At 40.5% G+C, this 144,179-nt stretch overlaps 5 protein-coding genes across 7 annotated transcripts in view; 2 read left to right on the plus strand and 3 right to left on the minus strand.

Moving 5' to 3' along the window:
- Positions 1 to 1,385: 1,385 nt before the first annotated feature.
- actr2 (actin related protein 2) lies at positions 1,386 to 28,297 on the minus strand. 2 transcript variants are annotated; one of them, XM_003215225.3, is made up of 10 exons: positions 28,168 to 28,297; positions 26,181 to 26,291; positions 18,740 to 18,754; positions 15,706 to 15,921; positions 12,926 to 12,998; positions 10,230 to 10,366; positions 7,372 to 7,521; positions 6,797 to 6,942; positions 5,499 to 5,631; positions 1,386 to 2,736 (listed from the first exon to the last, which is right to left on the minus strand). In XM_003215225.3, the coding sequence occupies exons 1-10, from the start codon at positions 28,213 to 28,215 to the stop codon at positions 2,566 to 2,568; spliced, it is 1,200 nt and encodes a 399-aa protein (XP_003215273.1). In that variant the 5' UTR covers positions 28,216 to 28,297; the 3' UTR covers positions 1,386 to 2,565. The 2 variants fall into 2 exon arrangements, with proteins under 2 accessions (XP_003215273.1, XP_003215272.1); XM_003215224.3 differs by lacking the exon at positions 18,740 to 18,754.
- A 24-nt stretch (positions 28,298 to 28,321) lies between these two features.
- Positions 28,322 to 52,109, plus strand: LOC103279484 (N(4)-(Beta-N-acetylglucosaminyl)-L-asparaginase). 2 transcript variants are annotated; one of them, XM_062958736.1, is made up of 10 exons: positions 28,322 to 28,539; positions 29,696 to 29,834; positions 31,890 to 32,046; positions 34,131 to 34,176; positions 36,463 to 36,501; positions 39,589 to 39,677; positions 40,311 to 40,326; positions 47,307 to 47,374; positions 48,252 to 48,356; positions 49,502 to 52,109. In XM_062958736.1, the coding sequence occupies exons 1-10, from the start codon at positions 28,416 to 28,418 to the stop codon at positions 49,589 to 49,591; spliced, it is 873 nt and encodes a 290-aa protein (XP_062814806.1). In that variant the 5' UTR covers positions 28,322 to 28,415; the 3' UTR covers positions 49,592 to 52,109. The 2 variants fall into 2 exon arrangements, with proteins under 2 accessions (XP_062814806.1, XP_008113017.1); XM_008114810.2 differs by having other exon boundaries at positions 28,322 to 28,527.
- A 5,180-nt stretch (positions 52,110 to 57,289) lies between these two features.
- Positions 57,290 to 82,490, plus strand: rab1a (RAB1A, member RAS oncogene family). The gene is made up of 6 exons (XM_008114793.3): positions 57,290 to 57,535; positions 72,770 to 72,842; positions 75,254 to 75,349; positions 78,782 to 78,877; positions 80,153 to 80,284; positions 80,515 to 82,490. Exons 1-6 carry the CDS (start codon positions 57,513 to 57,515, stop codon positions 80,710 to 80,712), a joined length of 618 nt encoding a protein of 205 aa, XP_008113000.1. The 5' UTR covers positions 57,290 to 57,512; the 3' UTR covers positions 80,713 to 82,490.
- An 8,796-nt stretch (positions 82,491 to 91,286) lies between these two features.
- Positions 91,287 to 115,401, minus strand: cep68 (centrosomal protein 68). Its single transcript, XM_008114784.2, has 7 exons — positions 115,270 to 115,401; positions 100,208 to 101,635; positions 99,583 to 99,705; positions 95,548 to 95,644; positions 94,757 to 94,846; positions 93,332 to 93,498; positions 91,287 to 91,713 (listed from the first exon to the last, which is right to left on the minus strand). The coding sequence occupies exons 2-6, from the start codon at positions 101,633 to 101,635 to the stop codon at positions 93,344 to 93,346; spliced, it is 1,893 nt and encodes a 630-aa protein (XP_008112991.2). The 5' UTR covers positions 115,270 to 115,401; the 3' UTR covers positions 91,287 to 91,713; positions 93,332 to 93,343.
- An 8,268-nt stretch (positions 115,402 to 123,669) lies between these two features.
- The window catches only part of slc1a4 (solute carrier family 1 member 4), a 46,281-nt gene continuing 25,771 nt past the window's right edge, over positions 123,670 to 144,179 (minus strand). Inside the window, exons 6-9 of the mRNA XM_003215235.3 lie at positions 139,820 to 140,053; positions 133,184 to 133,378; positions 132,291 to 132,425; positions 123,670 to 131,348 (exon numbers count right to left, since the gene is read on the minus strand). Coding sequence (XP_003215283.2) covers positions 131,102 to 131,348; positions 132,291 to 132,425; positions 133,184 to 133,378; positions 139,820 to 140,053 — 811 coding nt within the window. The 3' untranslated portion in view covers positions 123,670 to 131,101. The remainder of the gene's footprint in view (positions 131,349 to 132,290; positions 132,426 to 133,183; positions 133,379 to 139,819; positions 140,054 to 144,179) is intronic.

Below are 144,179 nucleotides of genomic sequence, written 5' to 3' on the forward strand. Positions count from 1 at the left end.
ATGGCAGAAGGGGGTTGGACTGGATGGTCCTTGTGGTCTCTTCCAACTCTATGAGTCTATGATTCTAGAAGCCCGAAACTCACTTGCACCATTGGCAAGAAAGAAAAAGGGCAAGCAGTGACTTCAAGAATGAGGTAGGTCCAAGTGCAGGGAGTACTTGGCAGCTAATAGTTCCAACTGCCATTTCCATTCACTCTGGGAAACCATGAACTTCCAGATGTCGTTGCATACAAACGCACACCAGCCCCAGCCATCTTGGATAAAGAGATACAGGAGTTGTAATCCAAACCGAACAACATCTGAAGGTTCATAGGCTCGCCACCCTCTTTTCCTTTAGCTAATAAAGAAGTTATAATTCCTCAAAGCTTCTTCATTCAGTTTTTGACCATTGTTTTTAATGGCTGTCTCCGGAGGCATCACATCAGTATGATATGAAAACAAAACATTTCATGTGCATTAAACTGTCCTCCAGCTAACTGCACTTTAATATGCAAATATTTTAAGGCTGGTATGGCACAGTCATTGCCTTACAATATCAAACATATTAAATGTGGGTAGAATTCAAAGACGTTGCCATAGCCTGGAACACTAGTAAGCAACAGGATCTTTTACCACTTTAGAAAGAGAATGGAGTTGTTCACTCAGATGCATCTGAGGCAGTAGACAGTCAACCAAAGCTTCTGTTACACGTTCACTTTGTTCTCTCAATTGATATATAAGGTGCTAGAAGATCCATTTGCATATAGAATGTGCAAGATGTTGTAACGCAGCTTCTATGGTATGTTGGATGGCTTGCAGATCCTAAGCCTTTTCCCTCACCAGTCAACTAACATCTTGGCTCAGGTTGAAATGTTGTTTTGAACAGTGAGTCAACAGATACTTATCCTGGATGAGACGAATAGCTGAATTAGGGCTTCCCCGAAACACAGAGCAGGGGGAGGTGACTGTTGTGTATGGGGGGAGCCACACTGGCCCCATATGGCCTGCTGGATATCTGAGTGACACTGAAGCATTTCTGTAGATTTGTGTCTGTTTTTAAACATGATGTGAATTTAAACATAATGTGACAGGGAAGTAGTAAGTGTGTAAACAATGAACAAGAAAGGACACAATACATACTAGTCAGAATTAACTTTGTGAGAGACCCCATTTTTAAAAAAACACAGCTGCTCTACATTTTTGTACCTGTTTGATTTTGGCTGAAATGGTTCTATACAATATTTTTTGAGAGACTTGTTTTTAAATACATATGTACTACATAAATAAATACCAGGAACATTCCAGTAAAAAAAAAAAAATCCAGATTATTTCTTGGTGAGTAACACCATGAAGGGTTACAGCATTTACTATTTTTTTATATAATGGCACATTTGCATTTCTTGAAAAAGTGTTTCATAGACTTGCTTTATTTCTCTTCATTCCAAAGTCACAATTAGACAGGTAAATTTACCAATTAACAATAAACCCTCTACATTCCAAGATTATGATTCCGATTATTGTTTTAACTGTTACAAATTATAGGCCATTCCTCACAACCTACCAACAATTCCATATATAAATATCTGGGTGTTTTTAAATAAGATTTAACAGTTATATAAAAATTTCTATAATTACTTGGCACTGAGTTATAGTGTGTTCAAATTTTAATATAGTTCTTTTTTCTTGTAATGTTGTACCAGTAATTGAAGTTCAGACTTTTTAAAAACATACGCCTTTGAATAGATTATATCCAGGAAATCCAGTCCCAGATGACATTCTAATATTGCCTATTAAAAAAAAACCCTTAAACCCAATGGCAATGAAAGAAAACATGGTACCCAAACAGAAGAAAAAAGTCTGGAAGACACTAAATATGCATTCCATAGGGGAAAAGATTATCTATCGCTAAACCATAAAAAGGCATATACATTTATGACACAAAAATGCAGGTGGTTGAGACTTGGAGCAAGATCCATTCAAGCTGCTGCTCTTTTAGGAAAAGCAATATAATAGTTCCTTCTCAAAGATTTATAACACTCAATTCCCAATTTGGTTAATTTTCAGAATCCTTTTTTTGTTTAATGGAATTCAAAATACTATGAAATAGAATTTTAAAAAATAAGCTAGCAGTTTGATCTAATTTCAGTTTTCAGTAAGATATAAAGAAACCGAAGGCAAAAGGATGTAAAGATAAGACAAAACAACCACATAATAATGTCCATAGGTTCTCTCATGCTAAGAAAGGGTTTCCTTGCACAATGGGCTACAGACAAAAGCCAACCGCATTACAACAAGAAAGGAAGGAGGGAAAAAAAGCCTAGTGGAATTACTCAACTGCCTACTGGGAAAGAACAATGCAGTAGACAGGCCACTGTTGCCCTTGTTTTGTTTGCAAAAACGTAGTCCAATTAAGCAGTCAAATATAGCTATGTTATCAGATATCTAACAAAGGGGATGAGAACAAAACCTGGCCTTTGGGTCGAAGGGCAGAGACAGGCCTTTCCATGTCATGTAGTTGCATGAGTTCAAAGGTTGGAAAGAAAGGAATGAGAGCATCAAAGCCAGGATGGGAATAAGCCTCTGAGTTTATCGAACAGTCACACCAAGCTTCTCCAGCACACGCACCCCCTTTTCTTGGTATTCTTCTCTGGTCATCCAGAAGTTGTCTTTGTCTTTCATGATATCGGCAAGAACTGCCCCACCGAGGAACACCATGTGCTTTCGACGAGGTGGATCTTCAATACGGATCTTAAATTTCTTACATGAAGAAGAGAAGATGGATGACGTTAGCAGAGTTTGCTGACCAGAATGGTAAAAACAAATACAACTGCAGAACTAAAGTTCATACCATTCTCTTTAGTGGGTTTGGCAGTGACAGAGCTACCACTGCTTAACAGACACTGGCTGAGCTACCACATCTGCATGCAGAGTTCCATTTTCTCCCATCTCCTGCTGTCAAGCCAAGCCCCAGAATGGCTACTGTTCCTTACAGGTTGGGGGGGGGGGTCTATTAATGGACTTCTTGCTTTTAACACGGGAAATGTAATGAATGGAATCCAATTTTATAAGATTCTAAAGGTATTAGATCAGCAGTGTCAAACTCATGTTTATTGGGGGCCACATCGGTTTGATGGTTGCCTTCAAAGGACTGTGGAATCCATGGATGAAGAATCTGTGAATACAGAGGGCCTATATATATATTTTTTACATCATGATTGACGCTCTTTCATTTTTTACCCAATTTGGGTCTATAGATGTTACTAAATGATAACTCCCATCACTTGACTATCTGCCATGCTGATGGGGAATAATGAAAAGTGCAACCCATTAGCCCTTTGTGGCTGTGAGGTTGGTGAAAGGTCAAAGGGTATTTCAAAGACAGGCATCCTTTCTACAAGCCTTGTAAAAGGTAAAGGTTTCCCCTGACGTTAAGTCCAGTTGTGACCAACTCTGAGGGTTGGTGCTCATCTCCATTTCTAAGCTGAAGAGCCGGCGTTGTCCATAGACATCTCCAAGGTCATGTGGCCGGCATGACTGCATGGAGCGCCGTTACCTTCCCGCTGGAGCGATACCTATTGATCTACTCACATTTACATGTTTTCGAACTGCTAGGTTGGCAGGAGCTGGGGCTAACAGCGGGCGCTCATTCCACTCCTGGGATTTGAACCTGGGATCTTTTGGTCCGCAAGTTCAGCAGCTCAGCGCTTTAACACACTGTGCCACCAGGGGCACAGTGTATCAGAATCCAAACCCCAGGTACTTCAAATTCTAAAACTGATTCTACCATGGTAAGATTGTATTCTACGAAGTCCCTTTCTTGAGGCTTTATCCAAATTGCATGGGGAGAGTTCCACTCACAAGAAACACCTTTCTCACCTGTTATTCCCTTCTGTCCCCTCCATCTACACACAAAATCTGCATTAGAGGGCTCTCTAACCCTCGAGAGCTAGTTTATGCCACAGGCAGAGAAAGAAGCTGCTCCCCTGAAAAATATCCCATCAGTGATGAACACCATTGAATTTCATCTCTTTAAAAAAACTAAAGAGTAATTAGTCTTGATTACTTTACATCAGTTTTGCAAACTGTGTTCCTCCAGATGTTTTGGACTTCAGGTCCCATAATTCCTAACAGCTGGTAAACTGGTTGGGATTTCTGGGAGATGTAGTCCAAAAACACCTGGAGGAGCAGTTTGAGAAACAAGGCTTTACATACATATACACAGGATGTTGTGACTGCGCCTTCGGGGATTATGGTTGATGGGGATGGAATTCGAAGAGGAAGAAAAAACCCTCGTGATGAGGGTTCACTGGAGGAGTTGCGCAGGAAGCGACTTAGAGAGCTATATGGGGGATCTTCTGAGGAAGATTCAGATGGGGAGATGGATGCTGAGGAACAGGTGGTGGCTGGGGAAGCGGGCACTGAATGGGCACAGCCACCGGAGATGTCTGGGGATTTGGGGTCTATGGATACTTCTGAACCTGGGGTTTCTGCAGGAGCTGATCCCAATTGGGATGCTTGGAGAAGGGAGGATGGTTCTTTAAGTACTCTTGGTAATTTTTTTTTTAATCTATTAAATTAGGGGGTTGTAAAAAGCGTTGATTGGAACTTTCAGTTTTAAACAATTATTTGAACAAAGGTCTATGAATTAGACCAGGGATGGACAGAAGATAGATTTGGATCAACAAACAGTTCATTAGATTATTTTCAGTAGTAAGTATTTCTGATTCCCATTAAAAAAAATCTGAACCACTTTTTTCTCCCTAGAATTCCCTATTGCATCTCCCCAACACAGATTTGTCCTTTAAATGTAGTTCATTTCACTTCAAAGTCTCTATGGGGAGCAGCAGACAACGTATCCTACCACCACCCTTGGCTACTAAGTTGTACAGGGCTCCAATTGGGGGACTTCAGCATCCTAGTAAAGAAATCAAAGTTCAGCCCACAAGCCTGAAATTTAACGATTCATAAGACAAATGGTGGTAAAGTGTCATTTTTGGAACAGATCTGTTCGTTATTAAGCATTAAATGTGCTACAGGGAAACAAAACAAAGAGCTTTCCCTAAAACAGAAGACAATAATATGACCGCAGTTCCTGTTCTGATCACTCAACCCTGCTCACTCAACACTGTTCCATTCAACACCAAAAAGGGAACAATGAGTGCCCAGAAGTGAAAATTTGTTTTAAGCAGGCATTATATGATCAGCATCGAAAGATTTCAGAAAAAAAAGAGTAAATGCATGCCATGAAGCACGAAAAAACCACTTCCTCCTTATTTTTAATATAGTGGTTATCTCTAAACAAGCATTGGAGACCTTGAACATATTCAGTCTAAGGCAGTGAGCTGCGTAGAGCGCTTTCACAGAGAACTACAATAAGTTCTATCTGAAGGTGGTTATTCAAACTTTACAAAGTTTTATCAAGATGGTTGCATCACATTATTATTAACCGCCTTGCTCCCCCTAGTGACAGCTGTGCATAAAACCTAATCAAGGCAAGAACAATGTGAAGGTTTACTTACGGAGAGTTTTTCGACATCACCTTTCAGGACCCGTTCTAGGTAAAGCTGCTTAAGTTCACGTTCCAGTCGTGAAGGCAGCCCAGGATACATAGTGGAACCTCCAGATAACACGATATGCTTATAGAACTCAGATCTACAGAGATAACATATCACATGTACTTTGAAGGATCACCATCAATGCAACAGCTCCATCATGTAAATTCATTATATTACATTAACCAAAAGAACTATTAAAAACACAATAACAAAGCCCCAAACAAAAACTAGTAGTCTCTACAGCAGGCATGAGGAAACTATGGCCCTTCAGGTGTTTTGGATTTCAACTCCCACAATTCTTAACAGCAGGTAAGCTGACTGGGATTTCTGGGAATTGAAGTCTAAAATACCAGGACGGCAGATGTTTGCCCATGCCTGCTCCACAGCAATACAGCTTGAGCATCCCTTATTCAGAATTTAAAATACTCCAAAACTGAAAACTGTCTAGGAGTGGATTCAATAGTGACATTTTGTTTTGTTAATAGTTCAATCCACACAAACTATCTCTATAGCTTGAAACAGCTCTATTAGTATGCCATCTGTATCTGGATTTTTCTTTCTAAATGTTAGAGAACAAACTTTACTTCACTTTCTAAAGATGTGAATTTTTCACCAAAAGATTATTCTTTGAAGGACTCTTGTAATCATTTCATCACTTTTGTAGTTATGCTGTGTAATTCTTCCTATACTGTCCTTATCTTTTAACTTGTTCCCATGTTCAGCACTTTTGTTTTACATTTCTGTTTGATTTCTTGCATTGTTGTGGAAGAGATTTCTTGCTCTTTGTTTGTCTTCTCATGTTTCACTGCACTGATTATGATAATATTTCACTTTGTCTCGACATATAATTCATTCAGGATTCTGTCCCTATTTCTGTCATCTTTTACTTCTGTTTCTCATCTATCCATACCTGTCTAAAGAGTGGATAGTTACACAATAAAGTGTCCCTTTCCTTTTTGGCTACAGATATAATCTTTTTGCATTCTCCTCTTATAATGTTTCTAAGTTTCAACCCAGAGTTCTTCTGGCTGAATGGTGCAAATTTATGATTTCCATGAACTTTTAAATTCTTGAGGGATGTTCTTTTGATTTTGATAGCATGATTGGTGGCATAACTGAACTACTCTTTCCTCTAACCCCTGAGCTTTAATTATCTGTTAAAAGACTCTCCTTGAAAGTTTATACAGAAAAATAAGGAAGTAACTCTTCCTCATCCAGTCTTCTACTTTCACACAGGCTAAGAATTGCAGATGTTCTCTTACCTGGTGTCTATATCAGCAGCTTGGATGGTGTTGAAAAGAAGCTCAGCAACACCAACCCCCTCCACGTTGATCAAATGAGGCTGGAAGAGTGCCTCTGGCGCTTCAAACCGTTCACCACCAACTTTAATAATTCTGCCATCTGGGAGCTAGAGAACAGCTTATCTAGTTACTAGAAAAATACAGATGATTCTGACACATTCCTACTATAACTGGAAAACTGTCTCAGGAGCAGGTCCAAGGTTGTTTCAAGTGTGCATAAAAGCAGTATAAAAAGGCAAAAGAGGCCAAGGAAGATAGTGACTTACTGCACACATTAGCTTAATACTTTCTTCAGCCAAGTTGTATAACTGTGACAGTTATCAGGAAGATAAACTATCCTCCATTGTCAGATAAACCATCAACTTCCATTAACTATCATACATTTTTATGGAGCACATTTATATTGATCAGAGCAGATTTGGGAACAAAAGCAGCTAACTGGAATAAAAAATAGTAATAAAAACTTAGAATAGCAGGCCTTATTCAAATCAGCATTAGGCTTAAGACTTCTATGGCTTAGCTCTTAGTATACTCACTGTGTAGGACTCAACTAGTACAGTTGTCTCCAAAGCCAGTTTTTGCTCCTGTTCTATGTTGTAGCCCACATAGCAAAGTTTTTCTTTGATCATACGAACCGTCTCAAAATCAGCAGAATGGTTGAAGGCATAGCCTCGTAATAAAAGCAGCTGGTATTAAAAAATGTTTATTAGCAGCAAATTTAGGTAATATTCCATAAAAGATGCACTCTTCTGTAGTAATGATTCAACATTTCTGTATGATACCAATCTATTACAGGCAATCCCTGGGTTATGAACAAGATAGGTTCTGTAGGTTTGTTCTTAAGTTGAATTTGAATGTAAATCAGAACAGGTACATTTTTTAAGTGTAGCTCTAATAATTTTTTTAGTTCGAACCGTTTAGTACGAACCGTCTCAAAATCAGCAGAATGGTTGAAGGCATAGCCTCGTAATAAAAGCAGCTGGTATTAAAAAATATTTATTAGCAGCAAATTTAGGTAATATTCCATAAAAGATGCACTCTTCTGTAGTAATGATTCAACATTTCTGTATGATACCAATCCATTACAGGCAATCCCTGGGTTATGAACAAGATAGGTTCTGTAGGTTTGTTCTTAAGTTGAATTTGAATGTAAATCAGAACAGGTACATTTTTTAAGTGTAACTCTAATAATTTTTTTAGTTCGGGGTAGCATAGAGAAGGGTTAACACCCCTAAGGTGTTTCTTTTGCTTTCTGTGCAGAAAATGTCACCACACTGTCTCTGTGACAATTGGATTTTGAAAATGTTGGCTTGCCGTGGAAATAAGGATTGCTGACACAATTTCCTTTCCTTGAGTTAGATTTCTTCTCACGTCTCACTGTCTCATCCCTGTTTGTAACTAGGAGTCATATGTATATAAGTCAGATTATTTGTAACTCAGGGACTGCCTGTAAATTTATTTTTGCTAATCTACTGTTATGATATAAGCATATAACCAAGTTCAGAATATCTATCTCTAGCAGTGGACTTGTTTGTGGTTTTATGGGAACATGTCTCTATTCTCATAATAGCCAGAGAAAGAAAAACAATATGCAAAGTTATTCTTCTGATCATTTTAAGAAGTAGATTTTACTGCAGGCCTTTCCAAAAAGATCTACAGCAGCCACTCTATCTCAGGAGTTTAACAGTCAAAGAAAGTCTCCTTTAAACAAGAAAATATATTTGAGCCTTCTCAACTATACTAAGCTAGATAAATGGTGTGAAATCCTGTGCTGTGAAAGTCCGACTATACTAATCAGTCTCAAAAAAGAAATACAAGATGATTTTGATATTAGGATACCAGGATTACTGATAAGGAAATGGGTAAGATATCAGGAACCCTCCAGGGCCACTTCACACCATTATTTTCACTTCAGGACTGTGAGAAATTTGCACATTTACAGACAAAAAGAAATTAATTTCTTCAAGAGAACCAAAATAAGATTATGATCTGGAAATGTTCCCATTTCTTAAATAAAAGTTTTGAATTCTCAACATTAGCCATTTTGCCATGCTGTGTCATATATCCATTCATGTGAACACCTTATGCTGTAACATGCTCTATAACGAATATTAATCTTTAGTTAGAAATATCCTATTGGCTGTGTTCTGACTATTCAGGAAGGCAAATGGAGCCATTCACAACCATTGATATATATCTAAGCCACTTCCATTAAGGGTGATAATGACTGCTCAAGTCATGAATCCCATCTGCAAATCAGTTCCTCCAATGACTGCCTAAAATTTATCTACTTTATAATATTGATGGCTCTTTCTATCCAACTGCTCCTTAGAATGCTATCAAGGAGACTTTAGGTGAAGACACAAGATGGAACAAAAGAACTCCAAACTGGTAATGGTTGCCATTGTAGTTAAACTGTAAGTATTTCTGGCAGCTGTAATACATAGGAACGCGCAAGAAAGTTGTTCATAGATCTATTGAGTATAAGTAGTAATTTAGGTCCAATTTCTGCAGTATAGTCTGAAATGCCTCCATCGTGAACTTCTAATATTTCTGAAGTCCAAAACTGATCTGTCCCCCCTTGTGTTTCAAGATGGCAAGAAAACTGAGCAAATCCCTTTGAATATCTGAGCAAATGTAACTTGTTCTACTGTTCCAATCAAAATTAAATGCTGAATATCTTTCCTGATACTGTTTTTTGGTAGCAGTGATGGAAGATATCGTTCCTTTGATCTTTTTGAGAAAATGATTTCGTAACCTTCCTGAACTATGTGAAAAGCCATTTATCTGTAGTTTATTATTTTCAAAAATGACCAGAGTGAATGAAATTTCCACCATTAATGGTAAATTGCTCAAATTAGAACTGCTGCCAGCCACCCTACTGAAGTGGCTTGTACCATTCCTTGGCTATTGTTGTGTCCCTGACGAGTAAATAGGAACAGCTTCTATTCTATAGCTTCTGCCCTCCCTTTGTCTGAAAACAAAATCTTCATTAATAAGAGTTGCTGTCTCCCCTCAAAAATATTGGGGTGTTCTTTTTGCGCTGAATCTGCTTTGTCCTCTGCTTCAATTAAATTCTTCTCCAGAGCTTTTTCTCCAATCCTGCACCCTGATTTTCCCTGCTTTTAAACCAAGTCTTCTGATACTGCCATAATTGCTATCTATGCTCTATAAATTCTAAAATAAATTACTGTGATAGACAGACAGATTCTCAATCAGTTGGCAAGCATGAATGGAAAAAAAACTAAAGGGAGGAGAGAAAGTAACTACAGATAAAACAGTGTAGATTTTGGTGTTCTTAGCACCTGCTTTGATCAGCTGGTGTGAAGAATTAACCCAATTGTTAATTGCTCCTTTAGCCTTCCTAAGAATGGGCACATGTTCTCCAACTTACCTTGATGAGGTATCTGGTAATATCTCTACCAGCAATATCTAGTCTCCTGGTGAGATGAGGAAGAGAAAAGCCTTCATATACTGGACAAATATGAGTAACTCCATCTCCAGAATCCACAACAACACCAGTCAGTAAACCTGAAAAATAATGGTGAAAAGCAGGTGAAATGTTCAGTGGATTAGTGTTATCTAATTCCAGAGTTTTGTTTCAGAACTGAAACTGCTTTGGTTGCCCTAATACCTATGCTGGGGAAAGGACTAAGGAAACAAGGTCCTTGCTCACTGTTCTGGAACCCTGACTGTGACTTTTGACAACATAAATGAATCCATACTTCCAGCCAGGAATTACTTAGACTTGTGACTCTTTTTTGAATATGGTGATACAAGACTACCATACTAACCTCACACCATAAGAAAGTGATACATCAGCATCAGTCAAGCTAAGTTAAGATTGCCCTTGCCATAATATTTCCCATTTCTATGCATGTTTGAAAAAGCTGGAAAGGGAAGGATGATGATAAAGATAAAAACACATCTTTTGAAATGTGCTGGATGATTTCTACACATATCATGGACTGCTAAAAAGACAAATCTATTGGTCCCAAAGGAAATCAAGCCTGAATTCTCCCCTAGAAACCAAGATAACTAAAAAAAGGATAAGAGAAATATGTTTGGTGAAAAGTTCCTTTACTTTAATCTTCATCTTCCATGCATTTTTCATTGGTTCTCTACAAAAAATGTAACAAAAATATACAAACTGTACAACCAAAACCACAAAGTTTGCTCAATTTCTTGTCAAATGTTTAGGAATAGCTGAGAAGTAGTCTTCTAACCCAAACCATCCTTATCAATAAGCAAAAGCAAATAAAGAACAAACAGCTATATAAAACTAAATACACAGACTTCATTCCAGCAAACCAAGTTTTACAACATCCTGTTGTGTATACTGTCATAAATGGGGTTTTGGATTAAGCTATTTCTTCCTCTTCAAAACAGAATACAAGATAAAGAAGAAAACTATCATAAATCCTAGCATGCTCTTTTATAATCATCCTTTCTCTTATCAGTCTATTTCTTTTTTGTGGCTGCACTTTAAAGCAAGTACAACATGTACATTTTTCTCCCCTAAAAAAAGTATTTGAAAACTATTTAGCTACTATACTGAGCTGTGTGTATATCCGTTTGCTGTGCACACTTGGACCTGAAGTTCTTTTTTGTTAACAAATACAATAAATATTGTTGATAACAGCAATGTTCTTTGTATACTTTATGTGCTGTTATTTCAAGCACAATAACAATCTGAGTTCATCATTCTTGAGACAACTTTTCTGCAATTTTAATTGAAGATATATTTACTGAACGGTTTCCAGCAACAGATTTAAATAAAATTAGGAACAACTATCGCCCTTCCCAATGATCACCCCTCTCCCCACACTAACTCCCAGGAACAACCAATCTAGAGGCATAGAAAACCTTCGAAATCTAGTTTTTGGGAGGCCTCAAGACTGTAGGAGGAAGAAGAGAGAAGGAACATTCTGTAGTGTTAGCATAACATTTAGATCTAAGCCATTGTCGTGCCATTTTATCTGAGACACATTTTATTCTGTTCGAGTTTCAAAAGTAAAGCCATTTCTCTTGTTTCAGGAAATGAGGCACCCAATGGAGCAGGTATGGAGCCGTTCAAATCAATATGTGAAACAGTTTGCATCCATAAGAAATTAGCATGCTGGAAGCATTACAAATCTCAAGACCCAGCAATAAGACAGTTGACCAAAGCAGATTTCTGGCACTGTACTCTCCAATTATGATCTTTCATATACCCTGTTTCCCCTAAAATAAGACATCCCCCAAAAATAAGACCTAGTAGAAGTTTTGCTGAATTGCTAAATATAAGGCCTCCCCCGAAAGTAAGACCTAGCAAAGTTTTTGCTTGTAAGCATGCCCGCCGAACAAAACACCAGAGCATGCAGGATTGGTAAATGTACGTATCATAGAATGTTGTACATGGAAATAATGGTAGGAACAAGAAATTCTTGATAGGATTCACAGTTTGTCTGGTTATGCTGGTTTGTGATGACAACTACTGTACAGTATATAATAAATGTTCATTTTTTTGTTCAACAATAAATGTGAATTTTTCTTCATGGAAAACTAAGACATCCCCTGAAAATAAGACCTAGCGCATCTTTGGGAGCAAAAATTAATATAGGACACTGTCTTATTTTCGGGGAAACGCGGTACTGGCAGAAAGGACTATACGAGCCGTCTCCAAGTTATAAACATCTGAGTTACAAATGACTCATAGTTAAGAACGGGAGTGAGACAACAGGAAGTGAGATAAATTTACCCTTAGGAAGGGAAATTAACTCCTGGAAGAGTTACTATCATAGGGAAAAGGTATCTCCACTGAGGCTTTCTCACCAATCCTTGTTTCCACAATACAAACAAATGCAACTTAAGAACAAACCTACAGAACGTATCTTGTTTGTAACTTGGGGACTGCCTGTACTTTAAAGAATACATGCTAAATATATTTTTCCTTATTCCCTAAAGAGCAGAAGGGCATTTCAACAAGATATGTTAACTATTAGGTTTGTTAGTTTGCTTTGCCAGGGAAATATTCAGTCTAAGAGCTGCTTGTACTTGGATCTTTTTTGATGGCACATGCATTTCTAAGTAGTGTCCACAATTACTTACCTTGAGCATACAGAGTGAGAACTGCTTGAATAGCTACATAGACTCCAGAAAACTGATATGTTTCGAACATTACCTGGAAAATAAAATTCTCTTGTTGTACAATTGTTAACTGTAAATTTCATAGCAATTATCTGTGTCATTGAAATCACTATTTCCTGATTTTGTGTTCTGTACTTGCTAAGAAGTAGGGTTCGTAAGTCACAAAGATGTTCCTGCAAGTCATTTCCCTTCTTTCTAACTAAGTAAAATAACTGTTTTATTTATAAAATGTAATGTAAAAAGACACTCCTATAATTCCATAGCATTTATATCAACATTTTGCAGGAGGGCTTAACCTGTTTTATCCTTGGAACATTTAGGCATTAATTTTATACAGCAAGAGAGTTGGGACTTCTTCTTGTAAGAATAACTTTAACCAAAAAGGTAAAAAACATTCTGGCTAGGTTCAGCTGGCTGGCCTATACATTAGTTTGGCACAGTATTTTAATTAATTAATTTCAAGCCTTTTTCGCTCTACTTTATTGTTTGGGGTTTATTATTCTATTAAATTCATATTGCTTTCTAATTGTTTTTCTGTAAGATGCTGTGCAAATACTAGAGTATTTTTATTAGCTTATAAGGCATGAAGCAAAGAAGTCTCAAGCACACTGTTGTGAAGTACAAATGTTACCATGACAGTAATTTTAATAAAGTGTGCAATAAAATATGACAAAAACAAATGCTTCACTACAGACATAAAACTTGAACTAATAATTACATATACAGTAGAGTCTCACTTATCCAATACTCGCTTATCCAACGTTCTGGATTATCCAACGCATTTTTGTAGTCAATGTTTTCAATACATCATATTTTGGTGCTAAATTCGTAAATACAGTAATTACTACATAGCATTACTGCATATTGAACTACTTTTTCTGTCAAATTTGTTGTATAACATGATGTTTTGGTGCTTAATTTGTAAAATCATATCCTAATTTGATGTGTAATAGGCTTTTCCTTAATTCCTCCTTATTATCCAACGTTCTGCCGGCCCGTTTATGTTGTATAAGTGAGACTCTACTGTAATTAGAATTAAACTAACCCCACCAGGATTTTAATCAAGATATTTAGTTACCCTCGGCCCAGCTGAAGAAGGAATAGAAACACCAATTTTTACTGTAAAGGTTAAAGATCAAATTTTAGAAAAGGGCCCATTTCAATTTCAGAGAGGTTCTCAGTCGCCATAAGTCAGAAACTACTTGACGGCACACAACAACAATAATGTGCTCAACCAATGCATATGATCACTTTCTTCCCTTGTTATGTTTTCACAAGTTAAAGCAACATTGATTATGATTATACATTTCAGGTTTGTTCAAAACTTCTAGATGACACAATAAATCAACGCATATTTGGATACAAATGTAGTGCTGGTAGCAAATCATATGAGTACTCAAGCATGAATGCTGGCTTCCTGACTTCTTCTACACCTGTTTCACTAAACAAGCTAAGACCTAAAAAGCCCTAAATAATTTGTCCTCCCTTCACATCTCTTTAAAGGGGTACAGTCATGAGTGTCTTTTTGTTTTTTCTGAGCATGAAGCAGCTCTCAGTGGCTGCATCCAACTGTGGAACTCCCTAACTGAATAGATAGATCTCAAACATGAGTAATTTCTGAAGCTCTATAAAAATGCAGAATCTAACTCTTGCTTCATTACCTTCTTACATATGCCTCAAAGCCTTAAGCCACAGCAGAGACAATAGCACCAAGAAGCATTCATGAAAAAAGAGCCAGAATATCTCCGCTTTCACATCTGATGAATTAGTCATTCATGCTATAGGATTACATCCTGTGCATTCATGAAATTCTATCAGTATCAGAGACGTCTTAAGGACACAAATCTTTCCAACATACTCAATACCATAACAAGTAACAAATGGATTTTGAGCTACAAACAGAAATACTTTAGACTTAAAGATATATGGCCCAATAATGACCATACATACTTGAAAATAAGTAGGTAGAGACACCTGCAAGTTTCCATTATACATTTTCCCCTTTGGTTATCTGTATAACAGAAACTGAGTAGTAAGAGCACTTTGACACTATAATCTAGCTTGGAACTGGTTCAAAAAGAACCAGATTTGCTGCAGGGGGTTAGATTTACAGGTCTAGAATTCATTTGAAGTCAGGAAAGTGATTACATTGAGCGCAGAACCCGTACCTCAAATTGCTTTGCAGGGTTTTATTTCCCACTTTCCAGAGAGATGCACCAGTGGGTGGGAATAAAGGGAAAATAACAGGTAGAAGTGGAGTTATTCAATCACCTTTCGCAGGAGATCAATGAGTCCCCTGCTGCCCAGCCATGCCTGGGGGGGGGGGGGGGGGATTGGCAGATGGACATCTAAAAACACACACACTGAACTTCGTTGAAGAAATATGCAAATACATGAATTTCCACTATCAATTCAATGGTTTTAAATAGATTTTTTCATGAAATTGAAATAAAACTTTGAATAAAATCTCATATTGCAATTAAAATGTTAGAAGAGTTTTTAGGCTTCTAGACAGAGCACATTTTTCCTGAAGAACACAGTCAGCCAAAGCAGATCAAGTGCCATTTCCTGATATACTATTAATAAACTGTTGTGTTCCATCTACTACTAAGGTTCAATTCATAAATGTTAAAGGATTGATTTTCCCTTACATTTCTTTGCACAAAAGATAGTGCCTGTTCTACTTAGGAAAACCTGGGTGTAGACTAGGTAGCATAGCATATCCTGAAAAAGGTACCTACCTCTACAATCTTTTCTCGATTCTTTGTTGGATTCATTGGAGGTTCTGTGAGAAGGATTTTACAGTTCTTTGTATCAATGTTCAGTTTTTCTGGTCCAAAAGTATAGTCCCAAAGATGTTTCATATCATCCCAGTTCCTGACAATGCCATTCTCCATGGGATAGTTAACTTCCAACATCGACCTCAGCTCACTTGCTTCATCTCCAACCATAAGGTCCTAGAAATAATAAATGGAAACTGATAAACGGGTGTATTCAAGACACTTTTACAGAATCTGTTATTTAAAAAAAAATACAGAACAAACATTTAATTAATTAATTAAACTTTATTTATATTCTGCTCTATTTCCCCAAGTGTTTTGAGGGATGGGCAGATTTAAGCCAAGGTATGACCAAGGTTTAACTTGACCAAGGTATGACCAAGGTTCTGATTTATTCTCATGCTGTAAACCTGATGTAGAATCAAGGCCCATTAAGAAGAATTTGAGAGATTCGGCCTTCTGAAAGCAGCATTGTACCATAAACAAGCAGTCCCTGAAACCAGTGAACATTCAAAGACTGAGTTTATATGCAGATTCCCCTGATGATACCTTCCAAACTATTCTGTCAAATATTTATATGTGAACAGGCCCAGTGATGTGGAATTACAAGAATAGGTCATTTTAGCAGAAAATACTTTCCATGCATGTTTCGTGTATCTGTGTACATTCCTAAATTGGAATAACAATTGCTGCACAAGCATGGAGAACAAGTAGCAAAAGCAAATAAGGGATAGCACACCGTGCACTAGCTGAAGGGTGAGAGGTGTTTGAAAAGCTCTTTACTAGAGCTTTTAATCTATGTTAATTTTATCAATATTTGTATGTATGTATTTTTATCCTTTACAATTTTATCTTGTAAATCACCTGGAGGGCGATTAATAAGTAATTAAATGATGATGATGATATTAGTTTGCATCAGCAAACTGGTCTCTGAGAAGTAAAAGCCATTTGTTTCATGCCTGTAAGGGATGTTTCTCTAACCCCCCAAATGTGAATTTCATTCCTAAGCTGTCATTTACATTTGTTAAACAATTAACTAGTTTAGAAATGACACAACCACATACAAATCAGTGATGCGACCTCTACGTGCCCTTATCTTACAATATAGGCATAAAACAAAGCAACCTATATCTATTTTCTGTTCTATCAATATCCTAATAACCATGATATTAAAAATATGGCATGGTGTTTGTCATTGCAATTGAAGTTATTGCTCTCCAACAAGTAGCAATGCAAGCAAAAATGTCCCTTACTTATAAAATAACAATACTATACATATAAATACAAAATGGGAACTAATCTTCAATTATTAAATAATACAATGTTTGCGCCACTGTAGCAAACTTCAAACACACATAGGAATTTCACACAACTTTAAAATACGTGTTTCCTTTAGTTTAGCTTCCACCCATTTAAACAAAATGCACACCTTCTTTAAATAGGATTTTAATATTAAACGATTCAAGATAGTTACTCATGCATAAGTCATTTTTCTGTAAAACTGAGGAGAGGTTTTGGGGCATAAATCATGGATTTTGCGATTATCCTTGGATAAGTCGAAGGTCATTTTGTAGAAGGGGAAAGTGTCCATGCTTCTTCAAGGGGTCAGGTACTCCTGGACACTGCTGCCATTTATCACCCAGGCATTCAAAAAGAGGGTCGGTGCTTCTTTTAGGTTTTTCCAGGGAAAAAAAGCTTTTGCTTTTTGCCACCCGGGCCCCTCTCACACAGCTGTATAAAATCCTACATTATCCGCTTTCAATTGGGTTATATGGCAGTGTGGACTCAGATAATCCAGTACAAAGCAGATATTGTGGATTATTTGATATTTTGGGTTATATGGTTGTGTGGAAGGCCCCCAGAGAAGTGGCTATTTCCTATTTTTGATAAGACTCAAGATACAGTACACACATTGGCCCATAGATAAGTCAACCCAGATAAGTTAACATTTGATTAAAATGCTAACACTTATACATAAGTACAGTATACAGGGCAGTTTACTGTAAGAGGATACACACTATTTTGTATAGCCCAAAGTGGTTTATACTAAAATAGTGCAGTGTTCTCAGTCTGATATGAATGTTAACTAAATACTCTGTTCACTGTTTTTAATTTTTGCAATTCATAAGCAAAGCTGGCTGAACTTTGAGAGATCTATGCTGGATCCTCTTTTCACACCAATGGTGCACTAGTCCTATGATGCTACATTTAAAACATAACATGTTTGAATTGCCTGTTAGAAACATGAAGAAAATGACACTGAACTGCATATTTAATTTGAGTAAAGGTTTGCCATGTGGGAACAGAACATACTAAGTTCCTATTAAATAGGAAAATTGGCTGTTTCTTCCTCTCTACACAACCCCTCACAGCAATCAACGTGTATAGAACTGCACAGTCTTTTTTGGGAAAGCTACTCTACACGAACTTAAGTGTCATAATTTCAGCAACTACAGTTTTTAGAAACTGATGTATCACTGCTCAAATTATGCTCATATAACTGTGTACAGTTCATGACCATTTCACATATACATGCAATTATTACATCCCCATGTAATCTCATGCAGTTCCCCATGTAATCTATATACATGGGAATAATAAGAGGGCCAGATGAGCAAACAAGCAAAAAAGAAAGGCTAGGATATATGATTGAATAGGCTCTACTTCTTTTAACACCCATGTACTATGCAGCAAATGGCATAGAAGCATCTTCTTAGACTAAAGTGATCCCTAACATAATATCATACTGACAATTAGACCTATTGATGCTTTGCATCTAGATAGATATAAAAAACTTGGTCATGTCATATTTTCAGAATGCATACAACAATGTAAAGGAAATAATAGCTATCTAATCAAAGCAATGAAGATAGCTTAAAACAGACATGAACTGAAAACATAAAAGAGCAAAGGACAAAAAGAAAAAGCATTATAGAGGCTACAAGGACCCATCAAGCAAAAGAGTGAATGAGAGCACATGGGTCTCCTCACTTACCATCTTTTTGTTATTCTACTTCAACAGGTCAAGAAAGATGAAGGAAATGCAGAAGTAAGAGAATCAGAAGAAGCCCAGGTGAAATTTGTATTCAACGTATTTCAAATATACACAAGATAAATAAAGCAGAAACACAGATGCAGGAAGAGAATGCTCTGAATTCAGCATACTTTACAAAAAGTAAAAGAAAGAGTACTGCTTTAGAAAAAAAAAAACATCAAAAGCAAAACAGAACACCACCCAAACCAATCAAAAACCAGACAGCTCCAAGAAGAACTAACATCTTGGCAAGAAATGGCTAGTGTTCTTGTTTTCACCAAAAGTGCTCTGCAGACATTCTGATGTGTCTAAGATCTGTTACCCAAGAAACTTTCAATGCTAAACTCTTACTGAAATTTAGTCTTAATCTATAGACCCTTATCTGGCAATTATGCTTCAACCAATAAAGGAATATTAAATCATATGAATGTTTTTTTAGCAAAATTATGTGGCTATAAAGACACTTAATTTGTCAAAAAACTGTGTGTCGAAACTATGGGCTTTGATATGATCCATGGCTATGTTACAGGTTATTCCGCAGAGGGGAAAGCAGAGGGTCCAGCCATCACTCACCCACCCAGGCATTCAAAAATGCCAGAAACAGTACCATGGCAAAGACAGTAGAGTGGGCCAGTGGGTTATTTTAGAGTTCTCCTGGGACAGACTTTTGCCATTCACCCTTCTATTCAAAAATGATTCCTTTTTTGATAAAAATTAAGATGCAGTACTCCCATGGACATGTGGATAAGTCAAGCCTGTTTTTGGAGTTTGATTTTTGACTAAATTTTCTAGATGTATACATGAGCATGGTACCTAGAGAACGATGTTGGTGGTATGCGCTTTTTTAGACAAGGCTTCTGAGGGACTTAAGTCTACAAAACAATGCTACTCTCTCAGGGCCCTTCCAGACAAACCCTATATCCCAGTACCTGATCCCAGGTTTTCTGCTTTAAATTAGATTATTTGAGTCTGCAGTGCCAGATAATCTGGGATAAACAGAAAAACCTGGGATCAGATCCTGGGATATAGGGCCTGTCTGGAAGGGCGCTCAGTTTCTAAGATGCTACAAGATCCCTTTGCATACTTTTTCCAAGTGGAGGAGTCCATGTGGAGGGAGTGGGGCAGATACAACAAACAACAAAAAGTACAGTACTGTTTTATTCATGAGATGTTATACTTTAAAATTAGTAAGGGCTAGAAGAGAATAAACCAGTTTTACTAAACAACCTGGAACCAATTTAGGAATGCATAAACAGCACACAGATTCTAAAAAGTGTAAAGAGATCTACCTCTGGAATGGTTTCAACTGGAATAAAAGCTATGCAGCCTTTCTATTTTATTGCTCATCATCATGTATGAAAACTTAACATATACTAAGCTAACATTACTATATTAATAATATGAAAAGATAACATTACTACAGTTAGACTTCAAGAATATCAAATTGCCTAAAAGACAGAATAATTATTTATTTTTCTAGAGAAAAATAATCAAGGGCTGCCTCAATTTGCACATAAATATTCTGGGTATATCTGACTGGACTCTGAACCTACAGCTCTTAGTCTAGATTCTGGTAGTTATTATCTATAAGTATAATTATTTTATTTATTTATTTATTTACTATACGTTTACCCCGCCCTTCTCATCTCGGAGGGGACTCAGGGCAGCTTACAAAATGGCAATAAATGTCGTTTAATACAAAGAATTACAGAAAAGTCATTTAAAATACACATTAATTTACAATAAAACACAGTTAAAAACCATTAGCATCACGTGATCCAAGAGCAGGGTCCGGGCCATTCCATTGGTCAAATTCTGAGTCTTTCATGTCTACTGCTGCACCAGGTTTTCAAAAGCTTGGTCGAAGAGCCATGTCTTCATTTTCTTGCGGAAGATCAAGGGGGAGGGGGCTGATCTGATCTCCCTGGGGAGGGAGTTCCATAGCCACCACCGAGAAGGCCCTGGTTCTTGTCCCCGTCAGTCGCGCCTGCAAAGCAGGCAGGACCAAGAGCAGGCCTCCCCAGACAATTTTAAACTCCAAGATGGTTGATAGGAGATACGTTCGGACAGGAAAAGTGGTCCAGAACCATTTAGGGCTTTATAGGCTAAAGCCAGCACTTTGAATTGTACTCGGTAGCAAACTGGCAGCCAGTGGAGCTGGCACAACAGGGGGGCTGTGTGCTCCCTGTATGAAGCTTCAGTGAGCAATCTGGCTGCAGTCCGTTGGACCAATTGCAGCTTCCGAACAGCCTTCAAAGGCAACCCCACGTAGAGCGTGTTGCAGTAATCTATTCGGGATGTAACCAGAACGTGGACCACCGTGACCAAGTCAGATTTCCCAAGGTACGGGCGCAGCTGGCGTACAAGTTTTAATTGTGAGAATGCTCCCCTGGCGACTGCCGAGACTTGGGGTTCCAGGCTCAGCAATGACTCCAGAAGAACCCCCCCAAGCTGCGAACCTGCGTCTTCAGGAGGAGTGTGACTCCGTCCAACACAGGCTGCAACCCTATGCCCTGTTCAGCCTAAATTGTTATTGTAGTTATCACCATAATATCTAATCATTAAAGCAGCTTTCTCAATTGCAATTTAATGCATACATTTGAAGCTACTTTAGCTACCCATACATTTTTAAATGTCTTTTAAATGAAATTCTGAATCTAATGTACAGAGATGTCAATTTTGCAAATATTGCAACACATTTTATATTCTTCAAGTTTACAACAGCTTTTCCCATTGTTATGTGTTTAGAATAAACAGGAAAGACGTCTTAATTCTGGATTTTGGAAGACGTTTATTAACACAAGAGAGGATTAGGCACCTATTTATATTACAATTTGATAAAAACAGAAGACTTTAGGAATCTGTCCATGCTTCTCATTGTCCTTTCCTTCTCCATTACTTCTAAGCATCAACATTTGAAATTAAATGGAATTTATATAATTCAGGAAAGAACACTTTCTCTTTAAATGAATAAATGAGGAATGCTATTGTGGTCTGCTACTATCTTCCCTCCCCAGCACCTAGGCCAAATCTCTTGTTAAACACCATTTATTACTCAAATAAAGACAATACAGTGTTCCCTCACTTATCGCGGGGGCTACATACCAGGACCACCCACAAGAAGTGAAAATTCGTGAAGTAGGGACCCTATATTTATTCTATGTGTGGAGGAGAGCAAACCACAGACCACTTACTACAATGCAGTGTGTACTTTATTTTAGCAGTTACAATATACAGTACACTGGCAGAGAAGAAGAATAGAAGTTAAATAACCCTTTTTTATTTCCAACCCTTCCCTCCCCCCCTCCCTTTATTTCTCCCTTCTCCCCCTTCCAAAACCCTTTGCACACTGCCGTGAAACAGTGAAAATACCCACGATAAATGTGTACATTAATATTAATTGAAAACCCACAAAAAAGTGAGGGAGCAAAAAGTCAACCGTGAAGTAGCGAGGGAACACTGTACACAAATGTAGAAGCTATTCATAGATTTACCAATACTTTTACCATTACACAAGCATAGTCAACTAAACATGCTGTCAAACCTAGGTAGGTGTTTAATACTAAAATAGGCTGGGTGACAGGAATCTAGATTATATAATTACTATTATCTTTTTCTATAACTGCAATTCAATTTCATCTGCTCTGGGACATCCAAGACTGGACAGGGTATAAATATAAACAAATGCCTGAATTATTTCATGCACCCATGCAGAAGTCTAGAAATTTTAGTTTAAAAAATCAACTCCCCGAAATTGGATCGATTTATTCATGGGTCAATGTAAGTATTTTATCTTAAATCTTCTTAATAAAAGGATCCTTTACCCTCCGCTGAATAGAGCTTAGCTCATTCTGGAAAAACCTAAAAAACCTTCTCTACTTTGAGTTGCTTTGAGTTTTACGGGTTGCATGGCCATGTTCCAATAGCATTATCTCCTGATGTTTTGCCTGCATCTATGGTCGGCATCCTCAGAGATTTGTGAGGTCACAAACCTCTGGGGATGTCTGCCATAGATGCAGGCGAAACATCAGGAGATAATACTACTGGAACATGGCCATACAGCCTGTAAATCTCACAGCAACCCAGTGATTCCAGCCACGAAAGCCTTTGTCAACTTTTCTATTCAGTTTTTATGCCATCTTGGGAAAATGGTGATGATGGCAGCCAGGGGTAGCTGGTCCCCATGAGGTAACATTGGTGCTTCGCCCTCTTCACAAAATAACCTTCATCTTATCCATGGATCATATCAACATTCATAAATTTGGCCTCAATATCTGCCCTCCACTTGTACAGGACATCTGCTTATACATGACTGTGGAGATAACTCCACAATCATGTATAAGTAAAGCAGACTGCATTACAATTTAATCCTTTAAAAAGCAACAGTTAATTGAACCAGGTTCCCTATACTAGCAATAATATTAATAATAATGATAATGATAATAAAACTTTATTTATACCCCACCACCATCTCCCCGTGGGGACTCGGGGCGGCTCACAATGTTACAAAAGTAACAGCGCAAATACATTAACAATATACACAGTTTAAAACACAAGAAGATGATAAAACAGAAGTTAAAACAAAGGTTTATACAACAGTAATAATATCAAACAACCACCAATGCCATTCAGTCAACTTCAAAGGTGGGTGGGGGGGACTATAGCAGCAATATAAGATAAAATCATTAGATTAAAATACCCCGATGAAAGGAACCTAATAACATTCAGAATAGAATTATAATGAGGCTGGTCATCCAATGGCTGTCTCTCCAAAGGCCAGCCCAAACATTCAGGTTTTCAATTGTTTCTTAAAGGATGGTAGGGAGGGTGCCAACCTAATCTCTCTAGGGAGGGAGTTCCAGAGCTGAGGGGCCACAGCCAAGAAGGCCCTCTCTCTCGTCCCCACCAAACATAACTGTGAGGAAGGCGGAAGTGAGAGGACGGCCTCCCCGAAGATCTCAGAGAGCACGTAGGTTCATAGGGGACGACGCGGTCACAAAGATAGGCAGGTCCCAAACCAAGCATTTATTTGTTCAGGAATTCTTAGCATTTGACTGTAAAAACTCATAGTAGCCTTTATAGAAAACTTAACACTGGGTGCGTAAAAATTTATTTCACCATGTCTGAGATTCTCCAAAGTGACCATAAAAGGAGAATGAATATGCACTTAGATACAGCGAGATAGAGAAGGTAAAAGAATGACACATATTTCTAGATAGTGAATATCTGGAGAACGGCAGAATTATTTTGCAACACAAGAACTTTCGTCACTAATTTCTTTTTTAAAGACCCACTAAAACTGCTAAATTCATTAATTCCTTAATGACTTGACGGCAATTTATTTATTTACTATATTTCTACCCCACTCTTCTCACCCCAAAGGGGACTCAGAACAGTTTACAAATTATGGCAAGATTCAATGCCGCATTATAAATACAAGTAAAAAAAATAACATCTCGAACTATAAAGCAATTAAAAGATATAAATACAATAAAATAGAATGGATTGAAAACATACTGCCTAGTCCCATAGTCATTATTCAAGCTGCTACACTTGGAATTAATACTGTTAGTATTCCTTTGGGGTGCTAGTGGCACTCTCAATGTCAATGTTCTGTGGCCTGATCTCTCAAAATTCTCACTATGTCACCTGTGCCAATGTGGATCTCACTTAGTGCAATGCTTTGATTAATCAAGCCCTTCAATAAAATCCATGCATAAGATATCTTTAAGTAAAAGATCTCTTTAGGAAGCCAGCTTCCTAAATCATTGATCACTTGATTTGTTTAGATCCCTCACTTGTACTCTCAACCATGGACCCTGACCTTAACATTTTCATTAACTGTGCCTTAAACTTGCCAGGGCAATGTCAGGACTGCAAACACCCCAACCACAGCATGCATATACACACACATGCACACACTTGAATTTCTGAAGAAGAAAAAAAGACTGAGGAAGGATAGACATCCAATTTAAGTGAGGAAGTCATGAGGAGGACCTAAAGGAGAGGCCAAAAACAAAACAAAAAAACAAAAAAACAAAACCCATCCCACTTCCACAGAAAATCTAGTTGAATTCTCCTTTGTAAAGTTCCTGGTGCAGTTCAAGAACCATCTGAGTTCTGCTTTTATAAACAGCCAGGTAGGAGAAAAGGCTGAAGTCAAGAACAAAGGTGGAACATTTTGCTTTGTGGCAGAGTGTGAATACAGACTAATACAGATCTAATTAGGAAACAGGCATTGATAGTTCTGCTATCCACCCTGTAAGGCACCTGAATGACAGCACTGTTGGTGGGTTAGGGCCCCTCTCATAAGGAGAGCAAGAACAACAAGGAATAGTGTAATTCATGCTGAGAATCGGTTATTAGAAAGTAATTAGTACAGACAATTTGCGGTAACAAATATTTACATTCACGGTGAGAAGACATTTAATTTTGCTGCAATTAAGAAGAAATACGGAGATGTTCCTCATGGCAGTTTATATACTGTATATACTCGAGTATAAGCCAAAATTTTCAGCCCTTTTATAGGGCTGAAAAAGCCCCCTTCGGCTTATACTTGAGTGAGGGTCCTGGCCGGCTTATATTCGGGTCGGCTTATACTTGAGTATATAGGTAATTAGAATTGGACAGACTTATTTTATTAAAGTCTTATTATCTTAAATTACAGTTTTATATAAATATTCAAAACCATTTAACCTACTGATGTCTCAATTAATGTAATTTTATTGGTATCTATTTTTGTTTTTGAAATTTACCAGTAGCTGTTGCATTTTCCACCTTCGTCTTATACTCAAATCAATAAGTTTTCCCAGGTTTTGTGGTAAAATTAGGTGCCTCGGCTTATATTCGGGTCGGCTTATACTTGAGTATATACAGAGTTTATCTATTTATAACAGAATGCATTATGTATGTATAATTTGTACAGCAATCCAAAACACAGAATGGCTTATGAAAACCAATGAAAAAAGCTAATAGTGGTAAAGATGAAGAGAAAAATTATCCAGCATTTTCCATATGAATCAAGCAATGTTTCAGATAAACTATTCTTTAAAACAAGTTAGGCTGAGAAATACTGACAAGCCACAAATTAACCAATGATGCTTATAATTCTGACTAGGCTTCCCCAATCTAGACTAACATAATGCACAATTCAAAGCCTACACATTTTACAACATTTGCAACGTATTTTTATTCACAGTAGCACCTCAATTCAGTTTCCACTTATGTTGTACAAAATCTGTAAACCATGGGAGGGTTCTTTCTCTCCCAAACACCACACAATATTTTTAAAAGTGTTTGTTGTTTCAAGCAAGTACCCTTTGTAAGCCTATCTGCAATGTTCCATGCAATGTATCACAAATTACATTTTACCATACAAAACAAATAATTCCTTAGATATTACCTTGATTTCAATGTTTCCCACTTTTGCAGTTGAGCGAATAATTGGTCTTCCAACCAAAGCTGGGAAAATGTGTTCTGGAAAGTTGGATCCCGCATATCCACATTTCACAAACTATTTAAAACACAAATAATTTCAAGTGAGTTTCCTGATTGGCATGTACATTATAACAGCTTATCAGTACTATTCTTTTATATAAATCTAACATTTACTTCTAATCATATTGTGGTTTTGATTACCTCTCTCACTTCCCTTTAAGTCATGAAGCAATAATAAAACATGAAGAATGCAACTACCAGAGACTGTGTTACTCATCCAAATTTAATTTTCTAGCTCATGTTAAACAGCCTCATTATTAAAATCCCAATAAAGTAGTCATCCACTATCTTTCCAGATGGAGGCATTAAGGCTGAAAGATAAAGCTTGCAGCCTGTGACATTGTGCCATTAGTTTTAAGCTTTCAGTCTAATCCAGTGGTTCTCAACCTGTGGGTCCCCAGATGTTTTGGCCTTCAACTACCAGAAATCCTAACAGCTGGTAAACTGGCTGGGATTTCTGGGAGTTGTAGGCCAAAACACCTGGGGATCCACAGGTTGAGAATCACTGATCTAACCAATACTGTAAATTTGAAAGCATCCTCACTGGTTTTGGAACATTTTGGAAGTGCGCTTTTTGCCATATTCTCTAACAAATATGGCATCAATGAATATGAGCCCATTATGCAAATCTACATTATTCTCAGTAAACATACACACAATAAAACGGAATATTAATAGAAATTGCTTAAGTGTATACTTTACTGATGAGAGTTATTTGCTTATTGTCTAGCTGCTTACGATAGTAGTTCATCATGGACTATCCTTCTCTGACTAGGCCCCCTTTTGGCCACCGCCTGGATAATGGAACAGTACCCTAATGTGCTATGTTCAAGAAGGGATGTGTTTAAGGCCCCTTCTACACATATAAAATCCAGATAATCTGCTTTGAACTGGATTATATGGCAGTGAGGATTTAGATAATCTTGTTCAAAGCAGATAATGTGGATTATTTGCTTTGATAATCTGGATTATATAGCAGTGCTGAAGATGCCTGAGAGCTGACAGTGCTGCTGACAGTAAGCATCTGAGGGTTTTTTTTTCCTGACAAAAATGCACTTCCTGGTTGTGGCGAGGCAGGGGAGGAATGCAGCAAAAAAGGTTAGACATGTTGATTATTCAGGCAGGTCTCAACTAGGGTCCCTTCCACACAGCTGCATAAAATCCACATTGAATGGATTCTATGGCAGTGTGGACTTAGATAACACAGTTCAAAACAAATATTGTGGATTATCTGCTATGATATTCTGGGGCTCCTTCCACACAACTGTATAAAATCCATATTGAACTGGACTATATGGCAGTGTGGGCTCTGATAACTCAGTTCAATGGAGATATTGTGGATTATCTGCCTTGATATTCTGGGATATATGGCTGTGTGGAATGGCCCTAGGACTTGAGCCATGGAAACAGGGAGAGAGTCGTGGCCCTTCGGGGGATGGGAGAGGCCCAACCAAAGCGACACACGGTGAATCGACCCAAGACGGGCGAGGAAGCGTCTGCACTACGCGATCTATTGGGAGGGAGGCTTCCACACAGCCATACAACCCAGAATATCAAGGCAGAAAACCGCACAATATCTGCTTTGAACGGGGTTGTTTTGAGTTCATACTGCCACATATTAACAGTTCAAAGCAGATAATGTGGGATTTTATTCAGCTGTGTGTAAGGGGCCTGGGATATATGGGCTGGGCGGTGCAAAACGGGAGAAAAGGAGAGGGAAAGGCGTAGAGAAGCGTTGACGCAGCAACCAGGCCCACAATCAGACAGAGCAAGAGCAGGAAATGCCGACTAGGTGGATTCCTGTCAGAAAAGACAAGGCCCGGAGCCTTTTGAACGAAAAAAAGAGGGAAGGAGGGCAAGTTTCCCCTACTTCTCCTCCCCCTTCTCCTCACCCCGGTGCCGTTGTCGCAGACGACCACCTTCCTGCCCAGAGTGTCCATGTTCCTTCCCTCACAAGAGCAAACGACGACCCCACCCCGGCTGCCTCCACCAGGCTGCTCCCTTTTTCCTTCGGAAGTGACGCCAAAGGAAGCGGTCGCGCGCCCACTTCCGCCTTCACTGTGGTCCAATCAGGACCCGGGGCTCTGAGCTGCACGAAGTGTGCTCCTTCCTCCCCCCATTCTAGGGTTCGGCTGTTGCCATGGCAGCGGCGGCGGGGACTTGGGCCTTCTCCTTCCCCGCCTTGCAGAGGATGAGGGAGCGGCTGCTTCAAAAGGCCTCAGCGACGGACGCCCTCCAGGAGGCCATGGCAGGTGAACACGGCGGTACCAGAGCAGGAGCCATACTTACTAAGAAACTAGCTTGGGTACCCGGCAATGTCCGGGTTATTTGAAAAAGGCCTTGTTTGTTTTTAGATGTTAGGTCATATCGGTTTGGTCATTTGTAACGCTACGGTATGTCTTAGGGCCCTTCCACACAACCCTATATCCCAGAATATCAAGGCAGAAATTCCCACAATATCTGCTTTGAACTTGGTATCTGAGTCCACACTCAGATAATGTGGTATTTTCTGATTTGATATTCTGGGATATAGGGCTGTGTGGAAGGGCCCTTAGGCACCTTCCACACAGCTGAATTAAATCCTACATTATCTGTTTTGAACTGGATTATATGGCAGTGTGGACTCAGGGCCTTTTCAAGTCCTCTTGAAACCCCACCAGTATTGGCATGTTGGGTATGTTTGCCAAGTTTGGTGCAGTTCCATCGTCAGCTGGGTTCTGAGTGTTCTCTGAGTGTAGGTGAACTAATTCAAGGTCAGCCCACCTCCCGCCTCTTAAACCTCACCAGTATTCAAAGTTGGCCATGTAGGGGGTTGTTTGCCAAGTTTGGCACAGATCTATCGTTAACTGGATTTGGAGTGGTCTCCGAAGGTTGGTGAACAACATATATTTCTTTTATTTATTTACTATATTTTTATCCCACCCTCTCTCACCCTGAAGGGGACTCAGAGCAGCTTCCAAAGTGGCAACAATTTGTTGCCATACAAACAAACATATACAGTAAGCATATACAGTACCTTAAAAACTGTAAATGATTAAAAATCATAACATCAATACATTAAAATTAATTATTAAAACCACAGATCTAAAGTCATAGTCTAGGAGCCATTCCAATTATGTTGCACTTATTTCATATCAACTTACTGCACTGAATTACTATTCGAAGGCTTGATCCCACAGCCGAGTTTTTAATTTCTTTCTAAAGTTCAGGGGGGAGGGAGCTAATCTGATTTAACTGGGGAGGGAGTTTGAATGCCTGGACAGGAAGGGGGGTGGTGGCCAAGTGTAGCTGTACAAGTACCTGATGTATTAGGAAATACAGTTACATTATACATTGTTGATTGTTTTGATTGTAACTTGAATGCCTTTCAATTCATTAAAATTTTATTCATAGAGGTCTATTATTTGAATTTATCTGTAGATATTGAGAATGATGAAGCCACAGGGACCTTTGTAATAGGACGAGGGGGCTATCCTAACAAAGATGGTATAATCCAGTGTGATGCAGCAATAATGGAAGGACAGCCTGGGCGTTTTGGAGCTGTAGCAGCTTTGCATGGGTAAGTATTCTACTCTGAAATTGATCTTGTAACTATTGTAGTTAGATATTCCTCAGCCCATTAAAACCAATTATTCTAAATGTGTTACTTGGTATTAGGCAGATCATGACTATGTCTCGTGGCATTCTACTGTCCTATCTATATATTGTAATAAAATAGCACTTTGTATTATAGTATGGATGTAGAAAAATAATGCCTACAATGACATACAGATAGTTTCTGTTGTGACTGCGCCTTCGGGGATTATGGTTGATGGGGATGGAATTCGAAGAGGAAGAAAACCCTCGTGATGAGGGTTCACTGGAGGAGTTGCACAGGAAGCGACTTAGAGAGCTATATGGGGGATCTTCTGAGGAAGATTCAGATGGGGAGATGGATGCTGAGGAACAGATGGTGGCTGGGGAAGCGGGCACTGAATGGGCACAGCCACCGGAGATGTCTGGGGATTTGGGGTCTATGGATACTTCTGAACCTGGGGTTTCTGCAGGAGCTGATCCCAATTGGGATGCTTGGAGAAGGGAGGATGGTTCTTTAAGTGTTCATGGGGCTAAGTGTGGGCAGGATGATTGGGACTCCGACGAATTGCTAGGTACTCCAGATCCACGAGCTCTAGCTGTGTGGAGCTCAGACTCTGAGTAGATTTGGGACACCTGGTGTTTGGGTGTGAGTGTTTGGTCACCCAGGAGGAAGGGGAATAAAATGGGAATGTTTGGCCACTGCACTTTGCGTGTGGCAAGGTGTTGCTGAGGCGCCATTGGGATCTCTGTGTTTCCATGAAGACTGGACTTGGACTATGATTTGAATCTGCTGTTATCACCTAGCTTGGCTCTCGCTGTGTCTTATCGTGGACCTGTTTTGGATGACTACACCCTCTTCAGACCTTGGATCGGAATTTGACCTTGCTACTGCCTTCGCCCTGTGATTGATGACTACTATCGGCTTTTGACTCCTGGCTTGCTCTTTGGACACCGCTGTTATCTCCTGACCTGACCTTGGAATCCCGGACGACGTCTTTTCACCATCCTTTTGGAGCCTTCGGCTTTATCCACATTGTGGAAGCAGTCTACTGCATTCTTAGTTTGTTTGTTTGTTTCCTGACCAATTTGGTGTTTTCTTTTGGGAACTGTTCCTTTGAAAACTACAGAGCCGGCTGGCAGGGCTTGGACTCAGAAAGTGCAGTTTGCACTAAGTTTGTTTAGCTTTGTTTTTACCTGCTTGTGTTGCTGAATTATATTTTTGTTTGAACTGCTCTTGAAGCACTGATAGTGAAGTGTTTCAAGGTTTTTTCTGTGTTATCATTACTTTTTGGCTTATCTGCTGAATAAACTTTATTTTTGTTCGCTAATTGGCGTCTGACTCTTGACAGTTTCTTTGGGGTGTCATCTGCAGTTCACATGATGAGGGAGTTACTATTTGAGCTCCACACCCACATTTTCTTGCATAGCATTAATACTACATTAAAGAGACCCCTTTACACATAAACACACAGAAAAAACACATTGATTTCTTTTAAGAGATGCATTATTTTAAAGTTTGAACAGCAATATTGTTTGACAACAAAAATTTGCATGGGTAATAATAGTAGAGTTATTGAGAGTGATTCAGGAGATGCTTTATTTAATGTAATTTAATAGATTTGTTTAGTGATTTTATTGTTTTTATGTATTTTTAATATTTTATGTTAAATTCTATTTTAATGTTTCTATGCATTAGGTTTTAATTCACACTTCATTATAGTTTTTAGTGTTAGCCTCTTTGAGTCCCCTTTGGTGGACAAAAAGTGGGATATAAATATATAAGAATAAGAATATTTCTGGGAGCCAAAAATGTACTCATCGTTTTTCCATTTATCTGTGGTAGGAAGGGGATTCATGTTGCCTATTATTGCTAGTTTACATTTTTTGCCTGCCAAATTTTTAGGAAAAGTATTTTCCTGAGAACTGAGTAGCTTCTCATGTTTATCATTTCATATTTTGAATACTAGATTTAGTAACTGTATTCTTAAAGGTAACCATGAAATTACTTTTAAAAATCATAATCTTTTTACTGTTACAGTATTGGAACTCCTCTTGCAGTAGCACGAAAAGTCATGGATGAGGCTCCTCACAACTTTCTAGTTGGAGATGGCGCTGTGGCTTTTGCAAAAGACCAAGGCTTTGCTGTGGAAGATAACGCAAGTATGATGAGCACTCAGAGTACTGAAGCTTACAAGGTAATGCTCTATTTTGGATCAATATTGATATTCATGAATTTGTGTAGAAGTAAAAGATTTGAACTTGGAAATAAATACTTTATGTCTTTACATATATAAAGTGGGTCTAACATCAATAACATCTATATCTACAAAAAGGATACAGTACTTTGCAGATGATTTGCCAAGTTTTCAGCTCAAAGATTTTTCTGGAGAAACCCATTTTGATATTTATTGATCACTGCATTCCTTTATAAGTGCTTACAGATTATCTGTTTAATTAGTATCCTTCCTGGCATTGATGTCAGGCTGACTGGGCAGCAATTTTTTGGGTCATCTTCTTTTCCCTTATTGAAAGTTGGAAAAATATGTACCCTCTTCAAATCCGCAAGGACTTTTCCTTTTTTCCACAAATCCTTAAATATTGTTGTCATTGGTTCTGAAATTACTTCTGTAAGTTCTTTTAGAACTGTTGGATGTAGTTCACCTAGCCCTGATGACTTGAATTCATTTAGATTCTTGTACTATGTTACCTATTCTGTTCTGCATTTCCTCTACTGCATCATCTGTTCTATTTCCCCCAGGTTGAGCACTGTTTTGTTTTGGGAGGAAGCCAAGTCCACTTGTGTCTCATCACATTAGAGCATGGATCCACTTTAAAGCTGGTTGCTGCCTCCTGCAGAATTTTGGGATTTGCAGTTTAGGGGAGAGCCTTTAAAATGTTCAGCCAGACAGGTTCTGGGCCTCACTAAACTACAAATCCCAGAGTTCTGCAGAAGGTAGTAACCAGATTTAAAGTAGACCCATGTTCTAGTGTGATATGGGGTTCTTGGAAAGAAGGTGTTGAGTAGTTCTGCCTTTTTTCTGTCTCTTGTACGTATTTCACCATCTTCATGCAGTGGCTATACCAGTTCCTTGTTCTTCTGTAATGGTAAAAGCCATTCTTTTTATTTTTAACCTCTTTGGCAAGTTTGAGCCTGTTCTGCACTTTAGATTTTCTGATTTCCTCCTCACACATGTTGGCTTTCCGCTTGAATTCCTCTTCCGTGATGTCCCTCTTTTTCATTTCTTGGGCATGTCCCTTTTAAATCTTAGCTCAGTCGAGGACAAGAAGGAATTAAAAATAGGCTGAGCTTCTTCCTATTTCTCTGTCAACCTCTATCCAAATTTAATGCTGCTTCTTCCCATTCTGATAAAGCTGCATGGGAAGTTATGCTTCTACTCAAAGTAGGGAGAAATCTCTGTCACTGTCCTTCCCCTGATTTTTACGGTGGATCTACATTAATACAGGGCCAATCTGGCGTGTTGTACAGATTGGGTCACAGGGACTCTTCCACCCTCACTGTCTTCTCCCGCCCTCCATATCATGACAGTCTGTGGCTGTGACATTGGTCCTATCTATTGGCTGTCGTAGCAGTAATGTTATCCAGAATCCCTTTTCTTTCCCCCTCTCCAGAGTTGCCGTCAATGCAAGCAATGGCTGACAAGTAGAGCCTGTGTTGTAACTGGTGTCTGGAGCAGTCACTTCCATTCCTGTCCCTGGACTGTCTGAGCCCAGGAAGCATGGGACAGTTGTAACCAGTTCTGTCCCTAAACTGGCCCAACTGTTCCAACAGGCCAAAATTGGGACTATCCTCTGACTTTGGATAATATGTGGCAAGGCTGTGTTGAGTTGCATTATCCTGGATCATCTCCATGTGGCATTTGGCTGCCATGGAGCTAATCCAGGCCTATACCTATCCAAGTAGTCAGTGTGGATATGCTCTTAGACTCCCATTACACTCACAATTTAATTCAGTTTCAAACTGATGCACATAGAGGGCTTTATTTCATGAACCTTTGTGGCAGTTTGTTGTCTGGCCACTGCAATTTAAATCTTCAAACTGCATTAAATCATCAGTGTAGATGAGACCTCTATCTCTAGTCCTCAATTTAGGTAGAAATCTAGGAGTAAGATACTGCGAAAGAAACAGTATGACAAACAGTTTCAATATGTAGCCAATGCATATGCAATTATTACTAAGTTTTTACTTCTAGATAAAACTGCTGTTAGATCTTGGTAATATTTGAATTCATAATTAATTCTAGTCTTTGATTTTCTATAGGAATATTTAGAGAAGGGAAAAACTGTGAAAAAACGTGATACATTAGGTAAGTATTTACTAATTTTTAACGCTTTCATGGCACAGGCTAAATTTTCCAACATTATTTTTTAATTCTGCAGGCATTGCTGTGACATTTTTAAAATACTTTTTTTGGATAATTCATAATACACATACATACATGCATGGAATAATGATGGATTGATGATAGTAAGCATTGTTATTTTGTGAAATAAATGTTGGGACATTCTAGGCTGTTTCAAATATGAAATTTTCTATGAATATTGAACTTGCTTGTAGCTAGTATGTTGGCCTTTGTGTAGGCTAACATGCATGGCAGGTAAACACATGTGTCTTTCTCTATATACAGATACACAGATAGCATGAACACACACTAAAAGACATAGTGAAATGGATCTGTAAAATTTTCAGATCATAATGTACAGCAGAAGTAGATTTCCCCCATATATCTATCTAGGCAAAATATTTTATATAAAACAATTTTAATCTTCTTGTATAATAATGCTTTCAATAGATCATATACCCTAGAGCCTACAGAAAGATAAAGTCACTCCTTGTATAGTATTGGGAATTTAATTCTAAAAATATTACAAAGATTTTGTTGTGCATGAAAAGTTGCAACTATGTTCACCATAAAACAATAACAACGAAACAAAATCAAAAGTCTCTTTTGTGGCGACACCGCTATTAGTCCAATTAAAAGTTACAAAATATGTCACATTAGCTTTCAGAGCTTATTGGCTTTTTATGAGAAAATGAAAGTAAATAGCATGCAGAGAAAAGAAACTGATGGTGTTATGGTCATCTACATTTTGCTTTGGGAATAAATATAGGAAGTGGGTGTAGATTAAAAGTAAAACCAGCCCCCATAGCTATGATTAGACTGGAAACAAAGCAATAAAGCAGAGACAGTATAGTTTGATATCTCCATATGGCATCATACCACCCAATTTTCATTGCTTACAGTGTGTTCCCATCCATTACGAGGCCACTGCATCAAAAAAGTTAGGATGAGAAGCACATTTTGTGATTAAATCAGGCAAAGCATGCCAGTTGAAGCAAACCTTGCATTAGAGAGAATCTATCCTCAGAAATACACCTCACAACTGATGATGATACAAAATCCATTTCCTAAAGAAATGTTTGTGTTATTCTCTTTACATTTCTTCATTTAGCCTCAAGAGGTATTGTGGCTTAATATGGTTCAAGCTAAATAGAAAACTAAACATTATGTGTAAAGGAAACGGGGGAGAATGAACTCTTTCCTAACAGTGTTTCTGATAACATTCAATGCAATATGTGTGTAAAAGAGAGCAAGTAAATGGAGGGATGTAACTCAAAAGCATATAGAAAAAGCATATTAATTGTATTAGCAGTATAAGCTTCTGTGTACAAATCAGGTACACCTGCTGATTTGAAACCTAAAGGAACTTGGTTATTTTATTGACATATGGTGCACCCCTTTTCAACAAATTACTTGTTTTTGTATCTAGATTTGTTGTATTTAATTATATATTTTAATATATCATTCTTACCTCTTTGAAGCTGCTGTATAAAGCCACTCACATAGTCATAGACAATTCTTCAGTTCTAAATTTACTCAGTATTTACTTATGTAGAAGTGAGTCTAACTTGTTTCTGTGGAACTTGCTGTGATGATGCTTAAAGTTTCAGTATAATCTTATAGATATTTTCCAGCACTCCCATTGAGTTCAGTGGGTCTTTCAGATACATGGACTTAGGCCCGTCTACACAGACTATTTAATGAAGTTTGAAGCTAGTGGCCAGACAACAAACTCCTACAAAAGCATCCAAAAGAAAGTCCTGGTTTTAGGATTTCCTATGTAATCATATGCACAGCAAAACTACTATCTTCAATAGCGGTTTGAAGCTGCATATGATACAACTTCCTTCCTTTTGGGCCACATTGATACCCAGAAAGCATGTCCACTCATGTAAATGCATATAAGACCAATGTCAGCACAAGCAGAAAAAAGCATGCCACCACAGAGGAGGCAGGTGCCCCTCCTTGCGAGCTGAAGGCAGGGCTTCTGTCCAGAGGCCATCTGCAGGAGTTTCCTCCTGAAGCTGCTAAATCTCTTTTTCCCAGCTTTCCAATTTCAATTTGTTCCACTGCTCTCTTTTGGCAAAGTAATCGGGATATATTGCTTTCTCAGAAGGATGCCAGTGAAATTCTAAGGACATTTCTGAAAAATATTACTTTTTCATGAAATTTCATTATGTTTAGTTTCAGAGGCTTACAACATATTAATATTTTTCAGAACATGAAATCCTATTATTGCCTTTTCAACAGGTTTGATTGCCTTGGATGTCTATGGAAACATAACAGTTGGTAAGTAAATAAAGTTTTATTGTTGTTGTTGTTGTTGTTATTTGTTATTATTTGTTATTTGTGAGAATGGTACAAACTGAAAAACAGATTACTTTATACTTACTGCTTGTTGTGTGCCACTTCTACCAGTTGACTGTGAAATGGGTCTTATCATTTGAGAGGAGGCAGGTTCTTTTAGTTTTTTTATTAAAAAGTCTGAATTGTTCTCAATCTATAGAGAAGTTAAGGGCACTTTTGCATCAATTCATTTCTGATAGCATGAAGGCTCTTTCTCCTTCTCTCTCCCATCCTTCACAGAAATCTGCTCTGGAGGAGTGGGGTGGTAATTGTTTTTCTTTTGGTTTCTCTAAGACTAGGGTTCTCTTCCTGATTGCAGGAGGAAGAAATGCTGTATTTTCTTGACTCTAATGCACACCTTTTTTTGGCTAAATTGTGTCTCCAAAATCAGGCTGCACATTAGGCTAGATGGTGCATTAGAATTGCACAGCAAACCCCACCTGTTGGCCCCATCTCTTGGCCAGTCCATTACATCCCCAGACTTCCCGCCTCCCAGGTCAGCCGGCTATCTGGCAGGACTTGGCAGTGGGGGACCCCAAGCAACCTCTGGGCTTTCTGGTACCCCAAGCTGCTTCCCCCATGCCCAGTGAGGGGACTCCACGTCCACTGCCCACCAATCCATTTAGCTCGCTTTTGCCTGCTGCCAACTCAAGTCCAGACCCTGTGCAGCTAAAAAGCAACATCACTTTAGAAAGTTTGGAAAGGCACTGCTCCCTGGGCTCTTCAGAGTTTCCAGGGCTTTACCCAGTCTGGACCCCATTCTCCAACTCTTGGGAATTCCACTACTCGTCCTATCTTTACTCCCTTTATATTCCCTTGCTGGATTGGTTTGCAAGGCTTCACGGTGACCAATATGGATGTGGTTGTGTTGTTGAATTGGTTCTTTGGGTATTCAATGCAGACTTCATAGACAAGTTTAAAATAACAAGAATATATTTATATACCACAGTAGAAAAAATGTTAACCTTCTGTAATATGAGTCCCCCTCGGGTGTGAAGGACAGAATATATATGTTTTAAATAATAAATAGATAAATAAATATATTCTAAGATCCCAAAAACCATAGGTAATTCTCGCTTCTCTCTAAACTAAAAAATCCAGTCTCTTATCAGTTGAAAACCCTATCTGTATTAATATAAATCTCTATCTGAACTTCTAGCAGGCAAGCCTCTGCCTTTTGGTACATTTTGTTCCCACACAGGCCCCTTTCACAGTCTCCCTGAATGGTGATTGATTTCTTCAAGCAATGTCTGCCAGGCACCTTCTTCACACAGTTAAGCCATGAGCCTCCTGAGACGGGTCATCTTAATTTGGCCCGGGTGAGTCCTAATTCAACCAGGTAGTAATCTATATATGATAGGTGAACTATAAAGAGTTCCTCCATACCCAAATCACTGCCAAGGATAGACACCAGATCCATAGTGTCCTGCAACATGGGTCACACGGGATGCTACTCTGGAGACCTATTGCCAATTTTGCATCTCATAGTGATAAAAGCAAGATCATATCTGAAGTCCTGAGATCCTCTTGAAAATGCAGTCTCAGTATCAAGCATGTTTAGGTTCCCCAGGACAATAATCTGGGGGACTACAGCACCTCAGCCAATACCAGGTCAGGAAGTAAAACTGGACAACAGTCAACATAGTGAGTTAGTGATACAGCAATTCTTATTTATTTATTCATTTACAACATTTTTACCCCGCCTTTCTCACCCGAGGGGACTCAAGTGGCTTATTCTGTCCTTGCCACCACTTTCAAAAACAGATTCATCTATCCACATCTCTTTAATACAAGCCAACTTGGTATGCTCCTTCAGGATCCTCCAAGATCAAATCCTTAATCAAGAGTAACTTCCCACAGCATTTTTAGCCTATAAAACCTGTTTCCAGGACTGTTCTCACTATTTGAAATAGAGGACAGTTTGGGCTTTCCATCCGCCCAGTACAAAGATGTGTTTTGTTATTGCACTGTCTTCCATACTGTATCGCCACCTACCTATTAATGTTTTGTCATTACAACACAGTTGTCTACACCAGGGCTTCTTAAAGTTTTCATTCAAGACACCTCTTTGCCCGATAAATCTTGACATGATTCCAGATATATTGGTATATAAAATAGCTGTAAGAATCAGACCTATATTGATAATGAATCAGCATTTGCAAGGCTTGACAAACAGGCTGATTTTCTTTTTTAAGTATAACTGAAGCATCTTCTGCAGAGTCCACTGCCGACACTGCACAACAGAGTTGGGTAAATGTCTAAAACAGCCACTAGGTGGTGTTCAGAAAATATTTCATGGCTCCAACATTGAGCCAATGGGGCCTCTTTTGGGGTTGGGACTCACAGTTTCAGAAGCCCTGGTCTATATATCTGTGGCTCACTCTGTTCCTCCTACTGTCTCATAGGGTTATTGTTGCATTCCCAAGTTAATAGAATCTTTGCTTACAAGCCAGAGCAAGGATATGACATTGGAATCTCCATACACATTTTAGAACATGGAAACCTCATTGCCATAGATTTAATCATTTTGTGTGTCATAGAAACGTTGCACAATTTCCCAACATTCATGCAGGTTGCAGTGGCATCAGATTAGAATTTAAGATAAAATCCTAGGCCAAACTGCTTCACTTTGTTCAGTGTTCAAAAATAAGCTACAGTAGAGTCTCACTTATCCAAGACTCGCTTATCCAACATTCTGGATTATCCAACGCATTTTTGTAGTCAATGTTTTCAATACATCATGATATTTTGGTGCTAAATTCGTAAATACAGTAATTACAACATAACATTACTGCATATTGAAATACTTTTTCTGCCACATTTGTTGTATAACCTGATGTTTTGGTGCTTAATTTGTAAAATCATAACCTGATTTAATGTTTAATAGGCTTTTTCTTAATGCCTCCTTATTATCCAACATATTCGCTTATCCATCATTCTTCCGGCCCATTTATGTTGGATAATTGAGACTCTACTGTATTAGCAAATGAGAATAAGTACTAATATGTTGGTTTTCTTTTTAATATTTAGGGGTTTCTACTTCTGGGGCACCTTTCAAATATCCGGGAAGAGTGGGAGATTCCCCATTGCCAGGCTGTGGGCTCTATGCAGATAAAGAGGTATGCCAACATCTCCTAAGAATGTTATGAGATAAAGGCATAGTAGAAATGCAATGTAGCTTCTGCAACCAAGCAAATATTTGTTGCTAACAAAAATGTTCTAAATTTCAAAAATCAGTCATTGGCCAAATGGACAGTGTGATCCATAGCACAAGCTGCATTAATGGTAACTTTGGAAACTTGCATATAGTCACATACATCTAAAACATTTTGTTCTAGATGTGAGGACCATAGCAATCCAAACACTTGTAAAATATTTGAAATCATTGAGAATAATTTCCATAAATGTAAATAGCTTGATAATCAGAAATAAGAAATGATTCAGAGATAAGCCCCTCAAGAAATATGAAAATCATGTTTTAGAGCAACTAGAGTATTATTGGAAAGGGTGCAATTAACCAGTGTAGACTATATATTCTACCCTACTTGTTTATATTTTCAATACTCCTGTTGCTTTCTCATTCAAAGGCAGTGAAAAGTGCAGTGTTTTAAAATAACAAAACTAATGTGCTATAGTTTAAAAAGATATAATTTTATCCATGAATTGAATATCTAAACTTCTTAGTCATCATGGGAATAATGGATTCAAATCATTTTCTGTTATTTCTTACATAATATTTCCTTTCATTCTAGATAGGAGCTGCAGCAGGTATGTCATTATCAAAAGACGTATGAATTTTTGGATTTGTGTTGAAATGCATTGAAGCACATACAAGAGCTAGACTGTACTAAATTCATGCAATTTTGGAAAATTTAATCTTTGCAATTCTGGAAACACCAGTGTTGAACACAGTAGTTGATAGGATGAGGGTGAACAAAATGATATTCAGTCTTCACATAGAGGTATTATTGCTTGGTGACTTGTCTATTTGGGTGAAAGGTTTTGATATCTATATATATAAAAGAGTGATGGCATCACGGCAATTCACAAAACAACAAAAGTACAGGCCCCCCAACCTCAAAATTTGATAACACAACCCATCATCCACGCCTCAAGGTTGATACAACAAAAAGAAAAGAAAAATAAAGTCCTCATTAGAGGGAGAGCAATAATTTTTTTTATCCAATTGCTGCCAGTTTAGAGGGCTAATCTCTGCCCACTTGGTTGCCTAGCAACCAAGGGACAGCCAGGTTTCAGTTAGGGGACAGGCAGATTTAGGCCTCACTTAGACTTCTTCCACAGATGATCTAATTTGCACTGGATTATATGGCAGTGTAGACTCAAGGCCCTTCAACACAGCTATATAACCCATTTATAATCTTATATTATCTGCTTTGCACTGGATTATCTTGACTCCACACTACCATATAATCCACTTCAGTGTGCATTTTATACAGCTGTGAAGAAGGAGCCTCATATAATCCAGTTCTGAGCAGAGAATATAAGATTATCAATATACAGTAGAGTCTCACTTATCCAACGTAAACAGGCCGGCAGGATAAGTGAATATGTTGGATAATAAGAAGGGATTCAGGAAAAGCCAATTAAACATCAAATTAGGTAATCGTTATACAAATTAAGCACCAAAACATCATATTATACAACAAATTTGACAGAAAAAGTAGTTCCATGCGCAGTAATGCTATGTAGTATTTACAGTAGAGTCTCACTTATCCAACACTCGCTTATCCAACGTTCTGGATTATCCAACGCATTTTTGTAGTCAATGCTTTCAATATATCATGATATTTTGGTGCTAAATTCATAAATACAGTAATTACTATATAGCATTGCTGTGTACTGAACTACTTTTTCTGACAAATTTGTTGTCTAACATGATGTTTTGGTGCTTAATTTGTAAAATCATAACTTAATTTGATGTTTAATAGGGTTATCCTTAATTCCTCATTATCCAACATATTCGCTTATCCAACGTTCTGCCGGCCCGTTTATGTTGGATAAGTGAAACTCTACTGTACTGTATTTACAAATTTACCACTAAAATATCACAATGAATTTAAAACACTGACTACAAAAACATTGATTATGAAAAGGCAGACTGCGTTGGATAATCCAGAACATTGTATAAGCGAATGTTGGATAAGTGAGATTCTTCTTTAATATGAAATAATTACTGGGATAGAATAATGCAGAACAATATAATCTCTAAAACCAGGACAGTAAATAAACAGGGGAATTCCACACAGGAAACAATCAGGGCCAGCTAACACCTCCCAACAAAGTATTCCCATCATCAAAGTCTGGCAAATCCTGTTTTCTCAGGGCCACAGACAGTAGAAACACATAAAATATCGCAAACAACACCACTCTGAAAACAAGGGAATTCCAGACAGGAAACAATCAGGGCCAGCTAACACCTCCCAACAAAGTATTCCCATCATCAAAGTCTGGAAAATCCTCTGTTTTCTCAGGGCCACAGACAGTAGAAGCACATAAAATATCGCAAACAACACCACTCTGAAAACAAGGGAATTCCAGACAGGAAACAATCAGGGCCAGCTAACACCTCCCAACAAAAAATTCACTCAGGGAGGAAACAGCCAGGCTTTAAAGCTGCAAGGCCATTACATCCTAATCATTTTTCCTAATTGCAGCATTCATACTTGCCTCCAACAAACAAACAAAACCAATCAGAAATATTGTATATTCACAACCTTTAGGAAATAATATCCCCTGATGGCGCAGCGTGTTAAAGCGCTGAGCTGCTGAACTTCTGGACCGAAAGGCCACAGGTTTGAATTGGGGGAGCGGAGAGAGCCCCCACTGTTAGCCCCAGCTTCTGCCAACCCAGAAGTTCAAAAACATGCAAATGTGAGTGCATCAATAGGTACTGCTCCGGCGGGAAGGTAACGCCGCTCCATGCAGTCATCCCACATGACTTTGGAGGAGTCTACGGACAACGCCGGCTCTTCGACTTAGAAATGGAGATGAGCACCAACCTCCAGAGTCAGACACGACTGGACTTAATGTCTGGGGAAAACCTTTACCCTTTCCCTTAACTACCACCAATTCCTCAATACTTTATTTCCCATAACACCATACTTCGCCACAGCAACGCGTGGCTGGGCACAGCTAGTTACTTTATATGAGTCGATTGCCCTCTAAAGCAGGGTTTCTTAAACTTTTCTGCTCATGACACCTTTGAACTTGAGAAATTTTATATGACCCAGGTATTTAAGTATATAGGCATAAAAATCAATCATTTACTGATAACCAGCTTTTGCAAGACTTGCTTAAATCCAAAAAGCAAACCTTTATTTTGTCATTTTATAGAAGGGACACCATTTTTACCCTATTGTATGTAATGGGATTTGAGCATCCCCTTTTTAGGTATCTGGAGGGGTTTTTAGGGAAAAAAACTCCACCAGATTCTAAGAACCCACTGTATATTCAAACACAGTCCAATCTATTATAGGTTCAACTTGTTGTCTACGAAGAGTCCAAGATCTCTTTCATATGGACTATTGTCAAGTGTCATCCATTCTGTATCTTTGCATTTGATGTCTGCTCGACATCACCCATCCTTTATCTTATTTCATTTTTTTATGCTTAAGAAGGGTTATTGGTGTAGGGTGACTTCGAGGTCTTTCATTCAAAGGGTTGCTTTAAATTGAAGTTGACCTAGCAATATGTGTGACCCCATCTTTTGCTCACATTTTTCATTTTACAAAAATAGGTTGAAAATATTAAATAATAATTATAATTATATCCCCTTTTATCTCTCTAAAAGGATAAAGCTGCCAAAATTAAAAACAATACAATATACATTTAAAACCTAAAAATATACAAACACTGAAATAGGATTTAACATTGAAACAACAGTTAAAACATTAAAACCATTACAAATCTATTAACATTCCTAAAATCCCACACAACACCCCCTGGCTTAGTCTTAAAAAACTTTCTTCTTTAGAAGCCTGTCTGAAAAGAAAAGTTTTAATATTTGGCCAGAAAGACAGCAGAGAGGGGGCTGTTCTGGCTTTCTTGGGCAGGAAGTTCCAAAGTTACCACCAATATTGTAAACTTTTGGACTCAAAATACCTTTTTCATAATATCTAAATATATGTTTCAATGTGAGTGTTCTGTTTAAAAGTAACCTGAAGAAAACAACATAAATGTGCTCCTGCATGTAGATCAGCTCTGTGTTCTCCTCCTCACCCTTAATGTGTGGGGAAAAAACTAAATTAAGCGAAATAAATGTGCAACCAAATACATCCTAAGCTGTGCACTTAAACATATGCACAGCCTTCTGCTATTGCTACTATTTTTTGGATTATTGAAATCAGTATTAGAGGCCATCAGAAAAAGAACAAGATTGAGATGTGTTAACTGATGACTAATGATTGAACCAAGGTATGAGAAATTTGGAACTATTTCAATGTCTTCATCATCTACTTTAAAGTTATGTAAAGAGATGACTCACTAGAAAAGACAATTATGCTTGATAAAATAGAGCGCAGTAGGAAAAGAGGAGATCACATTCCATATGGATAGGCTCATTCAGGGAAGCCACAGCCCTGAGTCTCCAAGACATGAGTGCAGCTGTTAATGACAGGGTGGCTTGGAGATCTCATTCAGAAAGTAGTCATTGAAGGCAGTTAACAATAACATGACGTATGACTAGTTATATTAATTGCTTATTAGATTCAGAAGCAAGACAGTTCTAGTTAATTCATTCTTAACTTTCAATATGATTCAGTATCTGTCCATATGCTTGCCTGTGTAGCTTGCACTGACTTTTCAATTTAAAGACGCCAGAATCATCGACATCTTGCCCAATTAGGCATTGTTCTTAAAAAGATTGCGTGCCAACACAATGCTTTCCAGAATGTATATCTCAGCTAGCAGAATGTGTGTCCTCTAAACTGTATACTTAGTTACTTCGTATCAGTTAGCTAGAAACAGATTCTGATATCACCCACTTGCTAGTTATTGTCCTTTGTTGTAATGCTAAAACATAGATTCAGTAGGGTACATCAATTGCTTAAGAACCATATATTCTCATGAATAAATTGACCACATGTATGAAGCAAAGGCAGGCAGGTTTGGGGGAACAAAATTGTGGATTTTGATGTGACCTGGAGATAAATCAAGGATCATTCCGCAGAGAGGGGAAAACACTAGTAACCACCTCCAGAGGCCAGTTGTCCCTGGCTGCCACTGCCATGTTCCTGCTTAACTATTCAGTATACATTCTCTTTTACCACACTACTCAGAGGAGGGGATGGTTGCTTTTTTGAAAAAAGGTAAGATACATCACCCACTAAAACAGGAACCACCCGCTTCTCTGGGTAGAGATTGTTGACTGCTTAATCCCATGAGAACATAAAATAAACGCTAACATCCTTTTGCAGCTCTTTTTGTGGGAATCTTCAAAGAGTCACCGCTGTTGCTGCCCTTTCCCTGCCCAGGCATTCAAAAATAATAAAAGTGGTGACTGCAGAGATTGGGGGAGCGGGGGCTTTTTTTAGGTTCTTCCGAGGTGGACTGAGCTCTCACCTTTTGCCACTTACATAGAGAAGGGGATAGTTTCTTTTCTGATAAGAGTTAAGATACAGTATTCACACTCATGGATAGGCTAACATAATTTTTTGGCATGAATATCGGAGCAAGCTTGTTTTCTGCTGCCCTGGAGACTAGGACGCGGAACAATAGCTTTAAACTATAGGAAAGGAGATTTCACCTGAACATCAGGAAGAACTTCCTAACTGTGAGAGCTGTTCGGCAGTGGAACTCTCTCCCCCAGACTGTGGTGGAGGCTCCTCCTTTGGAGGCTTTTAAGTAGAGGCTGGATGGTCATCTGTTGGGGGTGCTTTGAATGTGATTTCCTGCTTCTTGGCAGGGGGTTGGATTGGATGGCCCATGAAGTCTCTTCCATGTCTATTATTCTATTATTCTAAAAGCTTTTAGACTTATACATACAGTAAGTGCAAGTTTTTAGCATCAAATAGTCTAGAATTATGTAGTTTACTCTTGGCTAGTTTAGACCAATTGAATCAGTTTTTGAATTGTGAGTTAACATGTAGATAAACTCTTCATTCATTGGATCTAGTTTAAGCAGTACTAATAGGAATCAGACTAAACCAGGCATGGGCAAACTTTGCCTCCCCCCAGGTGTTTTGGACTTCAACTTTCACAGTTCCTAACAGCCGGTAAGCTGTTTGGGATTTTTGAGAGTTGAAGTCCAAAAACATCTGGAGGGCCAATGTTTGCTCATGCCTGAGCTAAACTGTCCCACATAATACCTGTCTTTTTTTTTTAAAATGACTCCTCCCTTAATTGTTATAATGCTGTGATATTGTATGAGTAGCTTTTCAGCGCTGACAAGTACCATGTTGTATCATTGCCTCTGGCTTTAAAAAAGGGGAAGTCATATCTCTGCACCTACCACTTCATCACATTGAAGCTAGGAAGTATTTGGCAGAGTAAAGCTGAGTCATACTTTGTGTGAAAATGAAACAGATGATTTCCCTACCTTCATCACACTGTTAAATCTAAACCAGTGGTTCTCAGCCTGTGGGTCCCCAGTTGTTTTGACCTACAACTTCCACAAATCCCAGCCAGTTTACTACCGTGTTTCCCCGAAAATAAGACATCCCCATAAAATAAGACCTAGTAGAAATTTGGGGGAATTGCTAAATATATGACCCCCCCCCCCCCCCCGGAAAGTAAAACCTAGGAAGAGAGAGCCGAAGAAGGAGAAGGGAAGGCGCACCTTTCGCTCCTTCGCCTTCCCCGGTGGCGATGGTCCCCTTCCCCAATTGGGAAGGTGAAGGAGGAGCCCTTCTTCACCTTCCCCAGTGGCGATGGTCCCCTTCCCTGCCTGGGAAGACAAAGGAGAAGCCCTCCTTTGCCTTTCCCGATGGCACGAACCCCTTCCCCGCCCAGGAAGGCGAAAAAGGAGCCCTCCTTTGCCTTCCCCAGCAGCAATGGCCCCCTTCCTCCTGAAACATTTGAAAATAATGCTGGCCCCCATGCTTAAAATACGGAAAGAATGCTCTATCCTACACTTGAACCTAAACGAATGTGATGAACACAGTGAGTTAACGGATTTTAAGTGTAGGACTGGGTGGAATTTAGTAAATATGATGAAGTGAAAATGGTTCACACTAGTAAAATGTTTGGCATACTGACTACCTCTTGCAATATATAAGAACAATAATGCTTCATTAAAGTTGTGGCCATATATCCTAGCAAGAAAATATTACCTTTTACTAAAAGTATGATCAAAACGTGATTGTCTTGGTTGCAAGAAGATGTTCACATGAGAGTTAGGAACTGCCATGTTAAACATACATCTGGATGCAAAAGTCAATATTACTTTTAATGATATTCAGATATAGTATGGATAAACATTTCAAAGTAATGCAGTTATGGATAATGATGTGCTTTCACATGCACATCCAATGTATGTTTGCATCTCTAGATATGACACAAAGCAGTGATTTGAATTCAGGTTAACGTTTTCTGTGTTAGCTGTGGAAAAGTAATTGAAAAGCAATGCTGTTCTTTTGTGTATATCCCACATTAACCCCCACTGGTTTTTACTCAGAACATATGATATAAGAATGTTATATATGTATTGCAACCCTGTTCTCTTATCCATAGCAACAACAGACTTTCATACTGAGTTTCATAAAAACATTTTCCTCTCTTCTTGTTGTCAGCTACTGGTGATGGAGACATGATCATGTGCTTCAGTCCCACTTTTCATGTAGTCCTATTAATGAAACAGGTATGCTTCTAATTTGTAGTGAGTGAATGTTGAGCTAGCTAGCTTGAAGCAAAAAGGAGGGTGATCCAAAGTGCCTAAGGTAGTCCCTGGGTCTGCACTGTCGGAGATTGTTCTCTCAGCTTCAGTGGGCATTTCAGGTTACAGAGAGAGCTTCCTTATCTATGCTTAGGCTAGTCCAGAATGTTTGCATTTATACTTAAGACCTGTTTACTGTGCATACAAAACTCAAGCAAAGGGCAGTAAAGCAGTAAAACAAGTAGGACTTAAAGCAAGTTAATATAAATACATGCATTTATATTATAAAAATACATATGGATATATGGGATGCCTAACTACTAGATTACAAACCAATCATCCACAAATGGAACCCACAATACTCCTCTGAAATTAAAGATTTAAACAATTGAACAGAATGGAATTGGCCACAGTTGTAATTCACTGTAGGGTTTTGAAGTAAAGATTTGGTTTGTGCCAGTGAACCATAAAAACATTAACATATGAAATTAATTCATGATATTGTCTTGATAGCATTTTCAAGAACTGAACATGTGAATCATGCTGTATAATCCCAATCATATTTTGATGTCTTTTATGCTTATATATATTAACATACAAAAGGAGCAAAGTGCACTGTATCTGATTTTCCAGCTCAGTCATTTATTTACGCAGCATTAAAGAAGAAAAAATTAGAATTGCTTAGAGACCTGTAGTTGGACATATAGTGGACACAGTGAAATGAAGAGATTTAATTTAATTATGACTAACTAGTTGCATTACCTGCAGTGGATCTAAGTTAAGTATGGTTTGTGTAAGTCTGCATTCAACCAGTTGGACAGAAATGTGTAAACTTGGTTTGGATTTTGTGTTTCCTTTTCAGGGCCTGTCTCCTATGGATGCATGCCAGAATGTTGTCCAGGATATCCTCCAGCGAATAGGAAAGGAAAATATGTTTGAACTTGGAATAATTGCAATGAATATGAAGGTACAGCACAAACATATTTTCGTATTTTCCTGATTAATTATGATTATAGTAACTAGATTTGGCTATTTGTGGACTATTTGCCCCTTCCCCTAATAGGGACTTTGATAATACCAGTTTCCCCCCTGAGCTATGCTCAATTCAGGTTTACTTAACAGTCAAATCTTTGGTTGCTGGGAGGAAATCGACCTGACAAAGTGGCTAGACCCAGCTGCATGTACAGTGTGGGGGAGAAAGATACTGAATTGGGGGCGGGGGGGGGGGCATGAAGAGGGAGTGTGTGTACATGCATTCCCTTGCACACCCACTCTTTCTCTCAGGTGATGTGGAGGGTAGAGAATGGGACAGGAAAGTGGTGGGAAAATATGTGTTCATGCATTCCCTCACTTACTTAGGGGAAAGTGGAGATGGCATTGAGGGGAGTATAAGGAGGAAGGGTGCACACATGTGTCCCCTCATTCACTTGGGGGGATGGGATAGGGGAGAGTGTGAAAGTATGAGACATGTACATGTTTCCTTGTGCCCTTCACTCACTCACTAATGCGGGCAGGAAGAGGATAAGGCAGGAGAATGTGAAAAAGAAGTGTGTGTTTGTACCTTCTCTTGCTCACTTACTCAGTTAGATGAGGAAGCAGAAAGGGATGGGAAGGGGGAGGGCAAGAAGGGAAAGTGTGATGCACACATGCATTACCTTACTCATTCAGATGGGTGCGGGATGCGTTGGGATGGGATAGGATGGGGGGGGGAGCTCAAGGGAGAGAGTCGGTCTCTGGTAAGTCATGCACTGCCCATTGCCCTCCTCCAACTCCCCTCATCCCACCCACTCAACCTGAGCAAGCAAGTGAACGCGCATAAAGCTGGGCCTGCCATTCCACCAATACAGATACTATTTAGTGTCTTAAATACAGTTGTGGGGCCTAGAGATGCTGGGTTTTTTTTCATTTTCACAATGCTCCAGCTCCCTGAATATAACGAAAGCGGAGTGCTGACCATAGTAGATAAATCCCAGCACTCATTTATTTCTCTAAAGAAGGGATAATGATAAGGCTGGATTTGCTGCGGTAATAATTGAGCCACTGGAAATGAAATATTTTTAATAATTTATAATCAATTCATTTGGGGTTTTTTTCCTGGATTTCTGATGTTAGGGAGAAGTTGGAGCTGCTTCATCAATGTCATTTCCATACTGCATCTGGTCTCGGGGAAAGGATTTTGTAGAACAATTGCTAAAACAATAATAGCTTGACAGTATCAAAGGATCTTTGTGATCACCTTTGGAGCCATTTCCATGATACTTTTTCTTATATAAAGGGAGGAATATTCACAAGTGTTCCTCAGGTTTGCATCCAGTTACATAGTTGTATAAGAGCTTCAGCCTCAGCAGAGATAAGATTATTTTTTCCAAGGCCAAATTAGAACATAAGCATGAAAGTATGTAACTTTATCTTTCCCATATTTTTAATAGCAGCAGGGTGTGTGGCAGGATTATAACCACAGTTCAATAGGAGAAGTATTTTAACTTTGTTTTGCCCATTTTTGTGGTCCTGATGAAAATCTTTCACTTTCACAGCCTATTTACTTTTTTTTCTGAGACAGATTAATGCCATTCATGCCAAGATTTCCTCTTCCGGGCTGAATTGCAGTTTCAGATTTGATGTCACTACAGGAAATTAGAACTTGACTTGGTAATAAGAGCGGGGAGTTGATGGAGATATACAGTTAGCCCTCCACACTGGCTGGTTTTAAGTTCACATTCAAGAGTTTGTACAGCAACACACACCTCCTGAAGTTGGGTCTGCCATATGTATGGTAGCTCCATCCTTAGGACATAACATTGCACCTGGCTCCCAAGGATGGGGCTGCTGTGTAAACATTCACATGGCGGTTCCATCCTTTGGAGGTCAGGGTGGAGGAGGGTTTCTCCACCCTTTGCTGTTGGGTTCCAAAACAGGAAACATTCCCTAGGCATCCCATCCTCTGGAGAGGGGCAGGAAGCAAGAGATCCTCCCCATGTTGGCTCCCAAGGCAGCCCATCCTCAGATGAGTGGTAGTGGACAAGTCATCACCCCTTCCACTACCACCTCCTGATGATAGAGATGCCCAAGGAACATTCCCAAAGTAGTCCTGTCCATGGGAAGTGAACAACCAATCAACATCCACACCCCTGTCCCCCAAGGACAGGGGTGCCCAGGAAACATTCCTACATTGAACTTCCTCTCTCTGCACTGGTTTGCACGTGGCTTTCTCTGTACATCAGTTGCTTTTGAACCCTTTTGTTTTGGGAGTAACTTTCCTTGACCAAGATAGTAAAATAGATTTCTTTTATTATAATAGGAAATGGGCTGAATTAAAACTCAGGTCACAGTGTAGATTTAGCACTACTTCTCATCCCTTCATCATCCCTCCACCCCTTTCCTTGCACCTAGATTTTTTATTTGGTTTTTTGATTCAGTCAAGGCTCCCAGCAAGTATACAACCCTCAAATTTTCCATCCAAACTTTCTATCATAAAGCTTTGGAAAGTGTAAAAACGTTAGTGAGACTTTCAAGGACTTCCACAGTTTCCCAATACAGAAAGACCCCGAGGCAAGAACTGAAATCTTCTGCATTCCAAATGTCTTCTTTATATCCTTCCTCTTGAATATATAAATGTTAATGCTTAAAGTCCCCCCTTTCAAGTTTTTGACTATCTTTCGACTTTGTGTCACAGTAGCTTGAACCTTACTTAGGCCTCAGGTTTTAGTTTTCTTCATGTCAGGAGCAACTTGAGAAACTGCAAGTCGCTTCTGGTTTGAGAGAATTGGCCCTCTGCAAGGACGTTGCCTAGGGGACGCCCGGATGTTTGATGTTTTACCATCCTATGGGAGGCTTCTCTCATGTCCCCACATGGGTAGCTAGAGCTGACAGAGGGAGCTCACCCGCTCTCCCTGGATTCAAACTGCTGACCTGTCAGTTAGCAGTCCTGCCGGCACAAGGCTTTACCATTGCACCACCAGGGGTTCTGGCCTCAGATATCACCTCCCCAGCTCTTTGTCCCATAGATGTTACTTTATTTAGCAGCTTTAGCTTTCCCCAGATGTTTAATGATCGCCTAAGTAAGTACAATTGAGTTATGCTAATAAACATGTTCTGTTAAAATATTACTTATCTTGAAGCAACCAGGGTGGCTTTTTTATAAGAAATAATTCTTTATCTAAGCATCAGCTTGTGGTTAATGTTCAACATCTCTTTGATAGAAATGTAATATACAACCTCTCATGGGACATCTTATCTCTGAGCTTAAGAGGAATTCTTACATATATCAGTCAAGTTACACATGTATATTTCTGTATCAGAAACCATGTGTAACAATATCCGTTTTTAAAATACTGGTATTATTGAATTCAGTCACTCCTGGATACATAAATATGAAAACTTTATGGCTGATGATATTTCTGTGATAACTATACCGCTTAGTAATGATGTTATAGTCCATGCTGAGTTGCTGACTTCACATGAGTTGTGCAAACTTGGGCATATTTTGACCCTGACAGTCACTGCAATAGTAGGCAAAGCTTATAGAAATCATGCCTTATTAAAGTAATCATGGTCTTAGTAGCATTTGTAGGGCAAAGGTAACTGTCATATATTTTCTTTTTTAATCATTTCTGTATGTGAAACAGGTAATAATTGCTATTACTGTTGTGTAAGATGTATATTTTGCACAGAAATGCTCTCTCGAAATATGCACTACAATAAACAAGATATACAAAACAAACTAATTTGTCATTCCCAGCCACACAAGCTAAGAGGCCCACAGCAGGTCTCTGTTTCTGGACTCCCCAGCCTCCATGGCAATGACTCTGGACTGTCCCAGTGTTCTGGGCCACTAATAGACAATCCACTTAATTTCCAGAATGCTGTGGGGATTTAAGTGGTAGTAAAGCTGACTGTTAATGTGCTGGTAGAAAGGCAGAATGCTCATATGACCTACAAACCAGAGAATCAGAAGCATATGGACTGAGCAGTTGTACTGGGGGGCGGGGGGGCGGCGAATCATGAATTTCACCAAGCATTCCATAGATCCAGTAGCAAATGTAATGGCCTCAAATATGTATGACCCCCACTCCCACCACTGAATTACAAGAACTGTGCTCGTCTAGTCAAGTGTTTATTTAGGGTGAAATCCCCGAAATAAACTAAGAGATTCTCACTCTGAAGCCTTTGCAAAATTGTGCAGTAGACTCACATATTTGAAGGTCTTCAAATAGAGACTGGATGGCCATCCCTCAGTGGTGCTTGTGTAGTCCTGAATGGCAGAGGGTGGGACTGGATGGTTGTTCTGATTCCTTCCAACCAATTATTTGGTGATAAGGACTGCCTACCTTTAGTACAATGTGGCTACAGCCCTTTAGAATACGGTCCAAACTAGCAGACTCAGCATCAACCACTTCTCACTCTCCTTTGTGGACATAGACAAGATCCTTAGAGTTGTGAAATCCAGAGTTTGTGAGGTGACTCTTCACTACTTTTATGGCCAAAGAAGCCATGTTTGTTACTGTATCATTCTAGAAAGTGGGTTTCCTGCAACAAAGGAACTTTAATCCTGACAAACTGTGTCCAGTATCATGTGACAACTGCGGATCCAAACCTCCTCCTTGTAATGGGGATGTGTGTTTGTGACTCCAAGGGAGCAATGCTCTTCCTAAGGAGGTGAAGGGCCATTTGTCAGCGAGCAACACTGTCATATTCAGCCATCTAACCACGTGTTCTAAGGTAAAGTCTTTTTACACAGCCCAACAACAACAAAGATTTCTTGGTGTGTTGGTTTTTAGGCCTGTTCCTTGAGTTATTTTTGGCACAGATTCAGAAAATTACACTGGATGGACCACATCAGCTCTAGTTTCATATGTATGATTATGATTTTGTGTGGATGAGCAGATAATGACTGGTATGTGGAATATGTTCTGTATCTCAAAAAACTAGAGCGGATGATGATGATGATAATTATTATTATTATTATTATTATTATTATTATTATTATTTTATTTCTTACCCGCCTCTCCTTATGGCTCGAGTGCCATTTTTGGGATCAGCAGGTGAAATAGACTCAGAGGTACTAAAATGTGTGTCAGCCAGTGTTATCTTTCATCCTGCTCACAACATTCTTTGTCAGGACCATCCTTATAAAACCCTTGCACACCCAGCTGTTCATAAATTCATCCATCATAGCCTCAACCCATCATATAATCCAGATTGTTAAATCAGATAATCCACATTATTTGTTTTGAACTGGATTATATGTGTCTACATTGCCATATAATCTAATTCAAACCAGACAATCTGGATTTTATAGGGCAGTGTAGAAGGGGCCCCCAATCCTAATGTGAGAAAGATACAATTTCCCACGTGTAACAGACTTATTGCTTCCTCCATTCCCCTGATCTCCCATGGATTGTCCCAGCCAAATAGACATCAATAAACCATGTATGTTTCCATGTAGTATATATATCACAATTGTGTATTCTATGTTGATCTTTATGTCATGATCCCAACGGAATCATGGAAAACACATTTGTTACATGGCCTTTGATAAAATACAAAACGAAGCAGTTTGCCCGTTTTGGATACATAAACCTAACATCCTCTCTTCTATCCGATTTGTCGTCAATCCACTCCTTTGAACTTCTTGCAAATCTACCATTTACTAAAATATATGATCTTGTGCTTTTCTTTTCCATTTCTGACTGAATACTTGAACCATTGGTTCATTCCATCAAACATGAGGTCTGCCGAAGGACTGCTTGTGGTCTGTTGTTTCCAGTTTGCTAGTTGACATGTCGGTTGTCTTTTGTTTGTTCTATATGCCCTGCCCATCTTTTTTTTGCTTCATAGATTCACCACATTCCCCAGTTCCTTTACACAGCTTCTTATTGCTGATATCTCTTATTGTCACGCCACACATCCTTCTTTCCATTGCTCCTTGAGGCCCCTTCTACACAGCTGAATAAAATCCCACATTTTCTGCTTTGAACTGGAATATATGGCAATGTAGACTCGGATAACGCAATTCAAAACAGATATTGTGGGATTTTCTGCCTTGATAATCTGGGTTATATGGCTGTGTAGAAGGGCCCTGAGTCACCAGCAGTTTTTTCTCCTCTAATTTTGTTGTTGCCCATGTTTCAAATGCGTGTAACATTGCCAGTAAAACTGTAGTGTGAAAGATATCTGCTCTGACCTTCATTGGCACTTGATGTATCCAAATTCAAATTGCAATCATATGCACCCATATCCCTTGAAATGAGAACCCAGGGCTCTTCCACACAGCATAATAATAACAACAACAACAACAACAACAACAGTAACAACAACTTTATTTTTATACCCTGCCTCCATCTCCCCGAAGGGACTCGGGGAGGGTTACATGGGGTCGCGCCCAGGTAAAAACAATAACAATATAAAACGCATCAAATGAAGAAAAAAATGCACAATTATAAAATTTCAAACATTAACATATAAAGATAAAATGGCAAACTTAATAAAACATGATTTAAACACGAAAAAGCCATAAAAACTGGGTAAAGTGCGCCATGTGAATTTTGTAAACACAAGGTAGTTGATAAAGTGCTGCAAATTTGTGAGAGAGCAACTTGGGATGGGAATGGACTCTGTGGCTATATCAAATTAACAAAGCAAGAGAAGTGCACCCGATGAGGAAATGATCACAGATATAAAATTTATCATGGAGATAGGCGATCCTTATCCAAAGGCTGTGTGAAGAGCCAGGTTTCCAAGCTCTTAAATGCTACAGGGTGGGAGCTTGCCTAATCTCCCTGGGGAGCGGGTTCCAGAGTCGGGGGGGGGGCACCATGGAGAAGGCCCTCTATCTCGTCCCCACCAACTTGTGATGGAGGTGGAAGCGAGAGGAGGGCCTCCCCGGTGAACGCAGAGATCATGCAGGTTCATAGGGGGAAATGCGGTCACGAAGATAGGTGGATCCCAAACAGTTCAGGGCTTTGTGGGTGATCACCTGAACCTTGAATTGGGCCCGGAAGGTGAACGGCAGCCAATGGAGCTCCTTAAACAGGGGGGTAGACCGCTCCCTGTAGAAGCATGGCTGCCAAGTGTTGGACTAGTTGGAGCTTCTATATCCCAGAATATCAAGGCAGAAAATCCCACATTATCTGAGTGTGGACTCAGATAACCCAGTTCAAAGCAGATATTGTGGGATTTTCTGCCTTGATATTCTGGGATATAGGGCTGTGTGGAAGGGCCCCCAGAGGACCTTATTTCCAAGGAGACATTGATAGCAAACTGAGAAGAGAATAAGGCCCCTTCCACATAGCTGTATAAAATTCATATTGAACTGGATTATATGGCAGTGTGGACTCGGGGCCCATTCAGACAGGCCCTATATTCCAGGATCCGATCCCAGGTTTTCTGCTTTAAACTGGATTATATGAGTCCGTACTGCTAGATAATCTGGGATAAACAAAAAACCAGAGATCAGACCCTGGGATATAGGGCCTGTCTGGAAGGTCCCTCAAATAATCCAGGGCCTTCCATGCAGTCATATAGCTTAGAATATCAAGGCAGAGAATCCCAAAATATCTGCTTTGAAATGGGTTATCTGAGTCCACACTACCATATATTCCAGTTCAAAACAGATAATGTGGGATTTTATCAGCTATGTGGAAGGGGGCCCAGTTCAAAGCCGATATGGTGGTTTATCTGCCTTGATATTCTGGGTTATATGGCTGTGTGGAAGGGCTCTAAGAAGGAAGCTCTGGCATACAATGTTGGCTTGGTTCTACCCATCCCCACATTCAGCCATATTTCATGTACCAAGGGCCCTAACAGAAAGCCATATAACCCAGAATATCAAGGCAGGTAATCCACAGTGTCTGTTTTGAACAGGATTATCTGAGGCCACTTCCGCACAGCTGTATAAAATCCACATTGAACTGGATTATATGACAGTGTGGACTCTGTGCCCTTCCAGAGCAGGCCTATATCCTAGGCTCTGATCCCAGGTTTTCTGTTTATCCCAGATTATCCGGTAGTGTGGACTCATATAATCCAGTTTAAGGCAGAAAACCTGGGATCAGATCCTGGGATATAGGGCAGTGTAGATCCAGTCCCAGTTGAAAGCAGATATTGTGGATTATCTGACTTGATCTTCTGGATTATATGATTGTGTGGAAGGGCCATAAATCCACACTGCCATATAACCCAGGCCCCTTCCACACAGCTGAATAAGATCCCACATTTTCTGCTTTGAACTGGAATATATGGCAGTGTGGACTCGGATATCCTAGTTCTAAGCAGATATAGTGGAGTTTTCTGCCTTGATATTCTGAGTTATATGGCTGTGTGAAAGGGCCTTGAGTCCACACTGGCATATAATCTACCTCAATGTGGATTTCATACAGCTGTGTGGAAGGGGCCCCAGTAAGCACCAGATCCTTGAGGGCAATAGAACTAGGTCAGCATCTCACATTAGAAGCTTGTGAGCTTCTGTCAGTGACAGCACAGCAGGGCAGAGAGATCCCAACGCCTGGGCCTTGAAAACAACAGGAACAGCCGGAAGCTGCTTGAAAGCAGGCCAAAATGGGTCCGGGTGGCCCCGCCCCTAGCTGGCCCGCCTCTCGGAGAGGTCAGCGGCTCGCCCGAGCTGCCACGTTTCCCTGCTGACGTTGCCCGGCCGGCTGAACCTGTCAGCCAATCCGTTGCTTGCATCTCAAAGTCGAGTCAACCGGGAAGCAGGGTAGAAAGTCCCAGACTGCGCGTGCGCTCTGACGTAGCGGGCGTTGCCGGGAAACCGAGTTTCCCCCATTCAGCTCCGCGGCAGTGCCGCTGACCGTCGCGGCGCCCAAGAACTCGCTTTCCCGGCAACCCTCGCGAGGGCGCCCACCCTCCTGAAAGCCCCGCCCTCCGCTAGAGGCTTCTCGTTTCCTGGTTCGGGGGCTGGCAGCCATTTTGGGTTCCAGGGAGCAGAAGGGAGGCTGCCTCCGCCGCCGCTGCTTGTGAGGGAAGGCGGAAAGGAAGGCGCTGCCCTACTCCTTCTCTTCCTGGCTGCCTGTCTGGATAGGAAGGCCGACCCCTGAGGAGCCGCCGCTGACGCCGCCGCCTGTGGAGCGCGCTCGTTCTCTACACAGGCCGCGGGGCCCCCGCTGACATGTCCAGCATGAATCCTGAATAGTAAGTGGCCCGGATGGAGAGGGGGGCTGTGGCAACAGAGAGGAGGGACTGGCCGAAAGGAAGTGCGAAGAAGGGGCTCGAGGCTGGACTTGTCTCTCAGGCCGAGGAAGAGGAGGACTGAGGGGCAAAGCAGGGACGGAGGGAGTGGTGGGGCGACGATAGGCGTCGACTCAGGGCCGGAAGGATGAATTGGCATTCTTAATTGGGAGGGGGAAAGGAAAGGGAAAGGAGCTGCGAAGGAGAAGAGCCCTATTAGAGGCCCCTTTCACACCGCTGAATAGAATCCCACAGTATCTACTTTGAACTGGGTTTTCTGAGGCCCCTTCCAGACAGCTGTGAAAAGTCTATATTGAACTGGATTCTATGACACTGTGGACTCAGATAACCGAGTTCAAAGCGGATATTGTGGGATTTCTGCCATGATATTCTGGGTTATATGGCTGTGTGGAAGGGCCCAAAGAAATTGAGCGCTGTGATAGGTTTTGTGGGGTGAAAGGGGGTTCAAGGGCGAGGATGGGCGGAGGGAACAAACAAGTGGTGGCTTCAGTATTTCCATAAACAAGCACTCTTGTTGGTTGGCATAATTGACAAGGAAGGATTTTGCCCTGAACTTGTTTGAGTAGCATGAGTGATTTCCTGAAAATAGGGCAGGTAGTCCCAGAGTTACAAACATCTGGCTTAAAATGACTCATAGTTAAGAACCGGGGTGAGACAGCAGGAAGTGAGAGGCCTCTTCCACACAGCTGTATAAGATCCCACATTATCGGCTTTGAACTGAGTTATATGGCAGTGTAACCCAGGGCCTTTCAACACAGCCATATAACCCAGAATATCAAGGCAGAAAATCCAACAACATCTGCTTTGAACTGGGTTATTTGACTGTCATGTAGTCCATATTATCAAAGCAGATAATCCCCATTGTCTGCCTTGAATTGGATTATCCAAGGGTCCTTCCACACACCCATATAACCCAGAATATCAAGGAAGATAATCCACAATATATGCTTTTAACTAGGGCCCCTTCCACACAGCTGTATAAAATCCCACATTATCTGCTTTAAACTGGGGGTCCTTCCACATTGCCATATATTCCAGTTCAAAGCAGATAATGTGGGATAGTATTCAGTGGTGGAGAAGGGGCCTGGGTTATATGGCAGTGTAGACTCAGGGCCCTTCCGCACAGCCATATAACCTATAATATTAAGGCAGATAATCCACAATATCTGCTTTAAACTGGGTTATTTGAGTCCACACTGCCATATAATCCAGTTCAATGTGGATTTTACACAGCTGTGTGGAAGGGGCCTCAGATAACCCAGTTCAAAGCAGATACTGTGGATTATCTACTTTGATATTTTGGGTTATATGGCTGTGTGGGAAAGTCCCTGGGTTATCTCAGTCCACACTTCCATATAACTCAGTTCAAAGCATATATTGTGGGATTTTATGCAGCTGTGTGGAAGGGGCCCAAGTCTACACTGCCATATAATCCAGTACAAAACTGATAATCTGGATTATATATGGCCGTGTAAAAGGGGGACCTAAGAGTGAGCCATAGTTTTCCATGATCTACTCGTACACAATCTCCTCATGGGTAGTACATATGTGTTTTGCTCATCAGCAGCTAGTTGTATTATGTAAAACATATGAAGATATCATTGAGGAAACACAGGGAAGGATAGCTTCAAGAGTAGTGTGAGAATCAGTGTTTGAAGTGATCTGAGGTCCCTTCTACACTGACATAATCCGGATTATCAAATCAGATAATCTGGATTTTATATGAGTGTGTAGAAGGGCTCTATATCCCAGAATATCAAGGCAGAAAATCCCACAATATCTGCTTTGAACTGGGTTATCTGAGTCCACACAGATAATGTGGGATTTTCTGCCTTGATATTGTGGGATAAAGGGCTTTGTGGAAGGGCCCTGAGTCAAAGATATGGACCACATAAATAAGTATTGGTCTCATCCAGGAATAAACACTCAAGATCATTTGTAGATGGCATATGACATCAATGAAACTTTATAAAAATAAATACTAACATTCACAATACTGTTGACATGATTATGGTGCAATGTGAGCACCAGTTTATATGTAAGTAGCAGTTTTCTGAAAGTGGTAGTTTTTGGGAACAAAAGAAAATGACCTTTTGAAGAAGATAACACATCAGTGACTACACTGAAGCATGGCATTCATTGGCATTCATTGTTTTGCTGGAGGAAATGCAAATACAGGCAGTCTCCGAGTTACAAACATTTGACTGTGAAGAAGGGGGGAGGGGTGAGACAACAGAAAGTGATAGAAATCTATCCTTAGGAAGGGAAATTCACTCCTGAAAGAGTTATCGTGGGGAAAAGGTGTCTCCACTGAAGCTTTCTCACCAATTCTTGTTTCACAATAAGCCAAGGTTTTCCAAATCCAATTCTCTCAGGGACAGAAAGTGAGGTGAAAACTGAACAGGGGTACAACCGGCAAAACAAACACCATAGGGGTGTTAACCCTTCCCTATGCTATCCAAAACACACACACACAGCTGTACTTAACACTGTTCTGACTTGCAAACAAATTCAACATAAGAACACATCTACAGAAGTTATCTTCTTTATAATTTGGGGACTGTCTGTACATGCATTCTCAAATCCTGACACACAAATTATCAGTCTGTGTATTCTTACTTGAAAATGGACTATACACCTTGTTTGTAACTTGGGGACTGCCTGTACACCTAGCAGCGTGCAACTCAGTACTTCAGCAAAATGCCTTATGCGTATCCTAAAGCCCAGATCAAAAGGGGAGACCTACTGCATCGTGATGCTATGTGTAAAAAAAGAATATCCAGCTTTTAAAAAAAGTCCATGTGTCTATGGAGCTCAGGGGCAGGATACGTTCTTCCCTTTCTTGTAATTTTCACAGCAGTCTTTTGAAAGAGGTTAAGCCATAAATCAATGATTTCAATATTCATCGTGATCACTGCCCACCTCCTAGAGTTTTCAGATTCTCAATTCCAATTATTTGAACTTGGTTTTTTAATTTTAATTTATTCCCTCTTTTTGACTATATGGCCTTAGCATGCAGCCACACTCATAGACTATTACAAGTTGACTTGGATTTCTATCTCTTTTAACTGCTCCTTAATAGCACTTATTTTTCCATCTTTGCTGTATGTGTTTTCTCAGTTGCAAGTCAGCACCCACATCTTTTGATTATATCTACTAGTGAGTGGGACATTACATTTCTCTGCTAACTTCTTAATGCATTTATAAGATTATTTCTTTCTCTTATCTAGAAATCTTTGTACACTCTTCTGTGCTCTCAGTCCCTTGCCTAGCTCTCTGTCATTTCAGCTTGTTTCTCTCTTCAACCTTCTTGCTGCCTTATGGTTGCTCTTTTAATTTGACAGCATCAATGTATAGAGCTTCCTTCCTTGAGCAATTTGTATTGCGAAGGAAGACTGAGATATTTGGCTGGATAGCATCAGAAAGTACCATGTTTTTCTGAAATTTGGGAAAACGAGGGACAAAAAAGAAATATTGAAACACATAGCTAGTTTTGAGTTGTTCATAGAAGATATGGCAATGACCACAAGGAGTGGCCACTTAGTAGGTATTTTTAGAACAGTTGACCCATTAGAATAGTAGAACTTGCTTTACAGCCAGTACAAAAGGAGTCAGTATTGTATCCATAGCACTCAGGTGTGAATTGCAAAGAGTGAAGTAATGATTTCTTGCTTTGAAACATTTTGTTATGCCCTCCAAATTGTTTCTGACTTGTGGTAACTCTCATAGGGTTTCCTTAGCCCTATTTTCATGGTCTTTGCCTTCCTCTAAGGTTGAGAGTGTGACTTGCCCATGATCACCCAGTAGGTTTTTGTGGCCAAGAGGAGATTTGAATCTTAGTCTTTAGAGTTGTATTCCAATTCTGAAACCACCAGTTGGCTCTCTTGAACTATTGCTATAGTACTGCTACTATGTCGTCTTCTTTTTCTTCTTCCTCCTCCTCCTCTTTCTATCCCACTTTATCTCTAAAAAGAGATCCAAAGCAACTAACACTAATAACAATACAATGTACAACCTAAAAAATACAAACACTAAAATAGTGTTTAATACACTAAAGAATTAAAAACAAACAGTTTAAACCATTTAAAAAACCTATTAACATACCCAAAACACTTCACAGCAACCCCCCCCCCCCCGTCTTAGTCTTTAAAACTTTCTTTTTTAAAAGCCTGGTTGAAAAAGAAAGGTTTTCCTCTGCTATTAGGACAGCAGGGAAGGGGGCAATCTTGCTTCTCTGGAGACTGCTGCTGTTATTATGGAATCATACTGCAAAATGTAACAAAATTGAAGAAACATGAAAAAAGAAATAGATGCAATACTTTTGTAGTGTTTTCATTGCATTTGAGTTAAAAGCTGCAGGTTTCACAGATGGGAAGTGAGAAGATTTTATAACATCATGAAAAGTTAATACTATTTTGTCTGTTATACTGAGAAATGATTGAGTATATAGCGGGCATGTTTTGCAAAGTTCGTTTTTACAAGCTTATTTCCCAGTTAATCCTTCTGTGTCAAAATTCACTAAAGCTTATTTGGTTTCCCAATTTTTTAAGCTTTAAAGGATAAAGTGAAGTCTGGCCTCATTCTGACAGTTGTTCTAACTTATTCTCCAACGAATTGTGATTGGAGCATGATATGAATGTCCACCCTTCCCTTAGCTGAGGGTCATGTGTTCAACACATGATTCTTACAAATCTTTCAGGGCTTACGCTGATTTTGCAATCTAGCTGCATTGCAGTGATACACTTCTAAGAAGTGCAAACTGAAACTATAAGGCAGCTGCCAAGAATGAGGAATGTTGATCTTTAGCTGTTAAAAAGGTTTCTAATTGATTAGCAACTTTTTTGCCCTTTACACCCTTTGAGATCTTCCCCTAAGAACAGTGCTGACTGCTTCCAGAGATCTTGTTGTGCTATCTCTTGATAACATTAACTCTTTACCACTCTGGAACAATAAATGTACAGTTTTCCCTCACTTATCGTGGGGGTTACGTTCCAGGACCACCCGCAATAAGTGAAAATTCGTGAAGTAGGGACACTATATTTATTCTGTGTCTGGAAGGAGAGCAAACCACAGACCACTTACTACAACACAGTCTGTACTTTATTTTAGCAGTTACAATATACAGTACACCGGCAGAGAAGAAGAATGGAAGCGAAATAACCCTTTATTTTTAACCCTTCCCTACTCTTCCCCCTCTCCTTTTATTTCTCCCTTCCCCCCCCTTCCAAAACCCTTTGCACACCGCAAAAACCCATGAAACAGCGAAAATACCGCGATAAATGTGTACATTAATATTAATTGAAAATCTGCGAATCAACAAGGGAGCGAAAAGTGAACCGCAAAGTAGTGAATGAACCCTGTAATTTCCTCTTGAGTTTTATTTATGGCACTAGTATATTGAAGATCAGGTTTCAAACGAATCTGTGGCACTTTATGTCTCTGAGTTTGCAATTTATAATGTGCACTTTGCTAATCTATCATTGCAACCTCACTGTTTTTAATTCTATGTTTTAGTATGTTTTATTCTTCTGGTCAATGTTTAAATATTATAACTGGTGCATGTTATTGTTTATTGATGTATTGTACATTGTTATTGTCTTGTATTTGATATTTCTGTGAGCTGCCCCGAGTCCCCTCCGGGGGAGATGGTGGCGGAATATAAATAAACATTATTATTATTATTATTATTATTGTATTGGTTTCCAGCATCCTAAATAAGAGCTATGAAAGAAAATACATCATTTCCCCCCATAACATGCATTGCAAAGAACTGTAGCTAGTTTTGATATACAATGGATTTGTAGACTGAACTTTTGATCTGTTTCCAAGTGAAATGTAGAACAGCAGTAAAGTGCAGTTTAGAAATGACTGACTTGTTATGGCACTAACCAGTGGAATATATTGAGACAGAAAACTGGCTGTGCCTTTTTAAAGAGGCACCAATATGAGCTAAATTTAAAAATCTGAAGATTTGGTGGGGCAGCTGTTATTTTAGGGAATGCCAGTATAGCGTTATATAATCTAATTTTGACTACCCAGTTTTACATCTTAAAATGAGTATTGACATGGGAAATAAATGACATCAAGGTCCCATATGCTAGGTGCTCTGTGTCGTTGTTATTGTTGATTGCAATCAAATCTACTTTGACTTATGGAAACTTCATGATTGAGAGATCTTCAGCTCACCTTATCAACAGCCCTGCTCAGGTCTTGCATTCTCAGGGCCCAAGCTTCCTTGATGCAGCATATATATCCATAATGCTCTCTTCCTCTTTTCCTACTGCTTTCTACATTACCAAGCATTGTTATGTATTTTTAAATAAATCATCTTGTGGTATGGCCAAAACATGTCAGTCTGAGTTGAATCACCTTGACTTCTACCCTGTTTCCGCAAAAATAAGACAGGGTCTTATATTAATTTTTGCTCCCAAAGATGCACTAGGTCTTATTTTCAGGAGATGTCTTATTTTTCCATGAAGAAGAGCTCACATTTATTGTTGAACAACAAAATGAACATTTATTATATACTGTAAAGTAGTTGTCATCACAAACCAGCATAACCAGACAAACTATGAATCCTATCAATAATTTCTTGTTACTGCCATTATTTACTTGTACAACAATCTATGGTACCTCTTGCAGTTTAGGTTTCACAAGGTTTCCACACTGATTTCTCTCTATTCTAGTTTCAATGTAGTCATGAATGATGAATAATATAATATACTATAATAATAATATGATAATATAATAATAATATAATGATATACAATATATTAATGAGATAATATAATAATAGGATATAATAATAACAGAATATGATAATATGGTATTAATAGGATAATATAATAATGGGATATAATAACAGAATAGCATAATAATATAAAAATAGGATAATATAATAGAATAATAGAATGGAATAGAATGATATAAAATATATTAATAGGATAATATAAAATGGAATATAATAATAATAACAGAATATGCTAATAATAAAATAATAATAATATGATAATATAATAGAATAATAGTATAGAATATAATGATATAAAATATATTAATAGGATAATATAAAATGGAATATAATAATAACAGAATAATAATATAATAATATGAAAATATAATAGAATAATAATAGAATAATAATATAATGATATAATAATAATAGAAAAATATAATATAATGATATAAAATATATTAATAGGATAATATAATAATGGGATATAATAATAGTAACAGAATATGATGATAATAATATGGTAATAGAATAATAGTATAAAATAATAAGTTTCATGGCATAGGATAGGAATAAGGATGAGAGGAGAATCCCTATGCGTCCTGTACCTTTAAGAAGCAGAAAGAGCAGGACGAGTGGAAAGCCCTCTTCCTTCCCTCCCACCCTCCCTTGCCCTGGCTCCAGGAGCCAATCAGAAGCCTTGGGGGTGAAGGGAGCATGGCCAGGACGGAGCCTTGTCTCCGAAGGAAGAAATGGCAGCGCAGCAGCAGCCACGGAAGGTTCTTCAAGCCGCGTCTCTCCCTCCCTCCGGTGTGTATGAGTGCTGCTTTAGCCCTGCAGCCATGTTTCCCAATGGAACTCTGCTGCAGCTTTAGTTGCTAGGTCTTACTTTCAGGGGAGGCCTTATATTTGGCAATCCCCCCAAACCCCTGCTAGGTCTTATTTTTTGGGGAGGTCTTATTTTAGGGGAAACACGGTAGGAACAGTTCAGGCCTGCTTTGCTCTAGGAGTTATTTATCTTTTCAACAGTCAATAATATCCAAGCTTTCTTCACTATTCAGCATTCATAACAATATATAGGAACTGAAAGTATAGAGGCATGGGCAATCCTAACATTAATATTCAATGTTATATCTTGACACTTTAGGATTTTCTCAGTTGGAAGGATAACTATGAAGGGTTATCCTTCCAGGTCCTAGTCTACATTTTATTTCTTGATTGCAGTTTCCATTCTGACTCATGACTTAGCTTTTGGATTCTAAATGTTCAATTGTACACCTGCCTTTGTACTTTATTCCTTGACTTTCTTCAGTTACTGTTTCAAATCTTTGTCTCCACCAATAGTATGGTATCATTTGCATATCTTAAATAGTTAAATCAAATGTTTACACCTCATTCCTCCAAGTCTAATCCTGCTTTATGTATATGTTCAGTAAACAAGCAGGATAAAATTGACCCCCATGCCAATTGGAAATAATTCCAGATTTTGTCCTAACAATACTCTTTTGTCATGCAAACAGGTTATGCAACAAGACAATCAAATCTTGTCCCACACATTTCCTTAGGAGTGATTCATAGTTTTTCATAATTAATGGTCTTGTGGTCTGCTTTCTTGGGAATTAGAATGTATATTGAATGTTTCCAATCTGTGGATTATCGTTTTGTTTTCTGTAGTTCTCGATAAGATTTCAGGTAGAACTAGATTAGCGCTTCACCTACACTGCCATATAATGCAGTTTGAAATTGAATTGTATGGTCAGTGTAGACTCCTATAATGCAGTTGTAACTGCATTGAACTGCATTGTATGGGTCATACTGACCATACAATACAGTTTGAAACTGCATTATATGGCAGTGTAGAGATAGGGCCTAAATTGTATCTTGCCTGAAGCAGCTCTGTAGGTATGCCATCTGTTCCTGATAATTTATTTCTTCTAAAGTTTTTTTAAGTACAGCTTCCACTTTACTTCATAAAATATAATTCTTATTTTTAGATTACTCTTCCCTCAATGAGCCTATCATTCTACTAAGTCATTTAATATGTTCCCTGCTGATCGTTAAAGCATCCCTTCTTGGTTTGTATTTCCCTTTGATTTCTCAGATTTTGGATATGATGTATCTTATTTTTCCTTTTTGTTATTACTTTCTTTTTCTCTTTGTTGATTACTTTAATTGTTTACATTGTTGGTGTATACAAGTCATTGGACACTTTGCATTCAATATTTTGACTATTTATGTCCTTTTCTTGTTGCTTCTTATCTGTCCTTAATTGAATAGTTTCCTCTGTCACTCACTGAAGCTTCTCATTTCTTTTTGGTTTCAAATAGTATCTGTTTGCATTCCTCTCTGACAATGTTCCTGGCTTCAACCCAGATATTTTCTGGCTTCCATTCAGTTAGGTTTAATAGGGACATTATCTTTATATTCTATGGGGATGCTCTTCAGCTTGTATTTTGAAATGATGGTTAGTTTATTTCATGGTCTATGACATAAGCTGCTTCTGGTCTTGTTTTTGCTAAAAGAATTGAGCTTTTCCATCTTCTGCTTCTAATTATGTCATTTAATTGATTTCAATATTGTCTGTCAGGTGATGTATATATATATAGTTGCTTTATGGATTATTTTAAGAATGTGTTTGCAACGAAAAAAATGTTGGCATTGCAAAATTCAGTGTAATACAAATAAAGATTTTGGAAAGTATTTTTAAATACTTGAGGAAGGTGGAATATAAATATACTACAGGGAAAAATACTAAAAGAGCTGATTCTAGATCCTATGACATTCGATATGTGTCACCCTATTTATGAAAAAATCATGGAGAAACCAAAAACTTTGTAGTTCCAGGCATTCTTAGATGACACTTCTTATCTAAATTTGTTCCAGTCTGGTTTTTTATCTGGTTCTGGAAACAAATGAAATGTGGTCTCCCTAACTGATGGGAGGAATGGATAGACGAAGTGCAACCTCATTAATAATTTTTCATATCATTAACCATAATATCTTATGCTGTCCCATAAGGAAAATGGGGAAACAAGATAATATGATGGCACAATCTTCTGCAAGATATCCCCAAAAGGTGGTGGTAGATTACTTCCCTTACTGGTTTTGGGGGTGCTTCAGACTTTTATCTTCTACCTGTATGACACTTAAATCAGTTTTAGTTTAAACTGGCACTTACTAAACTGCTAATTTAATGCAGTTCAGGCTAGCTCCATATTGCAACAGCCAGGCAGTAAAGTCCCACAAAAGTGCGCAAAAGAAAGCATCAGTGCCCTGTGTTTTGTGTAATCACCAGATGGGCTTCAAACTGTTTCTAGGAATTCCTATGTAATTGTCTGTACAGTGAAACCACTTCCTTCAATATCGGTTTGAAACTGCATTAAACTTAAAACTGCATTAAATTGTCAGATCAGGGTGAGAGGGGATAATGTGGAAATTTTCAGTGAGTATTTGGAGACTCTTTTGAGATGAAGAATTGCAACATGTTGAAAAATATCTGCTTTCCACTTTTCTCTCTATTCCCCTGTTCATTCTTACTCCTGAATCCCCTCAAGGAGATAAGGTGGGTTATAAATAAAGTATTATTCTTTTTATCAGTAAGTATGCTGCTTACCTTGCCTGTTGTAGGGAGGCACACACAACTACAGTAGGGTTAGCCAGGGTAGAAAGTCATTCTTTCCAGCAACAATATCAATGTTAAGCTTTTTCAGGCCCTTCATCTGTGGACCTCTTTTCCAAGGGATTCATATTAGGCACCTTCCCCATCTCCTTTATGCAAAAGGTACCTAAGTTCATTAATATAAAATGTTACGCTTCAATCTGCTTTTAGTTCAAAACACTTGGCTGGCTTTTTGTTTTGTTTTACATTTTACATTGTTTATTGTGGTGTTGAGTCTGAATTTTGGTGCTTTGTGCCATTGCCTTACATCAAAATCTTCTATGTTCTTTATGTTTATATTTTGTTTCTAGTGCATTAATTGTCTGCTGTCTTGGGAGATCTTATGCTTTGAAAGACAGTATAAAAATACAAAAAATAATGGTAAATTTAGGATGGTCCTCATACAGTTCAACACTTGTATTGATGATCTAAGGTTAAATCAAGAAATTACATTCATGCAGGTACTTAATACTCTAGTTACAGATTAAATGCAAAATTGCTTAAATATGGTCAGCTGTCCTTCAAGACTTTTCTAGTCTGGAGCTGTAATTTACATTTTTAGCATTATTACATCGTTTTGTGATATGCTGTTATGATTTTGTGATGTTCTCCCCTGTTGATTACAAAGCATTGAGAATTTCATCTGATCTTCCATAATGGTGAAATAAAAGTTAAACTTGGTAATTTTTATGGCTAAAAGTACTCCCCAGAAAGACAAATATGGTATTGGTTATGACTACTAATTTAATCAAAACTCTGAGTAAATTGCCCAAAATGCAGTTAATTTTTCATGCATCATAGTAAGCTTGAGATCCGTGTGTGCAAACACTTTATTTGACATAGAGTGGACTTAGTTATTTACTTAGACACACCCAAAGGATTGGCCAAACCAATGGCTTCTCTTTTATTACCATTGTGAACAATAGACACCCTTCCCCTTTTCCTATATCACCATCTTGTTAAGAAATTGATTTGACATTTAACAATAGAATATAAGCCCTAAAACCTCTTGGACATGTAAAATAATTGCAGGGTTTTTTGGCTCCTTGTTCAAATAACAAATAATGTGAATGCTTAATGTAATGTAATAGTAAGCATGAACTGACAGGACTTTGTAAATATTAATAGCAGTGTCATTGATGTGCATAGCATGTTAGAGAGTATTTGTAATTTCCCTTTAAGTAGCTTCCAGTTTAATATGGGACGCAACAAAAGCAAGAAGGGACAAACACAAAAATCAATATAGGAAAACAAAGAGGCAAACTTAAGGAACAATCATGGGCTTGTTGGAAATAAAACCCGCTGTAATTAATTATGCCTACTCCCAGGAAAGTGTGCGTAGCGCCGTAGCATTAAGCTTAGCTTTTAATCTTATAATTCAGCTCTCTTTTAGCAACAATAGCTGTGTGCTAGAAGATTGCTGTAGGCTGCCTATGTCAAAACTTTAACATTAAAAAAACAGCAATGTGATTAAAAAACAACTTTCAAAGTGGCATTTAAAATTATCATATGAAAGTAATACTTAAATATTTCTTTTAAGGGAGTAATATAAATATAAAGGTATTAATAAATTTGACCAGCCTGGTTTCATTTGAAATACCTTTGGTTTGGTTTGAGCTTTGTCCTGTATTGCCATTAGAGATTAAGAGACTAGACCCATAACTGTTCTGCGTTCACCTATGCTATGAGTTCATGCTTAAAGCACGAATGCCACTCATCCCGTCTTAACCTCCAGGCAGCCACTTTGTGCAACAGAGGTCTGCAGCAGTGTGTGTGTTTTTTTTTTGTTTTTTTTGGGGGGGGGTGGTCTTCAGAATGATGCAGCTAGCCCCTTCTGTCCTTGAGCCACGGTGCAACAAAGAGGGGTCTGGCTGTGTCATATTCCTTAAGTCAGAGGTTCCCATGCTTTTTCAGTAATTGAGCCCTTGAGAAGACTCCTCCCCTCCCCCTACCTAAACTATGTCCCTGATTTTCCCATGAAACCCTCACTCTGTCCCTAAGTGTTGTGAAGTTATTTCTTTCATTTACTCCTATTTCCTGAGTGCACTATATCATGCATTAGGTTTCGAGATAAAGAGAAAACATTTTAAATATAGCCACAAACCTTTATTTGGTACAAGAAAATACTGGATATAACCACTAACATTTATTTTGAAATGGGACAATATTGGCCTCCTCCCAAAAGTGATGAATGAAATTATTTTGTGTTTATACCTAAAATAGTTTTGAAATTAGACTTTATATTTGACAACTGAATAGGTAAATTTCGAGTGGCATCTGGCTTACTCCTAAATTTGTTTTTGGTGTAAGCATAAGCTAAAAATCCTGATTCACATAATTAGGTGAACATAAAGGGGAGCATTGCTCAAATAGCCTTTCCAACTACTGACAGCTATATATCTATCAGTCCTACTCAATAGTTATTCAGTGGCACATGTGCAAATTAGGTTTTTAAAGAATGGGTACACTGAATTTCAATAAAATCTTCACTCTCTGGCATAGACTTTTTAAAAAGGTTTTTTTAAAAAAAATGCAAAACTGTAGCAACACAGATTGGGAACCACTTCCTTAGAGCATTCATAATTACGTTTCCACATTATGAATGTGATTCAGAATCTTGACCATATTTCCCAAAAGTTGATATTAGTTGATAATACTCAGGAAAGCAACTATAAACCCCATTTTGTCTCTTTTTCTTGAAATACTATGAACTAAGCGATGAAGTGGGCATCAAATATCATTTGGATCTTTTTACTGGCTTAGCGTTCTAATTCTGCTTATTCTTGGATTTTAATTCTAAAATAATTGGAAATAAATCCTATTTATTTGCGTAGAATTCAGCCCAAGTAATACGTCTAGGATTTTAGTGTTACATACACAAAGTGTTTCCATCATAAGCATTTAGTTTATGTTCAGCTATTATAAAGGATTTATGGTCACCTGAGGCTAGAACTGTTGTAGTATACTGGCTTCATTGTATAGTATAGCAGGTATTAAAACATAAAGAGTTTAGAAGGTTTGGATTGGTTAATTTTGCTAGGACATTTTAAAGGTTCAGAACTATGTGCATTAACTTGCTTTGTGTAATGCCACATCTAATCACATTGGAGTAAGGTCCAGATATCATTACATGACATCAGTAGTCTGCCTCTGGGTGTAGATAAGGATCAAAGCACAAGTGTAAACATGAATCTGAAACCAGCACTACACTGGTCCTATCTTTCTTAAGCAAATAGGAAATGTGTTTCCCAAATAATTATTGACTATCCACAATTCTTAAATTGTGTTTTTGTTTAAACTTTGATGACATTTGCTTTCAATCTTCTTTCTGTGGCTTGAGAAAAATATACAAAAAATCTCTCATTTGTCTGGGAAATCCCAAAATTGAATCTTCACCTATACTATATTTATGGATAAAAGAACCACCTCTTATTTTGGAAACATAGTATCCTGTTAACAAGATTGCTTAAAGCTGAAATATGTTTATATTGAATGAATGTGCTTGCATTGAATTGCATTAAATTAATGCATAAAACAGGTGCAAATTGAAGTTATCGTATCTGAAAATCCAAAAACCTATTTTTTATGTCAGCCACTGCTTCTGTTCTTGAGGCAATAGCTGCAGTACTCAAAGCACACTTGAAATTCTCAGTCTCTCTCCAATCCGACATGAGGCTGAAAAAAGACTGATCTGTGAAATGGTAGAATGTGTGGGTTGATGCAAGTGAAGTTCAGTCTCCCCCTTTTTTCCATCTCAACTTCTTTCTTTTGTCAAGGCTGACAGGAGGGGGGTCCTTCTCTTCCTCATAACCTCTTAGTTCTCCTCCATTCTTTTCCCCTTTTGTTCTTTTTTCCCGTGGGGTGGGGTGGGGTGGGGAGATGGGAGTTGTTGGTGGGTGTGTGATTTGCTTTCTGTTCACCTTTGTTTTTTACTTTGGGTTTCTGTGAGGTGGGTTGAAGAGATTTAGGAGGTTCAGGGTTCCCCTCTGTTTTCCTCTTTTCTCTTGAGTGTTCTTTCCATGACCTCTCTTGGGGCCCTTCCACACAGCCATATAACCCAGAATATCCAGGCAGAAAATCCTACAATATCAGCTTTGAACTGGGTTATCTGAGTCCACACTGCCATATGTTTCAGTTCAATGCAGAAAATGTGGGATTTTATTCAGCTGTGGTTATTTTTTTTGTCCTCTTCCCTTTCTCTTCTATTTCTTTTTCCCCCCATCTCTGCTTTCCCTTCACTTCCTTCTTCTCTGACTCTGAAGCAGCTGGCCTGGTGTTGCCACACCTACCATATGGGGTCCCTTATAATGGCATTTCATAACAAGCCCCAAACCTTCTCATAGATAGCAGGAATCTTGAACGAAATGCAGGGCCGTAGAAAGATGCATAGACCTGTGAAATGGTAGGAAACATATATGATAGATATAAGCAAGTACAGATACTCTAAAATACAAGAAACGTCTAGTCCCATGCAGTTCAGAGAAGGGATACCTAACTTGTATGGACAAACATGCTGCTGACAATATGCTAATATTAACCAGCCTTATAAAATGATGTTACCAACCTTTTATGTAATCTTTTTTTCTGATTCATCACAAAACAACACTTTGCAGGAAGCACATATAATGCTCATTTGTACAGATCCTAGCATATTTGAACAGAAGAAATTTACCTATTTGTTATAGAAACAAAGCAAAATTGCATTTCCATTATGAAATAACAGTTTCTATTAATGTACCTTTTACAGTAGATGGCTTTAATTTTAGCTTTGTTTTGTTTTTTGCAGTGACTATTTATTCAAGCTGCTTCTGATTGGAGACTCTGGTGTTGGAAAATCATGCCTTCTTCTTAGGTTTGCAGTAAGTTCTCATTCATTTTCAAGTTTTTATTTATTATGACCTTTTTGAAAATTAATCTCATGAAAACTTCAATGTACTGACTCAAGAATGCTATTCATGTGGTGCCATGATAAGATATGTAGATATCTTTCACATAGCTAAGAACATATTTCTTGGCTAATGTTTGTCTGTCAGTCTAATGGAAGTTTAATTCACATCCTGAGCATTGTTTTCTGATTAAAGGGGCTGAATATTATGAAGTGCTAAGACTTCGTAAATAACTTCCCCTGTTTGTAACTTGAAATGACAGCTATTGAAACATGCTGCTCTGTGTTAGCAGTTAAGATGTAGTCAATATAGGCTATTCACTCAGCTGATCCTGCATTACTTGCCTAATACCAAATGTATTGATAGCTTATCCCATTCACAATTAATTCAGAAACAAATTACGTGGAGTTCAGAAGGCAAAATTAGTGTTGTAGGGATTGATTCTGTGAGCAGGATATACAGGCAGTCCCCAAGTTACAAACATCCAACTTGTAACCAACTCATCATTAAGAACGGGGCTGAACCAAAAGGAAGTGAGAGAAATCTAACCCTCTGAATGGAAATTGAGAGTTATTATGGGAAAAGGTGTCTTCACTTAAGCTTTATCACCAATCCTTGTTTCCACAAGATGCCAAATTTTTCAAAATCCAATTATTACAGGAACAGAAAGTGAGGTTATTTTTATTTTTTATTTCGTGTCAAAAGCATTGCACAACAAACAAGTCCAAAAGTGATAAAAGAAAGGAATCACAAACAGCTAAATAGTTTTAGACCAAAAGCGGGCAACAGCGACCGTATTGTCCGTAGCTTTAAACAACTCCTCCTCCGTACATGAGGCAGGGCATTGTGGGCAAGCATACATATGCAGAGTTGTTTGTTCAGCTCCACAGTCACACAAGGTGGAGGATTCCTCCAGGTAGTGCCATCTTGCCAGGTTGTCTTTTGATCTGTCTACTCCGCTTCTGAGTCTGTTCAGGGACTTCCAAGTTGCCCATTCTTGGTTTGCCCCTGGAGGAAGACCCTCGTGGGGGGCCATCCAGTTGGAATTGCCTGGTTTAGCTGCCCAGAGGGACACCCTTGCTGTTGCTGGAGGAACATCAAGAGGAGTGGTGGTTCTCATGAAGCTTTTCCTTGATTTGAGCTGGTGGGAGGAGGTTGATAGTCATGCAATGGGTGGCTTTCACAATGTTCGACCTTATTTCTCTCACCATTAGCAACAACTTCCCATCGCACGCCAGGAGGGGCAATGCCAGCTAACTTGTAGAGTTTATCAACAGGTGTAGGTTTAAAGCATCCTGTGATGATTCTGCATGTTTCGTTCAGTGCTATGTCCACCTGCTTCGCATGGGCAGACTTGTGCCAGACAGGACAGGTGTACTCAGCAGTTGAGAAAGACAAGGCCAGGGCTGATGTTCTGATTACTTGTGGGTCTGCACCCCATGCGCTGCCAGTAAGTTTCTGCAGGATGTTGTTGCGTGCAGCTATTTTGTGCTTGGTGTTCATGCAGTGTTTCCTATATGTTAGTGTTCGATCTAAGGTGACACCAAGATATTTATGATGGAAGCAGTGTTCAAGCTCTTGGCCTTCCCAAGTAACTTTCAGTTTCCTGTTGGCTTCACGGTTACGTAGGTGGAAAGCACTCACTTGTGTCTTGGCAGGGTTAGGCTTCAGGTGGTTCTCTTTGTAGTAGCTGGAGAGATCTTTCAAGGGTCACACAGCATTGCATTGCAGAAAGTAAGGTGAAATCTTCTGAACAGGGGCACAGACAGCAAAGCAAACAGCACAGGGGTGTTAACCCTTCGGAATGCTATCCGATGCTATCTATCTTAGGCTTGATTTACACTTATAAAATGTACCTCTTCCGATTTACATACAAATTGAACTTAAGAACAAATCTTCAGAATCTACCTTGTTCATAACTTGGAAACTGCCTGTATATCTGCTTATGGTGAAGAGGTTAATGAACTGTATTTAGGTCAATATACTATTGCAGTAGATACATTGATTACTTTCTCTTCTAATGAATACAGGACATTTCAGTGGGGAATAAATAGGTGAAATTCAATGGGCTACTTGGACATGCCCAATGGCTTTAAAAAAGTTTGATCAGCCTGTCACATACCTATCACTTTGCTACAACACAGCTAGACATGCTGCAGGAGTGAGTCTCTTCAGCGAAAATGGGTGTATGTAGGATGTCTGTTGATAATTCTTGTGACCTGTATAATTGCAACACTCTTTATGTGTTCATGGATGGCATCAGAGCATAGGTTTCCTTAATGGCATGGTCTGTTGATCTTTCCTGTCAAGGACCAGGTTCCCTTCTTCATGTTCATGGTTCTTTGGCATAATGTTGCTACTTAAATTTCTTGGCTTTTTTCTAGGATGATACATACACAGAAAGCTACATCAGCACAATTGGTGTCGACTTTAAAATCAGAACTATAGAGTTAGATGGAAAGACGATCAAGCTTCAAATAGTAAGTATGAGCTGCCTTGCTCGGTAAATCTTGAAGAATATGACAAAGGGATGCTGCCCCATAAATCTGTGGACTATGTTGTTGCAGGAACTGAACTAATGACCTGGTTAGCTGTAAGGAACAATGGCCTTCTGTACAGATTTAATAAAAACATAGTCTGGGGTTTGAAGACAAGTGTTGAAAGACCAAGACCACCAATTACCTGCCACTGTTATATAATTAAGGTTTTGGCATTTGAGATCAGAAGCTCAAATGCCATGTAGGCATTGTACTTGATATAGTGGTAAAGTAGCCTACTTGTGGAAGTTTTTAAGTATCTTAGAGAGGGGTGGAAGGAAAACTTGCAAAGAAACCCACAGTAAACACTGCTAGACGTTCTTCCAGGGAAGGGATTGCATTTCAGTTCTCACTTGTCTAACTCTTATCATCAATGCATTCTTTACTAAACAGTTGGCTAACTGCCAGGAACATATAATGCATATATTCCATGTTTGGAACATGCACTAAATGAGAGTGATTTCATATTGCAATTAACAGGCTCCATTAAGACTGAGTTTGGTAAAAGCCAAATATGGTTCTGACATTACTGAAGGAGAAATGTTACGAGTCAGATGCCAGCCATTATAAACAACTCAGTTTATTGCAAAAACAACACAAATGAGCCTAAGAAACAACCAAAAGGAGGCTCAAAACACTTTCTCTTCAGTGTGAGGTAACAATGTCCACAAAGAACTCAAAAGACCCAAATTTGGGATATAATCTGGATTATCCTGGAAAATAATCCAGATTAAAACAAACTTAGTTGAAAAGGCTGGAAACTCGCTCCACCTGCTGGTTGGAGCTAAACAAACACATGAAAGCTATCAGCAGTAACCCACAGTGACCAACGGCCACACAATGCCCCAAAACGTTGCTAAAGCAAAACCACGTTGTAAAGGAGAAGTCACAGCTGCCACGTCCGGTCCGCGTCATTAGGGAGAAGTCATAGGCGTTGAGTTCCAGTCCAAGTCGTCAGGGAGAAGTCACAGTCACCGAATTCCAGTCCAGGTCGTCAGGGAGAAGTCATAGTCACCGAATTCCAGTCCAAGGTAAACACAAAGAGCCAAAGCGACGGAGGCAAGCCGGCAGGTCCCAAAGCAGTCTTCCAAACACGTCTTCTGAAACAGAGATCCCGAAAAGCACCCAACAAAACACCTTGCCGATTTTCAAAGTTACATTAGCAACAAATTTACTTTTATCTACAAATCCTCCTCTGAACTTAAGCCAGCCAACGCCCCATCCACAGCTGGTTGCTGCAAATCCTCATCAGAGCTGGAGTCACCCAACGCCCCACCTCCAGCTGCAGCCCTTCTACGATCTTTCCAGCCAGACCACCTATCCAAACCCATAACTCCCCAGGATCCATCCCTCAAATGTACCACTGCTTGTGGGCTCCTCAAGAATCTCCCAGATCTCCTGAACCTTAGTCCAATCCATCACCTCACTCCCAGAGTCTGACATCCCATCCTCCTGACTCCCAGTCCCACAATCCCCTTCAAAACCCTCAAAGGTATCATCATCAGAGGGCTCCATAAGTATTTCCCGGATTCTCTTCTTTTGTTGCTCCTCATCAGAGTCTTGCTCACAAGCAGTTTTCCTGCCTCTTCTAATACAACTAGTAGGATCTCTACTTGAAGACTCCATCACAACAAGAAGCAAACTAAAAAAAACCAACATGATAAGATGAAGAACTTGCATCTGTATGTAACATCAGACAGAGTAAAGTAACTTTGTAGTGAGTCTGTTGCATTTAATGTGCTTGCCTACCATGCTGCTTTGAATGGTTATGTAGGTTTAGCCAGTTAGTTTCTAGATCACTAATTTGTATTGTCCCTTGAAAATAGTTTCCCAACTCCTAATTTATGTTCTTTGAATGTCTCGGGCTAAGATTGCTTCATTTCCTGTCACAGCTATACTTGCCAATCACAGTGGAAATACTGATCCCTTTTTATTTCTCAGTGTCCATTTTTAAGAGCTGATATTGGTACTTTAGACTACTATGCCAATGAGCCTAGAACAGGCAATCAATGTGGATCAAGCTTCTGTTGTATTATTCGATGCTTTGAAAATTAATTCTGCTTCTTAAATGGGTTATAGTAATACTTTCTGCATTGTGAGATTGGCTGCTCTAGACCACTGCTCCTTAAACTGTGGGCCCTGACCCCTTAACTCAGTGTTTGGGTTGTGAAAAATTTGACAACAATAAACCTAATGGTTGTTTTAGGACATTGACATGAATCCGTTTGCAAGAACGTATAGTATTTACGGTAGACTCTGTAGAAAATGCTTCATAAAAAAGGAAAAACAGTCTCCTTAGCAAGCCTTCAAAATTGCTCATTTAATATCAGTAAATGTTTGGTTTTTATACCTATTTTATTTTATGTACCTATAAAGTACCTGCGGTTGCATAAAAAATTCTCAGGCAGAAAGGGGTTGTAGTGGAAAAAGTTTGAGAAGCCCTGCTCTAAACTTAGGAAGAAGGCACAGAAGATTTTCTTACATTGTTGGCATACAGAACAAGGATCCAGAAAAGCATCCCTGCAGGGTGGGATAGTGATATTTTTATTAGTTGCTCCAAATTACCAAAAAAAAAAATTCTCATGTGACTTTGGAGGATCTGGAGCAAATCTTCAGGAGCAGGGAGGATAAAGAATAGCTGGAAATTCCTTCCACATGCTCTCGTCTCCAGCTTGCAGTGTTCTGCTTGATATATTTCTCTTCTAATCCATAGAATGTAAGGAAACTTCCACAAACTAGCTTCTGTATAATTGTCAATAGAACTGAAGATGAAACAATCCTATCAGTTGTGATGCTTCTCATTCATTGGTTTGAAAGGGAAATACCTGGGTGATTCAAGGATAAAAGTTGGGTTTTGAGGAGAAACATACCATTGTGCTGGCAGCATGAGGTTTTTTACAAATAAAAAAGTAACCGTGATAGTCTTTTCTCTGGCTGCCTTCTAATCATTCAAGGACCTAATCTAGCTCTTACCCAAAAGCAGAGTTGTCAAACTTGTAGCCCTTCAGGTGTTTGGGACTCCACCTCCAGAAGCCCTAGCAACTAGTCAGGATTCTGGAAGCTGAAGTGCAAAATACCAGGAAGGCCACAAGTTTGACACTACTGCCAACATATTGCACTATAGTATATTGAAAGTGAGACCAGTAGAATTTGGATTTCACTTTCTAGCCCAGGACACTTCATAAAACTCCTAATTTATTTAAAGTTTGGTTTGTTGTATTATCTGTAGCAGGTAAAGTATGGCAGTCCATAAAACATTACTTGAATAATTTATACTGGAGAACTTCAGTCTGCCCAGAGGTTACAGGATAGAATAAGTAGCATTTTTGAACACTTATAAGTTCTTTCTTAAGTTGCCTTTTTTGTTTTTTATAGTGGGATACAGCAGGACAGGAGAGATTTCGAACAATCACCTCTAGTTACTACAGAGGAGCTCATGGCATCATAGTTGTGTATGATGTTACAGATCAGGTGAGTGCTTATGTATATTCGAGAAAATAATGTGTGTCCAGAATGATTTCTGACTTACAAGGAAGTTCTATAGAAATGTAGTTTTGCACGTAACAGTCAGATAAACTTGTGTGGAAGAAAGTGGCTTCTTTGAGGTGGGAATCTATCCCAGCCTTCATCTTTAATTTGTCTGGCAGTCATTCAGTTCTCCATTGTTAAGTAATTGATTGACCTTTAAAATTATTTTTTTTAAAGAAACGCTTCTTTATTTTTATTTCATGGGTCCATTGCAGTGGTTCTCAACTTTTGGGTCCCCAGATGCTTTTGGCCTTCAACTCCCAGAAATTCTAACAGCTGGTAAACTGGCTGGGATTTCTGGGAGTTGTAGGTCAAAACACCTGGAGACCCACAGGTTGAGAACCATTGGTCTATTGGGACCTTGAAGGAAGGAAGAGTCTTGCACTAGACACTGTTTTATTTGATTCTTGTCAGAGATCCTGAAAACATGTAAGGAGAGTGCTGGACTTAAGAAATGCATAAGATGGTGTTGGACAGCAGCTCCCTTATTCTCACCATTGGTTCTGCTCAATACAGGTGATAGGAGTTGTAGCTGGCAATATCTGGAGGGCCACACCTTCTTTATTCCTAGTCTCAAAAAGCAATATAATATCCTTCCAATTAAAAAATTATGTATACTGGGGAAGCCTCATAGCTGATCTGTAGTGATTCTTTGAAATCTCTTGTAGTATTTCAGCACTAAAACAGGGTTGTCAAACTCATTGTTGCCTTTAAAGGGCCATTGAATCCATGGACAGATAATCTGGATGCAGAGGGCCAACTATACTTTTTTTACATAGTGGTCCGCAGTCTTAAGTTTTTCTCTGTTTTGGGTCCCCAGATGTTATTGAACGACAACTCCCATCACTCTTGCTTAATTGCCATTCAGACTGGGGATTATGAAATTGGAACCCAACAGCATTTGTGGCTCTGAGATTGGTGAAAAGTGAAAGGACATTTTAAAGTCAATCATTCTATCCACAAGCCTTGTACTGAAATTCAAACCCCATTTTCCTGACTAAACAAAACAAAAGCCTTACAGATATGACTGTATCCCAACTCCATCAGCTTTAGTCATGATATGTAATGATGAGGAGAACAGGAGTTGTAGTTCAGCATCTAGAGGGCCTCATAAAATGACATGGCAGGCTGGATTTATCCCGTGGGCCATGTGCACTAAAGTAACTGTCACGATTTAATAAAAGCAAGATTTAACCTCTTTTTCCTTTTTTCTTCTAGGAGTCTTTCAATAACGTAAAACAGTGGCTGCAAGAAATAGATCGTTATGCCAGTGAAAATGTCAACAAGTTGTTGGTAGGGAACAAGTGTGATCTGACCACAAAGAAAGTAGTAGACTATACAACAGCAAAGGTATGTCAGTTGATTTAACTGTTTTAAAATAAAAAAAATCAAAAACCTCTAGTTTCTTGAATATGGGCATTATGGGCTGAGTGGTGTACAGTTGCAATTGTTAGTATATAAGGTATGTAAAGGAGTAATAATCAAAAGAATGGTGGCATTTGTGCATGTATGTGGCTGAACAGGTACATGCTCATTCTTTTTGGGGATAACATGGATAACTGCTATGGTTTTTTCTACAGGAATTTGCAGATTCGCTTGGGATTCCATTTTTGGAAACCAGTGCAAAGAATGCAACAAATGTAGAACAGTCTTTCATGACCATGGCTGCTGAGATCAAAAAACGAATGGGTCCTGGAGCAACAGCCGGCGGTGCAGAGAAGTCCAATGTCAAAATCCAGAGTACTCCAGTCAAGCAGTCTAGTGGAGGTTGCTGCTAAAACTCTCCTGACCATTTGTTTCTCAACAGTGAGTTTGAAATCTGAACCCAACTGAAAAAAATTGCCTGAATTGTACTGTATGTAGCTGCACTACAAACAGATTCTTATCGTCTCCACAAAGGTCAGAGATTGTAAATGGTCAATACTGACTTTTTTATTCCCCCCGACTCAATAAAGCTAACTTCATTTTCAGAAATGTGTTAAACCTTTTTGTGTGCTGGTTTATAAATGCGTGTAATCTTTGTTGCTTTTTTTCTTATACCAGATTGTTTCCTGTGGTTGGTTAAACTTGGAATATTTTTTGTTTGGTCATAATGGCATGTTTAGATGTCAGGTTTAGTCTTCTGAAGATGAAGTTTAGCCATTTTTTGTATTCAACAGCACAACTGTGTCTGTCACTTTTTCTCATGCATAAAGTTCCATAAGATGTTCTATGTAAGATCTAATTTGCTAGTTCCTCGTAGAGTTATAAATTGAAAAATTGCATTCTGTCCAGGATCCAAAGAGCTATGGGCATCCAAGGTGCGTTTGAGTTCTGCTTGAACAGCCCACCGTGGTAGATCTCTTCTGAATCAAAGGAACATTTCAAAGGGAGTAGGGTTGCCTTTAGAGGAAAATTGCAACTCCGTAGTAGCTCTTTGGATCCCAGATCCTGGTTTTTCTTTTACTCTACGTATAATTTGTGGCTGCAGAATATTGTAATTTGTTGCACAATATGTAACAAACAGAAGAAATGTTTAATAAATATTGTACTTACTGGAAGTAATATCCAACTGTATGGTGATAAGTATTGTCTTAATTCTTATGGCGAAAGGGGAAAGGCTTGCATTGTGCCCCCATTGAACCCTTTTTATGTGCAGAAATGGCACTTTAGAACTTTTTCGTGGACCATACCCTCCCAGCCCAGCAAATAAATAACTAGCAGGTATGGCCTTGATGATTTCATTCTCATAGTGTTTCTGGCATGTATGCTATACTCAGAACACAATTCGTAGAATTATAACCCCTCTAATTGTACAATACCCCCTTCCTTCAATCCTAAGTGTGTCTAAGTCTGTTTCTAAATGCTCTCATTTAGAAATAACTTGTGTCTCTTGCTCTTCATAGAGGAAAGCAGTATTTTCCTAACATATGAATGACTTCAAACTAACAAGGTGATGTTAATGCTGATGGTATGTTATGTCTTTTCTAAATAATGTTCCTTCCATTCTCTCACAATCAAATACTGTTGACTTTAATAAAACTTAGTGCAATTTATTGGATGGCTTGGTTATGCACAAAAAAGGTGCAAAAACGTTAATGGGAGTTGGCAGTAAGGTAACCGATCAGAAGATCAATGTAACTCTGCAGGGAGGAAACTTTTAATTACAAAATGTGAGTTTGTGAAGAAATGGCGGCTTTGACTTATTGACCACATGTAGAACTTTTTCTACAGCGAAACTAATCCATTAGTGCCTGATGTCTGGGTTTTAAAGTTACCAACCTGATTAAAGAATCTTATTTACAAAATATATTCATTTAAAACTGCCATTGAGGGTTTTTTGTAAGAAAATACCTAAATGTGACTGAAAATGCACCACTTAGATATGTTTAGAGGCAAGTGCATCTGCAAATCACTAAAATGGAAATGCCATCCCTCTCAGGGGATGAACTTCAATGATTTGCATCCACAGCTGGAATACATAGTATCTTAAGTCTTATTGTTGTCAGAAGATTGAAATTTTTGAAACTTGGAATTTGCTCTCTTGACCTTCACAATAAAGTGTACTTCATAATGAGATATGCTTAGTGGGTCAATTTATAACATTCTTTTAGAGTTTTAGTGTAGATCAAAATGGATCTTGTGTAGAAATCCAGCCTTGGAAAGTTCAAAGGTGAGTTTTACAGATTTTTCAGCCTTTCTGAAACTACTGATGCTCTGGCTAAAAGAGGAAACGTCTAAGGAAATGTATTAAGCACAGTATTCCAAATAATTATTTCACTTCTCTGAAATCTTATGCAGCAAAAATCGATAGACACTATACATCTCTAGTATTCTCATTTACATGAACATTATAATTTGCTAGTTGCTGGATAATGTAGTTTTATTAAGGGCATACATTCCTATTTGTATACTTATTTCCACCAGACTTATGGTGCCAGCTCTAACTTGGGCAGGTTTCCAAAAACTTGGGACCCAGCCTATAAGAGAGAAAGGACAAAAAAAAAAAACAATTGATCTAGTTTATGGACAAATGTTTAGCCAACTGAGCCTTGAAGTCTTCTAAAGTTGAGTATGTAGACAATTCCATAATCTGTCAATGTAAAACATGTTTCTCCTTCATGGTCTCTGTGAAATTGCACATATGGTAGGAAATCTTGTGCATGCGCAGCAGTTCGGAACCTATAACAAGCTCTCTGGGTCTTTAACTACAGTCCCACCCTTCCTCCCCAGAGGATATATAAGAAATAGGTGGGGATGTAGCCTTTGTTCCTTTTTTCCGCCCTTGCAAAGGCAGTGTTAGGAAGCTCTCTCTCTGTGCTTACATTGGATTCTTTGGATTAAGACCTTTGGATTGTTTTTGACTACTCTTTTGGATATTTGACTTACCTTATGCATTGACCTGGACTGTTGACCATTCCTGTCTTCTGGTGGCCCTGACTTGGCCTGTGTTTGATCATTCTTAAGGCCAGTATGATGACAACACTTTTTAAAAGTGCACTTCTTGTGGGGGAAAACTGCCTGATTCTGATGGCCATGCAAAATGTTTGCTATGCTTGGGAGAGTCTCATTCAACTAAAAACTGTGTTGTTTGACAGTCTTTAGCTCCTCAGGCAAGGAAAAACCGTCAGGCACGTTTAAAGGCTTTATTGTATGAAAAGACACTTCTCCCTGTGGCGTCTCCACGCCGAGCGGCCTCAGAGCCTGCCACCTTTAGCAGCAGAAACTCCCACCTCTACAGCTTCGGCAGCATCAGTGCCCACAGCGCCAAATCGCCGCCGCTCTAAGTCCCCCCAGCAAGCCTCGCCGCAAAAGAGCAGCTACGGAAAGAAGTGGAGGGCAGAGAAGACGCCTATGGCGGCCACCATCTTGGACACTCAGCATCCGGAAGACCAGGGGGTGAGCCAGGAGCCCTCACAGGAAGTGAGGCCTTCCACTTCCACCGAGGGTTGCGCATGCTATGGCGAGCCGCACAGGAGAAGTGTGTGGGGGTGGCCTTGCTCCCCGCTGTGGATGCAGCCCCCCCGGCGCCACCAACACTCCCTGTGCCTGCTACACCCTGCATAAGGGCGGCAGTGCCAGAGTATGGGGTTAGAGAGCTTGACCTCGCCTCTGTGGCATTGTCATTGTCAGACCCCTTGGAGGATCTTCGGTACCATGGCTCCCAGTCTCCAGCGGCTTCGATACCAAGGCATGGATCCAGGTCAGGCGCTTCGGGAGCACTTTCCTATTCCTCCTTCTTTGAGTCCATCTTGGTACCTACCTTCACACGGATCCCAGACTCCTCTTCGAGGCCATTATCAGCTGCCCTCTGCTATGCAAGGCAATTACAATGCTAATCACCATGTTGAGCCATTGCCTTCCCAGTACATCCACCACTCACCTGGTGGAAGAGTGTACTATTTTGGCCCCCCAATTGATGTGCCTCATCACAGCCAGCCATCTGTTAAGCGGCACCAGCCTGTGGCCACACCAGCTGCCTCAGGGCAGTTGGTGTGGTACCAGATGCTACAGTTCATGGTGAATCTGAGGGTTCTTCACCTTCATGCCATACCCCTCCACAGCCAGAGGCTGATGTTGGGGGAAAAGAGCCAAATCCGCCTGAGGATACCTCTTCTTTTGTGGCCCTTATGACTCATCTTACACAAGATTTATACATTTTTTTTTACCTACAAGCCTTACACTTGCCAGCAGCAAAGGCACCAGAGGTGGTCCAGGATCCCCTCTTTTCTTCTGAACAACAGGAAGAATATGTGCTTCCACCTGGAACCGTACCATCGCTTCCTTATTTGATTAAGCTGTCCAGATCACCAGATCTTCCACCTGGAACCGTACCACCGGTGGCAAGACGCTATGATGCCATGTATCGTGTTGACCTGGCAGAGGCTCAATGGGTAACGAGGCCACCCAAGCCAAATTCTGTTATGGTGGATGTCCACCAGGGAAAGAATTCCAAATAGACACTCCACTGGATAAAGATGAGAGGAAGATAGAGGCTTTTGGGAAGAAGGTCCACACAGGTGGAGGCTTTGTGGCACACGTTGCCCATTATGGTGCCTACATGGCTGCATACCAGCATTTTCTTTGGACCAAGATGACACCTTATCTAGATCTCCTACCTGCAGATTAGCAGGCTCTTCCTCGAGCGTACCAACAAGAGGCTTTGCTTTTGGCCAGGACACAAAAAGACATGGCCAACACATTGCAGAGACAGCGGGAAGTTTTTTTTGCAATGGCTACTGCCATGCGCAGACATGCCTGGCTGAGAACATCCACTCTCTCTGAGCCTAGAAAGGCTCTTGCAGAGGACTTACCTTGTTGTAATGACACCTTGTTTAATCCGGACATGGATACTAATCTTAAGACCAAGCAGGAAGCACGACAAGCAGCCAATAAGTATGGCTTCTCATCGCAAACATCGTCTCAGCCTAAACCACGTTGGCAGCCGCCTCCTGTGACTTCTCGCCATTCATATACATCACAGCGCTCGTTCCCTCAAGCTCGGTCTCCCTCCATGGGCAGACAGTCTCAATCGGCAGCCTGGTAAAGGCAAGTTCTAGGCTAAGCCAAGGCGGCACTTTTAGTGCTTCTTCATCATCTTCATCACAAAGCTCACCTTCTACACACACGGTGGCAGGTTCTTTGGGGAATTTATCTCCGTCTCTACCTTCCACCTCACCACAAAAACCTCCTCCGGTGGTCTATTTTGGAACATGGCTTGTGTCATTCTTTCCAAGGTGGCAATCCATTACTTCAGACGCCTGGGTCTTGGATATAGTACAAAATGGGTACTCTATTGAGTTTAAATCCACCCCAAAGGTTGGACACATTTGCTCCACCCCTGTCTCTCAGGTGCTTCTGGATGAGGTCCGTACCCTGTTACAGAAGGGCGCAATTGTGCCCTTGCACCCATCCCTTTTTTCTCAGGCTTATTTTTCTAGATATTTTCTCGTGTCCAAGAAAGATGGTGGACAACGCCCGATTTTGGGCCTCAGAGGCCTTAATAGGCATATTCGTTCACGGTGGTTTCGCATGGTCACACTCTTCACCATTCTCCCCCTTCTCTCTCGGAGTGCTTGGTTTGCCATGATAGATCTTAAAGACGCTTATTTTCATGTTGCCATTGTGGCAGACCTCCACCGCTACTTGGCATTTATGATTGATGACCAAGCTTTTTGTTTTAGGGTTCTTCCTTTCGGGATCTCCAATGCACCACGGGTGTTCACTAAGTGCATGGCGGTAGTGGCAGCACACCTTAGGCTCTTGGGAATTATGGTGTTTCCGTACATTGACGACTGGCTTTTAGTCACCCAGACTCGTGAACATCTTCTCCGAGACATAAATATTGCGTTATGTCTTCTTCAGGATCTGGGCCTTGTTGTGAATCAGGCCAAGTAGCACTTGCAGCCAGCTCAATGTATTCAGTTCATTGGAGCTGTCCTGGACTCCACGACCTCACGAGCCTATCTTCCAGAGGACCATTACGAAGCCCTTCGGTCACTGCTCCTTCAAATCCTCAAGAAGCAACGGGTGCCAGCCAGCCATATTCAGTCTGGTCACCTAGACTGGTCACATTGGTCACCCCACTCTCACGTCTCAGGCTGCGGCCGCTACAGTCGTGGTTCCTGCACGTCTTTCACCCTCTTCGTCACAGCCCCTGTCGCATCCTGCATGTCCCTGCAAGTGTACGTCACTCCCTTCAGTGGTGGTTGCACCGTCCCAACGTCTGCAACGGCATGCCGTTTCGGCCACAGCAGCCAACAGTTCAGCTCATTACAGATGCATCGATGCAAGGCTGGGGTGCACACATGGGGACCCTCACTGCTCACTGTTGGTGGTCTGAACAAGAAGCCACAAATCACAAACTTTCTGGAGTTGTTGGCAGTCTTCAAGGCGCTCAAGTGATTTGAGCCCTCTCTTCACGGTCAAGTCGTGCAGCTTCTGACAGACAACACAACTGTAAGCTGGTATGTCAACCAGCAGGGAGGCACCCGCTCTTGCTCGTTGCTTTGCCTCACCCTACTCATATGGGACTGATGCGTTCTCAGGAACATACATCTCACCTCCATCTATCTGCCAGGAGAAGAGAATACTCTGGCAGACCAGCTCAGCAGACGTCTGCCATCGACACACAGCTGGTCGTTACACCCCAATGAGATTGCCACTCTCTTCCACAGGTGGGGACAACCTGCAATAGATGTCATTGCAGCACCGCACAATGCAAAGTGCGAACTTTATTGTGCAAAAATGCCTTGCAGCTTTCGCCACGGATGTCTGGGGGATGCTTTCTAATTCAGTTGGCACGGCCCTCTCCATTATATGTTTCCTCCCATTCCCCTTCTCACGAGGGTCGTGGCAAAGATAAACAAAGACGATGCAGACTGCATCCTCATCATGCCATGGTGGCCTCACCAACTGTGGTTCGCAGCTCTCCTTGCCTTGTCCGCCAAGGATTTCATCTCCCTGACCAGCAGACCAGATCTCCTCTCCCACTCTAGCCAGATGCTGCACCAGGATCTCTTCCACCTCCGTCTGTCAGTGTGGTGCATCAAGCGCCAGAACTGTCTTCAGCAGTGACAGCTATTCCTAATGCGTCTCACCATGATTCTACGAAAACTTCTTATGCCACCAAGTGGGAACGATTCACGGACTTTGTTTCTGAGCGCAACAGAGGTCCTTTGTCGGGCCCTACGCCTCTTCTTTTGGATTTCTTGGCTTCCCTTGCAACAGCTGGATTGGCCTTGTCATCCATAAAGTGTTATCTGTCCGCCATATCGGCTTATTGTAAAAGGGCTAGTCTGCCATTATGGATCCGCTGGTGAAGCTGTTCTTACAAGGCTAAAAGAACATTCGGCCGCAAGGCAGGCCTCCACCACCGGCATGGCAGCTGGATCTTGTTCTCTCAACGTTGCAGAGACGGCCCTTTGAACCACTCCATTCAGCCGACTTAGTTTATCTGTCATGGAAAATAGCATTTTTAGTTGCAGTCATGTCAGCTCACAGGGCCGGCAAGCTCTGTGGCCTCAGGGCAGACAAGCCTTATATCAGATTCCATGCAGATAAAGTTGTCCTACTGACAGATATCGCTTTTCTCCCAAAAGTATCCACCTTGTTTCATACCTCTCAGGACATCATCCTTCCTGCACTTTTTCCTAACCCGACTATGGACTTGGAGCGCTCTTTTCATCTCCTCGATGTTCGTAGAGCTGTTTCTTACTATTAGCATAGAACAGCTTCCATCCGTTAAGACCCTGAGGCTCTTTCTGCAATATAAAGCTGATACTGCGGGCCTTCCTGATTCTTCCCAGCGCATGTTGGGATGGGTAAAGTCCACCATCCTCTTAGCTTAACAGCTGGCGGGGGAAGATCCTCCAGTGGCTATTAAAGGCCACTCCACGAGGGCAGTGGCCTCTTCAGTAGCGTACCTCAGCGGTGTGCCAGACTACCATATGTGCGATTTCACAAAGACCACGAAGGAGAAACATGGTTACAGGTAAGCAACCTATCTTTCAGAGCTTACAGATTTCTAGCCATTGTCCTGAAATCACTAAGATGTATGGAATGAAGGTCCTACATCTAGCTCAGTCTCCTTGTTTCAGTCTGCCCTTGGATAAGGACTACTGCCACCATACTCTTTCAGCTAAACACTAGTAATTTCCTCTGGGGACGGCACCTGGAGTGTGACAAAAGATCAAGAGCTAACTTCAACCACACCACTCTGAAGTGCTTTTGCTTTGCATTATTTTTCTTAAGAGACCTGAAGCACTATAAACGATTTTGTCATTCCAGGTAGGTTGTGGATTATTAACTGTGCAGAAGTCTGTGCAGAAGTCTGATTCCTCCTGAGGACCTTGCATTTGTGGGGTTGTACAGCTGCAAATTTAACATGGGTTGAATTTAAAATACTCCCAAATCCAAATGTTTTAGAGCTACAACACGCATGCAGAGAGGCTGGAAAGAGAAGGGAGGATCTGTGAAATGGAGGGAATCCACGCCTCCTCCATTTCACAGCTAATTGTATTCCAGCTAAAGGAACCAGCAATAGCACCACAGCCACCTTCTCAAAGGCAGAAGTGGGTGGTTAGCAACCCCAGAACTGCCAGAGCTTGCTCTGAATGCTGGGTTCCCATTTGCAGAAGACTTGGGTAGAAATGACACTGACTAGGATTCAGGCTGTGGTGCTGGAAGCAGGAGAATAAGGAATGGAGGGGGCTATTCTGGGCCGAGGTTGGAGATAGTCGCATGCAACCACCGCTGCTGCATCCTGCTCTAGACCTCACTTTGGCAGAGCGGTGATAGTTATAAGAGCAGCAGCCACTGTGGCCACTGCTTGTGCAAAGCTTAGCTAGGGTGGCCCAAAAGAATGTGAGCCTAGTGGCAGAGATATGACTGCCACCTTCACCTTTGCACCATCTTATACACAAGTACCTTTACTGTATTATAAAATCTAAACACCCCCCCCCAAAAATGGAAGACTTCTTGTCCCAAGCATTTTTGATAAAGTGATATTCAGTAGGTACCATCCCCATTAAAGTTGTCCGTGGGGGGGGGGGGGGCGGTTTCCAGGTATATTAGAAAACTTCCAGTATATTAACAGACCAAATGGACAGGCTCTAGGACAGGGGTCCCCAAACTAAGGCCCGGGGGCCGGATGCGGCCCTCCGAGGTCATTTACCTGGCCCCCGCCCACAGTTTTATAATATAATATATTGTATATACATATAATATTGATAATAATATTATTATGTAATACAATATAACATTAATAATACCATATGATAATATTAATTATATATTCTATATTACATATAATATTACTAATAATATTACAGTATAGTTCAATATAGTAATATATAATGCTAATATTGTGCGATGCTAATAATATAATATATTGTATGTACATATAATTTGTAAGCCACTCTGAGTCCCCTTTGGGGTGAGAAGGGTGTGATACAAATGTAGTAAATAAATGCAGTAAATAAATAAATAATAATAAATAGATTTTAGACTTAGGCTTGCCCAAAGTCTGAAATGACTTGAAGGCACACAACAACAACAACAACAACAACAACAATCCTAATTAACTTGACTATCTCATTGGCCAGAAGCAGGACCACACTTCCCATTGAAATCCTGATAAATGTATGTTGGTTAAAATTGTTTTTATTTTTAAATATTGTATTGTTCTTTCGTTGTTGTTGTTGTTGTTTTTGCACTACAAATAAGACATGTGCAGTGTGCATTGGAATTTGTTTGTATTTTTTTTTCAAATGATAATCCGGCCCCTCAACAGTCTGAAGGATTGTAGACCGGCCCTCGGCTTAAAAAGTTTGAGGACCCCTGCTCTAGGAGATTGCTACTTCCTATAATATCCCCTTTCAAAAATTAAAATGTGTCACCCACAGTTCAGCATGTAACAGCCATTTACCTAAGTGCTTTAAGCAACCTAAGTAGTTGAAATTGCTACTTAAATGTGCTTCCCTTCAGCAAATCATGAAAAGTGGGGGGTGAGCAAACTTTACTGTTTGCTACAGTAGTGAGAATTACCACCCAGAGCTGCATGAAAAATAATGTTGGGGTTTGAGCAAAGTGAGTGGTTCAGGCAGATCCTATTGAACCCTATAAATCATACATGGAGATGACATATACGTTGCAGATCGGAGACACTAACAGCTCTAAAAATTGGCTAACAGGCCTGTATCAAGTAGGTTTGTCAAGGACTGGAACACTTCTTTTTTCTGTCTATCTAAGACGGGGGCTTCAAAAATAACCCAGAAACATACCAACAATTAAATGGCTAACTGAAAGCATTATAAATTAACACATTTCTTTAAAACACATAAAGCTTCTATTTGTAAATATTGACCACACAGTTTTAACTTACTTTGTATTAACAGTTCAGGAAAAAGTGATCAAATCATTCAGACTTATTTAAGGCCTACTGGGACATTGCTTCCCAATGTAGGATCAGAAAAGGGAGCAGCTTTTGAACCAATACATCAACTACAATTCATGCCAGTCTTAACTGGTGTGCTTCGGATGTGTTATGCTAAGATAGTTATAACCTGTGTCCATACATGAGGGTGTGGCCAAATGTTCGAATGCTACTCCCAACAGCCCTTAACCAGCATTGCTAGTGGTGAGTGATACTGGGAAGAGTTATCCAAAAGCGCTGGAAGGGCCACAAGTTATTCAGAAGAAAAGGGCGGACACATATAAGTTTGTGAAGTCTTAAAAACTGTCAGAAGCTGGTCTTAACTGCAATGGAAAGAATCAAAACTTCTTTTAGTCAGGTAAATAAATCCATGCAACAAGGTTGTCTTGGGACCACCATAAACTGGAAACAACTTCAAGGAACAAAACAAGATGATCATACAGTGATAAAATAACTTTTATTTAAAAAGTAGTATTCCAGAGAAATGTTAATAAATCCTTAGAAGACAGTTTTGAAAGAGAATGTACACAGGAGGAAAAGGCACTGAAGTCATTCACTTCATGAAGCAGAAAATATTAATTAACTCAAATGTTAGAAGAATCACCAATAACTCCAAAATCAGGTAAAGGTATTTTCTCGGCGCTTTCCAACACCGGTGCTGATGACTGAAGCCAGCTGCCTGTAATTGTTAAACTTTGAAGTCAAGCTTGAAATCAGTCCAGTAGATCAGTGTTTTGAAGGTGAAGTTTTCAAATAGTTTAACACTCTTTTTAGGCCAGTGCTATAAGGCTCCTTAGAGATAGACGTAGTTCCTTTATTCAGATAAAGTTAGCCTACAAAATGTCCACATCAACCAGGATGTTATCTGAAACAAAACAGTAATAAAGTATGTATTCCTTTGCTGTCTTTCTCACATTGTGCAACCAAATACATGAGACTTCCTGACAAACTTGAACCCACACAGAGCATGCTCAGTTTTCAGTAAAGCTTTTTTTATGAAGCTCAGAATTCACTGAAAGATCTCTGGATATCTTGAAACATGTTTGCAAGAGCTTCCAACTTCATACAGTTTAACCCAAAACACAATTATCACCTCAGTCTCCAGACTGCTAAAGTGAAAAATTCCGATGTGGAGGGAGCTACAGTAGAGTTCCAGTTATCCGACTTGCACTTATCCAACACACCGTATTATCCAATGTCTTGCCCCTTCTGGAGGGTGCCCAGCACTCGGAGAGGCATACTGCGCACTGCTGTTTTTCTAGGCAGCAACACGCAGTGGGCCTCTTCAAGCCGGGTGCTTGCTGGGAGGGATGAGATGCGACCGGCGCACACTTTTCCCTCCTGGCAAGCGTCCAGCGCTTTGAGATGCCCCCGTGCGTTGCTGCCTAGAAAAACAGCTGTTTTTCTAGGTAGCAGCGGGCCTCTCCAAGCCAGTTGTTTCCCTGGAGGGAAAAGCACCTGTCTTGCTGGGAGAGATAATAGGGCCTCCCTGTTATCCAACAGTTTCGGTTATCCAACATTCGGTCCGCCAGTTTATGTCAGATAACCAGAACTTTACTGTATGTGGACTAGAGTGGGGGTTGCACACCTAAATCTTTGATGAGAGTTTTATACACATAAACACAGTCTTCCTTAATGCTACTAGGCGTATGTCTCTTATATTGTACATCTAATTCCAGTTGGTGAACATTGCGATTCCAGTGAAACACATTTCCCAGAAGCTTGAAGTATCCTTCAGTCTGTGCTAGGTGTTCGCAATACTTATAACCCAGGTAAAAAAAATCAAATGTATATCCTACTATCTACACTATTACCCGTCCATGGAGGCTCTTCCTGATGTTTTCCATCTCCATTGTGCATGCTCTACTGTCCCCTCCTTTCATGTGCACTTACACAGCAAAATAAATAAAATAGTTTTCCACCTGACTGTCCATTCAATTGAAGGTGCAGCACTTTTTTGTTCCAATTGACTTTCTGTGTAAAGAGGCCCAAGTTTATCTTGTGTTGTTTCTAGCTTATGCTGCACAGACTCTACAAAGTCTACTCTGTGCACAAAAAAGGCAAAGAATAGAAGTGACAGTCCTGTGGAGAAGCCCTTCTACTGCAGCAATACATCAACATTTTATGTATAACAGACCTACTTTTCCCACTCCTGTATATCCCAATGTTTTTATCCCTGCATCTGTGCCACAAAAAAATCTACATTACTACTAAGCCTATTACAGTTTGCAAACACAGAACTGCTTACCCATTATTCTTCAACCCAATTTTTTCTTCTCAAATGTTTTGAATTCCCCACCCAACAAGCCAAAACGTAAGCTACAGCCGTTATCTTTGTACATCTGGAAGGTTTCTGAAAAACCCTAAAACAGATAAGCTGAAGATGTAGCTATCCAACTTCCTCAGTCTTTTCTCCAGTTCATTAAGTGGACCTGAAAAGGACACTAGTCATTGTTAGAACACGATATGGCTTCTTTGCTTACCTACTTGGATGACTATGACTGGGCTCCTACTGGTTGTGTATCACAATTCTCCATCAAGCCAGCACCAAGGGTATCCACAACAGAGAGAACAGACTCATACAGGCGTTCGGCGTGGGTTTCAAGCTCTTCAGTTTGTTTTCCAATCAAATGCAGAGTATCCTGTAGAACTAGCCAGCAAGCACAAACAACAGCCAAGTGAAACAGCTAGATTATATCAGAACTATTCTAGACAAGTAGGCAGCAAGAAGTACGAGAATAGCAATGGTTTGTCTCTCGAGACGACAAATGGACAAGGTAGCTTTCCCTAAGAGAAAGCTTGGTGTTGGGATTACCATTGCCAAATGGTTTGAATCTCTGTTCAACCTTGGAAATGCACTGGATGACCTTTGGAAAGTCACAGCCTCAAGAGGAAGGCAAAAACAAACTCCTTCTGAACAAAGCTAGCCAAGAAAACCCCACAGAAAGTTCACCTTAGGGTCACCCTAACTCAGAAATGGCATGCAGGCACACAACACCACCACATCTTTCCTTAAAGTGGCTCATGGGGGCACAGGGTTACACTACTGCACTACTACACTACACTACAAGAATGGAAACTATTGTACAAGAAAACAGGCAGCTTTAGTAAAGGGATGGAAATGACAAAGCAATCTGCTGAAAAATAGTATTTAAAGCCCTCTTACCTTTTTATGTGTCAGGAGTGACTTGATAAACTGCAAATCACTTCTGGTGAGAGAACCGGCTGTCTGCAAGGACATTACCCAGGGGATGCCTAGATGTTTTACCATCCTGTGGGAGGCTTCTCTCATGTCCCCACATGGGAAGCTGGAGCTGACAAACGGGAGCTCACTCCGCTCCCAGGATTCGAACCGCCGACCTTTTGGTCAGCAGTCCTGCTGACACAAGGGTGTGACCCATTGTGCCACTGGGGGCTCCTAGTCCTATTATACCTGTCAGAAGATAACGTGGCTCAGATTTCTGCTTAGCTACACAAAGATTAACCCTGGGCAAGTAATCTACCTCCTCTGCTAAACCTGCAGAAATTTAAGTAGCAGCTAGAACAGAAGGGTTGTTTTAATAACAGTTAAGACAAAGCCCTTTAGACATTAGACTGCTATGATGAGCTAAAGAACAGGAACTGATTTTGCACATAGTTAAAATCCTTAGGTGAAGCACTGATGCCTAACAACTGGAATGTACTGCATAGAGAATAGTATAGGAATTCGAGCAAGAATGGGGGACACATGGCCTGCAGAAGTGATCTTATTTTTGAGAGCTCTGCCTGCTCCTACACCGTAACATTAACCCAAATAAATTTGCTGCAGTGGCAAAAAATTTCCCGCAAGTGTGATTCTGCTTAAAAACAAGGTGCACATACTTCATGCCAAATTTTAAAGATGGGGGGGGGGGGGATCAGAGCATTACCTTCAGAGCAAGAGTAAGATGCAGCTACTTGTAGATTGGAGAGGTGACAATAGGCCTCTCTCAGTGGTTGCCCCCATTCACAATAATTTTCTTAAAGACAAAACAGGATGGGGAGAAGAGGAAAAGCTTCAGCTCTTGAGAATTAAAATGGGACGGAAGTAGAACTAATTAATTATTAGCTAATTGCTACAGGTCTACATATTCTTTAAAGAACACAGTACATCACTCCCAGGAGCCTGAAGTTTCCCTGCTGTAGTACACAATAGCGGATGAACACCTCATTTGTACTATTCTGCACTGCTCCATTCAATGCAGATAAACATTTGAATCCATTCCAAATTAGGTTTGGAAAAAGAGTAAGTTTTCAGAAAACAACCAACCTTGGCTGTTCTTTTTCAAAGCCAAAAATAAAAACCAGGCATGTTTCTTCCAAAGTTAAATATTTTCAAGTCTTTCTGAATGTAACATTTTATGCCTGAGGGGGCAATCTTACACCATCTCACCTTAGAGTAAGTTCTGCTGAAATCAACAGTCTGAATTCTAAGTAGCAGAACTGTAAACTAACACACCATTAAGGCAGTTATCTTTGGCTGGATCACGATCCATATTTTTAAAGCTGCAACAGGTAGAAACCTCAGTGTTTCTAGAAATACTGCACAAGTCTGTTGTGCAATAAAAAATAAAATAAATAAAAAAGCCTTCAACAACACATTTCACAGGTCCTTAAGTGCTTTAGCTCTTTCAGCATCATAGTTTGCCTCCAGCTGTCCCACACCCTAATCTCTCCTTACCTGCTGAACTTGATGCCATGCATTGGAGAAGCCTTTCCCCATCCTGCAAGACACCTTCCGTCAGTGTTTGGTGTTCAGCTAAATCCTTTTTGAACTCCTGCAAAAAAAAAAAAGTGGTGCTTCTGATGTCTAATAGATACACTATTCAAAATGTGAAGAGAATATACGAACGCCCTCCAGATATTTATGGACTACAACGTTCACTAGCCCTAGTTAGCAGAATCAATGGGGAAGCATCATAGGGACATGAGGAAGTCAGAGGTCCCAAGACATATATGTATGCATGTATGTATGTATGTATGTATGTATATGTATATATAATATTGATCGCAGCTGGAAGAGTTAACACCTCTGTAACATTTGTTTTGCTGTCCATTTTGACCCATTCTATATATGTTGTCCGTTCGTTTTTTATTTCCTCTATTTTATCCTCTTGCATATCCTCCTTTGTTACACTTGTCATAATTTGAAATTGAACCTGTTCATATATATGTTACAGTTCTCCAATGTCCACTTTTTTCATCTTTCCACCCGCATGTGATTACTGCTGGTCCAGCTCGAACTATATAGTTTTAAACAGTTCTTGTTCCTTTCCATTCGTTCTCTTGTTTCCTAATATTCCCATTAGTATCATGTCTAAATTTACTTGTATAGATATTTTAAATATTCTTTCCATCGTTTTTTATTATCATTTCCCAGAATGTAGATACTTTTGAACATTCCCACCACATGTGTGAGTACCATCCTTTATTCTTTCCACAGTGCCAGCACATTGGGCTTACTCCTTTTATCATATAGGGCAATTGGGCTGGAGTCCTATAACATTTTAGTAAAAAATTCTTTTCTAATTCTTTGTATTTCTCCATTTTGATTTCCTTCGTCCCCTTCATTATGTCTTGTATTATTTGATTCACAAATAGTCCTTCTCTTTGTCATTTATTTTGTACTAGCTTGGGGACCCGGTGGTGCTCGGGTTATTTGAAAAGGGCATTATTTGTATTTGAATGTTAGGTATTCTCAGCTTAGAGTGGGTGACCTACAATTCCCAGAATCATGATTCAATCCTTCCCAAACCCTGCCAGTATTCAAAGTTGGCCATTTTGGGTCTGTGTAGCAAGCATGATCCAGATCTGTGCCTGGCTGCAGTGCTCTCTGGATGGGGGTGAACTACTACAACTCCCAGATTCCCGGGGCAATTATCCCAAAACATCTGTCAGTATTCACAGCAGGCAATGTTCAGTCTGTGTGCCCAGTTTGGTCCAGATCCGTCATTGGCTGGGTTCAGTGGTCTTTGGATGCAGGTGAACTACAACTCCCAAAAGCAAGACCCATTCCCATAAACCCCTGTAGTATGTTCAGTTGGTCATGAGACTTCTCTGTGCAAATTTGGATGCAGGTGAACTATAACTCCCTTTCCCCCCAAATTTGTCCAATATGTTCTATTGGTTATGGGAGCTCTTTGTGCCAAGTTTGATCCTGGTCCATCATTGGTGGGGTTTGACTGCAGGTGAACTATAAATCCCAGTACCTACTACTCCCAAATGTCCAGGCCAATTCCCCTCCAAACCCACCAGTATTCAAATCTGGGCATATCAGGTATGAATGGCAAGTTTGGTCCAGACCCATCATTGTTTAGGTTCATAGCATTCTGGGTGTAGGTGAACTACAAGTCCTCTAAATTTCCCAGTAGGAGTCACAATGCTCTGACTTGATGCAGGATAAACTACAACTTCAATCCCCCAGACTCCTCCAGTAAGTTTAGTTGTTGCTCAGTTCTGCTCTGTTTGTTATGCAGACAGATTTGAAAGGGAAGGGCAGTAGGCGGGGTCATGCAAATTCCCCAGCAATGGAGGACCCTGGGATGCCTGCCTGTGATGGAAAAAGCAAAATCTAGGATGAAATGGTCCCCAAATGAAAGCATTCCTTGGGTGGTGGGCCATAGTGTTTGGGGAGGACATTGGCAGGAGTTGGGCTACATGTTCATGGAGCTCGCTGTAACCACAATGTCAGTGCAAAGGAGTGACTTGCTAGCTTCTCAGCACTGGGAACTATAGCCTGTTTGAGGAGGCTGGAGGCTGTCTGTGTGAGCAGACACCTGTGCCACATACACACATACAGGTTTTCACTTTAGATAGATAGATAGATAGATAGATAGATAGATAGATAGATAGATAGATAGATAGATAGATAGATTGTTCTTATCATATAGTCATTGTCCTTCACCATCAATTTAAGGAGCTGTGGTGGTGCAATGGTTAAACCCTTGTGCCAGCTGGACTGCTGACCTGAAGGTTGGGTTGCTGACCTGAAGATTGTCGGTTAAAATCTGCGAGATGGGGTGAGCTCCTGTCTGTCAGCTTTAGCTTGTGGGGACATGTGAGAAGCCTCCCAGCAGGATGATAACACATCCGGGCATCCCTTGGACAACATCTCTGAAGACAGCCAATTCTCTCTCACCAGAAGCAACTTGAAGTTCTCAAGTCGCTTCTGACACAATAAAAAAACCAAATCAATTTGTATTTTGCTTCTGCTAACCCTTTTTTTGATTTTTTCCATTCTTTTAAGGATTTCTAATCTGCCTATACATAAATAACTCATGTGGACTACAATCCAATACACTCTTCCTTGGGGAAAAGGTTCTTTGAAGCCAACTTCTGAGTTTAGAACTGCACTGCACAGCTTTATCCAAAAAGGCCTCAAATGTTTTCACATCCACTAAGGGACCAGAGCAACTGTTCTAAGTTCATTTTTCCCAAAGAGCAGCAGCACTGCAAATTTTTTCTACTGATCCATCCACTGGTTGACAATTTAAAGAAAGTACACATCATAGGCAGTGTAAGTAGAATAAATGCCTGCCATATTTTAAAGGTTGGCCTGCTCTCATAAAGAAAGCTAAATGGCTTCAGCATCTCTGTGCCTCTGTTTTTATTGTCTGAACACCCAGAACAACAGAAGCTTTGCAAAAGAATTAGAATAAGGTACAAATGCAGACCTTACAGACAAAGGGACCTATCATGCTGCTTCACAGTTAATAGCACTGTGTTGTTGTTTATTCGTTCAGTCACTTCCGATTCTTTGTGACCTCATGGACCAGCCCATGCCAGAGTTTCCTGTCAGCCATGGCCACTCCCAGTTCCTTCAAGGTCAAGCCAGTCACTTCAAGGATACCATCCATCCATCTTGCCCTTGGTCGGCCCCTCTTCCTTTTTCCTTCCATTTTCCCCAACATCATTCTCTTCTCCAAGCTTTCCTGTCTAATAGCACTGTAGTTCCACTTAATTGCCATGGCTACATCTTAAGGAATATTGGCGATTGTGGCCTGGGTACAGCACTAGTGCTCTCTGCCTAAGAAATACCCCATCTCTAAATTGCAAATCACAGGATCCCAAGGATGGTGATGTGGCAGTTAAAATGTAATAACAGTGCTATAAATGTGTAGAGTGAAAGAAGATGTAGACAGGAGATTCTGAAAACTGTAGTCCAAAAGGAAACTGCTTTGAAAGCTGATATCTGTGTAGATGACCACTGACAGAAGGCATTTGTCTGAGCCGATAGGCTAGGCACATCCCATGGAAGACTGGGGCTTTTTCTATATATCCCAATTCTCCTTCCTGCCTTTGAGCAAACAGGCCTCTTTCCTCCAAAATAATGGAACATAGAGATGGAAAGGGGCTGGACTTGACCCAAGCAGCCTCAAAGCAGACCACAATTATTGCCATTCTCCCAATATCTGTAAAGACTTAGAATCATATGGTTGGAAGAGACCACATGGGCCATCTAGTCCAACCCCCTGGCGTGCATGAAAAGCACAATCGAAGCACCCATGATACATGCCCATCTCGTTTCTGTTTAAAAGCTTCCAAGGAAGAAGCTTCCACCACACTCCAAGGCAGAGAGTTCAACTGCTGAACAGCTCTTACAGTCAGGAAGTTCTTCTTAATGTTCAGGGGGAATCTCCTAATCAAAGGCCAGTCACGTCGTTATAAATAATAAACTTTCTGCTCAAATGCATTGAAAACGGGAGGAGATAATTACCAGGTAGTTCTGGAGTGCTGCCTTAACACTTTTAACATCTGGCTTGGGAGGAATCCAGTTGTCTGTAACGTCTGCTACTTTGTGCAGCCAACAAATGAGCTCTTCTAGCTGGCCACAGAACATCTACTTAGGTGAATCAAAAGAAAGGTATCCATTAGAGCCACAAGAAATTGTAACATTATTTTGTGATCACATTTTTATCTTCCCGTTAACGCAAGTAAGTGCAGCTGACAAACTCATAAAAACAATTTCATATTTATTGTTAGTGAAAATCTTATAATTATATGAAAAGTAAACCTGAAAAAATTTACTGTCGGACTTGTTGTAAAACAGCAAAGCTAAGAATCAGTAAGAACTTTAAATGATTTGATATAACCCTCAAGCTTTCCCATAATTGTTATTCCAGCCATAAAACAAGATATAGGGAAAGGGTTAGAATGTTTGCAAGAAATTGGAGAATGGTAATAAATTGTAAAAGTGAGGTTTTTTACAGCCCTTCCCTCATTCTGAGGACTTATTTCCAGATCAATATGCACCCTTTCCTTGAGGGCTTACAACCGAAGTACCATATAAAATATCAGACACAGATAATAAGTTCATTAGATTTGGATTGGAATTTATTTACCTTGATGTGGTCTGCAAGAGAGCTTCCATTTCTTTCCTCCTTGCCCTGATTACTTTCACTAATTTGGAACTCAAGGCTTCCTATTTCAACAAGATCACTACTTGCAGCCTTTCTTAGCACATTTTCAGAGTCCTTCCAGCCTTGATGGCTCAGAAAGTCTTCTTCACCATGTTTGTGAAAGCTACCAGGAGAATCGCAATACAGTTCCCACTGGCTCTCATTACTGCCGCCATCGGCCTGAACTTCCGATAAAAGTTGCTTTCCATTCACACTGATGCATGGGAAACCATCATGCGCACAGTCATATTCAGGTTTCCTTACAGTCAGTGACAAATCAGTCAGCTGCAGAGCCAAGGTCTCTAACTCCTTGAGTCTGGGGGGTAAGGAGAGATATTCATCATCACCAGAGTATTCTTTTCGTAAGGGTAGCACCCTTGTTGAGCGTATGAAGCTGCTATGAGCGATATCCATCCTGTTGAGATTGTCATGTCCTCTTGCGTTCCACCCATTTTTATCTCGGTTGGCCAAACTGGATGGAGCATGTTCATAGCACGTTGGAGAGAAACTATGCACCTTCTCATGAGAAATGCCCTTTCTTTCTGAAGAAAGACCACCATCTTCAGATGACACTTTCCCAATGGGTGAAAGATTGCACTGAGAAACCAGATCTGAGCCTTCGAGTTTATTCAAAAAGGGGGTCAAAAACCTCTGTGTACTCGGGGTCCCCAGAACCGGAGGTTTCTGGTCTTGCATGCTCACAGATTTCAGGGTGCTTTCAGGAGAAATGGAGAAGCTGTCAAGGTCAACTCCAGAATCATGGACAGTGGAGTCTTGGATGTTCTGTGCAAGCTTGTATTTTGGCCGTAAAGGGTAGGTATAATCGAGCAATTCCTCATATTCTTTGTTGGGGTTCCAGTGAGGGGATTGACGGTCTGGTGATGGTGGTAAGGAATCAGGTATTGCACATGCCCAGTAATCAGCCTGGAAAGAGGACATCTTTCTCACTTGACCCATCAATGAGCAAGTAACCATAGGCGACTGCTTGCATGTGCTCAGCCTGGGGCTTCCTTCATGATCAGACAGAGGGTGCAGATTTGAAGAAGTGGGTATTTCAGGCAACAAAAGAACCCCTGGAGCTGAAAACCTTTTTGATCTTACAATTTTCTCCCATCCAAAATCAGAGACTTCTGTCGGTTGTAAGGAAATGTTGGTTCTTGATAACGCGGGTGTGACATCATTAGAATTTGGGTTTTTTTTACCTAGCCAATGTTTCGGAGTGGATGAATTAGTGGTAAACCACAATTGTTTCCTATTAAAGCTGTGAAAGGCTCTAGTGGCAGAATTGTAGCAGGTAGAAGTCACAGATTTGGGTGGAAGAATTCCTGGCGAATCCAGCAAACTAGACTCTGAGTGCTTGACTGTAGTCATCTGTGAAAGCCATTTAGAAAAGGAGAAACAGATGAAAAGACCATTTCTTATTTATTTTCAAGACTGTATTAAATTCAGAGTAGCTGAATTGTTCTCTGAATTTATTTACACAAATCCTGTTCCATTTGCTTATATTTCAGGACACATTTCACATCTATTTATTTATGCAAGTTATAGATACTTCTGAAGGTTTCTCTAGTGCAGTGGTTCTCAAAGTGGGGCTCCGCGAAGCATACTGAGAGGCGCCGCGGTTCCCTCCTCCTCTGAGCGTTTCCTCCTCTTTCCTGCTCCTCTCTCTCACCACTCCTCCCTTTGCCAGCAAAATCATTTTTTCCTCACCTTCCTCATCACCCAGATCCTTTCCCGCTCACCTTGCTTGCTTCCAAAACCCTATTTCCTTCCCACAACTCAGGACATGCTATGATTGTGTTTTTCCTGCATGGCAAAAGGGGGTTGAACTGGAGGGCCTTCCACTGAAATACTGTTAAGTTTATGGTACTCAAAAAGTTTGACCATGACTGCTATATATACATTATATATAATACATAAACATTTATTGAGGCTCCATGAAAAACTTTTGCTGAAAAAGTTTGAGAACGCTGGCTCTAGTGTATGGTTCGTGCATGTTAAATAAGTCAGTAACACTGCTGAACCACCCAGACCACATTCACTCAAATTATGTGGAAACCATCTATAATTTTCTCCCCAATTTTGTTAATGTTATTTCTTTACAAAGGCAATGCTGTTGTTATGTGCCATCAAGCCATTTCCAACTGAGTAGATCAGATCTAGTTTGCCAAATAGTCACTGTTGAATGTTTTTATGTTGAATGTTTTTATTTTGTGGAATGATATTTTAAATTCTAAGTCGCTCGGAGCACTCTGGTGGAGAGCGACTAATTAAGAAATAAAGCGAAGTGAAGTGAAGTGAACTTACAATGACCCTGAGGAACATCACTGCTCCTAGCATTTTAGCAAATAATTGGTAACCGTTTCACATATTTCACTTGCAAAACCTGTTAGATGGCATGAAAGATATGTTAAGATGTTCTGACTGTTTTCCAAAAATCTAAAAAGTACATGACTAGCTTGCTCTGCAGCTCTACATTCTCCACCCTCCATCTTTCTCATCCAAGTGCCAGTGAACCCTATGAAGCAGTCTGGGTTATTAATCTCTAGATCCACCTACCATAGCACTTCAGCATTGTCCTCAAAAAAACATCAAAAGGAGATTTTTTCACTTCCAAAGCCATCTGCAAAGCAGATTTCTTTTAAATTAGTGGACAAAATGTAGTATCTGAAATAAAAACAACCATAAAGAACAGTCAGCTTGATCATTTTTTTCATTCTAACACTGAGGCTGTATCTTCCTAACTAAACCATCATTGTGAGTAGCATGAAACAAAGGGGAAGACTGGAGTCACTACATGGAAAAAGTAGTAAATTCCACCCTCTGCAATGATCCAAAAACCCACCACCAACAGAATCATACCCAAACTATGTGTCAGTACCCAAAGCACCAACTACTTCAGAAGAAACAACTGAGAATCACGTGAGATAAGTGAACCTGCATGCACAATCAGGAGTAAAGGTTAAACTGCATTTGGAGTGCAAGTAACTGGTCCCATTGACACTATCATAAAATCGAGATTATCTGCTATGAACTGGATTATATGGCAGTGTAGGCTCATATAATCCAGTTCAAATGTGGATTATCTGCTTTGATATTCTGGATTATATAGCAAAGTAGAAGGGGCCACAAGGGGTCATACAAAATCTGTATGAACAACTCAAGCCTAACTTGTATAACTGAAGCGTCTCAGAGAAATACTTCATGAGGTCATCGAGATAATATACAATCCACACATTCAAGGTGTCCTTCAGATCCTTTCATTTCCTCCCAGTTAGGGCTAGAACATCTGCAAATATCATTTCCTTCCTCCCTTCTGCAGCTCCCTATTGTATTTTCCCAAGACAGGAAAGCCTTTCTTCTAAACAATCCCTTCCAGCAAAGACCCCAAAGAAGGGAAAGGGAATACACACAAGGCAAGAGGGAAGTCTAAAGTGAAGAACCACCTTACCAAAAGGGACAAAAACATTTCCCACTTCAAACAGTATGTTCCAGTTAACGAAAATACCGCATATATACCAAAATAGTATACAGAATATATGCATACTAGAAGAGATAATGGTTTGAGAATATTCAATGAGAACACAGTTGCCTATATTACATAACATCAGAGTGTATATTTCAGAGTGTACTGATAGAGGGCCATCTCCTTCTGCTATGAAGGGGCCATATTCTGAATTTTCTGGCATAGTGAAAAGCAGTGACAACAACTTTCTACTTGGCCAGAACTCCCTGTATGACATCAGATGAAGCTTTTATTCCTCAGTTGTTCTGCCTCAGTCACAGAATTTTAAAGGATATCCAAATAAAGCCATCTTCCACTTGTAACTATCCCATGTTTTTGTACCACTTTGTTTTTTTACTATTTTTTAAATTTAAACATATTTATGTGATGAAGACAGAATAGATCACAGTGCTTTATGAATGTTAGTACATACTTAAAGCTCTCTGGAAGCAGAGAGCCGGGCTGTGGCGCAGCTGGCTAGTAACCAGCTGCTATAAATCACTACTGACCGAGAGGTCATGAGTTCGAAGCCCGGGTCGGGTTAAGCCTCCGACCATTAAAAAAAAAAAAAAAGCCCCGGCTTGCTGTTGACCTAGCAGCCCCGAAAGACAGTTGCATCTGTCAAGTAGGGAAAATTTAGGTACGCTTTATGCGGGAGGCTAATTTAACTAATCTACAACACCATAAAACTGCTCACGAGGAAAAGAAGAGGAAGAACAGCCACCAATGGATGGTGAAGCAACAGCTCCCCGTGGCCGGAAATCGTGAAGCTGGAAAGATGTTAAAAAATGCCTCTGTGTCTGTCTAAACTGAATGTTGTTTGTCTATTGGCATTGAATGTGTGTTCATTGTAATCCGCCCTGAGTCCCCTTCGGGGTGAGAAGGGCGGAATATAAATACTGTAAATAAATAAATAAATAAATATTATGAAAACAATAGGACCAAAGGACAGCAGCTAATACATACAGTAGAGTCTCACTTATCCAAGCCTCACTTATCCAAGCTTCTGGATAATCCAAGCCATTTTTGCAGTAAATGTTTTCAATATATCGTGATATTTTGATGCTAAATTCGTAAATACAGTAATTACAACATAACATTACTGCATATTGAACTACTTTTTCTGCCAAATTTGTTGTCTAACATGATGTTTTGGTGCTTAATTTGTAAAATCATAACCTAATTTGATGTTTAATAGGCTTTTCCTTAATCCCTCCTTATTATCCAAGATAGTCGCTTATCCAAGCTTCTGCCAGCCCGTTTAGCTTGGATGAGGGAGCCGCGCAGGCGCACTTACTCGTCCTGGATGGGCGTGCTGCACGGGGTTCGCGGTGGGCTGGGCAGGCGAGAGGGCAGCGGCGGGAAGCAGTGGTGTTCTCCGGTGTTCCGGGCGGGAGGGCCGGCGGGCCGGCGCGGGGGAGGGCGCGGAGGGGGCGCCGGGTGGAAGAGAAGCAGGGCGGGCAGCGCCCCCTCCGCCTCCCCCCCGGCCTCCCCGCGCCTCCCCAGCAGAGGCCGGGGCGCGCCCTGCCGCCTCAGGGGCCTCTGCTGGGGGGCGGCGCGGGGGCCCGCCTTCGCCCCGGCGCTCCCGAGGCAGGGCAGCGGCCCCTCCGGCGATGGTCTGGCCAGGAGGGGCTGGAGGCGGCCCTGCCTCTGGGGCCGCGCCGGGGGAGGCCTCCTCCCGCCCTCGCTTCGCCCGCCGCTGCCCTCCTCGTCGCCCAGCCCCGCGAATAATCGGGCCCGGAGGAGGCGGGGGGCTGGCCTGGCCTCCCCGGCCTCCTTCCGGGCCCGCCGCGCCATTCTCTTGGCCTCCGCTGCCGCCTCGGCCTTCGGGCTGAGGGCCCATAAAGGCCGCCTCCATAAGTCATGACCTCTAGCCTCCATGACTGGCTGCGAAATGGGGGTCCCGGGCAGGGAGGGGGGGCTGGCCGCGAGAGGGGATTGTGACGGGACGGGAGGGGGCTTGTGACGGGAGGGGGTTGTGTGTAAGGCAGGCCTGAGGTCAATGAAGTTTTATTATTAGTAGTATTATTAAACATCAAATTAAGTTGTGATTTTACAAATTAAGCACCAAAACATCATGTTATACAACAAATTTGACATAAAAGAAGTTCAATATGCAGGAATACAACGTAGTAATTGCTGTATTTATGAATTTAGCACCAAAATATCACAATATATAGAAAACATTGACTACAAAAATGGCTTGGATAATCCAGAACCTTGGATAAGCGAGGCTTGGATAAGTAAGACTCTAGCGTTGCTGTGGCAAAGTGGTGGTGGTATTTGGTTAAAAATTGTTGTGGAATTTTTATTTGACATTATTTGTATTTTATAATTAATTTTATTGTAACTTATCTTTTTTATTTATTATATTTTATTATTTTTTGTATTATTTTTAGTTATTTTCTGTTAGTAAAATATTTTATTGTATTAATTTGACATAAAAGAAGTTCAATATGCAGGAATGCAATGTAGTAATTGCTGTATTTATGAATTTAGCACCAAAATATCACAATATATAGAAAACATTGACTACAAAAATGGCTTGGATAATCCAGAACCTTGGATAAGCAAGGCTTGGATAAGTGAGACTCTAGCGTTGCTGTGGCAAAGTGGTGGTGGTATTGGTTAAAAATTGTTGTGGAATTTTTATTTGACGTTATTTGTATTTTATAATTAATTTTATTGTAACTTATCTTTTTTATTTATTAGATTTTATTATTTTTTGTATTATTTTTAGTTATTTTCTGTTAGTAAAGTATTTTATTGTATTAATTTTTAGTGTTTTTTATTATTTTTATTGTATTATTTGTATTTATGTTATTTTTATTCTTTTATTATTATTTGTGTTCTTATTATTTAATTATTTGTATGTATTATATTTTATTATTTTATTATATTATTTTTATTTATGTTTTTTAATTGTATTATTTTATTTTGCTTTTTTATGTATTTTTTGTATTTACTTTATTATTTTTGTTTCCATTTGTATTGTGTTGCTCTGAGATCTGTGGTCTGCCTGGTCATGTTCCAAATGTATTCTCTCCTGATGTTTCACCTACGTGTATGGCAGGCATCCTCAGAGGTTGTGAAATATGTTGTAACGAAAGCAAGTGGGGTTTATATATCTGTGGAATGACCAGGGTGGAAGAGAACTGTTGTCTGCTTTAGGCAAGTGTGAATGTTGGAATTGGCACTGAATAGCCTTGTAGCTTCAAAGCCTGGATGGTTCCTGCCTGCCTGGAATGAACAAAATGTGGCTCCCAGTATTAAAAAAAATCTGTGAAATCAGGACAGTTAACTAAAGAACAGCACTGAGCAATCAGGGAATTCCAGACATGATGTACTGAGGGCCAGCTAACATCTCCCAACAAAGGATTCTTCTCCAAAGCAGGAAGTAGGCAAGCCTTGAAGGTGGAAGGACATTCTGTGGCAATCAAGGTGGCCAAGTGGAACATTCACGGTCGCCTCAGACAGATCAGAGTTGTCCCATCCTGGATATCACTGGTGAGCTAGAAATAAACATCCCACTTGTCTGTTTTCAAACAGATCTCATAATCAATGAGGATGCCTGGCATAGACATGGATGGCCGTTTGGTAACAGATACGGTTGTGAGGGAATGTGATGTTTAATAGGCTTTTCCTGAATCCCTTCTTATTATCCAACATATTCAGTTATCCAATGTTCTGCCGGGGTGTTTATGTTGGATAAGTGAGACTCTACTGTATATTTATAATCTTATATTATCTGCCTAGAACTGGATTATATGAGGCTCCTTCTACACAGCTGAATAAAATGCACACTGAAGTGGATTATATGGCAGTGTGGACTCAAGATAATCCAGTTCAAAGCAGATAATATAAGATTATAAATGGGTTATATAAGCTGTGTGGAAGGGCCTTGAGTCTACACTACCATATAATCCAGTTCAAATCTGATAATCTGTATTTTATAGGCAGTGTGGAAGAGGCCTAAGTGAAACCTAACTCTGCCTATCCCCTGGGCTGAGTGGGTTGCTAGGAGACCAAGTGGGTGGAGCTTAGCCTTCTAACTGGTAGCAATTGGCTAAAGACAATTATTCATCTCCCTCTAATTAGGACTTTATTTTTCTTTTCTTTTTGTTGTCGGAACGTAGGGGCAAGGATGGTGGATTGTGCTGCCAAATTTCAAGGTTCTGGGGCTTGTACTTTTGTTGTTTAGTGGGAGGGACAGACACCATTACTCATTTATATATGTGGATGTATGAATGGCCTATTACTGTGAGAAATTGTTTTCGTAATCTATATTTCAAAGTGAATATTATTTTTTAAACATGAACAATATCTCGTGACTTCTAACCTGAAGTTTCCATTTTTATTTCATGGACAAAAAGCTCCAAGGATGTTTCAGCCACAAACACCAAGTCATTTCCAATGAGAATTTGGGAGTTTTTTTCTCCCCAAAAGAAAGCACCAAAGTGAACCACATGAACTTTGTCATTTATGTGACTGGAGAGAGAAAAATGATGCAAGACAAGATTGAACCATGGAGACTTGATACTATTTAACAGACCTTTCCAGACTGAATTATAAAATACTTTAGGAAGTGTTGACCTTATGTAAATATTCCCGATTGAGTAATGTATATTTATATTTTCTATATCTTCCCTTGCTATTCATGCTTACTAGTCATGATAGTTTTGTACCACCTCAAATACCATATGTAATAGTTCTCAACATAATAGTCCTTGGGGAACATGAAATAAAAGCAACGCAAAATGGTGGATTTCTGGTAGGCCACTGTGAATTTGGGATCCATCTGATCCAGCAGAGCTCTTCATTTAAATTCTTGTGTACTATCATATTATTAAAGCTACACTACGCAGTGCTTTAACATCATCACCATGGCTACATTCTTGTCTACTGCCTAGAAGAAACAGCCTGCAGCCTAAAACTGAGACAAACAGGGAAACAACAATGTAGTTGGCACTTGAATTAACTCTCAGCACAAAAATGTATTTGGCGAGAAACGTGGTATAAGACTTCTTTATACCGTTCTTATTCAGATAATACAACCCCTGCCCAAAAGCCTTATTGCATCTGATCAAATACAGACTGCTTTCCAGCTGCACACCCCAGAGGTTTCCAAATAGGCTTGCACATAGTGTAATTTTACACACATCTCTCAAAAGGGGTCATTACTTTTTTTGTTGAGAAGTCGTGGTGGTTTTAATCATGTGTTGGCTCTCAGATAGTAATGTTTCTTTCACCTTTTACTATGGGTTATATTGGTTAGGGCTCATGGGAACTGTAGTCCAGCAACGTCTAGGAGATCATATGTCGGCTACTTTTGTCTAAGGCCAAAGTAGTTCCAGTGCTACTAAAACCAGAACAGCCCTGCCCCATTCACTCAACACTTGCAAATAAAATTCTTCCAAGTACATAACAGGAACATCAAGAGGACAGACACGTTCCAAGTAGTCTCTTTGAGACGTCATCATCCCTTCATACAGAATCCAGCCCTTTGACTGTCCTTTCCACAGTTCTGCAGTCTTCCAAATTCAGGGGAAAATGATTTTCTAGATTCTAATATGCAATGAACAAGTGGCTTTACTGAATTAAATGTATTTGAAACTAAGACATCCTATAAGGGCTACAGTGCTCACGTGTTTGTTTGTTTGTTTTTTAAAAGCTTGTACTAAGGAATTTACTGGAATCTAACAATCACCTTTTTTGAGCTAAATTATCTCGCCAAAATTAGGGGCACACTAAAGGTAAAGGATTCCCCTGATGTTAAGTCCAGTTATGTCTGACTCTGGGGGTTGGTGCTCATCTCCATTTCTAAGCCGAAGAGCCGGCGTTGTCCATAGACACCTCTAAGGTCATGTGGCTGGCATGACTGCATGGGGCATACTAGATTTGCATAATATGGTAATCTTAGTGCTGAGCCAAAGCAAAAGGAGGTGCACCTGGAGCTCCTATTTGAGGGACATCATATCTAATTTAATTGCCATGGCTCAATGTTACTCAGTGCTGGGGTTTGTAATTTGGTGAAGAATCAGCATTCAAGATCTTATAAAACTACAGCCTCCATGATTCCATAGCATTAAATCAAGGCAGTTAAAGTGGACCCATTCTACTGCATAGGTGCACCCCAAGATTTTTCTTTCCATTGCTGGAAGAATTCTAAGCACGCAGCCACCGTAATGCACACCTTTTTGGCCAAGTTATAAAGAGTCCACCTTTTACTGCTGCACATTGCATTTGGCTGCAAATTGGAAATTGAGGTGCGCATTAGATTCAATGGCACATTAGACTTGAGTAAATATGGTATATTCTGGTCCCAATGATTAGTCCAATATACTGACAGTACAACTTGGAAAAGTTTTAACAACTTGGAAGGCTGGCAGGACAACCTGAGTATTCTTTGCCTCAAAATACCTTATGAAACTCATGGGATCAAAACACAAATGCATAGTTAATTGTGGGTTGTTTCCTGACCTCAGTGAGAATTCCTATGCCCTAAATGAAAAACATTTCAGTTGACAATCACACCACATCTCTTCTGCTATGTTGCATCATAGTTCACAGAAAAATGCAATGAGATATTTTTGTTCCAACAGGAACAAAAAGGATGGTGGAAACAATGGCAGAAGTCAACAGATTTGTTGGGATTTTCCTTGGAGCCCCAGATAGCACAGCGTGTTAAAGCACTGAGCTGCTGAACTTGCGGACCGAAAGGAATGAACGCCTGTGGTTAGCCCCAGCTTCTGCCAACCCAGCAGTTCGAAAACATGCAAATGTGAGTAGATCAATAGATACTGCTCCGACAGGAAGGTAACAGCGCTCCATGCAGTCATGTCAGCCACATGACCTTGCAGGTGTCTATGGACAATGCCGGCTTTTCGGTTTAGAACTGGAGATGAGCACCAACCCCTAGAGTCAGACACAACTGGACTTAATGTCAGGGGAAAACCTTTACCTTTACCTTTTACTCTAGATAGGTTTTGCTTGTTTACAAATATATAAATTTAAACAAATTCAAATAAAGTGAATTGTTTACAAGTGTTGGGCCAGTGTCACCAAATGCTTACATTGTAGATCCACGTCTACATGGATGCTGCAGGAGAAGGTGGTTTTGAGGGACCATGATGTTCTACCCTAGCGCATATATATATGATTTTGCTAAGCAACAAGCAATCACAGTAGTTATGTAAGCACACTGCACTCCCAGTTGCACAAAGCAAAGAAGAAAATTAAATGCTTCATAAATGTTATAGTTCTTGCACAATAAGCACATTCTCCAGTCCCCAAAGACTGAAAGGGCCACCAGGGCTCAGTAAACAGCAATTCCTGGTAATTGCTGATAATGCAAAAAAGTAAATACTGCATATAGTAGATTCTCAGTTAACCAGAAGTCAAGCAACCAGAACTCTCAAGCAACCAACAAAAATTGAATAAAAAATACTTTCAATTTTAAAACAGTTACATTATGTTCAGTGTTCTTTATTTGTCTCAATTTGCCTTTAATCACTGTATTTCAATATTAGTATCAATAAAGAATTTATGCTATGGTATAGTATTAGTCAGGCCTATTTTAATATAATTCTCAAGCAACCAGAGACTAGATTTCTCTGGTATCTATCTATCCATCACTATGTGTGCCGGTTAACTAAGGGCCCTTCCACACAGCCATATAACTCAGAATAACAAAGCAGATAATCCACAATATCTGCTTTGAACTGGGTTATCTGAGTCCAGACTGCCATATATTCCAGTTCAATGTGGATTTTATACAGCTGTGTGAAAGAGGCCTGACAGTCTACTGTATAAACATTCACATCACACCATTCACATTGAAGGAACTTGAGAACTGGTCCAGGCTGCACAGTCTTTTTCCAGATGGTTGTTTTATGGCACAACTGGATATCCATACCTCACAACCTCTGAGGATGCCTGCCATAGATGTGGGCGAAACGTCAGGAGAGAATACTTCTGGAACATGGCCACACAGCCCGAAAGACATACAACAACCCTGTGATCCCGGCCATGAAAGCCTTCGACAACACAACTGGATATCTGTTTCCCATCAATGCAGGAGACTCAAGACATTCTTTTTTGCTGGGAGGAAAGAGGCCCTTATTTTATCAACACTCCACATTTGACTAATGGGTTTACTGTTCACTATACATGCAACAAGGAAGAACCAAGATGTGGAAGTAAATTCATATATAACAAGGCGGAGTATTATGAGTCTGCTGACTAATACTTGGAATATCACTGATGGCAAGTGATAGTAGATAATCCATATTGCCATATAATCCAGTTCAAAGCACATAATCTGTATTTTATATAGTAAGAACACAGAGTTGGTAGCATAATTTCCTCCACATCTGGGGATGTAGCATTAATCTCACATCCCACTGGTATCAAAGCCACAGTTGCTATGACTCCATTCTCAAGAGGAGCAGCTGGGATCATAACATCCCTTCTGCAAACTGTTTGGGACCACAAATGTTTAGGATTTTAGAACTTTTACATTTGCATAGGAGACCCATGTTTAAACACAAAATTTATTTATGCTTTGTATACACTGTATAAACATAGCCTGAAGGTGATCTTATGCACATTTTTAATAGTTTTGCACATGAAACAATGAATCACCAGAAAGCAAGTGTCCCTATCTCAGCCAGTTTTGGGTTTTAGGATTCCAGATAAAGAACGTTCAACCTGCATTTCTGTAGTGCAACCTCACCTTTATTCAGAACCTGGCCTGTAAACACATTGCATGACCAAAATGACATCATGAGATATAACGAAGTTGCACAGCAAGTCAAAATGTTATTGCAGGCCAACATTTAAAAGCCTGGCCAATTTGTTTTTTTGTTAATCTGGCATAATAGCATCATAAACTCAGCACCGACTGCTATTTCTATGGCAGGCTTGAGGCATTTATGGGCCCACTGACCTTTTAATGCAGTTTCAAACCAGCATGGAATAAAACAGTTTCACTGTGCAAATGATCACAGAGGAACTCCTGAAACCAGTTTGAGGCCCAGATGGTGATGACTCAAAACAACTAAGCAGCAATGTGCATGAAGGGCTTTCTTTTGTGTGCTTTTCTAAGAGTTTGTTGTCTGGCAACTGTAGCTTTGAACTATATTAAATGGTTAGTGTAGATGGGGCCTGCTACTCCCTTCAGGTCTTCCTGGAAAGTTCAATTCTGAAAGACCAGAGAAGGAGCCTCTGTCCTGATGCACAGGGAGAAACCCGACAGTTTGGAAGTCATCCACACTCCTTTGTCTGCCTTTCAGGGTGAGGGGTGGTGGTGTAGACAGAAAAGCTTGTGCTGAAGACAATCCATCTTTTGTTTTGTCAGTTCCAGTAAGTGAATGCCACAAATCCTACAGAAGGCACCCCAGACCCACAGACTGTGCTCCACAATGTTCATTGCAAGGAGACCTGATTTGGAAATGCAAAAGCGGTCTTCCCTGCAAGTGTTTGGAAAGCTTTATTGTTCACTGAGAGACTCCAAGGGCCATCAAGTCCAACTCCCTTCAGCCATGCAATTAAAGCACTCCTGACAGGTGGCCATCTAGACTGTGTTGTCGAAGGCTCTCATGGCCAGAATCACTGGGTTGCTGTGAACTTTTTGGGCTGTACGGCTATGTTCCAGTAGTATTCTCTGCAGATATTTCGCCTACCTCTGTGGCTATTATAAGTTTGTTCAGAGGTCTGTTGAAAATGAGGCAAGAGGAGTGAATATATATCTGTGGAATGTCCAGGGTGGAGAAAGAACTCTTGTCTACTTGAAGAAAGTGTGTATATTGCAATTAACAAGCTTGATTACCATTGAGTAGGTTTGCAGCTGCAAAGCCTGGCTGTTGTTGCCTGGGGGCATCCTTTGTTTGGGAGGTGTTAACTGGCACTTGATTGTTTGTTGTCTGGAGTTTTCCTGTTTCTGAGTGGTATTCTTTATTTACTGTCTTTATTCTGGTGTTTTTTGAATACTGGTAGCCAGATTTTATTCATTTTCATGGTTTCCTCCTTTCTGTTGAAATTGTCCACATGCTTGTAGATTTCAGTGGCTTCTCTGTACCATCTGACAAGGTGGTTGTTAGAGTGGTCCAACATTTCTGTGTTCTCAAATAATATTATGTGTCCAAGTTGGTTCATCAGGAGCTCTGCTATGGCTGACTTCCCTGGTTGAGTTAGTCTGCAGTGCCTTTCATGTTCCTTGATTCGTGTTTGGGCAATGCTGCGTTTGGTGGTCCCTATGTAGACCTGTCCACAGCTGCATGGTATATGAGACTCCTGCAGAGGTGAGAGAATCCCTTTTATCCTCTGCTGAACATAGCATTTGTTGAATTTTCTTAGTGAGTCTGTAGATAAGTTTGTAGGTTGTGTTTCTTCATCAGTTTCCCTGTGCAGTCAGTGGTTCCCTTGATGTATGGTAAGAACACTTTTCCTCTAGATGAATCTTTGTCTTGACCCTCAGGGCTTGTTCTTGGCCTTGCAGCTCTTCTGATGTCTGTAGTGGGGTCTCCATTGGCCTGTAGAGCCCAGTTTAGGAGGTTCAGTTCACCTTGGAAGAGGTGGGGTTTGCAAATCCTGTTTGCATGATGTCAGGGCTTGAAGTGTGCTTCTTTTTTGACCTGGGTGAAGGTTGGGGTTCTCTGTCAGCAGACCTCTGAACAAACCTGAGAATGCCTGCCATAGATGCAGGTGAAACGTCAGGAGAGAATACTACTGGAACATGGCCATACAGCCCAAAAAAATCACAGCAACCCATCCAATCTCTACTTAATCAACTCCAGAGGAGACTCCACCATAATATGAGGCAGTCTAGTTTGTCAAACAGCTCTAACGGTCAGGAAGTTCTCCCTATTGTTTAGGCAGTATCCCTTTCCCTGCCATTTGAATCCATTGCTCCGTTGTGCCTTAGGGCCCTTGCAGACAGGCCCTATAATCCCTAGATCTGATCCCAAGTTTTTTGCTTTACACTGGATTATATGAGTCTGCTCCGCCAGATAATCTGGGATAGACAGAAAACCTTGGATCAGATCTTGGGATATAGGGCCTGTCTGGATGGACCCATAGTCTCCAAGGCAGCAAAAGGAAAACCAAGCTTGCCCCTTCCCCTCAAGGTGACATCCTGTTAACTATTTCCTTGCATCGTAGAGTTGGATGAGACCTCAAGAGCCATCTCGTCCAGGCAGGAAGAACACCACCAAAGCGCTCCCGACAGATGGCCTTCTTAGTCGAAAAATCTCCAGAGAAGGGACCCTCAACCTAAATAAGGGATGTATCTCTCCGGGGGGAAGAGCCGGAGAAACAAAGGGAGTAAGGGCATGGCCACGCGAAGCCATGCAGCCTCCTGGGCACACTTTGCAAAGGCCCGTTTCCTCCCAGCCACCCTCTTTACATGCAGCTGCCACGGTGCCACCGTTCCCCCGGGTGGAAAGCCTGGCAGTAGGCAAAGCAAAGGCCTGCCTCGCAAAAGGGAGAAGCGCCTCCTGACCTGTCCGCCTCTGGGCCGAAGATGAAGATGCCGCCTGGGAACCCTGCCCCGCAGCTCGCGCCACGGCTCGCGCTTTCCCCGGGCCACAATGCGCGCGCCCCTCCCTCCCTCCTCGCGCGCAACCCCGCCTCTACCGCGCGCCTTCCACCAACCAGGAGCGGCGGGGCAGAAATGGACGCTTGGAGAGCTAACCCGGGATCGGCAGTCCTCAGCCAATCAGGAGCTGGCGGAGGCTTGCCTGGAATGTGGGCCTGGGGTGGGCGCGCAGAGGGAGGGAGGGGAGAGTTGGCGTAGTTTCTTTGGTCTGGGCTTCCGCCCTGTTTTCTGGAGAGAAGGACAAAAAACAAAGATTTCAGAATCCAGGAAAATAGCGCCACCTGAACCTTAAACAGCCTGTTGCTGTTTTGTTGAGCAACTAAATGTGCCACCAAACTTGTATGTGCATGGACATCAGTGTGTGCACACACACACCATGTGCATCTGCAGGCATTAATGCAAGAACATCTCTGTGTACAATAGTACCAACTCAGGGTGCATCTACACCAGGCATGGGCAAACTTCGGCCCTCCAGGTGCTTTGGACTTCAACTCCCACAATCCCTAACAGTCGGTAGGTAAAGGTAAAGGTTTCCCCTGACGTTAAGTCCAGTCATGTCAGACTCTGGGGGTTGGTGCTCATCTCAATTTCTAAGCCAAAGAGCCGGCGTTGTCCGTAGACACCTCCAAGGTCATGTGGCCGGCATGACTGCATGGAGCGCCGTTACCTTCCCGCCAAAGCAATACCTATTGATCTACTCACATTTGCATGTTTTCGAACTGCTAGGTTGGCAGAAGCTGGAGCTAACAGCGGGTTCTCACTCCGCTCCCGGGATTTGAACCTGCGAACTTTCGGTCTGCAAGTTCAGCAGCTCAGTGCTTTAACACACTTCGCCACCGGGACTCCTCGACAGTCGGTATTCAGACCAAAACACCTGGAGGGCCGACATTTGCCCATGCCTGATCTACACCATAGAATTAATGTGGCTCGACACCACTTGAATTAACTGCCATGGTACACTGCTATGGAATCCTGAGAGTTATTTATTTACATCATTTATATTCCTCCCTTCTCACCCCGAAGGGGACTCAGAGTGGCAATATAATATAATATAATATAGGCATAGCACATTATTAGTGTTATATATTACTATATTGTACTATACCACTATATTGTAGTTATTAGTAAAATTACATGTAGTATATACAGTAGAGTCTCACTATCCAACATAAACGGGCCGGCAGAACATTGGATAAGCGAAAATGTTGGATAATGAGGGATTAAGGAAAAGCCTATTAAACATCAAATTATGTTATGTTTTTACCAATTAAGCACCAAAACATCATGCTTTACAACAAATGGATAGAAAAAGCAGTTCAGTACATGATAATGTTATGTAATAATTATTGTATTTACAAATTTAGCACCAAAATTTCATAATTTATTGAAAAATTGACTACAAAAACATTGATTACAAAAAGGCAAACTGTGTTGGATAATACAGAACCTTGGATAAGCAGAGCTTGGATAAGCGAAACACTATTGTAATATGTAATTAATATTATTATATTGTATTTTGTAGTTTGTAGGAGTTGTAGTTTGGTGAGACACCAGAACCCTTCTGCAGAGTTGTGAAACTACGACTCCTGTGATTCCATAGCTTTGAGCTATGTTAATTCAAGCTGTGACTAACTGCATTAATTCTGCAGTGTAGACGAACCCTCACTTGAGTTGAATACAGACGTTCTGCATGAGACAAAAATTAAAATCGCATCTACAGAAGAACGTACAGATGTAGAAGACCGCAACAAGATTCTAGCTTTAGTTATATTGTTGCATATGGCCTTCCTGTTGTAATTAGACTTCCATCAGATGGCCTAGTACAGTAGAGTCTTATCCAACGTAAACGGGCCAGCAGAACATTGGATAAGCGAATACTTTGGATAATAAGGAGAGATTAAGGAAAAGCCTATTAAACATCAAATTAGGTTATGATTTTACAAATTAAGCACCAAAACATCATGTTATACAACAAATTTGACAGAAAAAGTAGTTCAATACACAGTAATGCTATGTAGTAATTACTGTATTTACAAATTTAGCACCAAAATATCATGATGTATTGAAAACATTGACTACAAAAATGCGTTGGATAATCCAGAACGTTGGATAAGTGAGTGTTGGATAAGTGGGACTCTACTGTAGTTGACGGTACAGGATGATGTAAATTTCCAGAGGGTCACACTTTCCTGCCCTGACAGAGAATGAAGACATCATGGACTACCAATTGCAACAATGAGATGGAGGCAATGTTGGCTATGCCTTGTGCTGTCAGTAGGGATGAAGCAATTCCCATTGAAGGCCATCCTGCTGTTTCTCTTCCAGCCTTTGGATTTTTCTCCAAGAGAGAGTGACAAATCAAAAAGAGAAATTATGAGAAGTGAATCCGTAGCAATTTCAGCAAGCCAGCTATCTCAAGAGCAATAACATGTTATGATTGTCTGATTAAATTGCTGCTGTTGATGTTTTTAGTAGCTATATCATAGAAGGCTGTCCAGTTTAGTCTCCTCTCGCTGCTAAAGTAGCCATGGGGCGGCAATTTTTAGTGGAGTAATCATCCAAAAAGTGTTAAAATATTAGCACAGAACATTTTTTTTGTTTCAGGTATACAAGTCTTTTTCACCAGCATTATTTCTTTTCACCTTAAACGTTTCAAAGGCAATAGGCAATGTTGCTGATGATCCAGTAAAATCCATAGGCACCATCAGGTCTCAGACAGGGCTATGAATAGGTTTATTTATTTATTTATTTACATTATTTATATTTTGCCCTTCTCACCCCAAAGGGGACTCAGGGCGGATCACATTACACATATTAGGGAAACATTCAATGCCTTTTTAACACAGGACAAAAACAAACATAGCTCCGAGCGGGCCTCGAACTTATGACCTCCTGGTCAGTGACTCATTGCTCTCCTGTCTGCGCCACAGCCCGGGTTCACCAAGAAAGAGCAGGCAGGGACAAAGAGTAGGTCTGATTTCAAGCAAAAATGTTTGATGAGCATCCCTGCTAGAATTCTTACGGACCAGATCAAAGTAGGCAACCTTTGCTTCTATTTGCAGCCATCTGGAGCCCTCGTTTTAACTTGTTATTATTGCTTCTCATATGATTTGAGAACGCACAGAGAGAGCGCAGATGAGCTCCCTCTATCAGCTCCAGCTCCATGCGGGGACATGAGAGAAACCCCCCACAGGGATGGTAAAACATCAAAACATGTCCCCTGGGCAACATCCTTGCAGACGGCCAATTCTCTCATACCAGAAGCAACTTGCAGTTTCTCAAGTCGCTCCTGACATGAAAAAAATGATTTGTATGATTGTTGAATGTGTTGTATTGTCTATTTGAATTTGTTTAATTTATTGTTGTATTTTGGATGACATTGAATGTTTGCCTTTTATGTTGTGAGCAGCCCTGAGTCCCCTTGGGGAGATAGGGCAGGATAGAAATAAAGTTTTACTTACTTACTTACCTCTCTTAACAGCCCAACATACTTCTTCTTAGTTTTGCAACTGCCCCGGGAGCTCTCAGAATGTCCCTCATTCAACATGGAGCATATTAAAAGGAATTAACCTGAAATTTCAAAGACTTGCTTTGTTGTATCTCTTGGGAAATTGGGGTAAGCAGAAAACTACAAGGTTCAATAACACTGCTTGGGCTTGTGGGTTTTTTGGCCCATTCTGCTGTAAGACAATTACCTTCAAAGGGTCCTGGCTCAGGAGGGAAATCAGGCAGAGAAACCCAGTCTCGTGAGAGATGCAAAAAGCAAAGTTTATTTTCACATAGCTATGCGAAGGCGGACAGCTGTACATACTCCAGAGGGCTGCACAATGCAAATGGCTGCCGCAACATGTGCGTAGCAAACAAAGGATTTTATATCTCGGCCTTATCCAGAATTGACCAATGGCTGAGGGTCTTTCTCACCTTCCACACCTACTTTAGCATAAATGATACCAATGACCTAACTTGTTTACTCCAAGCTCTCCTCTCTCCTTAGAACTTTCTGGAGGGAAAGGGAGGGACAAAACTACATAGGCAATATTTTACTACTTTCTGGCTTAGGGTCCCTTCACTGCTATTAAAATGCAAGCAGCCATGAGTTAAGTGTGAACATTTCCACTCTAAGACCTAATGGGAAATAGGTGTGCCAGGCAGCAATTGGGGTTAGAAGGCAATTGGGGTTAGAAGACAAGGTGCACATCTCCCCAATATGCCCTGTAAGTTCCATACATGCCATTAGTTTTTAAGCCCTGCAAAGATGAAAGTATCTAGGCCTAGGCAGGGGATTAATTAGGATCAGTGCAGAACTGCTTCTTCCCCTTATAGTTAAACACCTCCCACCCCTGGGATTTTTAATCTATGAACAGGGAACCCCCTCTGAACTGTAGAAAGTGCCCTGGATTAAGGAGGAGAATTAGTGTCTGGAAAACACTCTCAAAGGTTTGCATATCCTAATCCTGGTTCTTTCAAGCTATGGCACACAGCTCAGTGTAGAAAGCACCATCTATCCGCCCTCTGTTGCTGATGCTGGCACCCAAGATTGGAACCCATGTGTTGAATTCAATAAAATTAGGTTTTGAAAAAATGAACGATCATTTCCCCAAACAGGTAGGGAATTGTGAGTGCATAATAATAATAATAATAATAATAATAATAATAATAATAATAATAATAATAATAATATGTGGTCCAAATGATTCATTGGAACTTATGCCACAAATGCCACCTCCCAGCAGTAAAGAACTGGTGGGATCACAAATCTTCAGAGCTAGTGGAAAATGAGCACGCAAAGATACTGTGGGACTTTCGAATCCAGACTGACAAAGTTTTGGAACACAATACAGCAGACCACACAGTTGTTGAAAATAAAAAAGTTCGTATTATTGATGTCGCCATACCAGGTGACAGTCGGATTGATACAAAACAACAGGAAAAATTCAGCTGTTGTCAGGACCTCAAGATCGAACTGCAAAGACTCTGGCATAAACCAGTAAAGGTGGTCCCAGTGGTAATTGGCACACTGGGTGCCGTACCAAAAGATCTCAGCCGGCATTTGAAAACAATAAACATTGACAAAATCATGATCTGTCAACTGCAAAAGGCCACCTTACTGGGATCTGCACGCATCATCCGAAAATACATCACACAGTCCTAAACACTTGGGAAGTGTTTGACTTGTGATTTTGTGATACAAAATCCAGTATTTAGATCTCATTTGCTGTGTCTTTGGGTCAATAATAATAATAATAGTAATTTTTATTTATACCCTGCCCCATCTCCCTGAAAGAACTCAGGGTGGCTTAGAATATAAATAAATACAATAAATAATACATGCAAAGTAAAAATAAACCAGATAATAACATGGCAAATCAATATAAAGAAAAACAAAACAAAATAAAACAAGTATAAAGCAGTATAAAAATTAGTTAAAACACGGTGAGTTTATTGTGGGAGCAGGATTTCACAAAGTATTTATTCCAAATAATAGATTACTTCGTTAATGTCATCCAATGATGACAAAGAGAAAGACTCTCAAATTAATGTAGAAAATGGCAACACGCTTTCAACCAAAAGCATGCGATGCTGAGAGTTCAGTTCTTTTCCAGAATCTTGCCTGATATGGACGTGAGGCTGACCGGACGGTAATTGTTTGGGTCGTCCTTTTTCCCCTTCTTGAAGATAGGGACCACATTTGTCCTCCTCCAATCTGCTAGGACTTCTCCTCTTCTCCAAGAACTCTTGAAGATGATTGCCAGTGGTTCCGAAATGACATTGGCCAAGGTAAGGTTTATTTATTTTTTCCTTTGCTAATGCAACAGGAGGGAAACTGCACTTTCTTTGTCAAGCCACAAGATGGAAATCTAACCCTAATCTTTTTAGCTGTATTAATCCTTTTAAATAATACCCAAACCTCTGGAGAACTCACTTGGGTGGCTGGTAGTTATTGAGTATTGGCTCATTAGAAAGTCCATGGATTAGGTTCATTGGTTGCTATGTCCATTTTACATCCCACTTCAATTCTCTCGCTTTCGGTTCCCTGCCTTCAGGGGCCAAGCCAGAATGACTACTAATGATTATTGGTGTAAAGGTGAATTCACGTTGTAAAGTTTTGTAAGGAGAAGAGTCACATTTCCCTGGTAGATAAAGTAGATTAATGAAACAATGGCAATTCTACATGTCTTGGCAAATATTTATACATCTCATCTAACAATACCTATAGTAACAGAAGGCATGGTCTTGGCTAGAACAACATAGGTAAACAGATTTCTTATATAATGTCTATTAGTGGCAGATCCTTGTAAATTAAGAGAAGAAGCCCTTTGGAAACATAGGCAGGCATCGGAAGGAAACACTTTCACCCAGGAAGGCTAAGTCAAGGCATGATATTAAACATTGAAAAGCATTTAAAGGGTTATTTTATTTCCTTCACATTGAGACAGAGTACACAGAGCAATACAGAGAAAGAAGGTAGACACACAGACTCTATAGCTCCACTGAGTACACAAAGGGGATATTGCATTTTACTCAACATCCACACGCATATACACATTCACTCTTCTTGATGCATACATTACCATCTCTTCTTCTGTCTTGTGTAAAAGAGACCTCAAAGTAGGCCATACTGCGTTCCTAGCAAATCTGCCATTCTGCAAATACACACTATTTTCTCTGTTCCTAATAATAATAATAATAATAATAATAATAATAATAATAATAATAATAATAATAATAATAATAATAATTAAAAAAAAACATTGACAACATTACAAAAGGCCACCTTACTGGGATCTGCACGCATCATCTGAAAATACATCACACAGTCCTAAACATTTGGGAAGTGTTCAACTTGTGATTTTGTGATACGAAATCCAGCATATAGATCTCGTTTGCTGGGTCAAACTATGTCTTTGTGTCAATAATAATAATAATAATAATAATAATAATAATAATAATAAATAATATACTTTATTTATATTCCACTATATCTCCTTCGAGAGACTCAGAGCAGATAACAGAATACACACATAAGGCAAACATTCAATGCCTTTTACGCAGTGAACAATGACATACAATATATAGACAAAGATAAAGGTCTTCTCCCTTTTCGTCTCTGGCATCTGGAGGTGTTGCTCTACTCCGGCCATGGGGAGGTGCTCTTCTTCCATTTTTCCATGCTGAGGAGTCTGTTGTCCATAGACATCTCGGGTCATTGCTGGCATCTTTACTTATCTGCACGGGGCACCCTTTCACCTTCCCACCGAGGCGATACCTATTGATCTATCTGTATTGCATGCTTTCAAACTGCTAGGTTGGCAGAAGCTAGGGCTGACAGTCGGGAGCTCACTCTGACTCGCAGCTTCGAACTGTCAATCTGCAGCCAGCTGTAACAAATTACTCTGACCAAGAGGTCATGAGTTCGAGGCTAGCTCGGAGCCTATGTTTGTCTTGTCCTTGTTCTATGTTAAAGGCATTGAATGTTTGCCTTATATGTGTAATGTGATCCGCCCTGAATCCCCTTTGGGGTGAGAAGGGCGGAATATAAATACTGTAAATAAATAAACAAACAAATAAATAAATAAATCTTCTGGTCAGCAGATTTCCTACAGCTGGCAGTTTGACCCGCTGCGCTATCATGGCCCTTAGAGAAGACTGGTGGGTGGACCGGACCAGACTCCTCCGGTCTGCCACAATTTTGGGATTGTAAAGTGTCTTTTATATAGAATATTTCTGCTGAGGTGGTTCAAAAAGTTGTAAATGAATGACAGGCAGCTAAAACATCCTGACTCCATCAGTTCCTGGACAGATGTTGACTTTCCTTCCTCAGCTGATAATTGCTTTTCCTTCTCAAGGAGCATTTTTTTTGCTTTCTTCTTAACTTAAAAAATTCATTGTCTTTGGTAAACATGTTGATTTCCACCACAAAGTTAATCATTTGTCTCTGCTGATCAATGTCAGAAGTTCAGCAGCTTTTAATTACAATTCATGGATTTTCCTTTTGTAGTTTTCCAGGCTTCATTTCTTAATATGCCATCTTCAGGCCCCAACCATACACCTTCATACAATTGCATTCAAACCATACATCATATATTCATGACAACATAATGTCCCACCATTTGAAGACTTTTAGTGTATTTGGAATGAATATATATATATATATATATATATATATATATATATATATATATATAAAAGATTCCAGTTATACTTTGATTGTAAATACTGTGATCTAAGCACTGTATACATTAATGTGATACAATGTAGCTTACTTTCCCACACTACCACAAAAAAGAAGAAAAAGATGGTGAGTTTAATCTAAATGAGTCTTTTATTTCCGGTTCAGAAAAACAAACAAACGATTAACACACATGTGACCATTTGGGAGAGTTCTTGTCTGTTGAGTTATCATATAAATTGACACAGTTCATTAGCCTTTCCTCTCTAGCCAGTGGCAAGCTGAGGAGCTGCAGGTCTTCTTACACATAAATGTGACAAATGCCATCAGAACATCAACTCCACGGGCACACATCTACAGAGTCTGTTTTTACACACACACACTCACACTTGGTCATTTAGTGACCAGGACTTTATGGAGCCATGTGGACGAAACATTTAGTAAGAACATTTCTTTCATACAGCAGGACATTTTAGACAATGGAGTGGTTTATTTATGCAGCCAACATCATTCATTTTTAGGGACTAGAACAGAAGATACAGATACTAGAACAGAAGAAATGTAGTACAAAATAACCGTCCTCTTTATACTGCACTAATTATACAGAAATAATAGGTTTCTGCCCTGCTCCCACTCAACAACCAGCAAGTATAAATAAAGGAAAGGCAGCAGAGATATCAGTGAAGTGACAAGTTCATCATCGAAGAAGGATAGACAACATCTTAACAAATGTTCTTTCCTTTGCAAAGGAAAGAGCAATCTCAATTGGGATACTGGAGGTGGTTAAACTATTGTCCATCATCTGAATTAGGCCATCCTCTGATTGCTGTTTGCTTTTTAAAAGAAACCTATTTATCACACAATTGCTGATTTCATGAATAAAGTTAAGTGTATTTTGGTCCTTATTCTTCTGGGATGTTAGCCCAAATCCATATTAGCATCAAGAGTTCTTGCCTTTGCACAGATAATACATGCAAGAAAAACAAGCATTGGTCAACAGCTGAACGGATCACAATTGAGCAGATCCAAAGCACCTTAGGTGGGTTACAATAAGGCAGGTGGTGTCATAGCTCTTGTTAATAATCCTGGGCTTCTTAGACCTTCCTATCACATAGGTTCCATGCAGGGTGAAATATTCATCTTTACATTGAGCACTGGCTCACTTTCAGTGCAGCAGCCACAAACCTGGTTCCACTTGCATTTCATGATGGATCAGTACAAAAAAATCCCAGAAGATGTCATAACAGTACGGTAAGCGTGACATTTTAATTTCCCGCTAAAACAAAGAAGTGCCACAGAAGGATATTAAGGTAGTTTCATTCACACAGTAGAAGAGTGGGGAGGGGATTTTAAAATAAACACAAATTAGAGCCATATTTCTACCCGTTTGAAACAATTTGGCCACTTGGAGGTCACATGAAATAAAGTCAACATGGGTGAGTGCTAGGTAGTTTAGCAAGAGGGCAAACTAGTGATACTTTTAGCCAATTGAGCAGGATGGTGATTTCAACTGACTTTTGAAACTTTACTTATATCTTGGTTCAGATCCAGATTCAACAAAATAGCAACCTGTGAGAAAACTGTCAAATAGGGAGTGATCCCGGTAGTGATCCCTGCTAGGTCAGTCAAAAGGAGGGAGTCGCAGGATCTTTAGAGACAGATCTAAATGAATGAATGCAGAGGAAAGGCTCATCCTTGTCAGCTCTCCTTTGCTGAAGTAGCAACCCATGATATCTGATCTGAGTTGTACAGCATGTGGTATGTAGCTGAGTCACAGAAGAGGCTGCATTCAGCACACAAAATCCTTGTCCAAGCATGGACATTTATTTTAGACCACTCCAAAGGTCATGAAATAGTGTGCAGGTTTTCAAACCATCCAGAACTCTTCATCAGACTACATCAGGATTTGGATAGTGACTCTCTCCATGTGTTGTTAGGTTGTTGTTCCCAGCATTCCTCATAACTCACTAGCTTGGCCAGGTCTAATGGGAATTGCAGTGCAATATCAGGAAGGGAGAAATGCACCTCCTGGTATATAGTAAGCAAAAGGGTGCAGCAGGGACGAGAAAAGCTAGAGAGGGTTCAGCTCACCAAGTCTATTGTCTGATCACTCTTAAAATGGAATGTAGGATAAGATCCAGACATTCAAATTAGGATGTAAACAATGCAACACTTCAGATCTCTTGAAGCTCAGCTTTTCTCCCAATTTACAAGGTTTGATTCTTTCCCCCCTCTACAACTGTGCCCCAGTTTAGTTCCCTTACGTTTCAATAATAGTACCCACACCTAACTTTCCCAAAAGTAACTGCATATGAACTGGTATCCAAGCATTTGTAGCTGTTGTTTGTAGTTAACCTTTCTCTTTGTGTGGCTTTTGAAATAGCTTTTTTGATGTATGCAACAGTCTTGTCATAAGTGGAATGTTGGTGCTGCATAGCAGACAGTTTGGCAACAGAACCACCCCTTCTGGGACAGACAAAAACACACATTGAAAAGGAAAATGTTCTTTGGACTTCAATCCTCTTAGAATGCCCTCACTTGCATTATTTTTAAAAGATACATGAATTGACAAACATGTCAGTATTCACAAATCTAGTTTTCTTTCTTTTGTTGACATTTTGTTTTAAATGCAAAAGGTTTCTGGTTTCAGCAGACTATACCTTCCGGTAGGCTTGGTTCATACAAAGGAGACCAGCAAATCACAAAAGCTTTTTAAAAAAGGTATATATACTGAATGCAGCCTAAAGCAAGAGTGTTTTCTTGTAAAGTACTTGGCAAATGAATTACGGACAAGGTCCAGCCCCCTACAAAACTGCTGATCTGTGCCACCATTCTAAAGTGAATTTGTATTGTTTTTCAAGCTTCCCTTCCCTTCCACACACACAAACACACACAGGCTATTTTGAGAGTGGGAGAAAGGGAAAACTGCTTTCCTTGTTCATCCTAGTTATTAAAAGACCATTTAGAGTTGCTGAAAGGCTAGACTTATTTCTTTCATGAAGTTGAAATCCATTAGATCTAAAGGAATAATGAATAACACTTTGTGGGTTTGACTTTTGAAGATTTAATTGTTCTCACTAGGAATCTAGACCCTTCACTGCAATTCTGTGCTCAACCTCTGGTGGAGTTTGGAGGGCTAACTAAGGGGAAGAAAGAGAAGAGAATAGGGGACACTCTGTATAGAAAGCACACAAAAGAAGAATGGGGAATGCTAGGTTTCCTGCAAGAATGTAGTACAAGCTAAAAGAAAATGGTACTAATAAAATAGACTACAGTAACTGGAATGAGCTGGGGAGGGCCCAATAGCATGGCACATTCAGTTCCTGGCACCATTAGATACAGCAGACCCGTTTGCAAGTAATATATAGAGAACAGGTATAGATAACCTGGAAAACAACTGCCAGCAGCTGCCAATCGAAGTAGACAATACTGGGTTACTGATGACAGTGTCGTATGACCCAGCACAAGGTGGTTTCCTGCATGTATGATGACCATCTCCTAGTTTAGAGTTCCACAAGGCACCTGAGGAATTATGCATTGCCCATGTTCAAAATGCAGCTGCGTTTGCTTGTTGGCAAGGTACAAAAGGACATGTGTTGCAAAATGTACTCAGCTCATTGGGGGAGTAAGGATACGATGACCTTGGATTTGATCCAAGAGTTTCCTGATACATAAACAGAGACATTGCTTGCTGCCAACAGCACTTATCCTGTGCAGTTGTCAGCTGATTGCCATCTTGGTTCCTCCTTTGCATTGCGAAGAGAGAAAGAGACACAGAGAAACACTCTTTGGTAGAGATAAGAAGTGGGAAACCAGGGTAGTTTAGGGCCCTTCTACACTGATCAATAAAGCTGGCACAATTCAGCTTGAGACACCATATTGGACCTGCTTTGTAGTCTGACAGGGGCTCCCTGAACCACCTCTGAGCAGCAGGGACTCCCCACTGCACATGAAATTCCTTCTCTTGGCCTCCTTCATGAGTCATTAAATCCACAAGAGGTTGCTGGACCTCTGAGGTTAAGGTAGGTGTCTGTGTTGTGGCTGCGGTCAGTCATGGCATAAGGAGAGGGGAAGAAGGGACAGTCTGTCATGGCTTCCAGACAGCATAATTCTCACTAGCGTAGTAGTCACCCAGCAGTAGGGGTCTTCAGACTATGCCAATTCAGCTCAACTGAATACTTGCCACCAATAAAGCTCTCAACACAGAACACTAATATGCCAGAGAAGAGGCCATGGTTAGTTTTCAGGAATATTCGTTTTCTAATTGGAGGGCATTCTCCCCTCCCATGGAGATTAAATCACGTGACTCCCACTAGCAGTCTCATGAAGTTTAGCCCACACAAGACATTGCAGAAAACAAAAGCCTACTATCTTCTCTTTGCACTATTCATTTACACACACACAACTGATTGCTGAACGTTTGCCTAGTCACTTTCTGATTTTCAGTGCCTTGACATTAACCACACTTGGAATAATAATAACAATAACAATAACAATAACAAACTAGTCCTGATCACCTACTAGATAGCTAAATAAAGTACATGAAAGGTAAGCCAGTTATCAGTATTTGGATCAACTATCCTAGGAAGTTGTGCTGCAATATTTGGGGCCTTTAAGCTTAGGGCGGAAAGGCACTACAGTGTTCCCTCACTACTTCGCGGTTCACTTTTCGTGGATTTGCTGTTTCGTGGTTTTTCAAAAAACTCTAAAAGACTATTATAAATCATAAAAATTACAATTTACAGCCTAAGGAAGGAGGAAGGAGAAGCCAAAGGGAGAGAAAAAGAGCCCAAGTGGCAACAGGAGGAGAAGGAGGCTATTTATCAACACAAGATTGGTTGATAAAGACTTAAAATAGCATATAACTGCTAAAATAATGTATTAATATTAAAATATAGTGTCCCTACTTCACGGATTTTCACTTACTGCAGATGGTCCTGGAACCTAAACCCTGCAGTATGTGAGGGAACAATGTATTATTATTATTATTATTATTATTATTATTATTATTATTATTATTATTATTATTATTATTCCCCACTTTTTATCTCCACAAAGGAGATATTTTGTGCAATGTAAATACAATAGAAAGATACTTTTCCCTACAAAGGTTTTACATTTCAAAAGGATATAGGTCTATATCCAGTGTACGAGACCCAATTATAATACGTCAATCGAATCTATTGTGTTGACTAACCATTAAGCATTTGTTTAATTGATTATCTCTAATTGAGACCAGCAACTGGATTAAGCCATTCTGTCTGTATTGTTCTTTACTGCTTGCAGATCCCTTCTTGCTTTTTTACTATTGCAAATGTGTTACTTGAAAAACTCAAGATGTTTCCCAGAGGGTCAATGAATTTACCAATTTTACAAATCAGATTAATTCAGTGGTTAGGAAATAGTTTATTTCAACCGCTTCATTTCTTGTTGAAAATTGTGCAAAATCAACTGAGGATACCAAGTTTCCTAAATTAGATCCCATCTACGAGTTGCCATATACTGGATTATATGGTTCAATGCAGTTAAACCACATTATATGAATATACACTGACTATATAATGCACTTTCAAACAGCATTATATGACAGTGGGGATAGGGCCTTAAATGATGGAGCTGTTTGCAGGCCTTTTCATTTTAATCTGTAACTCATGTGCAGAATGCAAACTGGTACCAAGATAAGGAATGCTGGATGTTGCATCGCAGAATGTATGTAATCTGGAATGTAATCCTCTGAATAAACTAAGTTTATCTGTACCATACAGAAGTCTCAGTTCATATGCCTGCTATTCATAGGGAAAAAATGTCAAGCACCGCAACAAGATCCAAGGCTCCAAGTCAATGGTTCTCAACCTGTGGGTCCTGAGATGTTTTGGCCTTTGACTCCCAGAAATCCTAACAGCTGGCAAACTGGCTGGATTTTCTGGTAGTTGTAGACCAAAACACCTGGGGACTCACAGGTTGAGAACCACTGATCTAAGTATACAGTCCTAATAAAGCAGCAAATTAAGTAAGGGGAGATGCAATTTTATACTTAATGATTAGCCAATAGAAAAGCAATGGGATTATGTTTACAGATTGTATCATTGCTGCAGGAGAATCTGGCAGAACAAACTTGGCTGCCTTGACTGGCTACTCACTACATTAATCTTTTGCTATTAAGTCCCCTTAAGAGCATCTCACAAGTAACATTCTTTCCATAGCGTTAAAAATAATAAATAAATTTTACTATGTTCTACACAAAAAGAAGACCTTTTGGGGCAGTGAAAATATAGACAATTTTCTCAAGACCTTGCTCAATTCCCCATTCTAATGAATAAAAAGCAAAATCAGGCCATGTTCACATGAAGCTTAAATAAGCTCATTTGGGTACACAACACAGAATACACACTCACATTACAAATGCAACTTGCCCGCATAAACTGTCAGATATTAACAAAAAGAGCTGGGAAAGGCTCAGCAAGCTAAGTGTCTTGCGTGAACGTTGCCAGGGGAATGTCATTGTGAACATTTTTAAACAGTAATAGGTTGGGATTCAGCTGCTTGCCTTTTCTTTTTCGGACCATCTAAACATTCTTTTTAAACGATCAGTTGCTCAATATACAGGGTTGTCTTACATATCATGTGGAAAGCAGACGTAAAAATGAAAAAAAAAAATATAGGATATATAAATTGGGTCTCTTCCATTCTGATTTTCAAAGGCAGATATTGTCACAATGCAGGCCTCAGAGTAAAGGTAAACCCCCCACCACCACCACCACCAACAGTTTTTGCAGTTTTCAACCTGGATTATTATTTTTCTGCCCAAAGAAAAAAGAGCAAACAATCTCTCCACAAAACCTCTAGAAGGGACAATTCACCTGTTAAATAAATTGCACCCTCTTCCCATGAAAACCCCCCACAATATACCACAACAACCTGTTTTACAAAAAGAAAATGGGATTTCCAGACCTTCTGTTTTTATTCTCTTTTGTTTTGGGTTTGTGTGTGTGTGTGGGGGGGCGGGGTTGTTTATATGGCCCCTAGTGAGTCAAGTGGCAGAGAATCCACTGCCGCCAAGAGGAGTTTTCCATCCATTCATTTTTTTCTGATTTCTCCAAGAGAAGAAGCACTCTTTTAAAGCACAACGTAAGAAGCGTGATGCAGTAACAGGAGAAACTAAGACTAACATGGTGACCTCATGGTGACCTTCATTCATCTGTCTTATCTCTTTATGTCAACAAAAGAAAGAAACCCCTTGCTGAAATGGCTTTCTTTCACACTGGTAAGTGTCTGTGTTGCATAATTTGCACAAGCACACATACACCTGACACATCAGTATCCTATTGCAGGAAGGGCTATTTTTCCTCTGTGTGGGGAGGGAGCACACCATACACACACACACACATACACAACACTGTTGTACATCCTCAGTAGTCTGCCGCTGGCTATCATTTGTGTTCCCTACCACCCAAGGAGGAAAAGGATGTATTCTGCTGAACTCCAAATGGCCAAACAGTACCTGCGCAGAGTACAAAATACAAATACAGGGTCAGCAGGGTGTCTCCCTTCCCCCATCCTTCACACTCATAGGACTGATTCTTTCGATTCAACATCTTTCGTGCTAGGTGATAGAGAGCTAGATGACACATCCTGGTTCTGGTGCATGACCAAAGGTGATGTTTCCCCCTCTGCCTTGATGTTTGGAACTGCTTCCACATGGACTTCACTCAGTTCTGCCTGCTTCTCCTTGGTTTCCTTCTCATTCAGATAGTGAAGGATACCAGCACCAAAGGCATCCCCTTCTACATTCACAACTGTGGTGGTCCGGTCCCTGGTGATAGGGAAAGCATACAACCAGGCTCAAAACAGACATTTTATACAGTAGAACTCCACTGAATATGTTTTAATTCGATCAAGCTATAGATTAGCATTTTTTCAGATTGATCACTCACCATATGCTTATTTAAGAGACAGTTCGCTCTCCAGACAAAAGGCATAATGAGAAATGGAGCAAGGCTGCTCATAAGGGGAAATAGCTATGCGCAAACCCTGCAAGCAGAATTGGGTACTCCCCGCTCCATCCTGTTTGTACACATATGTGAATGAACTACAGTGAGCAGTATGGAGAATTTCCTGCCTTGCTGGGTGATGTGTCATGAAGCGCAGTAGGCAAATGGTGCTGCCTCCTGAGCCACCATTTTGCATCTGGCTCCATCCACTTTTCCATACGTGCCTCCAACTACTGGGTCTTGGGGTTGCAAAATAAAACACACCCCAAATTAGATGGGAAACCAAATTAGTCCACACCTGAAACTGCGTCTTAGTATCTAGTTTGGTCCTCAGTTTTTAGGGTTTTTTTTCATGTCAGGAGCAACTTGAGAAACTGAAAGTTGCTTCTGATATGAGAGAATTGGCCGTCTGCAAGGACGTTGTCCAGGGGACGCCTGAATGTTTTGATGTTTTACCATCTTGTGGGAGGCTTCTCTCATGTCTCCGCATGGGATTCAAACCACCAGCAGGCACAAGGGTTTAACCCATTGCACCACCGGGGGCTCCTCAGTAAGATTGTTTAAACTAACTTTAGGTATATGTATGGTCCCGTCTTGTAACTCAGGCACCTAACTTTCCATGAATCTTAATTATTTTCTTATTTATCTTTTCTCTCTTATTCCCCTTTCAGCAAAAGATTACACCAACAGTCTCTACCACCAAGCACACTTGGCATGACCACAGTGATGTGCTCTTTAACTACATCTAGTTATTTGATACTTACACAATCCAGTCCACTGCCAATATGAGAGAAATATCGTTAGTGGGAAGTCCAATGGCCTCCAAGATAATAGCTATGGTTAGGACTCCTCCAGCCGGGATTCCAGCAGCTCCGACGCTGGATGCCGTTGCAGTAACACTGTCAATGAGAATTAACATTAGTTAGTATTGTGCCGAAACTGGGCATATTGATCAGGGATGTGCAACATCTGTCCTTCTGCTTTCATGTGTATTTTCTCCTTCCTGCACACTGGTCTGAGAAGCTTATCCACTGAAGAAGCGATGCTGTTTTGTAATGCAAATGCTAATCCTTGTTGTATATCCTAAATGTATTACCAGAAGTAGCCTTAAACACATTTATCATGTTCTCAGTTCAAACGTACAGATCTTTCTCAGCAATGTACAATGAACATGGTGGATTGTACGCTTAGAATGCAATCCTACACGTCTAAGGTGCAAGACCCATTGGGTTCACTGGAACCTACTTCTAGGCAAGAATGGGCAATTGTATTTGCATACCTAGCTGCTGCTTTCTTTTACATTTGAATTACATTTGGCTACACATATTTGAAGGCTTCTCCTTTGTGGATAATATGATTATTTGCAAGTTTGTAGCTGCTGCTTTTCTAGCTCTATCTCCCCCTTCCTGCTGATGCCCCTCAGCCTGTTTTTCCATGGCCTGCCAAAGCATCAGCCCCTCAATCCATTTGCCACCTTCCCACCATGAACTTTCTAAACTGAAAATTAACAAAAGAGTATAAGAATTAGACAAAAGAAGGCAAACAGGAATTCCTTCAGTGAATTCATACAATTGGACAATTCTGTTATTGACATGCAATAAATAAAAACAACATAGCATTTGGCTACAGGGGAATGTTGGCTTGAACTGCAACTTACAGGATGGTAAAGATCTGTCCAATATTGAGACTGTAGTTGTTCAGTTGAGCAATAAAGACAGCAGCTATGCACTGGAAAATTGCAGCTCCATCCATGTTAACAGTTGCACCGATGGGCAAAATAAACCTACTAATTCGTTTGTCTACTCCATTGTTATCTTCAATGCATTTGATCATTGATGGAAGAGTTGCAGAGCTAAATGTTTCAAGAGAAGCACAACAGCAGGTCATGAAAGGGTCTTCTAACCTGAACAAATAGTTGCTTACCTGTAACTGTGGTTCTCTGAGTGGTCATCTGTGAAATCCGCACATGTGGTAGTTAGTTGCACGTGTGCAGCTAAGCCGGAACCTTTAACAGCTGTTTCAAATGAGTAGGGCTATGGCCCCGCCCCTCCTCCCCAGAGGGTATATATATGGCTTGCGTGGCCATAGCCGCAGTTCCTCCGCCGTGTAACGGCAGAGTCCCCAGGCATGACAAACAGCGGGGAGGAAGGGTGGGGATGTGCGGATTTCACAGATGACCACTCAGAGAACCACAGTTACAGGTAAGCAACTATTTGTTCTCTCACGTGGTCTCTGTGAAAACCGCACATGTGGTAGATTAACAAGCTACTTACCGAGGTAGGTGGGTGTCATGCCACCGATGAAAAAAGGACTGCCCGTCCAAAGGCTGCATGGCGCTTGGAGAGAATGTCCAGTTTATAGTGTTTGACAAAGGTGAGTGGTGTGGCCCATATCGCTGCCTTGCATATGTCCTCTAAGGGAACTCCATGGTTGAATGCTATTGAAGTTGCTACTGCCCTTGTGGAGTGGCCCTTGATGTGCATGGGGGGATCTTTGCCGGCCATTTGGTAGGCTAGACGGATGGTAGCGACGACCCAACCTGAAAGTCGTTGAGGAGACACTGGAGAGCCTCTAGCGTCCATTCGGTACTTGAGAAATAACTTGGGTGAAGAACGAAAGGATTTAGTTCTGTTTAGGTAGAAGGAGAGTGCCCTCCGGACGTCGAGGAGATGGAGGGAGCGTTCTAATGGTGTGGTTGGCTTTTGAAAGAAGGCAGGCAATATAATGTCTTGTGAAACATGAAAGAGGGATGCCCTCTTAGGAAGGAAGGCTAAATCAAGCCTCATGACCACCTTATCCGGGTGAAAACGAATGTAGGGTTCATCGGAGCGGAGGGCACAGAGTTCACTGGCCCTACGTCCCGAAGTGACGGCTATGAGAAAAACAGTTTTCCATGTAATGTATGAGAGGTCAGCCGTCGCCATTGGCTCGAAAGGTGGTCTTGTGAGTGCAGAGAGTACGAGGTCAAGTTGCCATGCTGGAGGTGGAGGGGCATGCGGAGGGTTGATGTTCTTGAAACCTTGCAGGAAAAGCTGGACCATGGGGTCTTTGAAGCAAGATGGGTAGCCATGTCGACGTCTGTAAGCGGTGATTGCAGCGAGGTAGCACCGAATGGAAGAGAGAGAGAGACCAGCAGCTGCGAGGGAGGCGAGGAATTCTAAGAGGATTGAGGTAGGTGCTTGTAACGGGTTTGTTTGATGAAGGTGAGTGAAAGAAGAGAACTTGAGCCACTTAGAGTCGTAGGAACGTCGGGTAGACGGCCTGTGGGCGGCATGTATGATGTCCATTACTGCCTGAGAGAGCGGTTCCCGTGTATTCTCCAGGCTGTGAGGCGGAGACGTTCTATGTCGGGGTGACGGAGACGGCCTTGATTGGCTGTGAGGAGGTCTGGCCATCGTGGTAGAGTGATGTATTGGCCCTTTGCCATCATGGAGAGGAGTGGGAACCAAGGTTGGCGTGGCCACCATGGTGCTAGTAGAATGCAATTGGTCCCGTCGTTGTATATTTTGGCGATTACCTTGGTGAGAAGAGGTATCGGTGGGAAGATGTAAAGGAAGGGGCCGTTCCAGGTGAAGAGGAAGGCATCCCCTAGGCAACCCCGTGTGTCTGGGGAAGACGCTCGGGCACAGAAGAGATGACATTTGGTGTTGATTGATGTCGCGAAGAGGTCGATCTGGGGTTGGCCCCACTCCCTGAATATTTGCAGAGTGGTGGTTGGATGAAGTGACCACTCGTGGGTGGATAGTGTAGCTCTGCTTAGTTGATCGGCCAAGATGTTTTGTTGGCCCGGCAGGTGAATTGCTATGGGAGAAATTTTGTGAAGGATGCACCAATCCCAGATTTCCATTGTGATGGCTAGGAGGGTCTTGGATCGGGTTCCCCCCTGTTTGTTGATGTACCACATCACTGTTGTGTTGTCGGTGCAGACTTGGACTGTTGTGTTGGATAATATGTCTTTGAACACCCGCAAGCCGTTGAACAGAGCTAAGAGTTCTAGGACATTGATATGCAAGGTTGCTTCCGTGGCGGACCAGCGGCCGTGGACTGCGAGATTGCCGGAGAATGCTCCCCACCCAGTGAGGGAGGCGTCTGTTGTAATGGTGGTGGATGGGCCTGCCGGCCGGAATGGAATTCCTATGCAAATGTTGTTCCGATTTGTCCACCAGTGAAGGGAGCGATGAACGTGAAATGGAATCAAGAGTTTGGTGTGAGCCGACTGCTTTATGGGGTTGAAGGCTCTGATGAACCAAGCCTGTAGTGGTCTCATTCGTAGGCGGGCATACGGAGTGACCGCTGTCGTGGAGGCCATGTGGCCCAGGATCGTTTGTATGTCCTTCGCTGATGAGTAAGGGCGGTGAAGAACGTGGAGTATTGATGAGCGGAGGGTCCGGAAGCGATCTTCCGGAAGTTGAGCTGTGGAAGTGGTGGCATTTAGCATTGTGCCGATGAAACGGATGTGTTGAGTAGGCTGGAGGTTGGATTTCTTGTAATTTACTACGAGCCCTAGGTTCTTAAGAAGGGAGAGGGTTATGTTAATGCTATGAAGCAGAGACTGTTGAGATTTTCCTACCAGAAGCCAATCATCAAGATACGGGTAAAGTGTGACCCCTTGGAGGCGGAGGTGGGCTACTACCGCAGCCATGCATTTAGTAAAAACACGTGTTGCAGTAGAAATGCCGAATGGCAAAACTCGGAAACAAAAAGCTTGGTCACCGACCATGAAAGCAAGATACCTGTGATGTTCTGGGGCTATAGCTACATGAAAATACGCATCCCTGAGATCCAGGGTCGCAAACCAGGCCCCTTCCGGTAGCAGGGGCAAAATTGTGGTTATTGTCACCATCCTAAATTTTCGGGAACGTATATAAAAATTAAGGGGTCGTAAATCAAGAATGGGGCGTTGGCCTCCATCTTTTTTTGGAACCAAGAAATAACGGGAAAAAAATGAGACCGGAAAAAAAGAAGGGTGTAAAGGTACGATTGCTCCTTTTTTAAGCAGGGTGGCAATCTCTTGGCATAGAACAGGGGATGGGGTTGTAGCCCTGATGTAACCTGTTTTTGGCTGTGTGTGAAAGTCAATAACATAACCGTGTGAAACTACATTAAGCACCCACTTATCCGTGGTTATATGGTGCCACTGACGTTCAAAGTGTGCTAAACGTGAACCAAAATAAACAGGAACTTGGTCGTTAGTGGTGTCGAGGGTGTGAGCCGTCACCATAGTGGGGGTTAGAGGGGTTGTAGAAAGGCTGGGGGAGGGGACGCTAAAAACGACCTCGTGACCTAGGCTGGTATCGTCCCCTGCCCTGCTGGCGTAGGCGGTTAGCCACTGGTTGCCTTGAGGTGGGCGGTTGGGATGGCTGGGGTAGCTGCCTGGTATTGGCAGTATATGGCCTTCGTTGGTAGGAGGGATATGGTGTCCATCTGGCCCTGGGAGGATAGTTACCAGAGGAGGAAAAACCATAACTATGCGTTGTCTTTTTCATTTCCTGTGTGCTTTTTAATTGCCCATCGGTGTCTGGGTGAAACAAAGCATCATCATGGACCGGTAAATTTTCTGCAGTATCCCTGCCCTCCTCAGACAGCGTGGAGGCCCGAAGCCATGCGTGTCTTCTAATTGCTGTTGCTGTTGCGAACATTCGCCCTGCGGAGTCCGCTGTATGTTTCGCCATTTCCTTTTGAGCTCTGGCAAGGGCGATAGCTTCATGGTGGCATGCTGTGACAAAGGAGCGATGTTGATGAGGTATCATGTCAAGGTAAGGATGGACTTTCCTCCACAGATAGTCTTGATAGGATGCCATATAGGCTCCATAGTGAGCGAGTCTAGTAACAAAACCTGCAGTAAGGTGGGCCTTTTTGCCCAGCCCCTCCAGTTTCCTCCCTTCTTTATCAGCCGGAGTAGGGCATGACTTTGATGACCGTCTGCCTTGAGTGACTTTAATTGCCAAGGAGTTGGGCTTAGGTGGTCGTGATGCCCATGGGGCAGAGGTTAGGTCAACTCTATAGAGGCTATCAAATCTCCTGGAGACAGGTGGGACAGCGAATGGAGGGGTATCTGGGGTTCTTGCCAATTGCAAGAGATATGGCAATGGAGGGAGAACCATAGATGGTGTTGGGGTTTGTTGTTGTTCTGAGGGAAATAAGGGATCTTGTATTGGTTTTTGAGGAGCAGGCACTGGTAAGGTCAAAGCTCGTGAAAGTCTAGTCATCAGGGCTGAGAATGTTAGCATCTCTTCAGGTGGTGTATGATCTAGAGGTGCTGGGCCCACATGCTCAGTTTCAGACATGTAAGAGTCTGAGTCAGAGGCAGAAAGGTATTGAGATTGTTCCTCCTGGTGAACTGGAGGTGGAGGATCCTGTGGAGAGAGTACAGGTGGTTGGGTGCGGTTAAAGGCCGCAACCGGGCCAAAGAAATATTCTCTGCCACCAGGAGAGCGATGAATAAGGTCTTCATGGAGAGGGGGGAGCGCACTTTGAATGGGCGCCGCACTCCATGGTTGTTGTCGAGGAGGAGATTGAAAAAACTCATGTGAGTAAGAGACAGGCCTCGGAGACAAGAAGCGCTGAGCAGGGGTAATGCGCTCAGGCGACGGGATTGTCGGGAGGGAAGGTATAGCCTGACCTTGAGGAGCGGTCTGCGGCCCTGGTGCCTCGGTCCCGAGGGCACGGGACCGTGCATGCAGTCTCGTCGGGGTCGAGAGAGTGCCTTGAATCAACGGTGCGGGGGGATTGGCTGCCTCCGGTTGGAGCAAGGCCGTTTCCTCTCCCCGAGACGTCGTTGCCTGTGGAGGCTTGGGTTGCCCCGCCTCCTGCCCAACATGGAGCCCTGGTGTGGGCGGAGTTGGTGAGGGGGCCGTCCCTGCAACAGTGAAGGACGGCTTAGGCTGGGACGGGTCAGAAGAGACAGAGCGGTGCTTCTTCCGCTTCTTTTTCTTTTCCTTTTCTTCCCCAGCATGCTCCCGGGCGGGGGAAGAGGAGGGGCGACGTTTGGTTTTTGCCGAAGGAGTCGGGGGGAGAGAGGGGGGCGGGAGGCAGAGAGAGCGGCCTGGCGTTGGTGGAGCCGAGGCGTTCTGCTGAGCCGCCTGAGGAGGGAGAAGTGCGCGCTCATACAGTAGCGCTTTAAGCCTGGTCTCCCTGTTTTTCCTCGCCTGAGGCGTGAATGCTCGGCAAGAGGAACATGAGGCCATGGAGTGAGCCTCTCCGAGGCAGAGAAGACACTTGTCGTGCCTGTCTGTGTCCGGGAGCTTCCCCCCACACGACAGGCACTTCTTGAAGACTGGAGTCGCCATATTTGGCAAAAGTAGAAATAAAAAGGTAAGTGGAGAAAAACAAAAATATAAGGTAAAGGAGGTTCCGAAAGACTGCTGCTTTACACGGCGGAAAAAAAAGGAACTGCGGCTATGGCCACGCAAGCCATATATATACCCTCTGGGGAGGAGGGGCGGGGCCATAGCCCTACTCATTTGAAACAGCTGTTAAAGGTTCCGGCTTAGCTGCACACGTGCAACTAACTACCACATGTGCGGTTTTCACAGAGACCACGTGAGAGAAACATAAGCTATCCTAGAACCAAATCTCTTGGTCAGTATATTATGCAGCATTCCAGGTAAAATCTGTTTTAGGACACTAAAAAGACCTTTACATGGTTCATGTCCAAAGGATACAACCAAATCATATAACAAAATAAAAAGGTGATCTATAGCACATTCTTTATTATTATTTCTGCTTCAGTGGTATTATGACTAATTTAAAGAGCGATTTTCTAAGAAAATATTGGACCAAATTCCAATATTTGTTTTGGAGGCACAAAACAGATAATCTCATTGCCTAATAGTTAAACATCTCTGCTCTGACAACAGACGTGCTTATTCTTTCAGGATATTTAAACTCCTAGTCGTGAAACCTTGAATCAGTGTATTAAGATACATATTTATGTGAATTTATTATAGCTACACTGTAGAATAAATGCATTCTGACACCATTTTCACTGTCTTGGCTCAATGTTGGGATATGTAATTTCATCAAGCACCAGAACTCTGTCAGAGAAGGCTAAAAACCTTAGAAAATTACATCTCCCATGATTCAATTGAGGCAGGGCACATAAAGTGGTGTTAAACTGCATTAATTCTACAGTACAGATGCACTCTTAGAGAATCGGGATACTATTCTCCCTAAAAAGTCCTTTCTCATGCATAAAAATTATGAAAAGATATCAGGACAACAGTCTAAAATGTAATAATTCAGAATAATAACTTTTTTCTTGCTTCATAAATAAAAGCAAAAATCAACCAACCTGGAACATGTAGCAAAGGCAGTTGTAAGTGGCGTTATAAGTCCTAATAGAAACCTGAAAGGGTTTCTACGTGTGATTGCAAAGTAAATAAGTGGTAAAACGATCCCTCCATGGATAACATGGCCCAGAATTGAAGCAAATATATATTTTCCAAGACTTGTCACCAGCACGACAATATCATCCATTTCCACGATCTTGCTTCCAACAAGAAACATAATGCCAAATGGAACATACCTGTACAAATATTAGCATTAAACATTAATTTGTGTTGTATTTATATCCCAACTTTTTCCTGACATAGAACTCAAGGCAATGAGAATACAATTTAACAGTTTCTGATCCTAAATTTTGAATTTAACTGTTTGATCCTTGAATCTTTGGGCAGGGTAATTTTCATACAAAGTACTTCTCTTCATTTGGGAGCCAACTTGTGTGCCCCTAATCTACAAAGGGGAGGATTATATGGTGACTGATTCATTTAGAGTGTTGGCTTAGAGTGTTGTCTGAGAGAAAAACCCACCACCTATCATAATACATGAATTATTTTAGAGTAAAAGCTTTAAGTTTAATTGTTACAAATCCATAATTACAGTTAATATGAAATCCCAGTTTCAAAGGTAATACTTTTCAAATGATTTGTTCCATGCTTCGGGGCCAATATATTTCCTTTTCTTCTCCCTTCCCCTTGTCAAATACTTCAGCCTCTGCCAGACTCAGCAAGTCATTCCAATGTCACAGCTTTTAACTGGTTTCAGTAATATGATCTTAATCAAAAAGATGAAAAGCAGATGATGAAAAAGTTTCAGAAAAAAACACAGTTTAGGGTAATTGTGGAAGACAACTTCTTAAGAAGGAGCAGGCATGGTGCGAAATCTGCAGTTGCCATTTCCATGTCACCAGTTTTGGTTTCAGTAAAGAATCAGAAATAATCTGAACCCTTGTAATGCTATCAAGGCTGTGAACTTCTGATGTCACAAAAGAGCAGATGATGGTTTAGAAGCGGATCAAAACTGGTCATGAGAGAAATAGTTCCAGAAATTATTGTGGAAAAGAACAAGTGGACAACACCTAGCTAACCAGTTAATATGGCAAACCAAACTCAGAGTGTGGGGACAAGGCATTTTAAAATGGCTTGCCAGTTGCCAAAACATACCCGTAGTTGCAGTTGTCATTACCATTAGGTCTTGCATTTCATGGAGTGCCACAACAGGTTTTACATGGCCTTGTCCTATCTAAAGGCTTCTAAAAGACTCCATCACAAAACCTCAAGGATTTTCCTTAGTCCTATATGATGGTACTTTGTGTGAAAGTCTCATTACTAACAATATTGGCACTTGGTTTCTTGTCTTGCTCCAAATCACATAATATGCCCAAATACGTGCCTCCCCAGTCTCTTTTTATTTTCCTCCCCTCACTCTTGGTTTTTGCATACACTGATATGGCACAAGAATAACCTATATGAAAAAATCTTCATGGTTGAGCCAGGAAGCCCTAGAGCCAGCTGAGAATGGCAATAATGTAAGCCAAGGCGTTAAACGTTCCCCAAATACAAAAATCCTCTTCCTGTGCTACTTGCCCTGAAATTTGTCTCCTCACTTAGAAGCCCAGAAGAGCAAGGCAATTCCCTGATGGTTTACCATTGTCCTAAGTTACCTTAACTGCATTCCTAAATACTATTATCAAGAAGTAATGTGAAGTTTGGCAAACATGTTTAGGCTACCTCTGCAATTCTAAAAGGAATGACAGCAACTACACAACTGGCATGTGCATGTATTCCCATCTACTAAACATATGCACATGGGGCTTTTAATTACTGAAAACTTCTGTTTCCAATTGTGAAAATCTAGCAATCATTAACAAGTAAATGTCAATTGCTTTCCATTTAGGTACAGAAATCAGGGATGTGGATTTATTCCACAGCACCTAAACTACAAGTGAACCAGGCAGGAGAAAAGTTAATGGGTTCAATGTTATGAACAACATTTGTGTGTCTTGAGCTCTCTGTGTTCAGATAGGATATAATCTTATTCATCAGGTTTCAGATGTAACCAAAACCACTTTGCATGCACTATGCCTTTTCCACAAAGCAGTTCTACGACAGTTTCTCCAAGGTATTTTGAGTTAATTTATAATTATTGTAGATTAACTCAAGCAGAAAAAATTAAGGCCCAATACATACACCTCTGGATTCAGAGTAAGTCGGGTATAATTAAGTCAAGGCTAAACAAAAGCTCAAGTTAGTTTATATTGCAATCTTATGAAGAAAAGAGTCTGCATTGGGAGGAACAATCATTTTCTAAGCTCTTGCTGGTTAGAGCAGAAAGTGGTGAGAGCAGTTCACCCTTAAGCTGCTTTCTGTTGCCACTCCTCTCTTTGTCATTTTCTTTTCTATTGATTCCAATGGGATTGGAAATAAGGTATGCTGGTTTCCAGAGGTATGCCTGGGCAGAGCTTTCACCAGAGTCCTGCAGAGCCAATAGAGTGGCAGGCTCTGTTGGTGTTGCTCTTCATGATGGCAGAGAGGATGGAGGGTGCTGGACAGGGCAGACCTGAAGCACTGTAGACGGATACAGGGGACTGCTCACATAAGGATATTTCCATATTCTAGTCAAAGTACATCCATTAGCACAGCTATCAGTGGGATAAGTGCAGTCTTTACAGGATTCTAGTTTATGATCCAGCAGATTTCTGACACACTACCATTGACCTTTTTGAACTCTTTGCTGCTGATAAAGGTAAGACCTACACAAATGACAGCTCTCTCTACCCAATTTTCCAGTATCCTACAGTCCCTGGCACCCCCCCCCCCCCCAGTTTGGAACACAAGTCTGTAAGCTTTTTCTGGCTACAGCATATACAGCTTTATCATTAAACTGACAATACACATTACAACAGAAATAATGTGATCTCCCCATCCACAGACATACATATTGAAGAAGTCAGGACACATTCTGGTTAGTGGGTAAGATTAACTTTGAATCAAATAAGAAATATACAACAGCTGACATGGTGCCTACATAATAGAAACTACCAATCCCCTGGGCATTTCAGTAATTCCTATCTGAGGAGTACTAAAGACATAAATGGGTCTAAATTGAGAGTGAGAGATTGTATTAACTGGCTCAGATTTCATTCCTACACACTGAAAATGTACCCAAGCACACATGCATGCCATGGTGCCAGTTTTCCTGAAAGGAATCATTCAAGCAAACAGGCTTTTGTCTGTTTTGTAAAAAAATGTGGACACAGAAAGAAGACTTTCTGCCTCATCACACTAAAGCATAAATCCACTGTAAATCTGGTTTCTGCCTCCTGCAGAATTCTGGGGTTTATAGTTTGGTGAGGCCAGGACCTGTCTGGCTGAGCTGCTTAAAGCTCCCTCCCTATGGTGGATTTAAAGTGGATCCAAGCTCTAGTGTGATGAGGTGCTTAATATACTGCTCCTGTAAAATATAATATATATTTATATAAAATATATATCTCCATCAAACTGGAGCATAGATGTTTCCCATGGAGGATATTTGAGTCACGAGTGCGACTATTATGTGAGGAAAACAAAAATACAATTCTGACACCCCCCAAAAGGGAGGACAACTATTATACACTGAAATATTGTATTAGCTTACCTACCCAGTACTATCATACTATCAAGCCTCTGACTAAAAACTTTTTCCTTCCCCATCAATCCCTTGCCTGCCTCAGGTCTAAAGACTAAAACTGGATATTGTTCCCTATGCAATTTATTACCTTTCTGTGTACAGTTTAACTTGAATGGCTCTAAATTCTGGCATCTCTCATTAACATAGTATATAGATTGGTGGGATTTTTGGATTCTGATTTTAGTTTTCTTGTAGTCTTGCTTCATACCATGTGTATTCCTGAATTCCTGGCTTTGATTTATGGACTTTGACTTCATTTTGTATTCCTGAATTTTTGCCTTGACTTTTGACCTCTGACTGTGGTTTGTATTCCTGGATAGTTGGCCTTTGACTAATGGTCCCTGATAATTGAACTCCTGGCATTTGACTTCTGGACTGTGATCTTGGCTGCTGTTTGTTGTTGTTCCTGACCTGAATTTGTACTTCTCCGCTTGTCTTCATTAATTGGACTATTGACCATGGCATCATCTTGTTAACAATTTGTGTTTTGCAGTTCTTTTACTTTGGCTGGACCTTGAAAGACTTGAGACTTTAGTTTTCTTTATAAATGAAATATGTTTTTGGCTTATCTTGTTTTTGTTTATGTAAACCTTAGCCCTGATACCAGCCAGAGTGATGGGAACCCTTACTCATGACAGAACTCCCCATCACTCTGGCTGGTATCAGAGCAAGCAATGGGGAAAAGATAGGTGCTTTGTCAT

This window comes from Anolis carolinensis, chromosome 1, assembly GCF_035594765.1.
Source record: "Anolis carolinensis isolate JA03-04 chromosome 1, rAnoCar3.1.pri, whole genome shotgun sequence".
Taxonomy (NCBI): domain Eukaryota; kingdom Metazoa; phylum Chordata; class Lepidosauria; order Squamata; family Dactyloidae; genus Anolis; species Anolis carolinensis.

What these genes read in the sequence shown, in the direction of transcription:
- LOC103279484 (XM_062958736.1), top strand. Translation starts at nt 28,416, where the DNA reads ATGGCAGCGGCGGCGGGGACTTGGGCCTTCTCCTTCCCCGCCTTGCAG. An exon ending in GCTGTAGCAGCTTTGCATGG is followed by an intron (nt 29,835 to 31,889) that starts GTAAGTATTCTA and finishes TTACTGTTACAG; the next exon opens with TATTGGAACTCCTCTTGCAG. An exon ending in CTATGGAAACATAACAGTTG is followed by an intron (nt 36,502 to 39,588) that starts GTAAGTAAATAA and finishes TTTAATATTTAG; the next exon opens with GGGTTTCTACTTCTGGGGCA.
- actr2 (XM_003215225.3), bottom strand. Translation starts at nt 28,215, where the DNA reads ATGGACACTCTGGGCAGGAAGGTGGTCGTCTGCGACAACGGCACCGGG. An exon ending in TTACCAGATACCTCATCAAG is followed by an intron (nt 7,522 to 10,229) that starts GTAAGTTGGAGA and finishes TTTTAATACCAG; the next exon opens with CTGCTTTTATTACGAGGCTA. An exon ending in GCTGCTGATATAGACACCAG is followed by an intron (nt 5,632 to 6,796) that starts GTAAGAGAACAT and finishes TTATCTCTGTAG; the next exon opens with ATCTGAGTTCTATAAGCATA.
- rab1a (XM_008114793.3), top strand. Translation starts at nt 57,513, where the DNA reads ATGTCCAGCATGAATCCTGAATA. An exon ending in GCCTTCTTCTTAGGTTTGCA is followed by an intron (nt 72,843 to 75,253) that starts GTAAGTTCTCAT and finishes GCTTTTTTCTAG; the next exon opens with GATGATACATACACAGAAAG. An exon ending in TAGACTATACAACAGCAAAG is followed by an intron (nt 80,285 to 80,514) that starts GTATGTCAGTTG and finishes TTTTTTCTACAG; the next exon opens with GAATTTGCAGATTCGCTTGG.
- cep68 (XM_008114784.2), bottom strand. Translation starts at nt 101,635, where the DNA reads ATGACTACAGTCAAGCACTCAGAGTCTAGTTTGCTGGATTCGCCAGGA. An exon ending in CTCTTGCAGACCACATCAAG is followed by an intron (nt 99,706 to 100,207) that starts GTAAATAAATTC and finishes TCACCTAAGTAG; the next exon opens with ATGTTCTGTGGCCAGCTAGA. An exon ending in CATGGCATCAAGTTCAGCAG is followed by an intron (nt 94,847 to 95,547) that starts GTAAGGAGAGAT and finishes TTTGTCTTTAAG; the next exon opens with AAAATTATTGTGAATGGGGG.